This window comes from Rhipicephalus microplus, chromosome 7 (assembly GCF_043290135.1).
Source record: "Rhipicephalus microplus isolate Deutch F79 chromosome 7, USDA_Rmic, whole genome shotgun sequence".
In the NCBI taxonomy this organism is placed as follows: Eukaryota; Metazoa; Arthropoda; class Arachnida; order Ixodida; family Ixodidae; genus Rhipicephalus; species Rhipicephalus microplus.
In genome coordinates, this window is record NC_134706.1 from 110,224,801 (window position 1) to 110,368,979 (window position 144,179).

Sequence of the window (144,179 nt, forward strand, 5' to 3'; positions counted from 1 at the left end):
ACGCTTTCTTTTATGATGAGTGTGACCGTCGCGTTTGTATGAGGTAATTTATATTTTGTAGTACTGCGCAGTAACATAAATTTCTCAAAGTAATGAAACCGCGTAGTGTCGACGAACTGCCATAATGCACTCTTGACGTCTTTCCTTGTCGCACTGCTTGCATTGGAAAAGGTAGAAACTGAAGAGCGATTTCCAGGTCTTTGTCGTTTTCAAACTTTGTAGCAGCTCACAATGCAGCAGTGGTGCGTGCCTGCGTTCCAGAATGACGAAGGGGTGCTGCAAATGGCGTGCAAGATGCGAGATAAGAGCCCAAAGGAACACGTTTTCTGTGCAGAAAATGGGAAAGCCGAACATGCGTGGCTTATCAGAATGACTGAAGCTTTGCCCTCTCTACACTAGGGCGGCGAATGGCGCTGTGCAAACTTGAGCCTGCCTTCCCTATTGGCTGCGGTGAGCATTGGTGACACTCGACGAGGGAGAAAACAGAATAAAGCAAACTGGCATCAACAAATGTTCGTGTCATCATGGCGATATTCCTTCATCTCATCGGCCATTCAGATTGACCGGCATTAAGCCGATCGCTCATACCATTTGTGTGGTCACTGACGTACTCAGCAAACATGGCGAATAAATGGCAGCTTGGTGCAGGCTCATACTTCGAGATTAAGTACATAGTGCAGCTTGAGGGGGGAGCGTTTTTATTGCCTTATCTTCCCTCATTATCGTAAAAACAGATTGATGGGACACGTCTTCATATTTATCGTAAATCTTTCTGTTGGATTGAAGGTCATCCTAAAAAAAGAATGGCGTCAAGATTGCTAATAAAAGCCTGTTATCAAACCCTCCCGCTCTGCCTTGTCATAACAAATATGAAAAAAAGTACGCCGTAAAAAAAGAAGGTTACGTTGGAGAGAAGCATCACCTTTAGAGCGCTGTCTTTCACCGTGGTCGTGGCCTAGTGAACAGGGTGCCTGTCTCGGCCACGGGAGGTAGGTGGTTCGAATCCTGCCGCCGGACACCCTCCGGTTAAAAGGGAAAGGCGTCCCCCGACCCGGCACTCGGTTGTGCACGGGGTGTACCTTGCCTGAAGAGGGGTAATCTGTGCTTCGCTCAATGCACTCTTCATATTCGAACGTTAACCCTTCGGGGTGGATGAGTAATCGGTAAACTACCGAGTCCCGAATGCCTACCCGGTGGTACATGGCATACTGTACATATTATGAAATTCTATATCAGCCTATAAACGAGTGCAGGCCTATCGAAGGCAGCAGTGCGTATGGCATTACAACAGATGGCACTGCAGCAAACACCCCGGTGCTTCACAGATGGCGTTGCTCAGATCCCCCCTTTTTTAGTGTTCTTTTCTCTTTCTTAAAATTGCAGCCGTCAAAAGATCTAGTAATGTCACCACACCGTGTATATTTTGCACTTGTTCATTTACTTTTCACGGTTACTTTAACACGCAGTAGGAAGAAAACACTTCCATCAAATACGCAGGGTAATCGACTATAGAATATACAGATTGCAATTAAAAAACTGTTGTACATCAAAAGAATATGTGCACGTTAAAAATGCACGATGACACATAAAGAAATAAAAAGTAACGCCAGACCTGCGTGGTAGGCGCAGCACAGTCACAGCGAAAGCTAGAAGAGCGGCCTTTCGGACCCTTTTTATACACTAATTGGGTAACTGCCGCAAGCACACTTGCTTAATGCTCACTATGGCATTAATGATGAAAACTTTTGTGTAGTAGGCCCGCATTCGCCATGCTATTTTCGTCATTTTTCTGAGAAGCGTGGTATCCGCTAAAATATTGCGAGGAATTTTGTGCCAATTGTTCATGCAGTGGCTCACAAGGATGATGAATTCTGCTTTAAGTGTGTATGCGTCATACGTAATAGCTGAACAAAAACAAGTGTTTTTATTGCGTTGGAGCATTGTATGACTCACTCGTTAAGCTATTCTCATTGTTCGACGACTACTCGTTCTTTCGCTGTTTTGAAACGCTTCATAAGTCGTACTAACGCAAGTGCCTTCCCGAAATTAAAGAAGCACTGAAATCAAACTTACTCATGCCAATACATTGGCGTCAGCGAGTAGCTATAGACCCCGTCGCAGCGATTTGCGACCTAAAACGCGACGGAGGTAGGAATAACTATCACTTTTATTGATTTAAATTACTGATATCTAGCACTATTCAAAAATGGCCGGCAATCCCGCCATTTTTAGCGCTGGGAGCACCAGCAGTGGCGCTACCTCGCGGTAACCTCCAGATCACGCCCCAGCTGACCACTTCTTCACAGAAAAGAGTGACGTCAGGCTGAGCTGCACCGAAAACATTTCGTTGGCTAGGCGGTCACATTCAGTCATGCCTTGTCACCTGCATTGCTGTAATCGCCGTACAAAGTACCGACTCAGGTTCAATACGATAGTCTGGAGCTTGGAATCACTGCGATTCGCGAGGTTGCGAAATATTTTTGCTTCAGTCGACCTTTTGCAGAACAGTGATTTCGAAACGGACGCCGTTCGAAGCAGCACTGCAGAGGTTCCCGAGAATGCACGATTCAGCCATGTTCGCTCGTGTGTCTCAGTTAGCTATATTGGTGTGTTTTGACGTGCAAAGCATTCAGGTATACGCAGAGGTGTCAATTCAATATAGCTATCGCGAATGAGCATCAGCGGAGAAGTAGAATACGTTTCCTGCTTGTCAGGTTCTTTTTGCGCCTCCAGATGGCCCCACCTATCCAGCCTCACGCGGTTGACACGGTACTACCACTTTTACATGGACGCAAAGACAACAGATGAACTAAAATTCAACGATACGTGCATGTTACTTGTTAGCGATGATGTCTGGCTAGACGCTCTTCCACTTTTCATAGCTTGTGGTCATGTTGATGCGTAACACATACATGATATTAGAGTTTTAGTACTGCGTACGCTGCTTACGTGGCGGCGTTGCGTACGTAAGGACGCCACGTACTGCGTAGTGCGCATGCGCAGACCGCAACACGCACGTATCGCATTACGTACGCAGCCGCCACGTACGCACGCATTAGATGCGTGCGTGCGTACGTATGAGGTGATCGCGCCGCTCTTGTACAAGTTCGCGACAGCGCGAGACTTTGTTTTGCAAAATGGCGGCATCGAAGGCAAGCTCCGACCGGCTCTGTGGCTTAAAATAGAGAGTTTTAGTACTGCGGAATGGTGCTACGTACGCATCACGCAAGCGCCTTGCGTTACGTGGCGTCGTTTACCAGTAATCGGCTTTTAGTACGTCGTAGTACCTGCGTACGTAACGAGCGTGAAGTGTGTTGCGCCATCTGGTAGATCAAAATAGAAGCACGTGTTGTTGACAGCCAACGTGAGCCAATCTAAGTGTTATAGCCAGATTATGGCCATATCTTAAGCCACAGAGCCGGTCGGTGCTTGCCTTCGATGCCACCATTTTGCAAAACGAAGTCTCGCGCTGTCGCGAACTTGTTCGAGAGCGGCGCGATCACCTCATACGTACGCACGCACGCATCTCATGCGTGCGTACGTAGCGGCTGCGTACGTAATGCGATACGTGCGCGTTGCGGTGTGCGCATGCGCACTACGCAGAACGTGGCGTCCTTACGTACGCAACGCCGCCACGTACGCAGCGTACGCAGTACTAAAACTCTCTAATATGGCCATAATCTGGCTATACCACTTAGATTGGCTCACATTGGCTGTCAACAACACGTGCTTCTATTTTGACCTACCAGATGGCGCAACACGCTTCACGCTCGTTACGTACGCGGGTACTACGGCGTACTAAAAGCCGATTAGTGACAAATGACGCCACGTAACGCAAGGCACTTGCGTGATGCGTACGTAGCGCCATTCCGCAGTACAAAAACTCTCCATTAAAAGACACCCCCATCATTGCGCTCTTTCCGTGCTTCGAACTAGGCGACTGCAACTCACCTTCAACTCACAACGATTACCCGACATGCCGACCGACAAGCACACGTGTAATTATGCTCTTTTATTTCGCCATTCTTTTAAATGCGGTTTTTATCTTGATAATTTCACGAAATCATTCAAACCGGTGCGATGAAGATCAGATGCGACGAGCTATGGCTGGGCTAGACTGCACCTGCGCGCGCCAGCCCGGCCCTAGCCCGGCAGTGGACGAGCGAGTTAGTTTCTGCACTTCGGCGCCAGTCGGCGCAACGATAAGAACACTCGGATCGTACACGTCATCGCTACTAGGGCATCGTCACTCAGGATGGTATTTGTGTAATTTATCTCACCGAACACATAGCACTAGAGTCGATGCCGCAGGGCAGTCTATTTTTTGTTTTTTCTCCTTGGGTATTCTACGCTGTTTGACATCGAATTAAAATAACTTCCACGCAACGGATGCCGTTCAAATTTGGCCAAGAAGACCTATGCATACCAAGCGATCGAATGATGAGCCCATCTGGATCTTGAAATTTGATGTCAGTGCTCCTTTAAGCCAGCCTAAGGTAACTTTGCCATCAAGTCTTCTGCATCGGCGTGGCTCAGTGGTAGGACACTGGGCGGGCACTCAGTTGACCCAATGTAAAAGCCTCAATGTAAAATATGTACTAATGTAGCCCCAATGTAAAAAAGCCCCAATGTAAAATATGCACTAGATTTCTTTTTATTTCGCGTGATGTGGTTACGGACACCAGCGGCGGTGGCGGACAACTGCGGCGCTGTGCGAGATAGCAGTTTTCATTTCATAACAGCTTTCGATGTAAAAATCAGCGAGTTCTTGATGATATCGCATTTTACGAAGATGTTGGGAAGCTTTTAAAGCAGAACAAAAGAACTACGTACCCAAAAAAGTGACTTTTTCGAAACGTATTCATGCAAATCAACATAACTGCAGCCAATTGATAGCTTATCTATTTTTTGTTATTTATGCTGGTTACATGCCGAGAAGAAGTGTATCTTTATTTTTTGCTAATTTAAATGCGAGTTGTGCGAACCTTTACGATGGTAGGAACTATGCGGACACCCTTGGCTGATTCTTGGAATTGGCGTGGTCATCTCAGTCATGCCCCAAGCATGTATATGTATATTTTCATATGGAAAATTCCCAAAGAAAAGTTAAGCGCAAGTGATCATCAACATCGTCAGCCTGACCACGCCCGTTGCAAGGTAAATGTTTCTCCAATTTTACGCCAATCAACCCGGTCTTGTGGTTTCCGTTAAAACGTTATACCTGCGAACTTTTTAATCTCATCGGCCCACCTAACTTCCTGTCTTCCCTTCGTGCGTTTGCCTTCTCTGGGAATCCGGTCAGTTACCCTTAATGACCAGCAATTATCCTGCATACGTGCTACGTGCCCAGCCCATGTCCATATCTTCTTGATTTTAACTATTCTTAATCCCACCTTGTTCAATAACCCACTCAGCTGTCTTCTTGTCTCTTAAGGTTACTGCTGTATTGATGACATGATACGCCTGGTAGCCGGTGGGGAAAAGAGCCCGGTTTATTGAACGTTAGATGGTTGTATGCGCTGAATGCGTGCGTATATCTCTACACAGTTCATGCGCATATCTTGCCCCACGTATGTGATACATCTTTCTTCTTTCAGAAGTCAGAAACAAAACAAAACGAGAAAACATCGCACCGCCTCCGCAAGGTTAGTACATTGTTAGTGAAGTGTTAGTACACTGCTAGTGGCATGCACCAAAAAGCACGCTACTGGAACTTGTTCAAAGTTTTTGTCATATCTTAAACGATTTGGTGGTCTACGTTGCCTCTGTGATCTTCGGAGTGTTGAAGCGTTTGTCACTGATGCCCCAGTGTACAGCAACTGTTCTTGTGCTGATGCACCTCCACTGCTGTCGAGTGGCTCGTCCTCATTGTCGTCCTAGCTGTCATCTGAAAAGTCACGCACAACGTTCTCTGGTTCGCAACAAATCTCTCCTGTTACGTTGTAGGGTCCTCCCCTCTTCTGTGACCACATTGTAAGATCTAGGTTGTGTGCAGTGCTCCACCACCCGCGCTTCTGTGTCCCACGATTGCTTCTTTAGACGCACCACATCACTGCGCTTCAGAACTGGCAGGGGACGCCTCTGGCTGTCCGTCTGACGATGCTTGATGATGCGGAGACATGGATCACCTCCGAAGTCCGGTATGCTTGTTCTCAGTTTCCGGCCCTGGAGAAGCTCCGTCGGTGCCGCGCTGCCTTCCAGGGGTGCTGTCCTGTAGGCAAGCAAACCAAGCCAAAAGCCGTGTTTTGCTTCATAAGTTTTCTTTAAAGTCTGTTTCACTACTTGTACCCCCTTTTCTGCTAGACCGTTCGTTTGTGGGTAGCCAGGGCTAGAAGTGACATGCCGAAAATCATACTTTCGCGCGAACGTGGCAAAAGACTTGCTCGAAAAAGGTGGCCCAATGTCGGAACACACTTCCATTGGTATACCATATCTGGCAAAAATGGCACTTGTCGCTTGGATAACCATGACAGCCGATGCATCTTTGAGCATTTCTACTTCAGGAAAGTTCGAAAATGTATCGTAGACGCATAGGTACGTTTTACCGCCGTAGTGGAAAAGGTCTATACCTACTGGGCTCCATGCTAGCTCAGATATCGGTCGCATCTGCAATGGTTCACGGGACTGGGTGTAGGCAAATTCCACTTCTGACACCATGTGTCGATGACATGATACGCCTGGTAGCCGGTGGGGAAAAGAGCCCGGTTTATTGAACGTCAGCTGGTTATATGCGCCGAATGCGTGCGTATAAGGTACATCTCTACACAGTTCATGCGCATATCTTGTGCCACGTGTACGATACAACTGCTATCCTTTTTGCATCGCCACGGCCAGGCCTGAGGAGCGGCCTGCGTGCACTCAGAGGACAAACGCGCGCGAGAGCCGCTCCTCCAGCACGGCCGTGCCATTACTCGCTACGTCGTCCTCAAATTAAGCTGAACACTCTTTGTAAGCCTCCAGGGTTCTGCTCTATTGATAAGTACTGGCAAGATGCAGATTTTATATACCTTCCTCAAGGATTAGTGGCAGATTTGGCAAGCATTAAGCAAGCATTGGAGTATGCTCTCCGAATATGACTGACCCCACCCTAATTCTAGTTATTTTACTCTCATGCTTCGGCTCAGCGGTTACTACCTCTCCTAAGTACACACATTATTTCGCAACTTCCAGAGCCCTTCCACCTATCGCAAAGTGCCGTTTTGTGCCGAGGCGGTCGCACATTACTTCACTTTTGAGCATATAGACTTTAAGGTCTACTTTTCTGCTTTCTAGTCCAGCTCTGTAATCATGAGCTCTAATTAGGCCCGTGAGTTACTCGTCAAGAAAATGTCATCAAGGGAATGTATTCAACGAATTGCAGGTTACTAAGGTACTCTCCATTAACATTTATTCCTAACTCTTCCCAATACAAGTTCCTAAAAACTTCCTGAAGAGCATAGAAGAAATCGTGTCTCCCTGCCCTACGCGCTGCTTTAATGGGATTCTGTCACTTTTTTTAAATGTATACTAGCTGTGCATCCACTGTCAATTTTTCCGCTGAGCTATACACTGTCCCAGTTTTATGCGTTTGTTTAGAAAACAGTGTGTAACGACTTGAAGCCCTTAGCACAGGGAGAGTACGAAGCCTCATAAATGCAAAGACATTGTGATAATATAAGAAGCGCGGAAGAGAAACTGAAACTGAAAATGTCGTGCGGTGACACAATGGGTTTAATACTGTGCGTTTGTGACGTGTGGTGTGAACGAGGACGACACCGGAAGCTCTTGAAGCGCCGCAGCCTCCCGAATGAGAGAGACCGTGGCTTCGGCGGTGCTTGACGATCGGGCTTTGAGGTCAACCAGCGTTCTTCGTCGAGCAGGAGTCCGGCTGGGTGATTGACCTAAGGACCAGGCATCACGTGGTTTTCCCCACTGCTGTTCCTGGGGCTGGGAACTGACGAACGAGGCAAACCGACGTTCTAGCTTCGCCACTTTATAGCGACACGTGCACAAAAGCACGGGCCTTGGGAACCGAGCGCGATTTCGACCAAGAAGGACGCGTGTTTTTGCGCTACCGTCTTTACCCCTATCCTCACTTGGCGCTTTTTGCGCCGCGAAGCCCTTGTAAAGGCTAGAAATGGCGCCTTACAGAAGGAACCGGAAAAAAATTGCAGATCCCACGTACACTGAGAATCCATGATATGCGAAGCTTGAATGAGGAAGGCTGATCTGTCACCCGAAAATCGGCACAATGTTACTACGTGGAGGTAAATGATGACATGACTTTCGTGCCATGATTATCATGTTTGGATGTGTCGTCTACCTTTGTCATCTATTCACGTCACCTGATACCAACTTTAGTATTGAAGCGGTATGAGCCTTTGGACAGAAGATGAAGAAGCGCGAGGGCCGGGGCAGGAGAGAAGAGGAGGATGAAAAAAAAAATAAAGCAGATTAAGATGGACGCCAGTTCCATACTGAAGCTTTAATGCTGTTCCGTTATTTTAAGTAGGAACACTACATTATTTTGGCGCAGCCGGCCATCGAAGCCATCATGTGGGTGACGTTCTTCATAGACGAGACCTCCGAGGAGATCATCTTTTCGAAGTACCAAGTTCAAGACGAAGCAGCGGTAGACCTACCTCGTGAGCTCAGCTCGGAAGAACTCGTAAACCTGGTTGTGGAAAAGGCAGCCGTAGACACTACTGAACTACGACGGAAAGGTGCTGTGAAAGTGAACTTGCGTGTGGCGACCTTCAACGACCTAGTTCTTGAACCAGCGCGTCGAAAACACTCAGGATCACGATCTTCGACGGAAGAGGTGAGCCTCGTTTTGAAAGCTTTTCAGCTGCAACAGGAACAGATGATTCAACAAAACCAAATAATGACATCTCTTATAAGCTCTCTGAATGCTGAGAGACCGACACCTAATTTCGTAGAACCTGATGCTTTCGACGGTGTGTCTTCAAATCCAGAAAGTTGGCTTGATTTCTACGAATATGCCGCTGGAAAAAACAAGTGGCTCTCTGATGAGGCTAAAATCACCAACATGCGCGTTTACTTGAGAGGTGTTGCGCGAAAGTGGTATGAAACATGCATTCTGGAAGACAGTGACGACTCTTGGAGCCAGTGGAGGAAAAAGTTTTTGACTGCATTCCGAAGCAATCCAGTAGAAAGATGGAACACGGCGCTTAATTTCAAGTCTGAGCAAAGCTGCCTTGTCGAGTACTTCTTTGAGAAACGCCGTCTTTTAAAGCTGGCGGAGCCTTTGCTTCCATCTACGGCCGTAGTTGCCTTAATAATGCATGGATTGCACACTAACGTGTTGAAGCAAGTGCAAATACTGTCACCAAAGACTCTAGATGACCTCCTCGCGTGTCTTCAGAACATACCATCAGCTTCGGAAACAAGCATAACCGCCGAGTCAAGCAGCTGTTTCAGTCGGAGTAAATCGGACTGGTCAAGCCGCGCTCAGCGAGAACCGAGCCACCTCGCAACTCGCACAGATAACTTGCCCTGGCGTGTTCCAAGAGGTCGAGTGAATAATATCGACACTGAAGCTCAGGAGTATTCGACAGAAAAAAACTAATAAACGAGGGTGATCAGTCCCACCCGATGACTCCAAATGAGACTGTTTATTTAAGTTGCTCTAGCCTACTTCACATTCCCGTCAAAGTAGGAAACAAACATATGATGGCTCTGGTAGACAGCGGTGCTTCTGTGTCCATTATAAATGCCAAGCTGGTGGATGCAAATCGCTTGCATAGTGGAAGAATTCTACGAGTACAAGGCTATGATGGAAAAGTAACGTTGCATGATCAGTGGGCCTTGGTAAACATCGAGTTCCAGGGTCAGCAAATAGAGAGCGAAGTGTTGGTGATAGAGGGGGTTACGTACGACTTTTTGCTATCAAGACCAGATATAAAGAAACTAAAGATCAACGTGTACTGGGACGATGTGGTTCTAGTAGAAGGAGTAGCAAGGAACGAGACAAATCAGGGTAGACAAGATAATCTACGAGTTGTCAAGTGCGCGGAGGATATCGCAACGACCTACCCTGAACTTGTATGCATAGGAAGCTATCCTCAGGCGATGAAGTCCCACAAGGTTCCTTTCGAACTCGCTGACAAGACCGTCATCCGGAAAGCACCTTACAATATGTCAAGGGAGCGAAAGATGTGGCTCAAGAAAGAGTTGCAGGAGATGCTAGATGCTGATATCATACGACCTTCGGTATCACCCTTCGCTTCTCCCATAACGATCGCACCGAAAGAAGACGGAACCTTCAGATTATGCACCGACTACAGGGTTCTCAATCGTCAGACAGAACTCATACCATTTCCTATGCCGAAGATCGACACAATTATAGATGAGACCGGGGGTTGCCGACATTTTTCCCGCATCGATTTATGCAAAGGTTTCTGGCAGATCCCACTAACCGAAGAAACAAAAATGTACACCGCTTTTATCACGCCATTCGATCTCTACGAATACAACCGGCTCCCTTTCGGTTGGAAAAACTCGCCAGCGTGGTTCCAGAAGATCATGAACGACGTCCTAAAGCCATTCCTTGGTGTTTTTTGTAATGTGTACATAGACGACATTATAGTCTTCTCCAAAACAGAGGCTGAGCATCAGGACCATCTGTCTCAGGTGTTAAACGCCTTGAGCTTGGCACATCTCAAGGTTAATTTTAAGAAGAGTGTATTCTTTCAACAAAAAGTGGTGTTTCTTGGAAGAGTCTTCGATGGGAACACCAAAAGCACAAAACAAGAGTCCGTCGAGAAGATCTCCCAGTTGAAGAAACCATATGACGTCCATTCACTGCGTGTGTTTTTGGGATTGGCAGGACATTTCCGATCTTTCATAAAGGACTTTGCTGTCAAAACTAGATGCCTCACGCGCTTAACGCAGAAAGAAGTTCCCTTTGAATGGAGTGACGAATGTGAGAGAGTCTACCGTGACTTGGTGCACAGAATTTCTTCTGACCCCGTTCTGCGTATACCAGATTTCACTTTACCCTTTGAATTGAACACTGACGCCTCACATTATGGGACTGGTGCAGTGTTGTATCAAAAATGTATTGAAGCATCTGGCCGAGAAAAGCGACACGTAGTCGGTTACTACAGTTACACTTTCAAGCCGTCTGAAACAAACTACACTACTACGGAAAAAGAAGCACTGGCGGTTCTGAAGGCCGTTGACTACTTCCGCACGTACCTGGAAGGTACGAAGTTCACTTTGTTCACCGATCACCAGGCACTCACTCATCTCTTGAATATGACCCAAACTAAAGGGCGTATCGCCAGATGGGTGAATTACTTGCAGCAATTTGACTTTACCATCTCGCACCGACCCGGACCGCTTTTAACCGATGCAGATGCTCTATCAAGATTGATGGTACAAAACAACACAGAAAAATCTGAAGAAATCAATGAAGTGAAGCTGTGGGAAGGCTCAGAACAACTGGTTTTTACGGAAGGTCGGTATCAAGTCCCACCAACTCTTGTTTCCAAAGTGCTTTACTTGTACCACGATAGCCCAGAATCTGGAGGACACGACGGCTTTTGGCGTACCTACAACAAGTTGGTCAAGAGGTTTACGTGGCCTCACATGAAGAAAGACGTTAGTCAGTACGTTCGTTCATGCCATGTGTGTCAAGTACACAAAGTCAAGTATAAACAGCCTACGGACACCATGATACTACCTTGCCACTCGAACGTGCCTTTTGAAGTAGTTCACCTGGATTTCGCCGAACTTAACAAGAAACGGGAAGGAGTCAGAAAAACGCAAGCTTTTCTGCTGGCCATAGATGAATGCACCAGGATGGTCGCGGCACGAGCAGGAAAAGAAGATGCAAATAGCGTCATAACCCTTCTCGAAAGGGACATGTTTAGAACTACGCGGACAATCGTATGCGATAACGGCCCCGCGTTCAAGAGTGAAAAGCTAGTAAGATGGGCTCGAGATCACAATGTATCGATCAAGTTCTGTGCGCCATACCATCCTGCGGCGAATGGGCTTGCAGAACGTGCCATACGGGACGTGAAACAATACATCAAGATGTACGATAGTTTTCCTGGGGGATGGAAATGTTCTTTAGAAGCAGCCGTAAAACATCATAACCGATCCTACACAAGTGGCTTGGGGTGCAGTCCACAGTACGCTTCTACAGGAGAGACCCCTATTCTGCAGGCAGACCGTGAGTTGGGACTCTTGGAAAACCTCAAGATTGTCGAGGAGAGGCAACAAAAATCACAGGAGGAGAGGTACCGAAAACGAATGAAAAAGAATTTCGACAAGAGGCATCGAGCAGACATGCCAGACATTCAAGTCACCGACCTCGTACTAGTGAGAAAAGGAATAAGAGATTCCAGTGCCAAATTTTATGGGCCTTACTCTGTGACCAAGACAGCCACCCAGAACGGAATTTTGAAGACTGTCTGGTACACTGGTGAACGTGGATCTGTTGAATGTGCTTCAATTGGGAATGTCTTCAAGTATTACCCCAGGAGGGGTAATTAAAAGAAAGCGGGAAGGGTGAAGCGGTATGAGCCTTTGGACAGAAGATGAAGAAGCGCGAGGGCCGGGGCAGGAGAGAAGAGGAGGATGAAAAAAAAATAAAGCAGATTAAGATGGACGCCAGTTCCATACTGAAGCTTTAATGCTGTTCCGTTATTTTAAGTAGGAACACTACAAGTATATGTGGCGCTAGAGAAACGAACGCGAGCACGCTATGAGCGTGATATGTTGTCATTTCCGTCAGTGAAACGCTTGCCATCATTATCATGTTCGCGCCAGTCATATACTTTCGTCATTCAGTGACGTCACGTAAAACCAAATTTGGTATATGTGGAACTAGCAAAACAGCCGCGAGCGCATTTTGAGGCACACAATATACTCTAATGTAGCGTTAACGCACATGCACGCTGGCTACAGCGACGCTACGTTAGAAAAACGCGAGCACTCTATAGTCTGACGCCAGACGCAACCAGCGTCCGTCTTCGCGGCCCGACGGCAACGGAGCGAAATGCGACATGCTGCATTTCGCGCCGATGCGTTACCCAGACTACATTCCATCTCCCTCTTTTCGTGACGAAGGGACACCGGACGCGCTGAAACGCGCATGCGTCAAAGCAACGCAGCGCGGCGCGCGCCTGCGAGAATATGACAGGACCGGCGCCTAGCGCAGAAACGCCGGTGTGACGCGACGAAATGAACGCCGGCGAGCACGCGCACTGCGTCACGTTGAAATGTATTGGTGCCGTGACTGTGGTATGTATTCATGTTTTCACATGACACACAACTCGTGATTATCATGTTTGCACCAGTCACATACCTTCGTCATCCATTGACGTCTCGTAATACAAAATTTGGCCTATGTGTAGCTAGCGAAGCGGCCGCGAGCGCATCATGAGTGTGGCATGTATCACTGTTATTACATGATACGCATGCCATCATTATTATGTTTGGATGTGTTATTTACGTATGACGTTGGTTCGCGTCGCGTAATACCAAGTTTGGTATAAATGAAGCCAGCGAAACGGCCGCGAGCGCATTATGATCATAGCGAGAAGTCATGTTGTTACATGACACGCATATCATGTTTATCATGTTTGCACCAGTATCATATCTTCGTCTTCCATTTACTTCCCGTAACGTGAATTTGGTATAAGTAAGTAAATTTGGAATAATTGAAGCTAGCGAAACGGCCGCCAGCACATCATGAGCGTGGCATGTAGTCATGTTGCTACATGACACACATCTCATGATTATCATGTTAGCACCAGTAACATACTTTCGTCATTCATTCGCGTACCGTATTACCAAATTTGGTATATGTGACACTAGTGAAACAGCCGCGAGCACGCCATGGCGCGGCATGTAGTCATGTTGTTACATGACAGGCATGTCATGATTTTCTTGTTAGGGTCGGTCGCTTGTGTTCGGCATGCAATCATGTCCTACCATACCAGTTTTGCAACGTGACATGTGAACAAAACCACCCCAAAACGTGCAGCAACATGAAGTGTAATTCATGGCATTCATGACGTATGTATCATGATTTTCATGTTATGATTAGCCAAATAATTTCTTCATATGGTCATGTTATGCCATACCAAGTTTGGTATTCATACCATTATCGAGGCAGCCAGGAGAGCTAAAAGTCGTACGTGAATAGAAATATAGATAGTTAGATAGATAGATAGATAGAAAGAAAGATAGATACATAGATAGATAGATAGATAGATAGATAGATAGATAGATAGATAGATAGATAGATAGATAGATAGATAGATAGATAGATAGATAGATAGATAGATAGATAGATAGATAGATAGATAGATAGATAGATAGATAGATAGATAGATAGATAGATAGATAGATAGATAGATAGATAGATAGATAGGCTCAAAGTCACCGAAGATCGCTAAGAAATGCTTCGCATTTAAAAAGAGCAACCTTGAGACAGCGTCGGTAAAAATGGGACTAAACACGCGCACCCCGCACCCTGCTTACGTCGGTGGATTCTGGCGGGGATACATGGAGGAGGCGCCCACACATAAATTTTCTGCAAGTCCCTAACGGCGAATTTCCAAGACTATGAGACGGGACAGCGTGAGCAACGCAGCTCCCTCTGGTCAGTGTGTGGTCCCTATACTGCAGTATGTATGTTTCTTAGGCACCAGCTTAGCCCCAATCTACGAAGTGCCACTCTAAGCAACGCCTGCGGTGTTTCAGCTATTGAGCGCTTGGATTGTGTTGCCTTATAGTCCGAACACTGACTGCTGAGAAACTATTGACACTACTCCACTACACCACCATGGCGAGGCAAATCAAAGCGATAGGTCACGTGAGCTTTCATTACATATAATTTATCTCCAAGATTTGTGCAATTGGGCAAGCCAAAAGACAGTTGAGGCTTTCGCCTATATTTTCACTGCTAAGCATTCCTGGACAGAACGATGACACTATACTAAGTGAGAGCAAGAAGCTGGTCCTACAAATAAAACTATGTGTTTAGAGAAAGTGGTTAACCGTTTCAAGTACTTAATGCCCTACTATGGTGCGTAGGCCCACCCCGTGGGCCTCAAACTTGATGAGGCCGTGATGACAAATCTTACGCGTGAGTTAGCATTGATCAAAGTGAAAAAAATGATCTTTTCAAAGCCGGTACATCTTTGTACGTAACTAACCTTTATAACAACTAGCAAGAAAAGCCAACCAGGTTGCAAGTTAAAATAGGCCGGAAGCGTTTTTCGAGATCCTAACCGCTATCCACAAGGTTGTCATATTGATGTGTCATATGACTCAATGCGTCGGCTTTTTAACCTAGATATTCTGGTACGTCACGCGTATAGTGCAAATAGCTTATGCAAGGCTGCAGAATGTACAAAAACAAGGCTGTACTGCCTGTCATCCACTTACGTACCGTAACAGTAAATTTGATATAGCCCCACCGCGGTAGTCTAGTGCCTAAGGTACTCGGCTACTGACCCGCAAGTCGCGGGTTCAAATCCCGGCTGTGGCGGCTGCATTTCCGATGGAGGCGGAAATGTTGCAGGCACGTGTGCTCAGATTTGGGTGCCCGTTAAAGAACCCAAGGTGGTCGAAATTTCCGGACCTCCACTATGGCGTCTCTCATAATCATATGGTTGTTTTGGGACGTTAAACCCACATATCAATCAATCAAATCAGTAAATTTGATATAAGTGAAGCTAGTGAAACTGTCGCCAGCACATCATGAGTGTGGCATGTAGTCATGTTGCTACATGACAAGCATCTCATGATTATCCTGTTCGCACCAGTAATATACTTTCGTCATCCATTCGCGCACCGTATTACCAAAATTGGTATATGACGCTAGCGAAACAGCCGCGAACGCATCATGGCCGTGGCAAGTAGTCATGTTGTTACATGACAGGCATGTCATGATTTTCATGTTAGGGTCGGTCGGCTTTGTTCGGCATGCTATCATGTCATACCATACCAGTTTTGCAACGTGCCATGTGAACGAAACCACCACAAATAGTGCAGCAACATGCAATGTAAATCATAACATTCATGACATATGTGTCATATTATTTATGTTATCACTAGTCAAATATCTTCTTCATACAGTCATGTTATGCCATGCCCTGTTTGGTATGGATACCATAATCGAAAGGGTAAGGGGAGCTAAAAGTCGTAGGCGGCTAGATAGATAGATAGATAGATAGATAGATAGATAGATAGATAGATAGATAGATAGATAGATAGATAGATAGATAGATAGATAGATAGATAGATAGATAGATAGATAGATAGATAGATAGATAGATAGATAGATAGATAGATAGATAGATAGATAGATAGATATGCTCAAAGTGGCCGAAGTTCACTAAGAAGTGCTTCGCATAAAAAAAAACTGACAATTCAAGCGCTGTCATGGCATCCTCCGCATCAACATCGGTAGCAACCCAGCAGGAGCAGGAAGAATACAAGCCTGCACGCTCTGAAAAGAAAACTCAGCCCGAAGAGCACAGCAGCCACGACAATGCCACCCTCTCCCCGGCTTCGAGCGAAGCAAAGGTGGAAATCTTAGCTTCATCTTGTCCTGCCACGGCCGTGGCTATCCTCCTAGCAGCACCAGTACCTCCTCTCCCCTTCTCCGCAGCGTCCGAGAAATGGTTTTCCCTAGCTCGTATCCCTTTCCCATGGTCCCCACATTGTTGGCGGCCCTCCATCGAGTGACTGCGCAACCCGCCGGGTAGAAGGCCAAATTCCTGTCCGCATCGAGGGATGCTACTGCTGCCTTGCTCTCGGCGTTTCCAGGCACCCAGCGTGTGCGGGTGAATTTGAGGCGGAACTTGGTTGCGGTTCATACCCACCCAACCGCTGATACGACCGCCCTACTCCCGGTCGGGACGATCTGCGAGACGAAGGTTCGGGCCAAACAACTGGACATCGACTCCTGCGTTGGCTTGGTTTTAGGGGCGAAGCTCCTTAAAGCGGCACCCGTTCATTCCTCGTCGTAGTTGTAGTGCGTAACCAGCTTACGCTTTGACCTGCCAGGTGGCGCCGGTAGGAGATTTCTCCTGTGCGTTGTTGACCAATAAATACTTCGAAGCGTGCGCGTTCACTAAAAGCCGAATTCTCCTGTTTCTCATTCCCAATTAGCAGCCGTTTGCATCTACCTTGAGCACTATCTGACAAGAAAGGGTTGCTAGGTTATATTCGCTTGGCGTAACCCCTTTAGTTTTATAAAGGTTTAGCGAGCGTTGGGCCGCAGCGCCATGAATACATTTAACTAGTATATACCATGAACTCGAGGTGGTTAAAGGTGGGAAGTAGACGTGAAGCTTAAGCCGTAAAAAAGTGTGCGTGTGCCACCTCTAATATAGTCCTTGGAATGTCCGCTGGATGGCGGTGACGTATGAATATATTGCCACCAGCACGTAGTAGGACGACAGCAAGAGTGGCTGTAAATCTGGCGGAAAAAAAAAGAAGATCGCGTGCTTCTCTGCTCGAGAGCCAGCCATGACTGACGCATCGTCCGAGAGCTAGCTACTCGGTAGTTTAATAAATGACCCAGTACTTTTGACTCATTGTGGCAAACTGGTGGAGGTGCTGGGTAGTCTCACAGATGCTGCCGACCCTCCCTCCCTCCCCCAGGAAGCCGTGAAAAAAGTCCAGTGCCAGTCAATACTCCCGTGCATCGGACCAGCCGCCGAATCAGGGGATTGCCTTCGGAAGTCGACGATACTGCTCCCACCACGTCAACAAATATGACCAGCGCTTCGGTGCGAACCTCGTCAACCGGCACGGGAAGCACGACGTCAGACTGCTGTACGTTGGAAAGCCCACGGGCACCAGCGACGTTCTTTGGCACGGAGCACGAGAACGTTGAGGTCTGGTTGATGGACGTCGAGCGCGTAGCCACCTTGAATAAGTGGGACGACGTGGCGAAACTGGGTCGTGTCTATTTCTATCTCGAAGACGGGGCACGTACGTGGTATCAAAATCGAGAGTAGCAGCTGACTACGTGGCCCGAATTCTCTCGTAGACTTCTGCAGACCTATGCCATTGCTGATCGCCAAGAACGAACTGAATTAGCTATTCTGGCCCGCTTCCAGTTCCCAAACGAAACTGCGACTACGTACATCAAAGACATGACGCGCCTCTTCCGACGAGCCGATTCAAGAATGACGGAGGACAAGGAATTGTGTCACTTGATGTGCGGTGTCAAGGACCAGATTTTTGCCGGCCTCGTGCGAAGCCCTCCGAAGACGATCGCGGAGTTCTTGTCCGAGGCCGTGACAATGAAAAAAATGCTACAGCAGCGATCCAACCAATACGACAGGCAAGTCAGTGGCATGTCCACTTTCGACATTTTCACCACCACTAGAACCAGCAACGACTGTCTACGTTAACTCATCCGCAATATAGTACGTTAAGAGTTTCAAAAGGCTGGTGGAACACCTTAACCTACGGTTAGCTCTATTGCAACTGTGATCAACGATGAGCTGCACCAGGCCCTCCAGGACACCTTGCCTCCTGATACAGCAGCGCCAGCTCCTGCTGAATACCGCCGTGAGACAACCTACGCGGAAGCCTTGAAACGCCCTGCTGCATCGCCGCCATTATTCGTTCATCCTGTTCCTGCTGTTTCACTTCAGTCAGCGCAGCACATACCCTACTACGAAGGCACGTACACGCCACCACCCTTGCCCTTTGTCCCTGGCGCTTCTGTCGCCCATCGTTCAGTGCAACCAGTTCAGTACATCGACGATCGGCGCACGTCTCCTCGAAAGTCTGATGTTTGGCGCACACCTGATCGCCGGCCTCTGTGCTTTCACTGGGGAGAAGCTGATCACTTGTACCGCCAGTGCCCATATCGCCGTCTTGGGCTTCGCGGCTTCTATGCGTACTTACCGCCACCCCGTTACGGCCAGAGACCACGCGAAATCGAAAACTAGCTCTCCCAGCAGCATGCACTACCGTCTGCCGGGCACCGTCGCACTCGCCATCACCGAGGCGATTTTCATCAACGCCCCAGCGGTATTTTACCACGCGGTCTCCTAGCCCCCGCCGGGAAAACTAGCCGAAGCGACCTCTGGTGGCGGGGAAAGGATAGCCGATTTTCACTCGACATAGCAGTGACAATTGATGATTGTGCAGTTAATGCGTTAGTGGTCACCAGCGCTGACTATTCCATGCTGAGCGGGAAACTGACAACGCAGCTGAAGAAATTCATCACGCCCAGGCATAACTCGCAGATTCACACAGCTGGTGGCCACGTCATAACTCCACTGGGCGCCTGCAGAACTACAGTACATATTCAAGGGTATACATTCGTAGCAAGCTGCCTTGTTCTACGCGAATGCTTCCGTGACGTCATTCTGGGAGTTGAATTTCTACAGGAAAATGGAGCTATCATTGATCTGCAAGAGCGCCGCGTCACGTTCTGTGCCCAGGGAGCAATCAACGTATAGGATGACGGAATGCGTGTCGACGTACTCCGTATTTCTGAACATAGCGTGACGCTTCGTCGACGAGCAATGTTCTAGTGGACGTAGCATGCTGTGGTTTGGGCGATGGCGATGTGGTGGCCGAGACAAATTTAGAACACCTTCTGCAGCAAGGCATTCGTGAAGCTAGAAGTGTAATGCGCCTTCGTGATTGCCGATCTGAATTACTCCTAAACAACTTTTCCGTGGCACTTCAATACCGTTTGCCCACGAAGTAGCAAACGTCACCAACTGTCTCACGTCAGAACTAGTGGATACCGCAGACACGTCAATGAGTAATATTGACATCAATCCTGATCTGTCCACCGATAACTAGACTGCGCTACAAGCCCTCTTCTTGGAGTTCAGGTCTTGCTTCGCAACTTGCTCAAAGATCCGCCATACGTCCATCACACAACACAGGATCATCACGTACGAGGACGCACGCCCGATACACCCGAACTCCTACCACGTGTCGGCTAAGAAACGTGAAGCGATACGTACGCAAGTCAGCGAAATGCTTGATGATCGCGTTATTGAACCATCTAACAGCCCGTGGTCTGCTCCAGTCGTACTTGTCAAAAAGAAGGACGGGTCGCTACGCTTCTGCATCGACTACCGAGAGCTTAACAACGTGACCAAAAAGGCGGTGTATCCACTGCTGCGTATCGACGATTCGTTGTTTAGACTTCGTCGTGCCCATTATTTCAGTTCTCTCGATCTCAAAAGCGGGTATTGGCAAATCGAGGTAGATCAGCGAGACCGTGAGAAAACAGCCTTCGTGACTCCAGACGGCCTATACCCATTTCGAGTACTCCTTTTTGGCTTGTGTTCAGCGGCGGCAACTTTCGAATGATTGATAGACAATATCCTCAAAGGGCTCAAGCGGCAGACTTTTCTTGTCTACCTTGATGATGTGGTGGTCTTCTCTACCACGTTCGAGCAGCACTTTCACCTGCGCAGCGTGCTGGAGGCTATCCGATCAGCGGACCTCCCACTGAAGCCAAAGAAGTGCCACTTCGGCTATAAAGAACTAAAACTTCTTGAAATGTAGTTTGCGCCGCAAGAGTCCGGCCCGATCCGGACAAGCTTGCGCTGTTGCCGAATTACCAGTTCCTGTCGATAATAAACCCGTCCAGTGCTTCCTTGGTTTGTGCGCCTACTATCGCCGGTTCATTCATGGTTCTTCACAGATAGCAGAACCTCTGACTCGTCTCGCAAGGGACGACACGCCGTTTGTCTGGGAAAACGAGCAACAAGCAGCTTTTGATGAGCTGCGAGAGCGCATGCAATGAGCGCCCGTTCTCGCTCAATGCGACGATGATGCTGACACGGAGGTCCATACACCGCTAGTAACTCTGGGCTCAGAGCAGTGCTCGTTCAGCGTCAAGAGGACATCGAAAGAGTGATAGAATACGCCAGCCGCTCTCTATCCCGTGCCGAGGCGAATTATTCCACCACGGAGAAAGAGTGCCTCGCAGTCGTGTGGGCAATCATCAAGTTTCGCCCATACCTTTATGGTCGTCCCTTCAAGATACTGACAGACCACCACGCCCTCTTTTGGTTGGCACGCCTGCGCGACCCTCCAGGACGGCTAGCATGGTGGAGCTTGCGGCTGCAGGAATTTGACGTCACCATCGTCCATAAGTCCGGCCGTAAGCATGAAGACGCTGACACACTGTCACGCGCACCCCTTCATGTCGTCAGCGAGGAAGCAGAGGAAGACGAAGGCTTCCTGGTCGCCGTTAGCGCATCGGACTTGAGCAAACGGCAGCGAGATGACGCAGAGTTTCGTTCAATCATTGACCATTTAGAGGGTCAGGGCGCAATCATACCACGGCATTTATCCCTGTCGTTGACGTCGTTCTGCCTGCGAGACGGTGTGCTGTACAAGAAGAACGCTTGCTCAAACAACCGTGCTTACCTCCTGGTGGTTCCTCGAGACATGCGAGACGACGTCCTCTTCGCTCGCCATGACGAACCCACATCCGGTCATCTGGGCTACTCAAGGACACTTGCCAGAGTGAGCGAGAGGTACTATTCGCCAGAACTTTCGGCAAGCGTCAAAAAGTACGTCAAGAGCTGTCAGGAATGTCAGCGCTGAAAGCAAACATCTGTTAAGCCAGCTGGTTTGCTTCAGCCCGTCGAAGCACCCTGAACGCCGTTTGACCAAGTAGGCATGGACATTCTCGGGCCATTTGCCCTGTCTGCGGACAGCAACAAGTGGGTGATCATCGCGACCAACTATTCGACACGCTACGCTGAGACGCAGGCGATCCCATGAGCCGCGTCTTCTGAGGTAGCACAATTTTTCATGCGCCACATCGTGTTACGACACTGTGCTCCTTCTAGTACAATAACGGACAGAGGGACGGCATTCACGGCGCAGCTTACGGACGAAGTTTTCAAACTGAGCAACACCAGACACCGAAAGACAACTGCGTACTACCCACAAACCAACGGACTTACCGAGTGACTCAATAAGACAATTTTACAATAAGTACAATTTTACTAAGCGTAAGAAGTAACCAACGGACGCTAAACTTTGCAGGCACACGATGAAGTGAGCGTTTTTTCCGCCAGGTTTATGTCGTATTTCTTTCCTTCACCTTTTAGCTGTGCCGTCAAGGGGAGTGGACTTTATTTTAGAATATATTCCACTTATAAACGTTTTGTTTTTGAGAAGCTTTATTTACGCAGTATTCGCTTTTGAGCCGAAGCCTCGCTCAACACCATCTTACACAAGCCCTGTCATTCCCAGCGCTTGTTGGGGGTTGATGCATACGATGACATGACTGATTGAACGACAAACAACTGATTTATTAACGATTCAAAGAGATTACATAACTGATACCTCGTGAACCACTTCGCGCTCGCCGACCATCACCCCGTCCCTCTTGCGGCCACTCTCTTCAAACGCTAGTAGTTTTACAACATCACGATAGGTGGCGCCAGTTGTCCGTAATAGATTGAGAAAAGTGGGGGAGGAGCGTTGGGCTAGGAAGATTTTCAGCTACTTGTACATGAAGAATGTTGATACAAAATGGAGGAGGCGAACCAGGAAATTGACTGGCAAATACTTAGAAAACAGCACGTGGCCAAACCAAAAAACTCCCAAGCATTTCCCTGAGGGTGAACATGGTTAAGGGCGAATACACGGGGTGATGCTATGAGGGGTATTTATTATTTCGCACTGTTATATTTATTATTCACACTATGGTGCCTTTATGGTGTAATGGTTCCTGGGAATCGCAATTTGATCACACGGGGGAGTTTACGTTAACTCACTGGCGAATGCCAACGGATTTTACCTTTACTCCCCCTCACGACCCGCTCTCGACGGGAGACTGAGAGAGAAGGCGGGCGCGCGAGAGAGATGGGTGCGCGCGCAGCTGCAGTGAGCGAGGAGAGCGGAGGAGCAAGCGAAGGGGGAGGGGGTATAAGGCGCGTTACTGACACCGATATGAGCGTAGCGTCCGTGGCTTATTCGATAGAGCGTCAAGCTGCGGCCCGCCAAGTCCTCTTTTTTTTAAAGATAGAGAGAAGACTGCGGACGCCGCCGACGGCGGTGGATGGTTTGGGGTCGCTTATAAAGTGTATTCACACTTAAAAGACCTATCGGTTAAGAAGAAAGTGAAGGAAACTGAGACTTAACATGTGGAGAATCGGCATGATTAAGAAGTCCGCACTAGAGATCTATCGAACATTTAAGCAAGAAATTGCCAAAGAAAGGATCTATGATAATAATCGAGGTAGTTCTCTACTGTTTGAGGCCAGGACGGGAGTACTGTGAACCAAGACATATCGGGCCAAATACGAAGGGGTAGAAACAGTATGCAGTGCGTGTGGAGAGGAAGAAGAAACTTCCGAACCCTTGATCATCATCATCAGCCTGACTACGTCCACTGCAGGACAAAGGCATCTCCCATGTGCCGCCAGTTAACCCGGTCCTGTGCTTACTGCTGCCAATTTATACCCGCCAACTTCTTAATGTCATCTGCCCACCTAATCTTCTGTCTCCCCCTAACCCACTTCCCTTCTCTGGAAAACCAGTTAGTTACCCTTAATGACCAGCGGTTATCCTGTCTACGCGCTACATGCCCGGCCCATGTCCCTCTTCTTTATTTCAACTATGATATCCTTAACCCCTGTTTGTCCCCTAATCCACTCTGCTCTCTTCTTGTCTCTTAAGGTTACACCTACAATTTTTCTTTCCATTGCCCGCTGCGTCGTCCTCAATTTAAGCTGAACCCTCTTTGTAAGTCTCCAGGTTTCTGCTCTGTAGCTAAGTACCGGCAAGATACAGCTATTATATACATTCCTCTTTAGTGATAGTGGCAATCTACCTGTCATAATTTGAGAGTGCTTGCCGAATGTGCTCCACCCCATTCCTATTATTCTAGTTACTTCAATCTCGTGGATAGGCTCTGCGGTTATTACCTGCCCTAAGTAGACATAGTCTTTTACAACTTCAAGTGCACTATTACCTATCTCGAAGCGCTGCTCCTTTCCGAGGTTGTTGTACATTACTTTCGTTTTCTGCAGATTAATTTTAAGACCCCCCTTTCTGCTCTCCTTGTCTAACTCCGTAATCATGAGTTGCAATTCGTCCCCTGAGTTACTCAGCAATGCAATTTCATCGGTGAAGCGCAGGTCACTAAGGTATTCGCCATTAACTCTTATCCCGAACACTTGATAATGTTCTGTAAAGGGCTTCACCTTATAGTTCACGATGATGGCACAGAGTTTTTCAAAGCACTGTGGTTTAGGGACAGGGAGGGCAAAATAGACTTTAAGCGGGTAGACTTAACTGAAGGAGGTTATCTAGAAGGAGGTTATCTAGAAGGAGGTTATCTGATTGGTGGCTAAAGTCAAGGCACGAGTAAAAATTAAGCCCTTCACTGCAAAGTGCTCGTCCAACTTTACTATATAACGGAAAAAAAAGATAAATCTAGTGGTTAGTTTACTAAGTATTACGGCTAGGTGGCGTTAGCCGCCGCCCGATCTAAAGGGTACAGTCACATACATCCATCCATCCATTCGGATGTAATTGCCTATGTCACGGGTCCCGTTAATTCGGTAGGTGATCGCCGGGCTAATTCCAAGGGCCGAAGTATCGGCCCCCCGAACCGCACCACGAAAGCGTGGACAATTTAGAAGTGGTCATTTATGGCGCGCCAGCGGACGCCGGCTGTGGCCCAAAGAACAAGTCAGAGCCGAGAGTTGATAAACAAACAAAATTATATTCTCAATAATGGCAGATCGAAAACAAAACACAAGTATGCACACTCCACAATAGTTGAGTACAATATGTCACAAATCAAACCAATCAAACAACGTACTACACAGTACAATCAGCCACACTCGAAACAACGGACATGGACAACAATACACATTATAATGCAGTCGCATGCATTGAACAACCAAGACAGTTAAATACTAAAGAGATAGAAAACCTATTCAGTCCAAAGTTCTTGCAACAAAAGTCTGGATGATACTCTTCCGAGAATCACTCACTCAAAGAGCAGCGTTGTTGTCGTTCCGCTGCCCCCGAAGTTTCTCTTCCAGGAAACCTCGCGTCTTCAATTTGGCCACTCTCCAAGCTTCGAACTTCTTCACCGGAAACACGCCGGCTTCACACACGCAGCTGTTGCCACGCGTCTTCGCTCGATAGCCGTAAACACACACTCTTGCCTGTAGCTCGAGTCGCCACCCCTCAGGTGGAAATCATCTTCTTCTCCCGCTTTGTCTCTACGGACAAAACCTTCGCCGACTACACGGCGGTATACCCTACGTGCTCTGGCGCTAACTTGCGTCTTCTCCTGATCTCTCGTCTCGGCTGCTCGATTAAATACCTTCCGCGCGAGATTCCAGAAAGTTCTCATCATTTCGTCGGCGCGATGCGCAGTGAAGGCTGGGGGAAAGGTCGAGACGATACGAGGGCCGTCCGCGACGGATGACTCAACCCGGCGTCACCCCGCCTCTTTCCATCGAGAAATTTCGAGTGCTTGCTCGGCCGCCGATGTGGGGTGAGGAGGTTCGTCGGCGAAGCCACGCTTCCGAGGGGAGAGGCGCGCGCCCGGGGGTCTTTGGATGTTTGTTTTCATTTTCTTTTTTTTTATCGTTGACCTCGCGGCGTCACTCTGGCGCTTCATCGCGAGACTTTGGCGGCGCACCCTTTTTGAGCACTCGTTTTTTGACAGCCTAACACAACCGGACTCCTAAGTAATGCGTCCTCGCATTATTAATCCGTGACAAAATCTTGAAGCCAACGTGGTGGTTTTCTCAGTCTGCGCCGGTCATCAGTAGCTAACGGTGCTTGAGTGGATTGCGCAGAGTCATCGTGCAGTTGTGGAGTTGTGTCTTGTGTTTTCTCAAGAAAGCACTTTAACTGCGTTGCGCTGGCCAGCCTTGTTTCTGTGCGATTGTTCTTCGTTCTGGTGATCGTGAAAGTTTCCTCGTCGCGGTCAGTAATCCTGTATGATCCGTCGTACCAAGGATCAAACTTCCCGGCTTTGGATGATGTCTCGTACCAGACTTGATCACCTACTTCATAGGGTGCTGGCGGATGCTTTCGGTCGTGTTTGGTTTTCACACCGTTTAGGTAGGCTGTTATGTTGCCAAATGCTTCTTGCCGGACCATCTCGATGTCTTGTTGGGGCTCATGGATGTCTACTTGCAGCTGGTTGTCAATTATCCTTCGGGGTGTGTAATTAAACAACAGTTCGAATGGTGAAATCTTGAGTACAGCGTGAAACTATGCGTTGACTTCGAAGGTGGTTTTGGCAAGGTATTCACTCCAGTGTTCGACGTCTCCATTAACATTCTTGCGTAAAGGTGGGAGAATTCGACCGTCGGCTCTCTCAACAAGTCCGTTTATCCGTGGTGCGTACGGCACTGTGAGCGTGTGTTCGATGTGATGATGACGTAGATAGTCATTCGTTCTCTTCGATGTGAACACGCTGTCATTGTCACATATTATGGTTCTTGGAACTCCGAATTTAGTGACAATCTCTTCTTCAATGAATTGGATCACATGTGATGCACACTTGCTCGGCACTGCCCGTGTGACAATGAACCTCACAGCTGCGTCTACAGCTGTTGTGACATATTTGTTCTCGTCAGCTGTGTTGATTGGCCTCACATGGTATATGCCCACTGTGTGGAAGGGTGTTTGTGGCACTTCCCTTGGGTTGAGAGTTCCTGGTTGCACACCCGTTGCGTGGTGTTGCTGCTGACACACCCGGCACTCTCTCACATACTGTGCAATGCCCTGGTCCATATTCTGCCAGTAGTAACGTTTGAATAGTTTGGACTTCGTTCGCAGGGCGTCTCCGTGACCAGCATGATCGTGGTGACTTTGCATTAAAGCAGATTGTAGCGATTTGGGCACGACGACCCGTTGTATTGTCCTCCCATGTTGGGTTATACTGTGCATGAGCATGCCATTAACAATCTGGTAGCTTTTGCCAGCTTGGCTTTGGTTTCCCGTTTCAGTGACAGCTTCGAGGACTTTGATAATAGTGACCAGTTTTGCATCTTTGCGCTGGAATTCAAACAGACGTGAATCATTTGCCCTGAGCACAAACACTGCGTTCACCATTCTCGATAGTGTGTCTGCCACGGTGTTTGTCTTGCCAGATGTGTGACGCACAGTGAGATGGTATGTGGACAGGTCTAGGGCCATGCGTGCAAATCGCCTGTTATGAGCTCGAAATGTTCTAGTCCTTGCAGGTAAAAGTGAAAACGTTCGGTTATGGCCCAGTGAGCTGCGATTGCCTGAAGTTCTGTCGAATGCTTGTGGCTGTCGAATGCTTGTGGCTGTCGCTGTCGGAGACCTTTTTGCTTGCATATTCCACTACCCGTGTGGTGTCACCGTGTGTCTGCGTAAGGACTGCTCCGAGCGCTGTGTGGGAGGCGTCGACATGTACTTGTGTTGGCAGGTTTGGGTTAAACGTCACCAAGATAGGTGACTTTGTCAGCCGTTCTTTCAGCGTGTTCATGGCACCTTGACATTCAGGCGTCCACTGAACGATGGCATCTTTTTTCGGGAGAAGTGTCAGTGGCCGAGCAATTTTTGCTAAGTCTTTTATGTACTTGCGGTAATGTGATGCGAGTCCAAGGAATGATCTTGCTTCGCTTTTTGTTTTCGGCGCCGTGTAGTTCTTTAACGCTGCAATGCGTTGAGGGTCGATCGTGACTTCTTCTTGTGATATGACAAATCCAAGGAATGGTATCTGCTTTTCTGCAAACATACACTTGCTGTATACCACACGCAGTCCTAAGTAATGAAGAGCCTTCAGTACATTGTCAAGCACTTCAATGTGTTGCTCAATAGTGTCAGTGAAGATGCACACGTCATCGATGTACACATGACAACTGTCGATTAGTTCTTGAAGACCTTCACTCATGACGCTCTGCATTGTATCGGGTGCTGTGCATAGGCCAAAAAGCAGTCGTAGTGGTTCGAAGTGTCCATGTTCTGTCGCGAAAGCAGCTTTAGAAATGTGTTCTTCGCATAGTGGTATGTTCAAGAAGGCTTTCTTGACATCCAGCTTTGACATATATTGTGATCCGGCCACTTTCTGAATGAGTGTGTCGACTTTTGGCATCGAGTAGGCTCGCTTGACCGTCTTCGCGTTAAAAAATCGATAGTCCACACACAATCGTTTCGGTGTAGTCTCATGATGTGGTTGGTCCACAACGATTACAGGGGAGGCGTAGGCGGACTTTGAAGGGCGCATATACCTCTTTTGATCCATTTTCGTGTTTCTTCCCGGATGAATCTCCTGTTGGCATCGCTTGTGCTGTAGGGCTGCATCCTGACCGGCTTTTGGCCAGTGAGCTCGATTGCATGTTCGACGTGTGTGCATAGACCGGAGTCAATGTCAGGGTGGCTGAAGACATTAACTTTGTTCAGCAGAGACGATTTCAACATCTTTGTTTGACTCTCTGTGAAATATTCGGGAACAGATTTACATTGAATCAACTGGGCGATTTCTTTCGCCGATAGTAGTTGGGGCACTTCACGTGTCACTGTTGTCTTCGCATCAATGACTCCACACACTTCGATGACGTCTGTTGAGTGGACTTCTGGTTGGCTGGACATTTCTTTGGAATATTCGATGCCTTCGCTCTTTACGGGGTTTTCCGTGCTCAGTTCTGTCACGAAGTTTGACAGAGACGGTTGTGCGTCCGAGTCACTGCTGGTTGATATACCGACATTTTTTTTCAGTTTCTGTATGAACTCGATACTGTGAATGCCGTTATCATAGCGTTCAATATAGTCAAACGGAATGGCCTGTCTCCAGTTAAGGCCTCCCATGACTTCGTATGGAAGATTCTTGATCACTTTAGCTTCTACTGTAGCACAGGTATCACCGATGGTGATCCTCACTTGAGTCACACAGGTTGGCTTGCACGAGTTGCCAAATGGACCACCCAATACACAGTCCACGTCAGTAGCAACCTAGAAATTGTGCTTTTGTGCAAACTGCTCGTCGATGAGTGTTACTGCAGAGCCTGTGTCTCAAAGTGCTTGTGATGTGAAGTCATTTACCCTCGCCTGTAGTAGTATTATCTTTCGCCCACTCGTCTCTGCGATGGCGACCCTATTGATGCCTTGTGGTGAGCTTTTCGCTTGGCGACATCGCACAGCTGCTGCTTTTCATCTCCTGTGCGTGTGTCTGGATCAGGGCAGTCGATTGCCCTGTGTTCTTTCCTTTTGCAATGTGCGCACGTGTCGGCCGGCAAGCGTGCATACTTTGATGTCGTTATGGTCGATGGTTAAGCTGCATTTCTCTCGCTGAGCTTTGACAATGTGCTGACCGCCAGAGGTTTTTTTTGTCGCTGATTCCAACATCTCGTCTATCCAGCTGTTGGGCGTAGTGCAAAAACTCGGTGATAGTTCCGCGTCGCAGGTCGTGAAAAGCTGCTAACATGTGTTTTACGCTTGTTGACCGTACTCCATGTATGAGCCAGTCGACCACATCGTCGTCGGACAGTTTATACGAGGCTCGTCTGATGCGTTGGAGGTGTGCGTACATATAGTCTGTCATAGTTTCGTTCTCTCGTTGAGCTCTTGCGTCGACGTAGGCGACCCAATGACAGAACAGGAGAGGCTTGCCAATATCTGTTTTTAATGCTGTCACCCATGATGTCCAGTCGGCGTGCAGGTGCCCGGTAGTTTGGTGCCAAGCGGCTGCGCGGCCCCTAAGTCGCGAGATTCTTGCGTTGATTGTTGCTGCCTCAGTCCATGCGTGCCGCTCACGCATTCATTCTACGGCAGTCTTCCACTGAGCGAAGTTGTCTGATTCAGTTCCCGAATAGGTCGGCAGCGTTCCCGTGAGATCTGGTGTCGTAGTTATTTGCAGCTGAGCACTGGTGGCGTTGTCGTTCGATGTGTCTGGCGGTGTTCTCAACTGCCTTTCGAGAAGTCGCGCCATCATTTGTAACGTAGTGTTGAGCATCGCGAGCTCCGTTGTTCCGTTTGCGTTTTCGTTCGGCGTAGTTCGGTTTTCGATGGTGTCCGCGCGTGTCAAACGAGTCGGAGAGATGCTGTCTTCGCAAATACCTTGAGGCGTCGTAAGCTTCAGCTTGTTCGTGCCAAAAGCCGCTTCGTCCACGATCAGCGTGGAGTTTTTCACTTCGGTGTGGTCGGTCTTCATACTGGTCGTTGTCGCTGGCTGCACTTGCTGTTGCGAAGCCTCGGTACATACAGTGTTATCTTCTCGCTTCGTCTTCTGTTCTACGTCGGCCATAGGTTCGTTGTTAAGTCCTCGTCGCCATGTCAGCGGTTGATGCATACGATGACACGACTGATTGAACGACAAACATCTAATTTATTAACGATTCAAAGAGATTATATAACTGATACCTTGTGAAGTGCTTCGCGGTCGCCAACCATCACCCCGTCCCTCTTGCGGCCACTCTCTTCAAACGCTAGTAGTTTCACAACATCACGATAGGTAGCGCCAGCTGTCCGTAGTGGATGTAATTGCCTAACACGTTCCAACATCGCCCCTTAAGAAATTCACATAGACGTTGACGCCACACTTACCTCAATCGGTATTTGTGAGAAACTCTATGGCAAAACAGATTGCTCGCGCTTCACAACCATTCACTTTGCACCCCGAGGGAGCAGCGTTGCTCAAACTGCCAGTCTCAAAGTCGCTGACATTGGCCGTTAGGGGCACGAAGAAAATAAACGCGTGCCCCCCTCCCCCCTTCCCCCCCGGTATCACGGCCACAATCCGTCCTGTGATGCAGGGCGCGAGACGCTAGCATCGCGTTCTATTTTTACCGACCTCGTCTCGGTATTGCCTTTTTCATCTGCTAGGCTATGTGTTCTGGCGCTGCAGTCAGATCATATAACACGACTGCACGGTGCGCGTTTGGAATTCAGTCAAGGGCGTCTTTACGGCTTCCGCTTGACTTGACGATTTGCTTGAATGAGTAGGTGCGATGGAAACAACAGTACCCCCAACCAGCAATGGGGTGCAACGCAACATCAGCGTCCCACCACTCTTTGTTGGCAACACTTCTCTTTCATTCAATAAATAATAAAGGCGAAATAACAAATAAACAATCTCGAACCACACCCAATTACGCGGCACTCACGTGATACCCCCACCACTCTGCAACGCATTCATTCAAGTTCCCACCGTGGGAAGATGCGGGTGGCTTTTGAGGGGCGAAGCTTGTAGAAGTCCGCGTTGTAGTAGTAGTAGTCGTTGTCTTAGCAGTAGGTAGCCACCTCTCACTTATTTTTTGGAATGCCCGTTTAGTGGCGGTACTCCTACGTGATGAAGATATGATAAAAAGATGCGCGATGGCAGTACTTGGAGTGTTCACTAGATGGACGCATGGACAGACAGACAGACAGACAAGCAGACGGACGGTTGGATGGACGCACAGACAGACAGTTGCACAGACAGACGCACGGATGGAAGAATGAACGAACGCAGGGACGGATGCACGGACACTTGGACGGACAGATGGACGCACGGTGGGATGGCCGGACGGATGCATGGAGGGCCATCATTCAGTTGCGTACTTGCGAACCGGCAAAACGCCATCAGTTTCAGTGAGTGCTTGAAGTTCTTTGTGCGAAATTGTTGGCCCATTCAGCTGGTCAGTGACAGCCACCATTTCCGCGAGGTCTTCTGTTCCTGCCTCCGGCTCCTGCGATGTTGGGGGTGAGCACCTTAGAGCATTCGAGATTAACGAAAGTTTGCAAGGTTTACAGATAAGCTTGCATTTGTACGCTCCCAGCAATGACGCTCATCGCTGAATGCGGCTGGCAGCCATAACAGAAGTTTGGCTGTCCGGTCTCAGTAACCCCAGCAATGAACGGTTATCCGTTACCAGTGTGAACTACCGTCCCAAGACGAAATCGCGGAAGCGTGCCACGCCAAAAATTAGGGTTAAAGCTTCTCACTTGTCAAAATGCCAAAATGGTTGAATGGCCGAGTTGGAGATTAGTGATGGTTTGAAATAAGAGCGCGATAAGTAGACAGGAGAGCCTGGTTTCGGAGAAGTCCCGTTTAGCGGAGGTGATAGTTCATGAACTGAACCCAATTAATCTGTCTTCACTGTTTATGCGGGGAAAAATGGTAGCACCGACACCGTAACGGGGACGGCGTCACATTTCAACAGCAACTCCCGGTGAGGATCAAAGTACAGTGGTGGTAAAAATATTGCGGACCCTGGGAACATGGGTCAAACACCGATGCGCCTTCTGACGGCTGTCTGCAAAGCTCGAGAACGCGCACTGCGCTCAATCACCTGTTTATACCTACCAGCCCGCTCGTTCGCTCTCTTGAACAGAGCGCGCACCACCACGCCAGAAACAGCGCAAGCTGTCACTTTCTGCTGTCTGAGCGGAAACAGCGAGCGATGATGTGACGAAAATACGTGTAATTTGTAGTGGCAGTGCTCGGTGCGTGCCGCAATCTGCGCCTTAGTTTCGGACGCTCCGCTGTGTCGAGAACGTGTATATGGTGTCAGTTTTTTTCGGAAATCAACCTATGTGATAAGTTCGAGCTCTGACAGCCGGAGTGACTCCTTGCGCTTCTTTTCCGGTGCACACGCTGTTGAAGGGAGTGAACGAGCAGGCTGGTAGGCACGGAGGAAGGAAAGATTTTTTCTTCCTCCGTGCTGGTAGGTAAAAAAAGAGGGCGTGCGTTCGAATTGCGCACTTTTGAGCTTCACAGGCAGCCGCCAGAAGGCGCAGTGGTGGTGTTTGACGCGTGTCTGCGAAATTTTAACCGGCACTGTACGTTAGTACTGGCGCAAAACTCTTTTTGCCTTCTTGAATGCCTCATTTTATTTAGTGTGCAAAGCATATTTTTTTGCCTTTCTTCAATTAGTTTATACAATGGTGCGAACACAGTGGAAATATTTGCCAGAAATTCATTGTAACAAGCGACCATTCCTAAAGGGAATCGCAGCTCAGTGATATTTCATGACGTCGGGGCTGGTCTCATTGCGTCGACGTTCTTTTCAAGAGTGTGTAGTCCCTCGGCATCGATACGGCGTCCAAGATGCGTCAATGATGATTCACAAAACCCGCACTTGCTCACACGAGGCCTGATGCCGATCTAGCGGAATCGCTGCGACACTGCTCGCAGGTTAACATCTTCATTGTTGCTGCTCTCGGATATCAGCACATCATTCAGATATGCCCGAGTCCCTTTTAACCCTTACAGCACCAACTAAATTTTGCGCTCGAATATCAGAGGAGCAGACGCGATGCCAAACTGTAATGTGTCTTAACAGAACAACCCCTTCGACGTGTTTATCACTGCCAATTTACGCGATCCTTCATCTATTTCAACCTGGTTGTGTGCGTCGCGAAAGTCTAATATACTGAATTTTTCCCTCCGTATGAGTTTGCAAAAGGTATAAGGCAAAAAAACGGGTACTGCTCAATTTAAAACACTGGGTTTTAAGCCATCTTGGTGTCACCGCATATGTACACCGTTCAGTTGTTCTTTTAAACGGGAACAATGGGCGTAGCCCATTCGGAATGAGTGACTGTAGAAAGCATGCCGGCGGTGGCTTATAAGTCACGCTCCTTTGACACTTTATCGCGAAGTGCAAAAGAAGTTTTCCTCGCCTTGAACAACTTGGGGCTCGATCCATTCTTCATGTGCAGTCGGGCTGGCGGGGTCCTTTGATGGGACCAGTGCCCTCAGTGAAAAGGTCAACGTTTTGACGAAACAGCTTCAGAACGACCTGCTGGGCTTCACTTGGATTTGAAGGCTGCGAATACAGATTAAGAAGCTGGATGTGTTCATCTGTCAATTTTTTCAGCAGATCGCAACCGCCATGTCTGGGGCCATCGCAGTATAAAGTAGTCAAACTGCACTGCACTATTTATTGTACGTACCTTCATAGGAAACCAGCGTCGTTAATGCGCCAAGAAGCGGACGTTTTTCCAGATAGCATGAGAGCTGCAGTCGTGACTTCTGTAGCTGCGGCCGTTGATTACAGCACGTCTTGTACATGCAACCAGGAGAGCACGCGTATCGATGTCCATCGTTATTTCAATGCCATTCCACGTGAATACATTTCTGAAAGAAGGTATGAGTTAGCACTGAGTGGCCAAAGACCAAATTTGCGACGCGCGGTTGTTTCTGCTTTCATTATGGGCTGCCTGTGCTATCACTGCTACCTGTCTGCTTGTTTGGTCGATCACCGCACGCATTCTGGCTAAGTGCCCTCGCCATGTATCTTTCAAGCACCTGCGCTCGATGAGCCCACAAGCGCTGGTTTTGTGACCATGCTTTCCCGAACATTTGCATTGTTATACACCCAGCTATTTTGCAAACCGCGTTCAGCGCTTTTTGCGGCAAAGGCAAGAGGCTCTGCTTCTTGAAGATTAGAGAGAGAGAGACGAGAAAAAGGAAGGCAGGGAGGTTAACCAGATGCTAGTATTCGGTATGCTACCCTACACTGGGGTTGGGGAATAGTGGGTAGAAAGAGAAAGAAAGAGTTAAAAAAGCTCTTGAAGATTAGGCTTGTTCTTTGCTATAGCACTTGTTTTTTGCAAATTCTTGCACCTGACTCTGCACACAATACGATCCCCTGTCATTCTGTCCAGCATCATTGATAAACAGCGATTCTGGGCTATCTGTCGAATTACCACAATAAATTATGTACAGACACCTCTTTTTGTTGGCAGCGATGAAAGAATGTCAAGCTTTAAGCAATTTCATTCGTCACTGGGTCGTAGCAGCTGTTTGACATCTGCGCAACAACTGCATAGGCCAGAGCACTAGGTTTCCGTGGCGCTACTTTTCCGTTCAAGATATTCCTTGCATTCTTTGCAAAGATTACTTTGGATTCCAGTGATGCAAAGTAATCACTGGAATGTTGGATAATCGTGGTCTAATGTCGATTAAAGCTGAACATCCTGAATGTGGAGTGGTTAATTCATGTTCACTTGCAATCGTGGTTTAACGAAGCACTGACCCAGTGATAATAATTCTATCTATCTATCTATCTATCTATCTATCTATCTATCTATCTATCTATCTATATGAGAGTGACATTGTGAGTGTGCACTTTCTCAGAAGCTGTAGACACGATACCACTCGCATAGCGCAGAGAACCCTGAAGCTTCTTCTAATTAACTTTTGCTTCTTTTTGTAGTTTCCTTTTTCTGTCTTAGCCGTTCTTTCCCTCTAGTTTTTTTTAACAAAATGTACCCTCACTCCTGATGAAGACCACACTCTGGCCAAAACTGTCGAAATAAACGTTTCCGTTGTTACCGTTCTCACGGAAAATATACTTGACTATATGCAACGCTACAACCACTTCCACCATCATGTCTCCACACACACACACACACACACACATATATATATATATAAGTGAATATATATATATATATATATATATATATATATATATATATATATGACATCTATCAGGCAATAATGCCAAGGATGGTATAGGGGAAGTTATTAGAACCAGTGTAACGTGGTTGTAATAAACTTAATAAAATTTTAAACGTGGGAGTGTCAGTCTGCGCCCTCTGTAGCCAAGCAGCGAGTGTGAAACACCCTTTTATGAGCCTGTGTGGGGTGTTCCACACTCACTTTTCTTTCTTCTTATTTATATTACATGGGCTCGAATAACTTTCCCTATAGATTCCTTGGCATTATTGTCTGTTAGATCTCATTAATATTGTGTCTAAACACGGAAAAACAAGCCCTTATATATACACTTCTTTGCCTATATATATATATATATATATATATATATATATATATATATATACATGTGTGTGTGCGTGCTGTATATATATATATATATATATATATATATATATATATATATATATATATATATATATATATATATATATATATATATTGTAGTGGGGAATTCACAAGGCAATGACTAGTGGGACCATCGCTGAGTGCGAAGCGCGAGCGTGAGCATGAGCTGTAGACACTGGACTGCCCGAGCATTTGTTTCTGTACCGGCTGTCTGCCTATTACCTGGCGTCGCTAATAAACCCCCTTGCAAAGTCCGACATCTTCGGTAGCCGCCACCACACATCGCTGCCATTCGCCGTTCTTGAGCTTTGTCAAGATACTACCGGGATATTTATTTCCAATCCCAACTCGTGCCCCCTCAGTTTGCGCCGCAACGAGACGCTCGGCCACATTCAGCTCATCGATGAAGGTACTATCGTGCCTGCCGATTTCTTCGACACCAAGCCGATTATGGAGCTGAACGCGTTGGTTCCTCACTTTGCCTTGAACAGCGTGTCTACCGATGCATTTCACCGTTCTATTGACAGCCATCTCGCCCCGGCTCAACGCGAGCAGCTTGTTACGCTGCTGTATGAACTCAAGCGTTCGTTTGACTTTCCCCAAGCGGTGCTAGGAAGAACGAACACCGTTGTGCACACAATTGACACAGGAAAGAGTACTCCTTTGCGCCAGCGCCCTTATCGTGTGTCACCAGCGGAGCGTCGGGTAATTGCAGAACAAGTAGACGACATGCTACAGCACGGAGTCATCAAGCCTTCTTGTAGTCCTTGGTCTTCCCCAGTTGTACTCGTCAAAAAAAGGATGGTTCAGTCCGGTTCTGCGTAGACTACAGGCGCCTAAACAACATTACGAGGAAAGATGTTTACCCTCTTCCCTGCATAGACGACGCTCTAGATTGTCTCCAAGGTGCAGAATTCTTTTCCTCGCTTGACCTTCGCTCGGGTTATTGGCAGGTTCCAATGGCTGAGCCTGATCGTCCAAAAACGGCGTTTGTCACACCGGATGGCCTCTATGAATTTACCGTGATGCCATTCGGACTCTGCAATGCGCCTGCCACATTCGAGCGAATGATGGACAGCATTTTACGTGGTCTCAAATGGAACATTTGCTTGTGCTATCTTGATGACGTTGTGGTTTTTTCACCCGATTTCACTTCGCATCTCACTCGTCTGCGTAAGATTCTACAGTGCCTTACAAACGCCAGGCTTCAGCTTAACCTGAAGAAGTGTCACTTCTGGGCTAAACAACTCACCATACTTGGTCATGTCGTCTCGAAAGCCGGCATTCTTCCTGACCCTGACAAGCTTCGTGCTGTTGCCGAATTTCCTAAGCCGACTACTGTTAAAGAACTACGGAGCTTTGTGGGCCTGTGCTCCTATTTTCGTCGCTTTGTCCGGAACTTTGCCTCCATCATCGCTCCACTCACCAAACTCCTTGCTGGCCCTGCAGATCTTTCGAATTGAACAGCAGCCTGTGACGAATCCTTCGCAACACTGCGCCAACTCCTTACCTCACCACCCGTACTGCGCCATTACGACCCTACTGCGCCAACCGAAGTACACACGGATGCAAGTGGCGTCGGCCTTGGTGCAGTACTCGCGCAACGCAAGCCAGGTTTTACGGAGTATGTGGTCGCCTATGCCAGCCGCGCCCTCACTAAGGCAGAAGCCAACTATTCTGTTACGGAAAAAGAGTGCCTCGCGATTGTGTGGGCGTTAAACAAGTTTCGCCCTTATTTGTACGGCCAAACTTTTGATGTGGTAACTGACCATCACGCACTCTGTTGGTTGGCTTCGCTGAAAGATCCTTCCGGCCGCCTCGGACGTTGGGCACTACGCCTCCAGGAATTCGACATACGCGTCGTCTACCGATCGGGGCGAAAGCACTCTGACGCAGATGCGCTTTCACGATCACCCGTGAAATCTGATGATACGGATATATCAGCTCTGGACCTTCCCCTCTCTGCCGTCAGCGTCACAGACATGCCATCCGAACAGCGGAAGGACCCTTGGATCGTCTCGCTATTGAATATGCTTTCTGACGCATCAACTTCCGGTTACCCGCGTGCTCTTCGCCGTCAAGCAACGCATTTCGCCATAAGGGATGGCCTGTTATACCGTCGCAACTATCAAGTGACGGGTCGTAAATGGCTACTAGTCATACCCAGCCATATGCGGTCTGATATCTGCAAATATTTTCATGCTGAACCGCAACACGCACACGCCGGTGCGCTAAAGACGTATGAGCGGATTCGCCAACGTTACTACTGGCGGGGTATCTACACGTTTGTACGCAAACACATTCGCTCATGTTCCCAGTGTCAGCAGCGCAAGACATTCCCTCATTCACCCGGTCAACTGCAGCCTTTGCCATGTCCTGCACGCCCATTAGACCGTGTTGGGGTTGACCTATACGGCCCGCTACCGTGCTCTGTTGGTGGCAATCGATGGGGGATTGTGGCTGCCGACCATCTGACAAGGTACGCCGAAACGGCTGGTGCTCGTGACGTTGCAACCTTCATCTTGCACCGGTTTGTTCTTCGTCATGGTGCACCACAGGAGCTCCTGAGTGACAGAGGGCGCGTATTTTTGTCCGAAGTTCTGCAGCAGCTCCTACATTCATGCCGTACGGTACACCGCACATCAACAGCCTACCACCCTCAGACCAACGGCCTAACGGAACGTTTCAACAGAACCCTCGGAGACATGCTCGCTATGTATATTGATTCCGACCACTCCAACTGGGACGTTGTTCTTCCTTTCGTGACGTACGCCTACAATACGGCGATTCAATCAACAACAGGCTTTTCTCCATTTTTTTCTTTTATATGGTCGTGACCCATGCAACACACTCGACACAATTCTGCCATACAATCCTGATGCCTCAGAGTTCAGCCCAGTTTCTAAAATGGCCGAACATGCCGAAGAGTGTCGTCAACTTGCACGGTCCTTCACAGCCGATAACCAAGCCCTCCAAAAAGAGCGCCACGACCATGATCTTGTTCAGAATACCTTCCCCGTCGGTTCTCTCGTGTGGCTCCGACTGCCTTTCCACTCTCCTGGACTGACTCCCAAGTTTGCACCGAAGTATACGGGCCCTTATCGCGTCATACAGCACCCTTCTTCTGTCACCTATGTCATTGAACCACTCAAGCCGTCCACGGACAAGCGCCGCCTTGGTCGTGAGACCCCCCTGTTCTCTCGTCCGCTTGAGTCGCCAGGATGGCTCGTCTTCGTCGCCGGGGCATTGTAGTGGGGAATTCGCAAGGCAATGACTAGTGGGACCATCGCTGAGTGCGAAGCGCGAGCGTGAGCACGAGCTAAAGACACTGGACTGCCCGAGCATTTGTTTCTGTACCGGCTGTCTGCCTATTACCTGGCGTCGCTAATAAACCCCCTTGCAATATATATATATATATATATATATATATATATATATATATATATATATATATATATATATATATATATATATATGTATACATATGTATTTATATATATATATATATTTATGTATATATAGCACACTTACGAAAGTTTGATAGTTGTTTGCTCTACGTTTCGGCCGTGGCACGGCCTTCGTCAGGATACGACGAAGACCGTGCCACGGCCGAAACGTAGAGTAAACAACTATCCAATTTTCGTAAGTATGCTCCTTTGTTCCTGATTATATATGCACCGGACCCACAGAATTTCTTTTTTGAATCATATATATATATATATATATATATATATATATATATATATATATATATATATATATATATATATATATATATATATATATATACACACACACATATATATATATATATATATATATATATATATATATATATATATATGAAGACATACACGACATTAACGAAATCTCCGGGGCAAATATAGCATAGAACCTATTTAAAATCAAGTTTAAAATGTATGCCGCATGACTCAGCGAGATGCGGGTTCCTAAAACGGTTTTTTCACATTCCGTTTTTGATTAGACCACTTCTCGAGCAAGTCATTGGCATCATCAGAGTTGAGTCGAAAAACCCAGAATAAATGGAGTTACGAGTACTAAAGAAATTGACAGATGCCACGTGCAGTGGGAATGGATGATATGAGAAGCACGAATGAGAAATGTTGGTATGTCACTATGAAATTAGCACAACGTTACGAGGTGGAGGTAAATTCTGCCGTACAAGACTTCCGTGTCATGATTAATATGTTTGGACGTATCGTTTACCTTCGTCATATATTAATGTCACGTGATACCAAATTTAGTATGAGTGGAGCTAGCGAAACAGCTACAAACACTGTGAGCGTGGTATGTTGCCATGTTCTTACATGACATGCGTGTCAAGATTATCATGTTTGTACCAGTTATATATCCATTGACGTCACGTAACACCAAATTTGGCAAATGTGGATCTAGCAAAACGGCCGCGAGCGCATCATGAAGGGTGCAGTACACTCCAATGTAGCGTTGAGGCGCGCGCACGCTGGGCACAGCGATGCAACGTTAGCAAAACGCGAGCACTCTATAGTCTGGAGGGGGCGCTGCGAGCGCTCGATGGTGACGGACGCACTCCACATCGCCTCCGTAGATTTTATGCTATTTCTGCGGACATCCACCTTGGTACCCCTGAAACTTGGATTTATCGTCACCGCCAAGTTCTCCGCTTCACCTAGACAACACCTTCGTCCAGGTGGGTCCAGTTTTGACAACTTGAGGGACGTCCTTCACTCCCGGCTAAAACGCCGCCTCGCTAAGGGCTCTCAGCCCGGCGATGGCGGCCGCTAACGTGGTTACGGGCTATGATCCTACCTCAAGCCAAATGCTGTCCATGGAGATTTCATCCTCCGTAAACACTATGCCATCAGAAGATGAATACCTCGACGACATGGTGAGACTGTGGCAACGCAAGCAAGCGAAATCGAAGTCTGCGTCTCAACAACAACGAGACGCCACAGCGGGCCACCATTCCCCAGCCTTGCATGGAACGCCGGCGCGCCATCCCTCCGGTGGTGTGCCTACCTCTGCTCCGTCCTCGCAGCCAGCGAAGCAACGCAAGTGGCGTCCTCGTCAAACTCCTCGCCTCTCTCGCGACGACTACATCGTAGTAGTGAAACCTCGCGTTCCCTGCGAGCTACGCACATTTGTCCCGGCCGATCGCGCGGGCGACGCCATCCGCAGCTACCTCGGCGACCGGACTACCACGCAAATTCAAGTGTGGCCAATCTGGGAACAGAACAGCTTGGTCTGTAGCACTACCATTTTGCCTATGGCACAGCGACTCCTCGGGGACTTCCAGCTGCAAGTCGGGGATCAGCAGCTGCCCGTTCGAGGCCACGCCAAGGCACCAGGGGATACATGCAAGGGCGTCATCAACGTAAACCCTGCTGAAAGCCTGGAAAAGATAAAGTCTGAACTGTATTGGCCTCGTGGTACTATCCTTGCGGTCCGCAAACTCGGAGATTCCGCGGCGGCGGTGGTGACTTTCGAGGGCACGAAGTTACCCCGCTTCCTCTTCTACCACTGCGTGGCGACGTATATCCGCGCCTACAAGAAAACAGTCCCTGTATGCACCAAGTGCGGTACCATCGGTCATCGACCACCTCAGTGTCCTCACGCCGCTCCAACCCAGTGTGCCAAATGTGCAACCCCCGCACCTGCAGGTCTCAATGCCCACGACTGCCACCCCAAGTGCCTCCTCTGCCATGGCGCCCATGAGACTGGGACCAGTGGCTGCACGGCAAAATATCGAAAATATCGGAAACGCAAGCAGCCCTCAACATCTCCTCGAGGGACCACCTCATGTTCGTCACAGCCAGACAGCAGCACAAACCTGCATCATTCGGCTCCACCACTCCACGCCGACAATCAAGCATTCCCACCGCTCGAAGCACCAGCGGCGGTACCTCAGGTGAGCAGTTGGCCAGGGAAAGCTGCTTCTAAGCCTCTCTCACCCCCTTCTGTCGATCCTCATTCTCCCGAACTTGCGGCCCTTCGCCAGCAAGTTGCGGCACTTCAAAAGCAAAATTCTCTTTTAAATAAACAACTCGAACTCTTAAATAAGCGACTTCAACCCCAACAACAGTGTACTGCAAGGCCATCCGGTATTGCCTCCTCTGTCCAGGCGGCTACGCCAGCTACGTCCAAGCTTAGTCCTCGCGCTAAGTCCACTCCCATTAAACCGCCGGTTCAAGCAGCCATGTGTACTCCAGCACTCGGAACCGGTGCCACATCTACTCCAGAAGCTCTTGAGGCTCCTGGGGCACCTCAGGTTCTCTTGCCCGCTAACCAAACTCTCCCTAGCGAAGAACACACCCCGCGCATAGAGGAACGCCTCACGCGCGTCGAAGCTTCGATTAACCAGCTCCTCACCAGCTTCTCGGTCCAACGCATAGTAGTAGAGGTTACCCAGGCTATTCAAGCCTGGGCAATCACCCAGTTTCAACCCAAGGCATCGCGTTCCCGATCCTGCTCGGTGAGCAGTGAGGGTACAGCTCCACGGCGTCGTCGTAAGGTGGCTACCACCACCCCGCCGTCGGACAATCCGGCCTCCGTGCCCCTTCCTGCCTCTGAGGATTCCGAGCGGGACATGGAGGACCAAATATAAAACCTAAGACAGTCACGATGGCTACCAATCGTACATCCCGTTCAAACATTGCGTCTAAATTCGAGATCATACAGTGGAACCCTGGAGGCTTCGGGAACAGGCGAAAACGTTCACATCTTTCCCTTTTCCTCAGCTCACTTGGCTCTCAGCCGGCCGTCTTGGCGCTCCAAGAATCTGGCCCTGCTCCATCCCTTTCTGGATACTGCTCCTATGTAGGCGGCACCACCACATGCCTCCTCGTGCCTAGAGCTTACACGGCCATACAGATCGACCTCGATCTGGATCTTCCTTACGACTACTGCATGATATCAGTGCTGTCTCAGCGGAGAGGCCAACCATCAATACATATCTTAAACGTGTACTGTCCCCCTCGCCTTGCGAGGGCTTCGTTTGCGCATCTCTTCCATCGGGCACTGCGTATAGCGGCCCGAGAACCAATGGTGATTGTCGGAAACTTTAATGCCCCCAGCCCTCACTGGGGTTACCACTACGAGAATGCCCGGGGCAGAGAGCTCAAGGAGCTCATTTCCTCGCTGAGCCTGACGCTTCTTACCGATCCGGCACAACCCACACGTTCCGGCAACTAGGTCACGCGAGACACATGCCCCGACCTCTCCCTCACCCGTCACATCCGCGATGCTACATGGGAAAATTTAGGTGGAAACCTAGGCAGCGATCACTTTTTACTCCGCATTTCGTTCACACCGCGGCAGAAAATGCGCCAACACTGGGGCCAAGCCCGTCTCACCGATTGGACTCAGTTCAGAATGCAACCATTCCCCACCGGCCTCTCCTCGACCGAATATGCAGCGTGGGCATCATACGCTCTTCATATGAAACAAGCGAACACTCGCACCCTTGCAACCTCTAATTTGACTCCTGCAATCGATCCACACCTCCTACATCTTTGGCACGCTCGCCGCGGGCTCATAAGGCGCTGGAAACGCAACAAACTTAATCGGAAACTTCGCGCTCGCATAGAGGCGCTCACTGCAGAGGCGGCCGCATACTCCGCACAACTTTCCGATGCTAACTGGGCAGACACCTGTTCGAAGGCTGCAAAGCAGATGAGCTCTAAGAGTGCGTGGCGACTCTTTAGAAGCCTTCTCGATCCCTCCACCACCAGGGGAGAAACGCAACGCCAGCTCCACCGTGTTCTGCATGCCTTTCAGGGCACTACGGATGAACTCGCGCGAGAACTTTGTGACCGCTACATCTGCCGCACAATTGATCCCGCAGGCCCAGCATATACGTATTCCGGCGCCCCTAACACCGACCTCGACGCCCCATACACGCTTTCTGATTTACGATTTGCACTCACGAAAATGCGACGGGGCACGGCCCCTGGACGCGACGGAATCACAGTATCGCTCCTGGCAAATCTTCCCGACCAAGCACACCTCTCGCTACTCCACCTTATAAATTCGATATGGGACGGCTCTCCGCTTCCAACGGAATGGACCACATTGGTCGTGACATTCATACCCAAATCGGCAAAGTCCGTTAGTATTGAGGCACTGAGATCCATCTCACTTACGTCTTGCGCAGGCAAACTCATGGAAACCATGGTTCGCGAACGCCTTTCCGCCTACTTGGAGGCCAGGAGGACCTTTGCCGACACGATGTTTGGCTTTCGCCCGCATTCGTCGGCGCAGGACGTCCTGCTCCAGCTTCAACACGATATCATAGAGCCGACTACTATGTGCCATAACGATAAAGCCGTGCTCGCTCTCAATCTCCGCGGGGCGTTCGACAACGTCAAACACAGCACTATACTCACTAACCTGTCTACCGCAAACTGCGGGCAGAAGACTTTCAACTACATTCGCGCCTTTCTATCACATCGCACCGCCTTCATTCACCTTAATTCTACTGAACACGGGCCGTACTTATTAGGTACGCGGGGTACACCTCAAGGGGCAGTCCTGTCTCCTCTGCTTTTTAACCTGGCGATGATGAACCTCCCCTCTCTTCTAAGCGAGGTCGAGGGAATACAACACGCACTATATGCGGACGATATCACAATCTGGACCAACACCGGCTCCTTAGCGCAAATCGAAGAACGCCTGCAAAAGGCTGCCCTTCTGGTGGACACCTACGCAGGTTCATGCGGCCTGGAGTGCTCTCCAGCTAAATCGGCTCTTCTTTCAGTCTCTCCGCTACCGCCGCCTCAAATTTTTCTTCCGTCCGGGCCCGTCCCGTCAGTGCAAAATATTCGGGTTCTTGGCCTTCACCTCACATCGTCCTTGGATCCAAAGGGCACAATAGCAGGCCTCAGACGCACCAGTGAACAGGTGAGCCGCATGAAACGGCGAGTTTCTACCAAGCGCGGCGGCCTCCGCGGGTCTCAGTCCCTCCGATTGGCCCACGCGTTTGTGACCAGTCGCGTCCTCTACGCCTTGCCTTACCTTCGCCTGCGTCGTCGACACGAGCACCAGCTGGACGTCCTTCTTCGTTCAGTATACAAACGCGCTCTGGACCTACCTATTGCAACTTCCAACAGCTGATTCACGACTCTGGGGGTACACAACACCTTTGCAGAGATGCGCGAAGCTCATCGCGTTAACCAAATCAATCGACTGTCGCAGACGCCTTCAGGGCGCCGTCTTCTACACAGACTTGGCCTTAACCCGATATCTGACCAAGACCCTCTGCAGCCGGTACCAGAGCTCTGGCGTCAAAAGCTTTGGGTGGAACCTCTACCCCGTAATATGAACCCCGACCTCCATCCTGGCCGTAGACTAGCACGCGCCGCGGCCCTTCATACGCGACACTCCGATCGTGCTGGTGTTTTCTACGTGGACGTCTCGGGTCCCTCCCCCTCGGGTAACTTCACGGCTGCCGTGATTACAGAGGGCAAACACGTAGATGGCCTCTCCTTTCGAGCAGACACAGTAACGCACGCTGAAGAGGTTGCCATAGCTTTGGCCGCCCCTCACCCTGCCTCACGCACCATCCTGACGGACTCGCGCTCGGCCTGTTCTCAGTACCTTCAGGGTTCCATTGCCCCGCTGGCGGCTAGCCTACTACAGGCAGCCTCTTGGCGCTTTAACCCTCATCCCATTCGTATAGTGTGGACCCCAGGCCACTCGGGCCTGCCCGGCAACGAGGCGGCAAATGCCGCTGCCCGCGCTTCTCCTGTCCGGGCCGTTGCCCCTCCATGTCCCGAGACGGAATCTGGCAATACCAACCTGACGCGCTTTCGCGAAATTTTGGCTTATTACCGGGCTTCGCGCCGCCTCTACCGGGACCCCGCACGCGGTTTGGAGAAAGCAGACGAACGACTGCTACGCCGCCTGCAGACGAACACCTTTATCAGTCCGGCGGTCGCTAGGCACTTTTTGCCGGAAATCAATGGCACCTGCTCGACCTGTCATGTCCTCGCCGACACATATCACGTCGTAGCATCGTGCCCAGTTAATCCCGTCCCTTTCTCATCCCCTTTTCTTATCCCAACTAGAGAGGCTTGGGAGGAGCACCTGCTCGGCTGCTCTACCTTGGCTGCACAACGCTCCTTGGTGGAGCGCGCACGGGCAGCTTCCAGCTCCACTGGCGTCCCGGAATAGGGTCTTGCCACTCTAGCACGCCGATGGGCCACGTCGGCACTCTCTAGTAGACTTTTTCTGAAATAAATGTTTTTTACCACCACCACCATCTGTAGTCTGGCGCCAAGCGCGACCAGCGTCCGTTGGCGCGGCCTGACGGCAACCGGTGCAAAGTGCGACATGGTGCATTACGCGCCGATGCGTTACCCAGACATCACAGCATCTTCCTCTTTTCGTAACGGAGGGATGTCGGACACGCTGAAACGCGCATGCGTCAAAGCAACGCAGCGCGGCGCGCGCCTGCGAGTATATGGCAGGAACGGCTCCTGGCGTAGCAACGCCAGTGTGACGCGACGAAATGAACGCCATCGAGCACGCTTACCGCGTCACGTCGAAATGTATTGGCGCCTTGACTGTGGCTTGTAGTAATGTTCTCTCATGACACGCAACTCAGGATTATCATGTTTTTCCAGTCACATACCTTCGTCATCTATTGGCGTCACGTAGCGCTTGCTCAGTATCTATATGTGTATTAAGTAAAAGTGGGTAACTATCATGAGTAATTTGTACACTACTATGAAAGAGCAGAAAGCCACCCCAGTCAAAGATGAACGAAAGAGATATGTTCACGACCGAACTGGGGGCAGAGGGCGTTCAGAAAAAGTCAATGGTTTCGGGTACGAGGTACTCTAATACCATGGGAGAGCATAAAGCTATCTCGTAGGCCTCACATTTAATAAAACCGTGGCGACAAACAGACTTTGGGGGGGGGGTTAGAATAACGTGGCAGCATATCCACGGAGTGAATGATGGAGAGTGGGGCGAAGAATTCATCCGTCCATTCGTTCTTGCTTCCGTCCGTCCACGCGTCCGTCAGTGTGACCGTCCATGCGTCCATCAGCCCGTCCGTGCGTGCGTCTGTTCGTGCGTCCGTCCCTGCGTTCGTCCATGCAGCCACCCCTGCGTCCGTTCATGCGTCCATCCATGCATCTGTCTATGTGTCCGTTCGTCCATCTATTCAACACTCCAAGAACCACCATCTCGCATCTTTCTATCATATTGCCACAGGTTACCACAAATGAACATTGTAGAAAAGAGGACGATGTTTAGGGCGAGCTCGTGCAGACCGGGCTCCATATTGTATGCCTGCCTGTTTACCAAAAGTAAAGGCATTTTTCAGACACCTTCTCCCCGTAACATTTTGGTGGAGGTGCTGGGTCTTCCGACAGTCAACACCACGACGATTCTACGTAGCGGACGTTCCTTGGCTGCCTGTGCTATGCCTGATCAAGACGCTTACGAGGATTCTTCGGAGACTACCCCAACGATGCTTCGTCCAACTACGCAGCGTAGTTTCTGCGTAGGTCCAGCGTGTCGTTTTCGACTGAACGAGCTATACCTGTGGAGGAATCTGAGGAACGACGCCTAACTGCTCTACGCGTTATTCATGATGACGTAACTGTGCCGCCACGCTGCAGTATAATGGTGCTCGTAGAAAATGATGCATTGTACAACCGCGAAGGCATAGCAGATACAAATGTAGGGCCCGTCCGTGCGTGCGTGCGTTTTTGAACAAAGGTGTCTGCGTAGCTAGGGGTCTTATTCACTTGATGAAAGGCCGTGCAGATGTCCTACTCACAAATTTCTCCAATGAACTTCAACACATCGCTCAAGGCACGGTTATTGCCTATTTACACGACTTCTGTATGGCGACTGAACTATGCAGCTTAACGACATCAACCACTCGACCAGTGGCCTGCAACATCGACACATCAAAGACCGTCAATCAGAGCCATCTGGACAGTCAAAAGAAACAGATTTACGCCTTGGTAAAATAATTCTCTGATTGATTTTCAGGTGCCTCGAAGGTCCAGCGCACGTCAATCACGAAACACAGAATTATAACGCAAGACGACACGAGGCCTACATGCCAGCATCCATATCGGGTGTCACAGAAAGAACGGGAAATTATCAAGAAGCAAGTGGAGGAGATGCTTTTGTATGATGTCATCCAGCCTTCGAATAGTCCATGGGCGTCCCCCGTAGTGCTCGTTAAGAAGAAAGACAACACACTTAGATTCTGTGTCAACTACAGAAAACTGAACAGTGTAACTAAACGAGATGTCTACCCCTTGCCACGTATCGACGATACACTAGATCGGTTGCGATCCGCATGTTTTTCTCCTCCTTAGATCTGAAAAGCGGATATTGGCAAATAGAGGTCGACGAGCGGGACCGTGAAAAAACGGCATTCGTAACACCAGATGGCCTCTACGAATTCAAAGCGCTTCCATTCGGCCTCTGTTCCGCACCAGCGACGTTCCAGCGAATGATAGACACTGTCCTTGCCGGTTTAAAATGGCAGTCTTGCCTAGTGTATTTGGATGACGTGGTGGTATTTTCTGCAACGTTTGACAAACATCTAGAGCGACTACGTACAGTATTGGAAGCCATCCGGTCAGCAAAATTGACAATCAAACCCGAAAAATGCCACTTCGGCTTCGAAGAGCTGCGATTCCTTGGACATGTCATTAGTTCTGATGGTGTTCGTCCTGATCCCGAAAAGACAGCCGCTGTTCAGAGGTTCCCTACACCCAGAGACAAAAAGTCAGTGCGTCGGTTTTTGGGTTCATGTGCCTACTATAGGCGATTTGTTGAAAATTTCTCAAAGATTGCGGATCCTCTTACAGAACTGACAAAAGACGACGTGCCCTTCACATGGGAAAGCGAACAACAGAAAGCTTTTGACGAATTAAGAAAACGACTACAGGGTTCACCAATACTTGCCCATTTTGATGAGACAGCCGACACTGAAGTCCATACCGATGTCAGCAATGTCGGCCTCGGCGCCATCCTTGTCCAGTGGCAAAATGGTCAAGAGAAAGTGTTAGCCTATGCCAGCCGCAAACTATCAAAAGCTGAGGCTAACTACTCAGCAACTGAAAAAGAGTGCCTCGCAGTCATCTGGGCAATAAACAAGTTTCGACCCTACCCTAATGGTAGACCGTTCAGAGCGGTCACTGAACGATGTGACCTCTGCGAACGATGTTCGAAGCTTTGTGGGCCTTTGTTCTTACTTTCGTAGATTTGTGCGGAATTTTGCTGACGTCACACGCCCGCTCACGGAACTGCTAAAAAAAATGTGACTTTTGTGTGGGGACCTGAATAAACCAGAGCGTTCGTTGAACTGACGAGTAGACTTACGATGCCACCGATTCTCGGCCACTTTGATATATGCACTCCAAGGGAAGTGCGTACCAACGCCAGCGGCCACGGAATCGGAGCCGTTTTGGCACAACGACAGCATGGCTGCGAGCGCGTTATTGCATACGCTAGCCGTCTTTTATCGCCAGCAGAGCGAAAACACTCCATCACAGAACGCGAATGCCTCGCACTCGTCTGGGCAGTGGCTAAATTTTAGCCGTATTTGTATGGACGCCCGTTCACGGTTGTCACTGATCACAACGCCTTATGCTGGTTGACGTCCTTAAAAGATTCTAGTGGACGTCTCGGCCTGTGGGCTCTACGGCTACAGGAATATTCCTACACGGTTGCCTACAAATCAGGTCGCCACCATGAGGATGCTGATTGCTTGTCGCGTCATCCAGTAGACCCAGCAGGCCTTTCTGAGAGCGATGAGTCTACTTGCGTTTTGGCACTCTCCGCGTTTAGCAACATCGGAGATCAGCAACGCCGTGATCCTCACCTCAGAGATATAATCCTTCGGCTTAGTGGTCCCACAACTCCTCCGTCTCTCAGTATGTTCCTGCTCCAAGATGGCGTCTTATATCGCTACAGCATGCATCCTGACGGATGTGAGCTGCTGTTGGTCATACCACAAATATGCGTCAGACTGTCCTTGCACAGTTACATGATATTCCGACAGCTGGTCACCTGGGAGTTTCAAGAACTTATGACCGCGTTCGACGTCGCTTCTTTTGGCCCGGTATTTACCGATTCGTCTGCCGTTACGTCGCCTCATGCAAATCCTGTCAACACCGCAACAAACCAGCAACCCTTCCAGCGGGACGCCTACAACCCATTCAGATCCCATCCGAACCATTTTATAGGGTAGGTGTTAACTTACTAGGACCGTTCCCTTTATCGGCCAGCAGAAACAAGTGGATAGCAGTCGCCACGGATTACACCACACGGTATGCCATCACACGGGCCCTTCCTACCAGTTGTGCGACCGACGTCGCTGACTTTCTTCAAGAAGACGTCATATTACACCACGGCGCTCCTCGGCGACTACTTACCGATCGGGGTCGCTACTTTTTATCACAAGTTATCCAAGACATATTACACTCCTGCGCTACAAAGCACAAGTTCACAACGGCGTATCATCCTCAAACCAACGTGCTCACGGAGCGGCTAAATAGAACCATCACGGATATGCTCGCCATGTACGTTTCTTCCGACCATCGTAACTGGGACTCCGCCCTTCCATTTGTAACATTTGCCTACAATACGTCTCGGCATGACACTGCAGGTTTCTCGCCATTTTTCCTCCTGTACGGACGAGAACCTACGTTGCCTTTCGACACGCTCCTTCCTGCCGTTAGCCACACGTCAGAATATGCCTGCGATGTGATTTCTAGAGCTCTAGAGGCACGTGAGATTGCTCGCCGGCGTCTGAGCGATTCGCAGGAACGACAACGACAGGTCTACAACGCGTGCCATCGTGATGTCCACTTCAGTCAAGCGGACACAGTCCTTCTCTGGACGCCGTCGCGGCGAGTTGGCCTGCGCGAAAAGCTGACTTCACCGTACTCGGGTCCGTACCGTGTGGTGCGCCAAGTCACTGACGTGACATATGAAATTGAACCTCTTAACGCCACCAGCGCGCGATCGTGTTCTGACGCGTTGTTCACGTCACTCGGCTGAAACGATATTACTCAGACCAACCAAGCACCGAAACGGTTCCTTCGCCGCCGGGGGTGATGCCCCGGGGTACCACAAATGAGCATTGTAGAAAAGAGGACGATGTTTAGGGCGAGCTCGTGCAGACCGGGCTCCATATTGTATGCCTACCTGTTTACCAAAAGTAAAGGCATTTTTCAGACGCCTTCTCCCCGTAACAATATATTCCCCATATAGAAGCACCGCCATCCAGCGGAAATTCCAAGGACTAAACGAGAGATGGCACACGCACACTTTCTTACGGCTTCCGCTTCGGGTCCACTTCCCCCCTTTAACCACCTCGAGTTCATGGTATATACTAGTTCACTGTATTCATGGCACTGCGGCTGAACGCTCGCGAAACCTTTCGAAAACCAAGGAGGTTACGCCCAGCGAGTATGACGTAGCAAACTTTTTCAGTCAGATAGGGCTCAATGTACATGCCAATGGCTGCTAATGGGAAATGAGAGACGGAGAATTCGGCTTTTACTTTCTTACGGTTTGCGCTTCGTATCTACTTCCCAATTTTAACCACCTCGAGTTCATTCATGGTATATACAAGTTCATTGTATTCATGGCACTGCGGCTCAACGTTCGCTAAACCTTTCTAAAGCTAAGGAGGTTACACCCAGTGAGTATAAAGTAGCAACGCTTTCTTGTCAGATAGTGCTCAATGTACATGCCAATGGCTGCTAATGGTGATCGCAGCCTGCGCGTTAACTAAATGTGGAATGCTCCTGTCTCTCATTTCCCATTAGCAGCCATTGACATGTACATTGAGCACTATTTTTTATTGTTCAACAACGCACAGAAGAAGTCTCTGGCCGGCACCACCTTGGAGGTCAAAATGTTATGCTTGTTACAGACTACGAGGGATGAACGGGTGCCGCTAGAAAAAGCTTCCCCCTTAAAAAGTGGGTAACGATTTAGTGCACTTGGTGTTCTAATATGGGAGAGCTTAAAGCCGTCCCCTTTCAATGGTGAGGGGAACATTCAAGCACCGCATGGTCAAACAAGTTGGTCACATGTCGAGTGACAAGTGTCGATACGAACCCTTAGTTAGTTCGCTGGTTTTTCGTTCAAAAGCATGAACGTTCTTGTAAATAGGTTTCGGCATTCTGACATCGTACACAACCAGTCGCCATAATATCGCCAGTAAAAACGAACTTTTAGGTGCCATACTCATTTATATGAACAGTACTTGCGGTGTGGTTGGGAATCATCTAGCGTGACTTTGGTTCACAGGACAAGAGCAGAGCAGGAGTGCCGGCCAGCGATTCCACGATGAGAGGTTTGGGGAAGAAGCCAAAAAATGTAGATTCCTCCGATACCAAACGTAACCGCTTTCGCCAAACACACATAGAAATTTAGAAAGCGTCCTTGAATTTTTTTACGCCGTGCTTCCAATAGGGTTGCGCTCAACCATCAATATCGGAACACGAGTTCTATATAGCAAAACTGATTTATCACTCTAAAAGTTGAAAACATAGAAAAAAGTGCTCAAAAATTGTCTAACGCGGCCTCTCCCTGGAGTCAATGCTTTGACTAGTGCACTTGCATTTTTCGATGACTAAACTACCTTAATTAACATGTTGTTTATGCACACTTTCAGAGTTCTACGCAAATTGTCATCTCCTGAAGTCGCTTAGCGTGACCTGAAGTCGCACATTGCGCGGGACCCTTTCATACGCCCCTGTTTACGCGTAAACACCGCAACCGGAATCGAATTTGAGACTTATGGATCAGCAGGTAATCACTGTAAGTCCTCACTCCAAGACGTTTTCGTTTTCGTCCTTCGTTTACAAGATAGAACGAAAAAAAATGATAAACTACTGAATGACCGTGGCGCTTGAGTCAGAGAATTATCGCTCTGTATTTCAAATGTGCTTTCGTATAGGATTATGGTCCCTTTTTCATGGGGGATTCATTGTATTACCGCCTGATGTTAGATATAAAGAATGCTATATATATATATATATATATATATATATATATATATATATATATATATATATATATATATATATATATATATATATATATAAAGAGAGAGAGAGAGATATGATATATATAGATATAGGGAATGCTACATATAGAGAATGTTCATCTTTCAAGCATTTCGGTCCATGCCGCGGTTTTTACCTCCAATATATTAGGAAAAGACTTGTCAAAATGGCTGATTAAGTGAGTTCGGGATTTATGATTGCTTGAAATATAATCGCGTACAATGGTACAATGGCAAATAAATGTTTCTGTATTTATCCTTGTCGTTCACGTGCTTATATTTCAAGCAGTCAGAGAAAACGTTGCTAAAGAAGCGGAGCTGAGCAATGCCGCTTTGCGGTGCATGCGGAATGCACGTCTCGATACTAGTAAACGCACTCGTGACGGCCCCCGGCAAGGTCTGACCACAACAGCAATTCCATGGCGCTAGGTTAATGCCTGAGGGTTAACGACCCTGTAGGGCGTGGCAGTTGTTTTTATGACAGTAGTTTTGACAAACTGCTTTTGAGAGAGCAGCACGTAGCGTGTCTGGCGAGTAGGGTGAGACGTCGAAAAAAACAAAACATGGCTGGTCGCTTTTCCTAAGAATCGGTACAACACGAAAGTGCAAGATGTCTTCAAGGAGGCAGTTGAGCGTTCATTTTCCAGTGTTTCGTCCCAAAGGCGAATGAATGAGTTCTATAGCAACGAATTGCAAAGTCACCGGAAAAATCGACAAGCAGCTCGAAACTTTCAGTGTGCACCTCAAGCAGAAAAGGGAGCGGTACTTCAGGAATAAATGAAATTTTCGCCCTCTACTCACAAGGTGGCCCGGAAAGGAGGTCGAATGGCGACCACCCTGTGATGCAATGATGAAAGCACATTTCGCTCCCGAGCAACCGCTTGTCTGTGATCACCTGGCCGAGTCTGCCAGCCTTGGCCGGTTGCAAGGGGAACGTCGAGTTGTTGAGGTGACTTTTCTCGGTGACTCGCCTCTGAGCATGCATGGCCTGCGACATTGAGTGGGCGACACGTGACCCTGCCATAAATAGTCCTGCTGGCCGAGTAGCTCTACTACGGAGCGCTCGTTGGCGTTCACGACGCAATCGAGCGAGAGCTCGACTGCCTGCCTGAAATATCAGGTGGTGAAAACATATTTATTTATTTATTTACATGAAAGTTTCTGCGGAGAAGCTTCGAGTAGTCGGACATACTTGGCTTGCAGTGGGGGGGCCCTTAGTCCAGGGCTCCGCTTGCAGCAGCCGCTCTGCGGGCCCGGTTGATCAGACTCAACTGATCTTCCAGGTTCTCGCTGGCCAGCAGCTGTTCCCATCTCTCCGCTGTTGGATTTTGTACAGGTTGTAAGGCTGTAATGGCCTGACACTCCCACGTGACGTGGTACAGAGTGGCTTTAGCTGAACACCATGGGCAGAGAGGAGAGTATGCCGAGGGGTGCATTTTACTCAGGATGTGCAAATTTGGAAACGTGCCGGTTTGAATTTGGCTCCAGCTGACCGATTCCTCTTTATTTAGTGTTTGGTGTGGTAGCGAATAAGCTTTCCTAAGTCCTCTGTAATGGTTTAGGATGGCCGAATAGTCGCAAGGGACCGGAACGAGTTCCTCAGGGGCGGAGTTGGAAGGTGCTCGGCTCACATACCCTCGAGCTACCCTATCCGCTGCCTGATTCCCCTCCAGTCCCATGTGGCCCGGAGTCCATATAATCCGATGCCAAATTCTGAGTGGATGTGTAATGGAATGCTCGCCAGTGTCTGTAACGCTCATGATGACGCTGAGAGCAGGTTGGCTGATGCGCCCCTGTAGGTAGTTGCGGCAAGCTGCTTGAGAGTCCGTGAGAACTGTCAGCGACCTTCGTTGTCTGTAGCCGAGGGCGAGAGCGAGCGCGATGGCAGTTTCTTCAGCATCGGTGATGTTGCGGCACCGCACGGAAGCGCTGGTACGTTCTGTGAGTGTGTGGTCCACGACTGTGGCTACAGCCTTATTGTTTGCATGGTCGTAGTTGGCGGCATCAACATAGTACGTAGTGTTTTTGTGTGCATAAGTTCGCTCGAGGGCTTCCACTCTGGCTTCCCTCCGGCCCTGATGTAGTCGGGGATCCATATTGCGGGGGATGGGAGCGACCTTATAAGTGGCACGAAGTTGGTCCGGAATGGGCTTGCGACGAGCTGCGTCGTGAAACTGGCTGATGTAGCCGAGGCGTAGGAGCAGGTCACGGCCTGTAGGTGTTTGCTTGAGCCATTGCAGTTGTGTGGCGAGTTGCGCTTCACAAAGTTCTTCAAAGGTGTTGTGTAGGCCCAATGCGAGGAGCTTGCTAGAAGGAGTACCCGGTGGTAGCTTGAGTGCCGCTTTGTAGGCCTTGCGGAGCATTGCGTCTACTTGGCCCTGTTCGCTCTTGGAGAGGCGTTGGTAGGGCAAACTGTATGTCACCCTACTGACCACGAGGCTACGTATGAGTTTCAGGGTGTCCTCCTCGCGCATGCCATGGCGACGAGTGGCTACCCGAGATATCATTCGGGCCACTTGCAGTGTAGTGGTGCGGAGAAGGGAAAGTGTGTGATTCACATGGCGGTTCGACTGTACCCACATGCCTAATATTCGAATGGTGGCATTCTCTGGGATTTGTTTGCCAGCAAGGACAACCTGGAGGCGGGAGCCTTGGTTGTTCTGCGTCGATGGTGGGAGCTTGCGTCGATAAATTCGTAGAAGCTCAGATTTTTCTGTTGCACAGGCCAGGCTTCGTGCCTGCGCGTATTGTTCGACGCATGTGGCTGCCTGCTGCAGGTTATATTCTTTTTCTCCAAGAGACCCCCGCGGGGCCCAGACGGTGATATCGTCCGCATACATTGCGTGATGGATGCCATTGATGCGGTGGAGTTCATGTGCCAGGCCAACCATAGCTACATTAAAGAGTAGCGGGGAAATCACTGAGCCCTGCGGGGTGCCCTTGTTCGGAACCTTGATAACATCTGGTCGGATGGAGCCGAGACCGACTGTGGCAGTGCGGTCCGACAAGAAGGCGTGAACATAACTGTGGACGCGCTGCCCACAATGAAGGGCCTCGAGGCCCTCAAGTATGGCCTGGTGGCTAACGTTATCAAATGCGCCTTTAATGTCTAAAGTCAAGATAATGTTTTCTCCTTGCTGGGGGGCGTTATCAATAACTTCTTTTAATTGTAGCAGTACATCTTGCGTTGAAAGATGTGCTCGGAACCCGTACATTGAGTGCGGGAAAAGCTCATTGTCTTCGAGGTAATCTTGCACGCGATTAGTGATGACGCGCTCGAAGAGTTTACCAAGGCAGGAAGTGAGGGATATTGGTCGGAGGTTTTCGATCTGAAGTTTTTTGCCCGGCTTCAGTATCATTATGACCTCCGCGTGCTTCCATTCAGGAGGGAGCGTGCCACGTTGCCAATGATCATTGAAAAACGCCGTGATTTCTTGTACGGCGCTGTCGTTGAGGTTCCTGATAAGGGAGTACGTGATTACGTCTGCCCCAGCAGCTGTGTTGCGATTGCTGCTGCGAATGGCTGCGTAAACTTCGTTCACCGTTATTGGTCGGTCGAGAGTGTCATTGGCACGTCCACGATACGCAGCTTGAGATGCGGGTGGGTAGAAATCGTCAAAGCATTTTCGCCGGACTTGATCCAGCAGCTCATCGTCAGTACCCTCAAAGGCGTGTGTGAGGCGCATGACTGACTTATTCGTCTCATTTTTTGTGCCAGTGGGGTCCATCAAAGCGCACAAAATGTGCCATGTGCGGGCCGTGCCCAATGAGCCTCGAAGAGAGTCGCTTAACTAGGCCCAATTGAGTCGCGCCAGTTCTGTAGCATACTGCTCTGCCTGAGTGGTGAGTGTGGCGATCCTTAGCTTGAGGCGTCAGTTATGTTTTTGCGTCTTCCATCTGCAGATGAGGCTCCTTCTGGCTTCCCACAGATGTACAGATGGCCGTCCACTTCCGGCAGTGCAGGTGTTCTGTTAATGGTGGTGGTCCAATGTTCTCGAATTTCTTTAGGTTGGGTGCACCAGTCGGTGAGGCTTGTGAGGCTGTCGAGTGAATATTCGCTCTCACGACGAAAGGCGTCCCAGTTTGTGATGCGTGCTTCTCCAATAGACCGACGCGCTGCGCTCTCTGTAACGTTTGTGCGGAGAATGAAGTGGTCGCTGCCCAAGGATTCCTGCAGGTTGTCCCAGTTATAGTTTGCAAGGCCACGGGAGAAGGTGAGATCGGTGCAAGTGTCCCTGCACACACTGTTGCCGATCCGGGTAGGGAACGCGGGATCCGTAAGCAGTTCAAGCTGAAATTTTTCAGTGGCAGCCGCAAGCTATTTGCCTTTGACATCCGAACGGTTGTGACCCCAGCGTTCGTCGAGAGCGTTGAAGTCGCCGAGCAGTAAGAGTTCTTTTCCCTGGGCCAATCGGCAGGCACCTTGGACGACGGCATGGAAATCAGTGGTTTTTTGCTTTGGGGCGCTATATACGTTGACAATGATGATACTTCGCTTTTTTCCTTTCTTTTTCTGCCTGAGAACTAGCTCCACAATCACATGTTCTATGTTGGTGTCTGGGATATTGTCTAAGCGAACTGCGGTTAGCGCTTTGTCAATCAAGATGGCCGTTTTGCCCTTTGTTTGACTATTATAGGACTCATAACCTGAAAATATGGGTGGCATTCGGGGCTCCTGAAGCGCTATGACATCTGGCCGAGCAAGGTGTGTGTTAATGTACTGTTGGAGGAGGCTCCGCTTTCTGCGGAAGCCGCGGCAGTTCCAATGCCAGACTTCTAAATGTTCGCCAATGAGTGGGGCTGTGCTGCCCATGGTTAATTCGTTGAGTGGAAAGGCGTGGGTATCGGAATCTCGGCTTGCGACGCCGATGTAGGAGTGAGGGTGAGGGCGCTGGGTGTCAATGCAGGGGTAGCGAGGATTTCGGATGCATGTGATTCCAATCCTAGTCTATGGTAACCTTGATCTGTCGTGGCGTGCGAGCTACGAGTGGCCCTCTTCCTGCGTATGTTTTCGCCTGTTTCAGCAATTTGCGCCTCGAAGCGTGTCTCGAGAGAGTCGAGGCGTTCTCCGAACTGCGTGAATACGGCACTGAATTGTTGCGATAGCTGCTGCGCGAGCGTTGAGAACATTTCGCGTAACTCTTCGCGTGTGACTGTGGTGCCCGACGCAGCAGGAATTGATAGCGCCGTTTTAGGGGTCTTCTGCCTCTTGGGGGAGGTTGGGGTTTTTTTTTCGGGGGAGTCGGGCGGCGATCCAAGACGCGCCATTAGGGCATGAAGTTGAGAACTGTCCTTTGCTTGACGTGCCCTGCCGGCCGCCAGCTCCTGTTTGAGTTTTATGTTTTCCGCGAGAAGGTGTTCGTATGCAGTGGACAGGGTATTGAGTGGAGCGATGGGAGGATCTACATTTGCTGACCAGCTCACCTTATTGTCGGCACCGGCTGATGGAGTGGGATTGGGCTTCTCATTATGCTTGCTGGAGGCGTGCTGGGACTGTTGACAGGTGGGTTGCTGCTGCTGCTGCTGCTTCTTGGTCATCTGGTTCTTCGGATGCTGTCGCTGCTGTGGCTGCTGCTGTTGGCCAGGTTCCACAGAAGGGAGGGGCGGGAAGGACTGTGACCTCGAGCGTGAGCGGGAGTGGCTGCATGAGGTCTCGTTTTCCTTGCTGAACCACCTACGTTTGGGAGTGGGTGGGTTACGATGGGGGTTGCGGCCCCTGGCTGGTGCTGCTGGTTGAGGAGGTGGCCGTAGGCGCGGGGCCTTCAGTCTCTGAGAGCACTCTTTCGCGCCCGTTAAGTGGACATCTCCACACAAGTGACATTTGGGAGCACAGGGGTGACCGTCAACGGGGTTGAGGATACCACACTGCCGACACACGGGAGTGTTTGGCGTGGGGCATACGTCTGAGTGGTGCCCCGGTTGTAAGCAGACTTGGCAGGCTTGTCGCGTCGGCTTGTACGAATGGCAGGCCACCTCCCCACCGTAATACAGTACATATCGGGGCAGAAGGGGGCCTTCAAAAGTGATCACGGCAGATTTGGTAGCACCAAGGATTCGTGCACTGTGCACTGTCACTCCCTGCGTGCGCACGCGGAGCTTGGCGGTGAGTTCTTCCGGAGTTGTGCCAGGGTCTATCCCATGAATAACTCCCCGCAAGGTGCCCTCAGGGGCCGCCACATAGGTATTGAATTCGTAGGTCTTCCTCTCAAGCGTGAGGGTGGTGATCCGACGAAGAATTTCGGCCGTCTCAACATGTGGCGTGCTGGCAATGATGATGTTCGACCCGGGGCGAGTACGTATAATGAAATGATCACCAGTACAATGTTGTCGTGAATTGCCCGCCAGTGCTACGGCTCGGGAGATTTGATGCGTAGTGAAGTTCCGAATGGCCAGGCCCTTTTTCAGGCGCATGATGATCTTTATGTCCGTGCGTGGAAGCGGCGGCAGCTTCCGTCGTAGCTGGCGCGGCTTCGTTACGGGTGGTGGTGTTCGCGCCGGTGCGACGCCGGCCGCGTCTGCCTGCGCAGCAGGAGCGCTCGCACCCGCAGCTGCCCCGGCGTTGACGTGGCTGGGCGGAGTGCTTGCAGGACCGGCCGGCTGCATTAATTCCGCTCGAGCTCTGTCGAATTTTTTCTGGCGTTGACGCTGGCGACGGGAAATCGCCAGTGCCGTATAACGCTATCATTGATTGATTGATTTGTGGGGTTTAACGTCCCGAAACCACCATATAATAATAATAATAATAATAATAATTTTTATTTCCATCAGCGATGGAGGAGACTGGGGGTAAAAGTTGCTTGAAAGCACAAGCAACTTGACAGAGGCCCGCAGCCACCCCTACAGTGCAGGCAGCGATGGCAAACATTCACATAAAGAGAAAAAAAAAATCACAAGAAACACATATTCGAAATACAGATATGTCTAAAAAAAACACATCAGTAAGGAAGAATGAAAAAAAGCAATATTTTACACTATTTACTATGTTAGCATGAATTGATGAAATGCTCGCGCAGTGTTCGTGCAGAAGTTATTTTCAATTCAATGTGTAATTTATGAAATCAATTTAAAAGGGTTGGCAGCGTGTATGATAGCTTCTGCATAGAATAGCTTGTCCGCGCAGTGACCACCTTCCACTGTTCTATGTAACGAGTGCCGTATGAATGGGTGTTTTTGGCAAGATGAGATAACTCGTGGAAAAACTTTAGGTTTTCTTTTATCTCTCGTTTGAACGCTATACTTAACTTGTAATTGTATAAGGTAAACACGCGGATGACATTTCCCTTCAAGAATAAATCTGAAGTATGGGAATTGTAGGGTACATTGAAAAGCGCCCGTAAAAGTTTTTTCTGCAGTACATGAAGTCTTTCAAGATTTGTATATGTCGTCGTACCCCATACCAAAAAACAATAATACAAGGAAGAAAAAAAGAGCGCATTGTAAACAAGAAGCTTTATTTTAAAAGGTAATATCAATCTGTGACGCGCCATCATACCAACCACACGAGATAGCTTGCCTAAAACTGATTCGATGTGTAAATCCCAAAGCATATTTTGTGTGAAGGTAACTCCCAGTATTTTCACACTACTCACTATTTCTATTGCTTCATTTGTGTAAAGAAGGGTGATGTGATCGCAGGTTATCTGCTTAGATTTTGGTCTGAAAATCACGGCTTTTGTCTTTTTAGTATTAATTTGCAAAACGTTTGCTGCTGACCATTCTTGGAGCGCCCTTAGAGCAGTGTTGGTGTTATTCTGAAGGCTACCAAGTTCAGGTGACGAAAAAAATAGGCTAGCGTCATCAGCGTACATAACGTATTTCGCATCACTGTAGATATTTACTAGGTCATTGATGTAAACTATAAAAAGAAATGGGCCGAGAATACTACCTTGAGGAACGCCTCTGCTGATGTGTTTTAAGTCTGAACGGTAATGCTCAATCTGGACGTACTGATGGCGATGATCTAGATACGACTTCACGAGGTTTAAACAGTGCCCGCGAATACCATAGGTTTCAAGTTTTTTAAGTAGTATGGAATGATGGATACAATCAAATGCTTTACTGAAATCAATGTAAAGGCCGAGCACAAGATTCTTGCTTTCAAATTGTGTTAAAATGAATTCTTTTTGTTGTAGCAAGGCTAACTCAGTAGAAAGGTGTTTTCTAAATCCAAATTGGGCTGTAGATATAAGATTGTGCTTATCGAAAAAATTAGACATTTGCACGTGTATAAGTTTCTCCAGCCCTTTGGATAATACTGGTAATATCGAAATAGGTCTATAATTTTTGATATCGTTCATGTCACCTTTCTTAAAAAGCACAGAAACTCTTGCGATCTGCATCCTCCTGGGAAAGATAGCGCTCGCCAAAGACAGATTAAAGATGTAGGTAAGATATGGACAAATTAAATCAAGCACATACTTGATTGGACGAACCTGCATGCCCTCAACGTCACAACTTGAGCTATTTTTAAGCGAAAGAAAAACTGACAGTACTTCAGACTCTGTAAATGGGCGAAGGAAAAAGGAAGATGGATTGCTATCAGGCATAAATTTTGTAATATCAGCAGATGCACAAGAATTAGAATTGCTCACAAAATAATCATTAAATGTATTCGCCAAATCATCGCCCCATATTTCGTGGCCACCAAGAAATAGCTTTTCTACACGTGGAGACGATTTACGGCGATTTAAGACAGTATTAAGCTTTTTCCATAACATATCGGGTTTTTTCGAGCAGCTATCAAACTCAGCTTGAAAATAGCATTTCCTGTGTGACCTTAGTTCTTTGTTTAGTTTGTTTCTAAGCGACTTGTATTCTTTCAATATGCTTGGTTCCTTACTTTTAATGAACTTGTGATAAAGCGCATTTTTACACTTAATTTTTTGTAACAATTCAGGGGTTATCCATGGTTTTCTTATTTTTTTACCCAATTTAAACTTTTTTTGTGGGAAGTGACGCTTATACACACGAGAAATTTCATCAATAAGTTTACTGTATGCAATGTCAACGTCGTCTATTTTCAGAATTTGCGGAATATCGCTAAGTAGCAATTCAGCTCTAAAATTATCCAAACCTGTTTGTGTAATATTTTGAAAAGAAATGTACTGATGCTTTTCATTTATCGTGAAATTTTGCTTTCTTAGTAGAGCAAATATTGGGAGGTGGTCACTAAGGTCCCATGTTATTACACCACTGTTGGCTTTTGTAGAATCGATATTAGTAATAAATAAATCTAACAGTGTTTCGCTTTCAGTAGTTACCCTTGTCGGTACATAGATTAAATTTTCGCATCCGTTAGAAGTCAGCATGGTTAACATGGCCTTTTGTGGTGCAGAAATGGTCAACAGGTCGATATTAAAATCACCAGCAGACACCAAATAATCGCCAGTTTCTGAAACAAATGATAACAGCTGTTCATAGAAACAAAAGAAACTAGGAAGATTTCCACTTGGTGGTCTATAGCAAACGGAAAACATACAGTCATTCACACGAGCTGTTATTATTTCAAAATCATCACAACAGATACAAAAGTTGGAAAGCAGCTCGCAGTTTACGTGCTCTCTTAGCAACAGCATAACGCCACCGCCTCGGCGATTAGTTCTGTTTACACAATACGATTGATAAGACGGAAATTTGAACAAATCACGATCATCCCTGCACCAAGTTTCACTAAGCATTACTGCATCAAACAGAAAATGAAAACCATTGATGAAGTCATTTATATCTTCTTCCTTGTTATAGAGTGAACGAACGTTTAGATGAAGGCACTTCAAGGAATGTGCGTGATGACTTGTCACAAAAGCGTCTAGCTCGTGTGGAAGAAAGGGACTTTGACTAGCCATTTTGAGGAATGAAATAATCTAGATACAGTCAGCAACTAGCAGGCTTAGACGGGAAAGTCGGTCCTGTGACGCACTACTAACACGGAATCGCCGTCAGATTTGCGCAGCAGGATTTTCCCGTTCTTGTGCCATGCGTATTTGTACCGATTTTCCCTCGCCCATTCCTTAGCCTCTCGAAGCAGTTGCCGACTTTGGCTGGTCAAGTTCTCTTAGTGTTATATCACTAAGAGGTCAAGTGTCAAGTGTTATATGATTATGAGAGACGCCGTAGTGGAGGGCTCCGAAAATTTTGACCACCTGGGGTTCTTTAACGTGCACCAAAATCTGAGCACATGGGCCTACAACATTTCCGCCTCCATCGGAAATGCAGCCGCCGCAGCCGGGATTCAAACCCGCGTCCTGCGGGTCAGCAGCCGAGTACCTTAGCCACTAGACCACCGCGGCGGGGCATCATGACACGGCAGTCATGTACGGCATCATTTAACTCCATCTCGTAACGTTGTGCTGATTTTAAAGTGAAATATCAACCTTTTTTTTCCCGCTTCGCATATTATCGATTCGCACTGTACGTGGGATCTGCCATTTCATTGTCACGGAGGCGTGATGTCGACGAGGACCGCAGTCAGCGTATCTAAGACGAAACACTTCTTTGGCGGGCCTTGTGGCCAGTAAACGCAAGGTATAACTGCAGCAAAAAATTTTCACTGTACACTGATATTGGCGAATTGAGTGTTGGCCGTCGATAACTTGATTAAACACGCCATAATTTATACATCACGTACCGAACTTTCCAGCATTGTCGCTGCTGGTGAGCGAGCTCTTATGTAAGCTTTGCTCTTCGCGTCCTGCGTACAATCTTAACAGTACGATCTATTACAAACTCGAAGCATTCCAACACTAAGATATGAGCCTCCCAACCTTGGCCATGGGGCGTTGCAGCACGCGCGTTTCGCCGCGCTTCTAGCAAATGCCGGTCGCTCGGTACCCCGCTCCCGCTTTCTGCCTGCGCTCTCTCAGCTCGTTCACGCCCACTGCCCACGATGTTATATAGTCGCACTCTACGGGCAGCATCACCCGTGACTTAGTCTGAATGTTTTGAAGACGATAGTTTTTCTTGGGGACTTTCAACGCAGAAAGTTTGGTCTTCCGGTACATTTGTCTGTTTGTCCACTCTTAACAGCGTGGGATACTTGAAATAGCCCACCCCATTCACAGTGCCCACCAATTTTGCTCAAGCTTCAGCGTTCGTACTTTTGCAATTGTCGATTAAAAAGCGATTATTGCTCATGTCTGGGGCACCACAACAACACGCATATATTAGAGAATTTTAGTACTGCGTACGCTGCGTACGTGGCGGCGTTGCGTACGTAAGAACGCCACGTTCTGCGTAGTGCGCATGCGCAGACCGCAACGCGCACGCATCGCGTTACGTACGCAGCCGCTACGTACGCACGCATGAGATGCGTGCGTGCGTACGTATGAGGTGATCACGCCGCTCTCGAACAAGTTCGCGAAAGCGCGAGACTTCGTTTTGCAAAATGGCGGCATCGAAGGCAAGCACCGACTGGCTCTGTGGCTTAAAATATGGCCATAATCTGGCTATAACTTTTTGGATTGGCCCACCTTGGCTGTCAACAACACGTGCTTCTATTTTCATCTACCAGATGGCGCAACACACTTCACGCTCGTTACGTAAGCGGGTACTACGGCGCACTAAAAGCTGATTAGTGGCAAACAATGCCACGTAACGCAAGGCGCTTGCGTGATGCGTGCGTAGCACCATTCCGCAGTACTAAAACTCTCTATTATGCATGTGCGTCTTCTAGAAAATGCATACATAGGTAATTTTAAGTACCGTAGCGCTTATCACGCTGCGCTGACCATGCAACGCTTGCACGAAACGGCGAGTGTTTCCAACGCTCTGCTAAAACAAGACGGTGGTGGCAACTACCCATCGCCTTGCGTTCTACACCTTATCACCTCTGAGAGGGGTGCGCACACCTGTCTCAGAGACATGCACTTCATTTTCCAAGAAAACTAACAGATGGCGCTCATGTCTCACGTGTGACGTAAATACATGCGCTCATTCGCCTCCGCTGCACGCTCGAGGCACTCTAACGCAGAGCCTACAGAATACCATTCACCGATTTGCTTGCGCAGAACATCAAATAAATGTTTTGTTCACCCTCCCCCCACACACGACCATCGTCTTTCAACGACATTTGCAGATTACATGCAGATACAGATCCACTTTTTGAAATCCTTCAATCTTTAAAAAGATTAAAAAAATGGCAGCATATCCACGGAGTGAATGATGGAGAGTGGGGCGAAGCATTTGTCCGTCCATTCGTTCTTGCTTCCATCCGTCCATGCATCCGTCTGTGTGACCGTCCATGCGTCCATCCGCCCGTCCGTGCGTGCGTCTGTTTGTGCGTCCATCCCTGCGTTCGTCCATGCATCCGCCCCTGCGTCCGTTCATGCGTCCATTCATGCATCTCTCAGTGTGTCCGTTCGTCCATCTATTCAACACTCCAAGTACCACCATCTTGCATCTTTATATCACGTCAATGGTGGCGTTCATGGAGGCACAAGCGGCGAGCTTCGGGAAAGCGGCTTCGGGAAAGCGGCTTTGCCCGATGGGTCAAAGTCGAAAAGGCAGTGGCTAAATACCGCGTAGGGGAGAACACAAAATGAAAATGGCGCAGGTTTCACCCCTGCTTCTGGCGTCCCTTTCACATTCCTTAGGAAAGCCGGCCGAAGTGCAGAATGAGGCGTGACAACAGGACACAGCCAAGCATTCATGCGTTTTGTAGCCTCTGGCGTGTTGGAAAACCGCCAGGACCGCGACCCCATCGTGTGCGATTCAGGCGGAACTAGTGTAGAAAAGGGGGCACGGTCAGCTTTAGTAATTGTTGCACGCGCATGCTAAGTATGGTTATTCAGTACAACATTGAAGACTCATGTTTGAGTCGTTTTAATTTTGTATAGGTTACAAAATTTGATGTAAAGTTTACGGCAGGAAAGCCGCTCAACTAAAGGCTGAAAATCGAAGTTAGTTTAATCATGAGGGCGAAAATTTGCATTAGGTAAAAAGCGAGAAAATTTGTTATTTTTCTCGTTTTTTTCAAAGGTTTAGTGTAATATCGTATGCCTTCACTGTGATGGGGATGTGGTGTGAGTGAGCATTTAAGGGAAGATGTTAACATTGGCTGAATAATTTGTAAATTGATTAGGCTAGGCGCGACACGGTGTTGTTACGCGCTATATGAGAATTGAGAGTCATTGGGGCACGGTTTCAGCATAAAACCTGTGCAATCGCTGGTGAGGTGTTTCTGCCTAGGATTACTTTTGTGTTGTGCACGTTGTGTTACAACGTAACGTTTGAATGAACATTAAGACAAACTGTGAGGGATTATGCGTTTTGGTTAATTGTGCCATGTATTTTGCAGTACCATACGAATGGGAATAATTGAAAACGCTCAAGAAAGCTCGTTTGTTATTTAATCAAAGGCGTTAGCCTAGGCAAGTAACTAACGTATTGAACCTGTTATAAGGCAGATTTTGTGCGCTTTTCGTTGTTTTACTTTTGAAGAATGATTGATCGATTGATCATATGAGCCGATCATTGAGCTTTCCCTAATCGTTGAGGTAGACTGTTAGGTCACAGTGTAGGTTAAGGTTTTGGGAAGCTGGTGAGCCTAATGTCTCAAAGTATTAGACGGTTGTTGGCGACCGTAGACAAAGATGGACGTTAGGACAATTGTAGCGCTCGCTGAATTCGAGTTTATTCAGCGTTGGCGTACTTGACCGATGCTCTCCGCAGGACAAAACCGATGAAAGTAGTTAGTGATTAAAAGGAGGAGGCAGCCTTCTTAAGTGAAGAGGCAATACTGATCGTCATCCGGTTTTGAGAGCTTCTGTTTACTACCGAGAATTAACGGTTCAGTGTTACGCGAAAGATCGAGACCTAGGTTCTGTTCTATGTCGGGATGACAGTGGCAACGAGTATGACGCGCTTCACTTGAGCCAGAAATTGGGCTCTCGTGAGATAACGTACTGCGCTTCAGGAAAGGTGTGCGCTTGCCTTGTGTGGGCCATTCCTCAGTGGCAGATTTATCTTGGAGGTACTAAATTTAAAGTAGAGACAGACCATTGTCCCCTTGGCTGCTAACCGTGACATCGAAGAACAATCGTCTTCCGAGGTGGAGCTTGGTTCTTCAAAAATATAATTTTGACATAAAGTATAAGAAGGGCAAATCGAATAGAAACGCTGACGCACTCAGCCACTCTTTCTGGGCAATCTGGGGGTGCTCTTAATGTATCAAAAGTGGTATTTTAATTTTTTTGTGCATCCTATTACGTGAATGTGTAAGGTAGCACGTTTGGTTTCTCAGCATAAGTAAGTCCTGAGAGTTCTGAGTGTGAGCTTTTTGTTTAAAGGTAGTAAATATAATTGGTTTGCCATTCCTCTCTTGGCTTGGTTTGTTCGAAGGGGGCCGAGTGCTTGCTTGCGTATGTGGTCGAATTTCAGAAACGCTGTCGAAGATTTCGGCAATCACCCAGACCATGCGACAAGCGAAGGCGAGTTCCTGGCGTTCAACTATGGACCCTTTCGTCGTCTCTGCTCTCTGCGAGCAGCAGCGGTGTCTGCTGCCCTCCGTGACTCATCTGGTGAGAGGGAAGCTGTTATGACCGTCGTCAGTAGGCGCCAGGCTGTCGCTGAGAAACGTAGCCGGGCAGCGCTCCCACGCCTGGAACCCCAGTTCTCTTGCAACCAGCGTCCCGTGGCGGGGAGCGACAAAGGGATTAGAAGACGGTTCGTGAGCAAATGTCCCCACAAGCAATTCCTCCGGGCCGGCTTGTTTAGCGAGACGGAGAATAAGACCGACCACACAGGTCGTGTCTCCGCGATTCAAGTGTCTACTCCTTAGCCGCCCTTCCAGGGAAAGACGGAAGAAGCAATTCAACCGCCAAATTGTTCCGGGAGAAAACCCCATTTCTCCTATCCTCAAAGCATTGCGTCAAGAGGGCCAATAACTATTGGGCGGACCATGTGCTACTGAATTATGCCCTGTGGGCGGTGTCTTGTGTGTGTGTGATTGACGTTCCAATCAAGGAGGAGGAGCCCGACAGGGTTTACAACGACGCTGCAGAGTGCAGGACGGCGCTCTGAACCATGTAACGGTTCAACCACCATATTCGTGGTTTGTGAACTCTTAACCTCATGCTGTAAATATTTGTAAATAGTGCCATAAACCTGTTTGTTTTTCGCATCCCCATTTTGTCAGCGTTCGTTTCGTCCACCCGAAGTTACATCACGCTACCACAAGAGACCGGGTAGACCCCGGTTCCACCACAACTGGTGATCAGCGCTGGGATTCGGAGCGACAACTGGTGAACAGCGGCGAGATCCGCAACAGCATGTACATTGAGCACTATATTTTATTGTTCAACAACGCACAGAAGAAACCTCTCACCGGCACCACCTTGGCTGTCAAAATGTTTTACTTGTTACACACTACAACGGCTACGAGGGACGAACAGATGCCGCTATACAGAGTTTCGCCCCTAAAAAGTTTTCACCGTGTGAATATTATCAGAATCGAGAGCGGTTCATTGAAAACCTTTGCGCGACCAAGCAAGACAAAACACGGTGTCTTTGAGCGAGTAGTCTGTGAATATCGATGTTGAACAGGTGCTATTTCATACCATTAAAAGTGAGGTGACCGCACGAATTCTATATGTATGTTACCGGAAAAACGCGCATTTGCTTGGGCATTTGTGTCTTCTCGGAGCTGTCGGTAAACTACCACCACGCTTTCGTGTGCTCGGATTTTTATTGCTTGAATGCGAAGTGTGCCACGCGGTTTTCAATTTATTGGGAGGTCAGTGTGAAGAGATCAAACTCATGTCTACTCTGTTCAGTCCCTGGCACCGTTTAAATACGGTGTGTTCAGTTTCATAAAAGTTTCGAATTTGCCGAGGTTTTCATCGGATGATAACAACATCGTACCGTGATTTCAATGACACATTTGATTATTTGCAGTTTCTTTGAAAGTATAATGATGCGCAAAAAAAAAAGTGTCTATGTCCTCTTCGACAATTCATGTTTGTTGCAGCGCATGTTTCACTTCGGATAATATCCACGCCTTATCACGCAGCGTGTTCAATGATTTGTATGTCGCGTCGGTTGTTTTGATAGCTCGCTCGGTCATCGTTATATCACACAATACTCACTATAGACCAATTTCACCGGACTTACGTCACAAAAATGCGGTGGCGCTGTCTTGGTAGGCAAAAGACGCTCTGCCTACCGCAGCTTCTGCTGGTTTTTCAATGGTGCATGTGGTGTTCTCACTCAAGCAACGAAGGGAAAAAAAACGGTATGTCGTCTAGCTGCGTCGCGGTTGAATGCGAGTCACGTCTCGCAACTTAGTTTTGTTTGTTGGCGCACATCACAGCCTTCAGCGCTTATGGCGGAAGTTATGTGTGGACGTCGCTATAATTTTACCCATAATGTCGACATCGGCCTACTTGTGTTTACAAACATGAAATGAGTCTATAGGACCGAGCATGTTTTTCAGTTAAGCCGAGACTTGGCCCTATTAACCGTGTCAAATTTCGCAAAGCTATCGAAAATTTTATATTTGCCTTGGTTCTTTTTCCGACTCCTTTTCGCAGTGGCAGCTGTATATCGCTCGTGGCTCGGGCGCATGCAAGGACATAATATCGTACGTACATAATACTTTACGGACATACTATTTTAGAAGACACGCCGTGGTTTGAGACTCCAGATTGATTCAGGCCACCTGAGAATTTTTTTAACGTGAACGTAAATCTATTTGAAGTGTATAGGGTGCGACGACTACATACAAAGGGTGCACACTTCTGTTTACGTTGAGCGTCTACCACCGTAGGTTTGAAATATGTTACACCAACGCGCCGTGTCTTTCATTCTTGCACCAAAATCACAGCGCAGTGTTACTGCGTTTCGCTCCCGAAAAAAAGCAGCAGGCGTATGCGGGAATCGAACTCGTGACTTCGATCCTAGCATCACAACACCTCATCATACTAACTTATTGGTGAGAGTTGCTTGCAAGACATCTATACCTATGAATGCTGAGCGCGAAGCCGCAGCACAAGTCTGTTTACACTGAGCGGCGACGAGAAGTCTACAGCCATCAGCTGAATAAAACACTTGCATGGCTCCGAGTACGGTATATTAACAAGAAACTAGAATACTCCGCCACTTTCGCACTCCCAACGGTTGTCTCGGAAAGCTAGAGCCCAATCGTGAAATGTGCAGTGGTTGTCTTGCAGTTTTTTTTAGTTTATAAAATACGCTTTCTCTTATGATGAGTGTGACCATCGCGTTTATTTGAGGTAAATAATAGTTTGTAGTACTGCGCAGGACAAAAGAATTTTTCAAAGTAATGAAACCGCGTAGTATCGACGAACTGCCATAATGCACTCTTGACGCCTTTCCTTCTCGCACTGCTTGCATTGGAAAAGGTAGAAATTGAAGAGCGATTTCCAGGTCTTTGTCATGTTCAAACTTTTGTAGCAGCTCACAATGCAGCAGTGGTGCGTGCCTGCGTTCCAGAACGACGAAGGGGTGCTGCAAATGGCGTGCAAGATGCGAGATAAGAGCCCCAAGGAACACGTTTTCTGTGCAGGAAATTGGAAAGCCGAACATGCGTGGCCCATAATAATGACTGGAGCTTTGCCCTCTCTCCACTAGGGCGGCGAACGGCGCTGTGCAAACTTGAGCCTGCCTTCCCTATTGGCTGCGATTAGCATTGATGACACTCGACGAGGGTGAAAACAGAATAAAGCAAACTGGCATCAACAAATGTTCGTGTCATCATGGCAATACTCCTTCCTCTCATCGGCCATTCAGATTGACCGGCATTAAGCCGATCGCTCATACCATTTGTGTGGTCACTGACGTACTCAGCAAACATGGCGAATAAATGCCAGCTGGGTGCAGGCTCATACTTCGAGATTAAGTACATACTGCAGCTTGAGGGGGGAGCGTTTTTATTGCCTTATCTTCCCTCATTATCGTAAAAACAGATCGATGGGACACGTCTTCATATTTATCGTAAATCTTTCTGTTGGATTGAAGGTCATCCTAAAACAAGAATGGCGTCAAGACTGCTATTAAAAGCCTGTTATCGAACCCTCCCTCTCCGCCTTGTCATAACAAACATGAAAAAAAAAGTACGCCGTAAAAAAAGAAGGTTACGTTCGAGGGAAGCATCACCTTTAGAGCGCTGTCTTTCACCGTGGTCGTGGCCTAGTGAACAGGGTGCCTGTCTCGGCCACGGGAGGTAGGTGGTTCGAATCCTGCCGCCGGACACCCTCCGGTTAAAAGGGAAAGGCGTCCCCCGACCCGGCACTCGGTTGTGCACGGGGTGTACCTTGCCTGAAGAGGGGTAATCTGTGCTTCGCTTAATGCACTCTTCATATTCGAACGTTAACCCTTCGGGGTGGATGAGTAATCGGTAAACTACCGAGTCCCGAATGCCTACCCGGTGGTACATGGCATACTGTACATATTATGAGATTCTATATCAGCCTATAAATGAGTGCAGGCCTATCGAAGGCAGCAGTGCGTATGACATTACAAAAGATGGCACTGCAGCAAACACCCCGGTGCTTCACAGATGGCGTTGCTCAGATCCCCCTTTTTTTAGTGTTCTTTTCTCTTTCTTAAAATTGCAGCCGTCAAAAGATCTAGTACTGTCACCACACCGTGTATATTTTGCACTTGTTCATTTACTTTTCACGTTTACTTTAACACGCAGTAGGAAGAAAAGCCTGCCATCAAATACGCAGGATAATCGACTATAGAATATACAGATTGCAATTAAAAAACTGTTGTACATCAAAAGAATATGTGCACGTTAAAAATGCACGATGACACATAAAGAAATAAAAAAGAATGCCAGACCTGCGTGGTAGGCGCAGCACAGTCACAGCGAAAGCTAGAAGAGCGGCCTTTCGGACCCTTTTTATACACTAATTGGGTAACTGCCGCAAGCACACTTGCTTAATGCCCACTACGGCATTAATGATGAAAATTTTTGTGTAGTAGGCCGGCATTCGCCATGCTATTTTCGTCATTTTTCTGAGAAGCGTGGCATCCGCTAAAATATTGCGAGGAATTTTGTGCCAATTGTTCATGCAGTGGCTCACAAGGATGATGAATTCTGCTTTAAGTGTGTATGCGTCATACCTAATAGCTGAACAAAAACAAGTGTTTTTATTGCGTTGGGGCATTGTATGACCCACTCGTTAAGCTATTCTCATTGTGCGACGACTTCTCGTTCTTTTGCTGTTTTGAAACGCTTTATAAGTCGTATTAACGCAAGTGCCTTCCCGAAATTAAAGAAGCACTGATATCAAACTTACTCATGCCAATACTTTGGCGTCAGCGAGTAACTATAGACCCCGTCGCAGCGATTTGCGACCTAAAACGCGACGGAGGTAGGAATAACTATCACTTTTATTGATTTAAATTACTGATATCTAGCACTATTCAAAAATGGCCGGCAATCACACCATTTTTAGCGCTGGGAGCACCAGCAGTGGCGCTACCTCGCGGTCACCTCCAGATCACGCCACAGCTGACCACTTCTCCACAGAAAAGAGTGACGTCAGGCTGAGTTGCACCGAAAACATTTCGTTGGCTAGGTGGTCACATTCAGTCATTCCTTGTCACCTGCATTGCTGTCATCACCGTACAAAGTGCCGACTCAGGTTCAACACGATAGTCTGGAGCTTGGAATCACCGCGATTCGCGACGTCGCGAAATATTTTTGCTTCAGTCGGCCTTTTGCAGAACAGTGATTCCGAAACGGACGCCGTTCCAAGCTGGACTGCAGAGGTGCTCGAGGATGCACGTTTCAGCCGTGTTCGCTTGGGTGTCTCAGCTAGCTATATTGGTGTGTTTTGGCGTGCAAAGAATTCAGGTATACGCAGAGCGGTCAATGCAATATAGCTATCACGAATGAGCATCAGCGGAGAAGTAGAATATGTTTGCTGCTTGTCAGGTTCTGTTTTGTGCCTCCAGATGGCCTAACCTATTCAGCCTCAGGCGGTTGACTCGCTATTATCAATTTTACGTGGACGCAAAGACAACAGATTAACTAAAATTCAACGATACCTGCTTGTTACTTGTTAGCAATGATGTCTGACTACACGCTCTTCCGCTTTTCATAGCTTGTGGTCGTGTTGATGTGTAACACATACATGATATGAAAAGACACCCTCGATCATTGCGCTCTTTCCGTGCTTCGAACTAGACGACTGCAACTCGCCTGCAACTCACAACAATTCCCCGACATGCTGACCGACAAAATCAGATGCGACGAGCCGTGGTCGGGCTAGACTGCACCTGCGCGCGCCAGCCCGGCCCTAGCCCGGCCGTGGACGAGCGAGTTCGTTTCTGCACTTCGGCGCCAGTCGGCACCACGATAAGAAGATTTGGATCGTACACGTCGTCGCTACTATGGCATTGTCACTCAGAAGGGTATTTGTGAAATGTATCACACGCAACACGTAGCACTAGTGTCGATGTCGCAGGGCAGTCTATTTTTCGTTTTTTCTCCTTAGCTTTTCAACGCTGTTTGACATCGAATTAAAATAACTTCCAGGCGACGCATGCCGTTGAAATTTGGCCAAGAAGACGTATGCATGCCAAGCGATCGAATGATGAGCACATCTCGATCTTGAAATTTGATGTCAGTGCTCCTTTAAGCCGGCCTAAAGTAACTTTGCCATCAAGTCTTATGCATCGGCGTGGCTCAGTGGTAGGACACTGGGCTGGCACGCAGTAGACCCTGGATCCTATTTATTAGAGTCTTATTTTATTATTTCGCGTGATATGGTTACGGACACCAGCGGCGGCGTCGGACAACTGCCGTGCTGTGCGAGATAGCAGTTTTCATTTCATAACAGCTTTCGATGTAAAAATCAGCGAGTTCTTGATGATATCGCATTTTACGAAGATGTTGGGAAGCTTTTAAAGCAGAACAAAAGAACTACGTACCCATAAAACTGACTTTTTCGAAACGTATTCATGCAAATCAACATAACTGCAGCCAATTGATAGCTTATGTATTTTTTGTTATTTATGCTGGTTACATGCCGAGAAGAAGTGTATATTTATTTTTTGCTAATTTAAATTCGAGTTGTGCAAACCTTTATGACGGTAGGAACTATGCGGACACCCTTGGCTGATTTTCGGAGTTGGCGCGGTCCTGTCAATCATGCCACGAGCATGTATATGTGTGTGTATATATAAAAAATTTCCAAAGAAAAGCTAACCGCAAGTGATCATCAACATCGTCAGCCTGACCACGCCCGCTGCAAGGTAAATGTTTCTCCCATTCTACGCCAATCAACTCGGTCGTGTGGTTTCAGTTGCAGCGTTATACCTGCAAACTTTTTAATCTCATCGGCCCACCTAACTTCCTGTCTTCCTTTCGTGCGTTTGCCTTCTCTGGGAATCCGGTCAGTTACCCTTAATGACCAGCAATTATCCTGCATACGTGCTACGTATCCAGCCCATGTTCATAACTTCTTGATTTTAACTATCCTTAATCCCACCTTGTTCAATGACCCACTCTGCTCTCTTTTTGTCTATTAGCGTACTGCTATCTTTTTTTGTTTTTTTCATCGCCACGGCCGGGCCTGAAGAGCGGCCCGCGTGCACTCAGAGGAGAAACGCGCGCGAGAGCCGCTCCTCCAGCGCGGCCGTGCCATTACTCGCTACGTCGTTTTCGATTTAAGCTGAACACTCTTTGTAAGCCTCCAGGGTTCTGCTCTATTGATGAGTACTGGCAAGATGCAGCTTTTATATACCTTCCTCAAGGGTTAGTGGCAGATTTGGCAAGCATACAGCAAGCATTTGAGTATGCTCTCCGAATATGACCGACCCCATCCTTATTCTTCTAGTTATTTTACTCTCATGATTCGGCTCAGCGGTTACTACCTCTCCTAAGTACATACATTATTTCGCAACTTCCAGAGCCCTTCCACCTACCTCAAAGTGCCGTTTTTTGCCGAGACGGTCGCACATTACTTCACTTTTGAGCATATAGATTTTAAGGCCTACTTTTCTGCTTTCCTGTCCAGTTCTGTAATCATGAGCTGTAATTAGGCCCCTGAGTTACTCATCAAGAGAATGTCATAAGGGAATGTATTCAATGAATTGCATGCTAGTAAGATACTCTTAATTAACAGTTATTCCCAACTCTTCCCAATACAAGGTCCTGAAAACTTCCTGAAGAGCATAGGAGAAATCGTCTCTCCCTGCCCCACGCGCTGCTTTATTGGGTTTCTGTCACTTTTTTGAGAAGTATAGTGGCTGTGGATCCACGGTTGATTTTTGAATGAGCAATACACTGTATAATTTTATGCGTTTGCTTAGAAAAAGTGTGTAACGACTTAGACCACTTAGCACAGTATTATGGGAGAGTGGGAAGGCTCATCAATGCAAAGACATTGTGATAATATAAGATGCGCGGAAGGTAAACCGAAACTGAAAATGTCGTGCGGCGACACACTGGGTTTATTACTGGGCGCATGTGACGTGTGGTGTGAACGAGGATGACACCGACAGCTCGTGAAGCGCAGCCTCGCGAATGAGAGGGACCCGTGGCTTCGGCGGTGCTCGACAATAGGGCTTCGAGGTCAACCAGCGTTCGTGCTCGAGCAGGAGTCCAGCTGGGTGATTGACCCAGGGACCAGGCATCGCGTGGTTGTTCTCACTGCTGTTCCTGAGGCTCAGAGCTGACGAACGAGGCCAACCGACGTTCAAGCTTTGCCACTTAATAGCGACACGTGCAGAAAAGCTCGAGCCTTGCGAACCGAGCGCGATTTCAACGAAGAAAGACGCGTGTTTTCGCACTCCCGTCTTTACCCCTATCCTCACTCGGCGCTTTTTGCGCGTCAAAGCCCTTGTAAAGGCTACAAATGGCACCTCACAGAAGCAACCGAAAAAAGAAAGCCAGATACCACGTACAGTGGGAATCGACGATATGTGAAGCTTCAATGAGGAGGACTGATCTGTCACTCAAAAATTGGCACAATGTTACGACGCAGAGGTAAATGATGACATGACTTCCGTGCCACGATTATCATGTTTGGGTGTGTCGTCTACCTTCGTCATCTATTTACGTCACGTGACACCAAATTTAGTATATGTGGAGCCAGCAAAACAGCCACGAGCACTCTATGACCATGGTATGTTGGCATTTCCTTCGATGAAACGCTTGTCAGCATTATCATGTTTGCACCAGTCATGTACTATCGTCATCCACTGACGTCACGTAACACCAAATTTGGTATATGTGGAACTAGCAAAACGGCCGCGAGCGCATCATGAAAGGCCCTTTATACTCCAATATAGCGTTGACGCACGTGCACGCTGGGCACCGCGACGCTACGTTAGCAAAATGCGAGCACTCTATAGTCCGATGCCAGGCGCAACCAGCGTCCGTCGGCGCGGCCCGACGGCCACCGGGGCTAAATGCGACATGCTGCATTTCGCGCCGATGCGTTACTCAGACAACATTGCATCTCCCTCTTTTCGTGACGAAGGGACACCGGACGCGCTGAAACGCTGATGCGTCAAAGCAACGTAGCGCGGAGCGCGCCTGCGAGTATATGGCAGGACCAGCGTCTAGCGTGGCAGCACCGGTGTGACGCGACGAAACGAACGCCGGCGAGCACGCGCACCACGTCACGTTGAAATGTATTGTTGTCTTGACTGTGGTATGTAGTCATGTTTTCACATGACACACATCTCATGATTATCATGTTTGCACCAGTCACATATCTTCGTCATCCATTGACGTCTCGTAATGCAAAATTTGGCATATGTGTAGCTAGCGAAACGGCCGCGAGTGCCTCATGAGTGTGGCATGTAGTAATGTTGCTACATGGCACGCATGTCATGATTATCATGTTTGGATGTGTCATTTACGTATGTCGTCCGTTCGCGTCACGTAATACCGAGTTTGGTACATATGAAGCCAGCGAAACGGCTTCGAGCGCATTATGATCATAGCGTGTAGTCATACTGTTACATGACACGTATATCATGTTTATCATGTGTGCACCAGTATCATACCTTCGTCATCCATTTACGTCCCGTAACAGTAAATTTGTATAAGTGAAGCAGCGAAACGGCCGCCAGCGCATCATGAGCGTGGCATGTAGTCATGTTGCTACATGACACGCATCTCATGATTATCATGTTTGCACCAGTAACATACTTTCGTCATGCATTCCCGTACTGAATTGCCAGATTTGGTATATGTGACGCTAGCGAAACAGCCGCGAGCGCATCATGGGCGTGGCATGTAGTCATGTTACATGACAGGCATGTCATGATTTTCATGTTAGGGTCGGTCGCTTGTGTTCGGCATGCAATCATGTCATACCATACCAGTTTTGCAACGTGCGATGTGAACGAAACCACGACAAAAGGTGCAGCACCATGAAATGTAAATCGTGACATTCATGACATATATGTCATGATTTTCATGTTATGACTATTCAATAGTGTTCTTCACACAGTCATGTTATGCCATACCAAGTTTGGTATTGATACCATTATCGAAACGGCCAGGAGAGTTAAAAGTCGTAGGCGGCTAGATAGATAGATAGATAGATAGATAGATAGATAGATAGATAGATAGATAGATAGATAGATAGATAGATAGATAGATAGATAGATAGATAGATAGATAGATAGATAGATAGATAGATAGATAGATAGATAGATAGATAGATAGATAAATCGATAGATAGATAAATCGATAGATAGATACGCTCAAGGTCGCCGAAGTTCACTAAGAAATGCTTCGCATTAAAAAAACAAACTGACGATGCAGGTGCCGTCATGGTATCCTCGGCATCAACATCGGTAGCAACCAGCAGGAGCAGGAAGAATACAAGCCTCCACGCTCTGAAAAGAAAACTCAGCCCGAAGAGCTTAGCAGACACAATACTGCCACCCTCTCGCCGGATTCCAGCGAAGCAAAGGTGCAAACCTTAGCTTCCTCTTGTCCTGCCACGGCCGTGGCTATCCTCCTAGCAGCACCAGTACCTCCTCTCCCCTCCTCACCACTGCGACCTGCCGAGCAATAGGTGCCCGCCCCCTGTTCGCGCGTGCCCCCTAGCACGTATCCCTTTCCGATGGTCCCCACATCGTTGGCGGCCTTCCTTCGAGTGACTGTGCGGCCAGCATCATCTTTCGGCCCGACGGGAAGAAGGCCGAATTCCTGGCCGCGTCGAGGGCTGCGATTGCTGCCTTGTTCTCGACATTTGGAGCCACCCAGCGTGTGCGGGTGAATTTCAGGCGCAACCTGGTTGTGGTTGATACCCACCCTACCGCCGATACGACCGCCCTACTCCCGGTCGGGACGATCTGCGAGACGAAGGTTCGGGCCAAACAACTGGACACGGACTCCTGCGTTGGCGTGGTTTCAGGGGCGAAGCTTCTTAAAGCGGCACCCGTTCATTTCTCGTCGTAGTCGTAGTGCGTAACCAGCTTCCGCTTTGACCTGCCAGGTGGCGCCGACAGGAGATTTCTCCTGTGCGTTGTTGAACAATAAATACTTCGAAGCGTGCGCGTTCACTAAAAGGCGAATTCTCCTGTCTCTAATTCCCAATTAGCAGCCGTTTGCATCTACCTTGAGCACTATCTGACAAGAAAGCGTTGCTAGGTTATACTTGCTGGGTGTAACCTCCTTGGTTTTAGAAAGGTTTAGCGAGCGTTGGGCCACAGTGCCATGAATACATTGAACTAGTATGTAACATGAAGTCGAGGTGGTTAAAGATGGGAAGTAGACACGAAGCTCAAGCCCTAAGAAATTGTGCGTGTGGCACCTCTCGTTTAGTCCTTGGAATGTCCACTGGATGGCGGTGACATATGAATGAAATGGAATGAAAAAACTTTATTTCGGTCCCGCAGGACGCGCTTAGCGCGTAGCGGGCGTCTCCCACGTAGGGACCGACAGGGAGTACCTGGCGGCCGCTTCGTGGACCTGCTGGACGGCCCATTGCTGGTCAGCGAGAAGTGAGCTCCTGAGGGACCTCTCCCACTTGCTTGATGTAGAGTCGGGAGGAGTTGTTCTACACTCCCAGAGCATGTGTTCGAGTGTCGCTGTGTGTTCACATGATGGGCATGTGTCGCTGGGGTATGCATCGGGATAATAAACGTGAAGCGTGGCAAGGTTTGGGTACGTGTGTGTCTGTAATAGGCGTAGGGTTAATGCCTGTGGTCGGTTAAGTTTCGAATGTGGGGGTGGAAAAATGCGGCGTTCCAAGTAAAAGTGCTTTGTAATTTCATTGTACGTAATTGGTGCATCCCGATTGGTATCCAACCCAGCAAGATGAGGTTGCCTTGTGGCAGTGCGGTCGGTAAGTACGCGCGCTGCATCATGGGCGATCTCGTTCAGGTTGGATAGGGCACCCGGCACCTGGCCGAGATGGGCGGGGAACCAGATGACAGTGTGGTGCTTCAGGGCACTCGGGTCCACATTGCGCAGGATACGTAACGCCTGGTCGGAGATGACTCCGCGTTCGAAGGCTTTGATGGCCGGCCTGGAGTCGCTGTAGATGAATTCCCGTTTGCTGTCGAGCATAGGTATAGCTATAGCTACTTGCTCCGCTACTTCGGGGTTTCGGGTGAGGATTGTGGCTGAGTTAAGAGTCTGCTGCGCGGATGATACCGCGACCGCGGCGAAGGCTTGGTTGTTGCGATAGGCAGCGGCATCCATGATCGAGACGTTGTTCGCTTCCATATCTATGCGCTTGAGAATGGCGGTCGCCCGCGCAAGGCGCCTGCCTCTGTTGTATTCGGGGTGTACATTACGTGGTATGGGAGCGATCGTGATAAGGTCGCGGATTTCACGGGGAATTAGAGTCAACTCTGGGGGGTCCCTGGCCCTCGAGGAGAAGAAGCCGAGCTCGCGCAGAATATGGCGGCCCGCCTTGGTGGTAGTGAGTCGGGTCAATTGCACACGTTCCTGAGCTTCGGCGATCTCTTCTAGCGTGTTATGTACGCCAAGCTCGAGGAGTTTGTACGTTGGAGTGGTGATAGGGAGGTCAAGGGCTCGTTTGACCACCTTGCTAATAAGCGCATTGAGTTGATCGCGCTCAGCACGTAGCCACTTGTGTATAGCGGCAACGTAGGTAAAATGGCACAAAACAAACGCGTGTACGAGACGCAGCAGGTTGTCTTCTTTGAGGCCATGGTGCCTGTTGGCTACTCTACGTACGAGTCATATGGCATTCTCAGTCGTAGTGCTGAGCTTGTGTACTGTTTGAGTGTTGGTTCCGCGGGACTCGATGATCATGCCGAGAACCTTGATGGTGTCTACCCTGGGTATAGTACGACCATCTCTGGTGTGGAGGGTGATATTGCGTTCCGCCAGAGGTTTCCACCCTTTGGGCTTGGCACCCCGGCGTTTGGGAAAATATATCAACAGCTCCGACTTTGCAGGTGAGCACCTGAGACTGGTGTGGTCGAGGTAAGACTCGGTGGTGTCGATAGCCTCTTGCAGGGCGGACTCAATGACGCCATCCGACCCTGTGGAGCACCATATGGTTACATCATCCGCTTAGTGTGATTTAGCCCGTCTATTTTTGAAAGTCGTTCGGAAAGCCCGATCATCACGAGGTAGAAGAACGTGGGTGAGAGGACGGATCCCTGAGGAGTGCCCCACTGCCCGAGCTCCACTTCTTCCGACACTAGGTCTCCTACGCGGAGGACGGCTCTGCGTGGAGTGAGAAAAGAGCGGATAAAGTAGTAAAATCGATGACCTAGGCCGAGGGCTGCGATCGCTTTCAAGATTGACAAGTGCGTTATTGTATCGAAGGCCTTTTCTAAATCGAGACCGAGTATTGCACGAGTGTCCCGAGTGTTTCCGCCATCTAGAATTTGATGCTTTAGGAGTAACATGGCGTCTTGAGTGGATAACCCTGGTCGGAAGCCAATCATGTGGTGAGGGATGTAGTCGTTATCTTCGAGGTATAACCCTGTTGAGGACGACGTGCTCAGCCACTTTGCCCACGCACGACGTGAGAGATATGGGGCGTAGGTTATCTAGGCTCGGCGCCTTTCCCTGTTTGGGTATGAGAACCGTGTGAGCTAGTTTCCAATCATCGGGTATCTCACCTTTTTTCCATATCTCGTCGATAGTGTCAGTGAGGTAAGTGACGGAAGAATCGTCCAGGTTGCGTAGGAGCTTGTTGGTGATGCCATCGGGGCCAGGGGCTGAGCGGCCATTGAGCTCATGGAGAGCTCGGCGCACATCTTCAATAGAGAAGTCGCCGTCTAAGTTAGTGTTGTCGCTGCCAGAGTAATCAGGGTGAGGGGTCACAGGGCCCGTGGGGAGCGGGAGATATTTTTCCACGAGGTTCTTGACAACATATTCCGGTGACACTGTTCGCTTAGCCTGATGAAGTATCTTCCCGATCGAATGACGCTGATTTGTGCGGGTGTTGGTATCATTGAGGAGGTGTTTGAGTAAGTTCCACGTTTTGCCATTTCGAACCTGACCATCAATCGAATTATAAATTTCGTCCCACTGCTGTTTTGAAAGGATGCGGCAGTGATCCATCATAGTCTTCTTCAGCTGAGATATGCGTTTGCGTAATCTCCGATTAAGGCGCTGGCCCTTCCACCGGGCCACTAGAGACTGTTTGGCCTGTAGTAGTTGGGCGAGACGACTGTCCATCCTTTCGGTTGGAAGGTCTGTGCTGATAGTTTTCGTTGCCTTGTTTACATCAGCTTTGAGCTGGGCCATCAACGTCTCGAGGCTCGGTGGGGTATCGGTGACATATGAATATATGATGAAATATATGATGTGAATATATATGATGTGAAATATATGATGTGATGGCCTCTAGTAGGTGGGCGAGACGACTGTCCATCCTTTCGGTTGGAAGGTCTGTGCTGATAGTTTTCGTTGCCTTGTTTACATCAGCTTTGAGTTGGGCCGTCCACGTCTCGAGGCTCGGTGGGGTATCGGTGACATATGAATATATGATGAAATATATGATGTGAATATATGATGAAAAGATGCGACATGGTGATACTTGGAGTGTTGGCTAGATGGACGAATGGACACACACACACAGATGCAAGGACGGACGCATGGCTGGCTGCACGAACGAATGGACGCATGGACGGACGCAGGGGCGGTTGCATGGATTAACGCAAGAACGGATGCACGGATGGACGTGTGGACGAACGAACAGACGCACGCACGGACGGTCACACAGACGGACGCATGCACGGACGGAAGCATGAACGAATGGACGGATGGGATGCTCCGCCCCACTCTACACCATTCAACCCGTGGATATGCTGCCATTTTTTGTTGTGGACCCATAGATCACCATCGAGTACATCGCCGACAACATTGCGTCATCTGTGCCACTTGTGTCCAGTGTCCGCAGAGGCACCTGGCCCACCTTCACTTTCGCGGGGACCACCGTCCCCCCGATATACTGCTTTATAAGCAAAGGCGCCCTTTTCGCACTCGCCATCCCGGCTGCGACATTACATTCCAGCACCGTTCCAGACAAGTGACTGCCGCGCCATGGCGAGCCATGGCGCAAACTAATAAGAGTAGCCTCCCCGCTAGGTGCTTTTCTCACGACCACGCGTGGCCTAGGTGCCAAATTGCGCGAAAAACCCTAGGCATTTTAGTCCCTAGCGGTGCGCCCGCGCTGGCTGGAGCGGTGCGGGTATGTGATGGCGCCGCTGGCAGTGTTATGTGTGTGTCAGCGCTTCCTCTATTTCGGTGTTGTGCGGCGGTTTGTATTATTGCGATATTGTTCTTTGCGAATATGATGAGGCTTGAGTGCTGACTGTTCTGTGTGGACGTTAGTTCTAAATGCGCGGTGAGCTCTGACGCGCTTTAGTGAACGCTGTCACACGGCTACTTGCTGCATGTGGTCGCGCTGCACTGTATTTGATCCGGACCGTGTAGCGGTGACTAATACCGGTTTTCCTCGAGAAATTTTGATCGCGCACAACAACTTTGTCACGGCTGCGCTGTACAGCATCGAGTTTGGCGCAGATGCCCTGACAACGATCACAAGTGTCTGTGTGACACCGGCGGTATGAATATCGCATTATTTCCACTACCCGCACATGTAGTCCAAGTAGAATAGAGAAAAAAAAAGCTGTGACTGCAATATCCCCTGTCGGTGATAACACGTGAATGCTTATATAAAGTTAAACCGTTCAGTTCTGTACACTTTTGTGGACTCTACTTACAATGCAAGAAAAAAGCAGTGTACTAATTACATGAAAATTACGCAGAAACGGTGCATCATACTTAGGCAAGTCTCTAGAAAATATAAAACGTCTGCAAAGAAGCCCATGTACATGTTCGGTCTTGCAAACAAGCTTATTGGTCACGCTTTAGGCAAATTTTGTTGTTAGGGTTCTGCTGACATGAGCCGCAGTGGGCGACCGCATTATACATATATTGTATAATTGTTGTGTCGAGTGGTCACCGGTAAATTGTGATCTGCATAAAAAGCGAGTGATTTGCTTTCAGCGCAACTTTGGCTAGCTCACTTTTTGCTAAACACCTAAATCTAAACCTCGTCGTACATTGAAGGTGTCATCATCATCAGCCTGACTACGCCCACTGCAGGGCAAAGGCATCTACCATGATCTGCCAATCCACCCAGTTTTGTGCTTTTCGTTGCCATGGTATACGTGCAAACTTTTTAATCTCTTGGACCCACCTAACTTTCTGTCTCCCCTTCGTGTGTTTGCCTTCGCTGGGAATCTAGTCAATTACCCTTAATGACCAGCGGTTACCCTGACTACGTGCAATGTGCCTGACTCATGTCCATTTCTTATTCTTGATTACAACTCTGATATCCTGAACCCTGGTTTGTTCGCTGACCCACTCTGCTTCTCTTGTATTTTAAAGTTACACCTATCATTTTCCTTTCCTTCGCTCACTGGGTCATCCTCAATTTAAGCTCAATCCTCTTTGTAAGCCTCCAGGTTTCTGCACCGTAGGTAAATACTGGCAAGATGCAGTTGTTATATACCTTCCTCTTGAGGGTTAGTGGCAGAATACCATTCATGATTAGAGAATTCTTGCTGAATGTGATCAACCCCATCTTTATTATTCTAGTTACTTCACTCTCGTGGTTCGGCTTCGCGGCTCCTACCTGTCCTAAGTAGACATATTCCTTTACAACTTCGAGCGTCTCTCCACCTATCGTAAAAGTGAAAGTGCTGTTTTCTGCCGAGACTGTAGCACATTACTTTAGTTTAGTGGACATTCATTTTCAGACCTACTTTCCTGCTTTCCATGTTCAATTCTGTAATAGTGAGCTGTAATTCAGCTCCTAAGTTACTCATCGAGGCAATGTCATCAGCGAATCGCAGGTTACTAACATACTTTCCATTAACTCTTATTCCTAACTCTTCCCAAGCTGGGGTCCTGAAAACCTCCTGTAAGCACGAGATGAATAGCACTGGGGAGATTGTATCTATCTGCCTTACACTCTTCTTCATTGAAATTCTGCCGCTTTCTTTATGGTGGCTGTGCATCCACTGTAGATTTCTTCCGGTATGTTTATGTAGCGTTCTTCGATGCCCTGATTCAGTAGTGCCTGCATTACTGCTGATGTCTTGACTTAGTCAAACACCTTCTCGTACTCTATGAAGGCTATGTATAGGTGTTGATTGTATTTGAAGGTGTTGTTTGATATGTTTATGGCAGACGATAACGTTAACATAATGGTACATTCCGCAGTGCAGTTAAGTGCGGCGTATTTCAATCAGTGCATCTTCTTTTCATGATCTAGCAGTAATTTATTTTGGGCAAAAAGTATCAGTTATGGTCTTGTTGCTTTTTCCCACTTCATAATTCAAATTATTTAACAAAAGACCACATCTCATACATTAATAAAAGGACCAGGGCAGTGGAAGGCCTTGACACTTCGATCATGCACTACCCAATAGCAATTTTCAACTGCTACTCAAAGACCACTGCGTGGCAGATTTAATGCATAATAAATTCTATTGTTGTAACATTTGCCTGTAGACTTTAGGTTGCGAAAACATGCTCAGACGATCGACTACAGCCGGTCCATTAGTTTTTAAAAAGCACTCAAATGGTACTCCATGCCTACTGACTATAGCACAGCGTAATAGTATTTGTCTAAAATATGTGGTCAATAGGTACGAAACAACAGCTGCGGCATTCTAAGCAAGTTATTTTCAGTTAAATAAAAGCTGGAAGCACTTGATCACAGCACTATTGGGAGTCTGTCACCATGTACAGATCTTTTGTAAAAAAAAGCATTTGCTAGTCTTTGGCAATGGAGTTTTAACGCCCTTCGCTAACACCAAGGAAAGTCAACTGTTTTTCTAGGTCTTAAGCTCTTTTGCTGACCTCCCAACAACGTTATACTAAGCTCAATTTTTTCTCTTTATATAGCTTCTTTCCTATTCTTTTATAACAAGCTGCTAATACCTGAACTATAGATGTCTAGAAATTCAAATACTTCTGAAGTCAAGATTGTCACAAATTATTCAGATTTTCTTTAGCGTGTCAGGATGGTGTCATAACATATTGAACTTCACTGTAATGAATAGAGTATTTTTGCTCTGATTTACCAGGTGCTGTTTTAATTGCTATGTATTCGCACAGATTGCCAAACACATCACCAATGATCTAATAACAAATGCCTCAACTTAGTAAACAGAAAACTTGTATATTTTAAATGTGGTGTTTTATTGTATCTCATGAAGAGGGTGACATCATTCAGAAAAAGCATTGCTGGTGATCTTTATAGTCATAGAACTAATTGAATTTATGTAATTAGTATTGAGGTTCCACTTTGTTGCATGCACATGTAGTATTACCATATTTATCCTCTTCTTTATGCCTCTGCATTTCATTATAGAAATTTGAACAAAGTGTCGGAAGTGTCGTAATAATATTGCCTGTCTTTGTCATATTTCACTCTGACTTAGCGTAGTATTTGATGCTAGATGCCAAAAAAAGAGAAGAATATGTCGCTTCTCTCATTCACCACGAAGAGGTTTCTTTTTAAGCTATTGTTCAAGGCAGTGATGTTATTCAGCATTCTGCTGTAGAGCACATGAGCAATACAATTTGTTTGTACAGGACGCTATACCATCGGTCGCAATTACATGCTTTTTCGGTCTATACATGTAGCTTTAAAAATTGTTAGTGTAAATGCGGCTGTCTTTATTTAAATATGAAATAGTGCATTAAAAGAAAGTCTGTATCTCTAATCTGACCCTAAGGTGAAGGAAAATGGTACCGTAAAGACAGGGGTGGATCCAGCCAATCATTTTAGGGGGAGGGTGGTTGCTTAACGTAACACAGGAGAGAGGGGCAGGGTCATTACTTTTTGTTTTTTTTACCAGCCTAAAAACTCTATTGCCGCCAGCACGTAGTGGGTTGACAGCAAGAGCGGCTCTAAATCTGGAGGAAAAAAGAAGATCGCGTTCTTCTTTGCTCGAGAGCCAGCCACGACTGACGCATCGTCCTAGTGCTAGCTACCTGGTGGTTTAATAAATCCCCCAGTACTTGTGACTCATCGTGAGAAACTGGTGGAGGTGCTGGGTAGTCTCACGGATGCTGCAGACCCCCCCAGGAAGCCGCGATACGAGTCCAGTGCCAGTCAATACTCCCGTGCATCGGACCAGCCGCCGAATCAGGGGATTGCCTCCGGAAGCCGACGATACTGCTCCCACCACGTCGACAAACATGACCAGCGCTTCGGTGCAAACCTCGGCAACCGGCACGGGAAGCACGACGTCGAACCGCTACACGTTGGAAAGCCCACGCGCACCGGCGACGTTCCATGGCTCGGAGCACGAGGACGTTGAGGACTGGTTGGCGGATTTCGAGCGCGTAGCCACCTTGAATCAGTGGGACGACGCGGCGAAACTGGGTCGTGTCTACTTCTATCTCGAAGACGGGGCACGTACGTGGTATCAAAACCGAGAGGAACAGCTGACGACGTGGCCCGAATTCTCTCGTAGACTTCTGCAGACGTATGCCAGTGCTGATCGCCAAGAACGAGCTGAACGAGCTATTCTGGCCCGCGTCCAGCTGCCAAACGAAACTGTGACCACGTTCGTCGAAGACATGACGCGCCTCTTCAGACGGGCCGATTCAAGAATGACGGAGGACAAGAAGTTGCTTCACTTGATGCGCGGTGTCAAGGACCAGCTTTTTGCCGGCCTCGTGCGAAGTCCTCCGAAGACGGTCGCGGAGTTCTTGTCCGAGGCCGTGACAATGGAATAAATGCTGCAGCAGCGATCCAACCAATATGACAGGCAAGTCAGTGGCATGTCTACTGCCGACATTTTCACCGCCACTAGAACCAACAACGACTGTCTACGTGAACTCATCCGTGATATAGTACGTGTAGAGTTACAAAAGGCTGGTGTAACACCTCATCCTACAGTCAACTCTATTGCAACTGTGATCAAGGATGAGCTGCACCAGGCCCTCCGGGACACCTTGCCTCATGATACAGCTGTGCCAGCTCCTGCTGAATACCGCCGTGAGACAACCTACGCGGAAGCCTTGAAACGCTCTGCTGCAACGCCGCCATTATTCGTCCATTCTGTTCCTGCTGTTTCACTACAGTCAGCGCAGCACATACCGTACTACGAAGGCACGTACACGCCACCACCGTTGGCCTTTGTCCCTGGTGCTTCTGTCGCCCATCGTTCAGTGCAACCAGTTCAGTACATCGACGATCGGCGCACGTCTCCTCGAAAGTCTGATGTTTGGCGCACACCTGATCGCCGGCCTCTGTGCTTTCACTGGGGAGAAGCTGATCACTTGTACCGCCAGTGCCCATATCGCCGTCTTGGGCTTCGCGGCTTCTCTGCGTACTCACCGCCACCCCGTTACGGCCAGAGACCACGCGACATCTAAAACTACCTCTCCCAGCAGCATGCACCACCATCTGCCGGGCGCCAGTCGCGCTCGCCATCACCGAGGCGATTTTCATCAACGCCCCAGCGGTATTCTACCACACGGTCTCCCAGCCCCCGCCGGGAAAACTAGCCAAAGCGACCTCTGGAGGCGGGGTCGCTGAACGTCGAAGCGCTGAAGACCTCCTATTGACGCAGAACTGTACAGAAACCGGTCGGACATCACATACTGCTGCAAAGGGTGGCCGACTTTCACTCGACATACCAGTGACAATTGATGGTTGTGCAGTTAATGCGTTAGTGGACACCGGCGCAGACTATTCCATACTGAGCGGGAAACTGACAACGCAGCTGAAGAAAGTCATGACGCCGTGGCATAACTCGCAGATTCGAACAGCTGGTGGCCACGTCGTTACTCCACTGGGTGCCTGCACAACTAGAGTACAGATTCAAGGGTACACATTCGTAGCAAGCTGCCTTGTTCTACGCAAATGTTCCCGTGACGTCATTCTGGGAGTTGACTTTCTACAAGAAAATGGAGCTATCATTGATCTGCAAAAGCGCCGCGTCACGTTCTCAGCCCAGCGAGCAATCAACGTGCAGGATGGTGGAAGGCGTGTCGACGTACTCCGTATTTCTGAACAGAGTGTGACGCTTCCTCCACGAACAAGTGTTCTAGTCGACGTAACATGCTGTGGTTTGGGCGATGGCGATGTGGTGGCTGAGACAAATTTAGAACACCTTATGCAGCAAGGCATTTGTGTAGCTAGAAGTGTAATACACCTTCGTAATGGTCGATCTGAATTGCTCGTAACCAACTTTAGCAATGAGCATCGACATCTTTTCCGTGGCACTTCGATAGCGTTTGCCCACGAAGTAGCAAACGTCACCAACTGTTTCACGTCGGAAATAGTGGATACCGCCGACACGTCAATGAGTAATATTGACATCAATCCTGATCTGTCCACCGTTAACCAGACTGCACTACGAGCGCTCTTGTTCGAGTTCAGGTCTTGCTTCGCAACTTGCTCAAAGATCCGCCAGACGTCCATCACTCAACACAGGATCATCACGTACGAGGATGCACGTCCGATACACCAGAACCCCTACCGCGTGTCGGCCAAAGAACGTGAAGCAATACGTACGCAAGTCACCGAGATGCTTGACGATGGCGTTATTGAACCATCTAACAGCCCGTGGTCATATCCAGTCGTACTTGTCAAAAAGAAGGACGGGTCGCTACGCTTCTGCGTCGACTACCGAAAGCTTAACAACGTGACGAAAAAGGATGTGTATCCGCTGTCACATATCGACGATTCACTGGATAGACTTCGTCGTGCCCATTATTTCAATTCTCTCGATCTCAAAAGCGGGTATTGGCAAATCGAAGTAGATCAGCGAGACCGTGAGAAAACAGCCTTTGTGACTCCAGACGGCCTATACCAATTTCGAGTGCTCCCTTTTGGCTTGTGTTCAGCACCGGCAACTTTCCAGCGAATGATGGACACTGTCCTCACAGGGCTCAAGTGGCAGACTTGTCTTGTCTACCTTGATGATGTGGTGGTCTTCTCTACCACGTTTGAGCAGCACCTTCACCGCCTGCGCAGCGTGCTGGAGGCTATCCGATCGGCGGACCTCACACTAAAGCCACAGAAGTGCCACTTGGGCTATAAAGAACTAAAATTTCTTGGACATGTATTTAGCGCTGAAGGAATCCGTCCCGATCCGGACAAGCTTGCCGCTGTTGCCGAATTACCAGCTCCTGTCGATAAGAAAGCCGTCCGGCGCTTCCTTGGTTTGTGCGCCTACTATCGCCGATTCATTCATGGCTTTTCACAGATAGCAGAACCTCTGACTCGTCTCACAAGGGACGACACGCAGTTTGTCTGGGAAAACGAGCAACAAGCAGCTTTTGATGAGCTGCGACAGCGCATGCAATCAGCGCCCGTTCTCGCTCATTTCGACGATGATGCTGACACGGAGGTCCATACCGACGCTAGTAACATTGAGCTCGGTGCAGTGCTCGTTCAGCGTCAAGAGGACATCGAAAGAGTGATAGCCTACGCCAGCCACTCTCTATCCCGTGCCGAGGCGAATTATTCCACTACGGAGAAAGAGTGCCTCGCAGTCGTGTGGGCAATCACCAAGTTCCGCCCGTACCTTTATGGTCGTCCCTTCAAGATAGCGACGGACCACCACGCGCTCTGTTGGTTGGCAAGCCTGCGTGACCTTTCAGGTCGGCTAGCACGGTGGAGTTTGCGGCTGCAGGAATTTGATGTCACCATCGTCCATAAGTCCGGCCGTAAGCATGAAGACGCTGACACACTGTCACGCGCACCCCTTCATGTCGTCATTCAGGAAGCAGAGGAAGACGAAGGCTTTCTGAGCGCCGTTAGTGCATCAGACTTGAGCAAACGACAGCGAGATGATGCAGAGATTCGTCCAATCATTGATCATTTAGAGGGCCAGGGCGCAATCATACCACGTCAATTATCCCGCTCGTTGACGTCGTTCTGCCTACGAGACGGTGTGCTGTACAAGAAGAACGCTCGTTCGAACAATCGTGCTTACCTCCTGGTGGTTTCTCGAGACATGCGAGACGACGTCCTCTTCGCTTGCCATGACGAACCCACATCCGGTCATCTGGGCTACTCAAGGACACTTGCCAGAGTGAGCGAGAGGTACTATTGGCCAGGACTTTCAGCAAGCGTAAAGAAGTACGTAAAGAGCTGTCGGGAATGTCAGCGCCGAAAGCAACCATCTGTTAAGCCAGCTGGTTTGGTTCAGCCCATTGAATCACCCTGCACGCCGTTCGACCAAGTCGGCATGGACATTCTCGGGCCATTTCCTATGTCTGCGGACAGCAACAAATGGGTGATCGTCGCGACCGACTATTTGACACGCTACGCTGAAACCCAGGCGATCCCACGAGCCACGGCTTCTGAGGTAGCACAATTTTTCATGCGCCACATCGTGTTACGACACGGTGCTCCTTCCAGTGTAATAACGGACAGAGGGACGGCATTCACGGCGCAGCTTACGCACGAAGTTTTCAAACTGAGCAACACCAGACACCGAAGGACAACTGCGTACCACCCGCAAACCAACGGACTTACTGAACGACTGAATAAGACCCTCGCAGACATGATCTCAATGTACATCGACGTACAGCACAAAACATGGGACCGGGTCTTGCCTTACGTGACCTTCGCGTATAATACCGCCGTGCAAGAGACCACGCGATTCACGCCATTTCGGCTTCTCTACGGCCGCGAAGTGCAGACCATGCTAGACTCAATGCTACCGTGTCAGGACGAAGACGAGTTGGCAACAGACGCCGAAGAATTCGCAGAACGTGCCGAGGAAGCCCGGCAGCTCGCGCGACTGCACATCGGCCAGCAACAGCAGGCAGACGCACGACGCTATAATACCCGCCACAGAAAAGTGTTTTACAGCCCCGGAGATCAAGTTTGGGTGTGGACGCCCGTCCGCCGCCGTGGCCTTAGTGAAAAGTTGCTGAGCCGGTACTTTGGCCCATATAAAGTGTTACGGCGCGTCAGTGACGTGAACTACGAAGTGGTTCCGGACCCAACACCCCATGCACGGAGCAGGACACGGCTTAGGCCGGACGTCGTTCATGTGTTGCGCATGAAGCCATTTATTGCGCATTGTTCGTAACTTTTCCTTTACCGTACAGCGTTCTTTTTGTTTTTTGTCTATTTTTGTGAACTTACTTTCTCGTTCATTGACGTTTCCTATGTTGGCACGCACTTCAATTTTTACTTTCACTTCATCCGAATTTCCATTTTTTTTCACGTGCCTATGTAGTAGCATCGCGTTGCTGCTATGTACTTTCCTTTCCTCTTTTTGGTACTTGTTTTTTTTTCTTTTTGGAAGGGGGGATAATGCCGCCAGCACGTAGTGGGTTGACAGCAAGAGCGGCTCTAAATCTGGAGGAAAAAAGAAGATCGCGTTCTTCTTTGCTCGAGAGCCAGCCACGACTGACGCATCGTCCTAGTGCTAGCTACCTGGTGGTTTAATAAATCCCCCAGTACTTGTGACTCATCGTGACACTATGATAGCATGAATACTATTATTGTGTGCTTAAAGGAGACCCAGTCATTTGTCCTAATTGGTGATAACAGGTGGACGGCAAGCACTGAAGACAGAGGGAGGAGATACTGAAAGGCTTTGGGGTGTGGGGCGATCGCCTCTAGCGCCCCCTTTCTGGATCCGCCACTGCGTGCAGTTCTGCACAAGATCACAGGATTGATTCCGAACCTCAGGAGTCTGATTATATTAGATGTAATATGTGCCATAGTTCCATGCACTGAGGAAGATTATGAGGTCAAAATAATTAAGCTTTAACTTGAAACAGTGCATCTCATAACCAGATTTTAGTTTTGCGACATGCAACCGTCGAAATTAATTTTAATAATTCTTCTCTAAACTAGCATTGATGTACAGTGCTTGCGAAATTCCGCTCCCAGTTTTTTTCGTGTGAATGTGTGGTTCATCACAGAGTTTATGGCACTATTTACCAGTGCGATTTTTCAAGGCCTTCCCTATTGCTATGACCTTTTTTCACATTTGTTCACACCAGAAGACAAGTTCACCAGAGAACATTTACTGCATGGGAGGATGTTCGAAACAGTTGGTTATGTGTTCAAGTTGTCCCATACACACACCTTGTGCAAATCAACAAAAATTTTCATCTTCATTAGGCAAACTATTTCTATAGAATTGTGCAGCAGTCATGCAGCTATACTGTCAAAGGAATGATGTTTCAGGACGAATAGGAAAGTTTAATAAACGTTACTGACAGGAAAATGTAAAGTTAGCCATCTCTCATAATTATAGGGTGGTTTGGAGATGTTAAACCCCACATATCACCGAAAATGATAAGGTAACCTTGCCTGACAAAGTTGCTTGTTATTTACTACACACCTCAAGGATCAATATGAATTCTCTTCAAGTAGAGACAAGTGCAAATCAAGAAAAAAGTGCATCCTAAAATCAAATGAGCGAGCAGGTAAACATTATAGCAACTGAGCACTTTTACTAAATATCCTATTCAAGATTGCAACAAAGTAAGCTCCTGCAAACATATGTGCTAGTAGTAACAACAGAATGCTAAGCTTGAGGTTTTTGATGCAGGAAAAATAAAAAAAAGTTACGAAAACGACCACATGTTGGATGATGAAGCCAAGACAATGCTTTATTAGCAGTTTTTAAAATGCTTATCTTATGTTTCATTTCAATAATGTTAGTGACTTAGCTCGTTGTGCACTTGGCTGGAGTGCAGATTCATTTCCACCACTGAAACTTATCCTCCTTTGAGGTCCTTGGCAGCAAGTACACCTGCCTGTAACAGATCATTGAGGAAGGACTTGAAATAGCCTTTCAATGGCTGCCAAGTCATTGTGGAATAATTGGCAATGAACGGGCCGATCGAGCTGCCCGTTCTGCCCATACTGAAAGCGATGAAATATCAATTCCGCTTTCCAGAACTGACGCTGCACGGAAACTCCGCATGCTTGCTCGCAAGTACACCACGTCTCAATGGAACGAGTCACATTTCTTCCATACACGGTTAGGTACTTTAGACCCAACTCTCAGTCTTCGAATTCCTCCGGAATTACGCCGACGAGACGCTACTATGCTGTGCAGATTATGGTTGGGCGTCGCATTTACCAATGCGTACGCGTTCCGCATAGGAATGGCTGACACTGCTGCCTGCGACCATTGTGGCAGTGATGAAACAACTTGGCACATTCTGTGTGAATGCCCACAATACTGCTCGCAGAGACAGTTAATCTGCAATGCACTAGATGAACTGGACAACCAGCCTCTTTCGGAAGAAAGACTCCTGCGCTGCCGACAGGACTTTATGTCGCAGAAGAAGGCTGTGAAGGCGCTCAGGCGCTTCTTGCGTTCAACCGGCCTGTCCAAACGACTGTGATTGGAACTCCCTGAATGTGTGTGCATGTGTGTTTTTTTCTAATTTATTTTATATCTCTCTATAGCTATCCTCTTTCCGACCCCTTTCACCACCCCCGTACAGGGTAGCAAACCAGTTCGTCTAGGTTAACCTCCCTGTCTCTTCCTTTTATATATATTTCTCTCTCTCTCTCTCTGCCTGTAACAGACATGGCAAATTAGCCCACCTCCTTTTTTATTTTCCTGTACAATTCAAGCAGCAGCCTATCTTTCCACTCCTAAATCAAGGTAGCGGGAGGTAAGCTGTGCATGTATGAACTTCACTGCATGACTCAGGCTGCAATTCAAAGCATAAACTCTCATAAGAAATTTTAATAAGTATCCACTTTGTTCAGACTGCAGATATTTAGGCAAAATTGGTTGAAACACAAAAATATGAAAACAGGTGTGCATTTTTACTGTAAAGTATTGCACAGCTAAAATAGTGTGAAGAGAACACTCGCAGATAGAGCAGCCGAACTGGTGACAAGCGTTCCTTGGTTGTACGGGTAGTCACATTCAATGGGCCTCTTGTGCAGCCCTGGCAATGGTATGAAAAAAGCACATGCTAGTGTCTCCATTCCAACTTCAATCGCGAGTGGGCACTGTAAAATACAGAGCAAACGCCCCCTCCCCTCCCGCAAATATTTTTCAACCTGTTTTCCACTACGGAATTCCGCAGCAGCAGATCTTTGGAACCAAAGTTCAGAGAGTCCTTATATATGCGCAAGATTTTTCAAACACTTTTACAATGTGATGCCTCGAGGCTGCATTCTGAGTTGTCACAAATATTCTGAACATTTGTAGAACATCTTTCCCGCCTTGTCATAACACCTGAAATTTCACGCAAGGATTCTCCTCGGGTCTGTAAAACAGGAAATGCGTGTGCATTCAATACAACATTTCATTAGAAGCACAGGTGTGCATTTTTCTTGAAAGCACTTTTATATTGAATAAGTGTCCGAGACCAAGCAAGGGACCCCTTCCAGATCATTTCTCAGCGTCGAGGGAGTGATTTCTCAGGATTTTACAGTAGAATGAAGTTGTAGGTAGTGCTTAGGCCAGTGTGCATCTTTCACTTTAAAGTACTAAGAACTTGGAAACTTGCACCCCTACGCAAAGAGAAGAAACACAGCATACCAAATACGTTTGCACTGTTTCAAGGTTTAGTTCACCATGGTGAAACTCGCATGTCCATCAAACAAGTTGTGTGAATGAGGGCAATCTTCAGCCATGTGTAGCCTTTGAGCTTGTGAGGACAGACTTTCCACGTTACCAGTCGTAGTCAGCATGGCTATACGCTGTCGTTCTTTATGAAAGGGAAAACGTGAGCACGTGGCCTGCGCTCAGCGGCGACTGGCTACAGTACCATCAACCTACAGCTGAAGAAAGCGTGCCTGCTTCTGTTTTCTATCCAACGGCTATAAATATTTCTTTTGTTTGCCAATAGATCCCTTCAAAAGGTGATGTGCTTTGTTTAGTGGTTGTTTCAATTCAGTTAGTAAATAATGGTAAGATAGTACCAACAAAAAACTAGACGTGTCACTTCTTTTGTTGCAATGAGTGGCTAATGACCCAGTTATCTTGACTGCAAACTTTTTTTAACGTAGCGCACAACAGGTAAATTGTTTAAAGACATTTTCATAGTGCTCTGCTCGGGCGTATGAACGTCGCCTCACAATGTACTACAGTGCTGCAGACTTGTGAGACAGCATATTTTTTGCTTGCTTGAGAAAAGCAGTGCACGGGCTCATTTAAATGTACATGTAATGTGTGGCTGTTGCAATAAATTGTCCAGTGTGTCATGTTTCCTATCTTCCATCCTCCTAGGATTATACGTATTGAGATGTGATACACCTAACAATACAACTACACTGACTTTCATTTCTCTTTGGGCCAGGTGAGCTACTCTAAATCATTCTTGTTAATTTTTTTGCGTGTTGAAGGGAGACTAAAGAGCGAAATAATTTTTCGCATACCATTGAAGTATGATTTCACAACACCCCTCTTACCACTTCACGACGCTTGGCAAGTGCGAAACTGGGCAAATAAAATGTCTCACCAAACACAACGACATCATTAATTTTGATGGCGTTTGCTGGGTTCTACATAGCTTATAATCGATAAAAATGAAGGACATTGTCATCTGTAGGTGTCATAGACGAAGCATACGAAGTTTCAGAAAATATCACAGAGCCAATTGCAAAATATGAAAAATACATTCAAAAACTTTTGACGTCACGCATAGACATTTCCGCACAACCGTCAATAGTGAAACTTCAACCTTACTTTTCTCCGCTAATAATGAACTTGGGATAGTGAATCATATGGAATTGGCATAAGAGTTCTTAGAGTGCAGCTTGTATTTCTAAACAAGGTCACTGTTTCTCTTTAGTATCCTTGTAATGCTTTTGTAAAATACACACAAGAAGCTTGTGAATCAAGTGCAAAGCTGCACAGCAAACTGTTGTTGGGAGTACGGAGTTTGTACATTGTGATTTCACCCATGCCGCATTGCTGAATTGAAGGGAACCAAACTGCTCGAGACTACAGCAGCAGAGGCCTATAAATCTCTCCAGAGTTTCCTTCCACAGTTTCAACGAATGGGTTCAATAGGGGTAAAACATGGCATTTATTCAACATGTTCTTTACCACTCTATCATAAACAGAGACTAACACGTGCATTTTTTGGTTTGAATGTAGTTTTCTGATCTTTCAGTGGATAAGTTATCTTGAGGTAACACTGATGTTATTGAAAATAGAATCATTTTGAAGAATACATTGAGTAGCTTTGCTGTTAGCCTCCTTTCTGACATGAATTTATGACAATCGCATTCATTGGCAATTGTAAGGAGTTTCACCCTAATAGTAAATTTACCATGCACCACCCTTTCAGCAAAATAACTTCCTAGATATGACGGTATCTATTGAAACATTCTTTATTGTGAGATAAGAAAAATATACAAATCCTCTGCCCACACCATAAACATATAGCAGACAACGCCAATCATAAAAGGAAATTGAACAGGGCAGATGCAAGTGAAATTTTGAGGGGGAAGGGAAAGGACTCCAAGTCTAACTGGACAAAAAGAAGAAAAAGAAATGGCAGCATATCCACGGAGTGAATGATGGAAAGTGGAGCGAAGAATTCGTCCGTCCATTCGTTCTTGCTTCCGTCCGTCCATGCGTCCGTCAGTGTGACCCTCCATGCGTCCATCAGCCCGTTCGTGAGCGCGTCTGTTCGTGCGTCCGTCCCTGCGTTCATCCATGCAGCCGCCCCTGCGTCCGTTCATGAGTCCATCCATGCATCTGTCTATGTGTCCGTTCATCCATCTATTCAACACTCCAAGTACCACCATCTCGCATCTTTTCATCATATATTCCCCATATAGAAGCACCACCATCCAGCGGACATTCCAAGGGCTAAACGAGAGGTGGCACACGCACGCTTTCTTACGGCTTGCGCTTCGGGTCCACTTCCCACCTTTAACTACCTCGAGTTCGTGGTATATACCAGTTCACTGTATTCATAGCACTGCAACCCGAACGCTCGCTAAACATTTCGAAAACCAAGGAGGTTGAGCCCAGCGAGTATGACGTAGCAAACTTTTTCAGTCAGATAGTGCTCAATGTACATGCCAATGGCTGCCGATGGGAAATGAGAGGCGGAGAATTTGGCTTTTACTTTCTTACGGCTTGCGCTTCGTATCTACTTCCCATTTTTAACCATCTCGAGTACATTCATGGTATATACAAGTTCATTGTATTCATGGCACTGCGGCTCAACACTCGCTAAAACTTTAGAAAGGAGGATACACCCAGCGAGTAAAATGTAGCAACCCTTTCTTGTCAGATAGTGCTCAATGTACATGCCAATGGCTGCTAATTGTAATCGCAGCCCGCGCATTAACTAAAAGCGGAATGCTCCTGTCTCTATTCCTCATTAGTAGCCACTGACATGTACATTGAGCACTATTTTTTATTGTTCATCAACGCACAGAAGAAGTCTCTCACCGGCACCACCTTGGAGGTCAAAATGTTATACTTGTTACATACTACGGGGGACGAACGGGTGCCACTATAAAAAGCTTCGCCCCTAAAAGGAGATCTTGGTTTGGTTTACAACGTTGTTCTGCTGCTAACATGTTTGGCGAAATTTAATCTTCAGTGGTGAATTCTTGTGATGCGCATCTTAATGGGGTTGTCTTGGAGTTCTTTCTTTTACAGAGAAATCAAAGGCTACGCTCTACACAATGCCAACGAATAGCCAACTATAATACATCGACTACACAAGCCATCATCTATGACACGGCAAAGAAGAAATATTTATCAGACAGGCAAAGCGTTTAGGTAGCGTCTGTAGCGACAACGATCACTATGCTCATGAATTAAGCAAGCCAAAGGAGACATTTGACGAAATGACCTGCACAACACTGAAAAAAATCCAAAATGAAGCTTGAAAATGAGGAAATCATCACTAGCTGAACATTTCCTATAGCACAGCCTAACCAGCCGCTAGCCTTTGCAATCAAATACCGAAACGCACTTCCAAACTTAAATGTTATCTATCGCAAGTACTACCCGAGAATAACTAGCAGCGAGCCGCATCGGAAAACGTTCCCCGACATGTTAGTACATGCAAAAGTAAACCCGCATTTTTTTGTACACATAGTACCTAGTTGTCATCCAAGATTGAAGACCTGCAAATACCTTCATGATTGAGTTAGAATTAAAAGCACTAGAAGTGATTTATGCATAGTATAAAATCTAGTTTTGCCTGCACTAGTTCAAACATTATCTACATGATTAACTATACATATTGTCACAAACAGGACAACACTTTAACATGGTGTAGTAGCACAACTTCGAAAGGGACACAGAGTACAAGAAAGCACGACACTTGCTTTTTTCGTCCTTTGTGTCTCCGTCGAAGTTGCGCAACTACACCACATGTTAAAATAATATCTCACCAACTAGCCTTGCTCTCAACCCTACTGAACAAACTGGACAACCTGTTAACGTTTCATTAAATAGGCATCAAGCAAGCGTGGCAAATAACTTCAAGCAATGGCGCAGCATTTTATAGTGGCAGGACATATCTTCAACGTTCTAAAACCTTAAATACAGTAACCAGCTTTTCGAAAAAGAAAAATTGCCGCACCTGATTCACAAGTCTAATACATTCCAGCCAACAAGTAGAAATGTTTCAAAGGGGGCACTTGAACCAATTTGACATGGCACACACACAACGAAAACCTATAAAAAGTAAGCCATTCTTCAAGGAATTTCTAAGGCTTATTATCCCCATTGTCATGTGGTGCTTCCTCGAGGCAAAGATAATTCAGCAAAATGTCTTCTCCTTTTCTACCCATCCATGCAAAACACTTGCTCCCTCCTGCCCCTCATTTCTTTCTGTTTCATGGGATCTTGATTGATTGCCCCTTTTACCCTGGCGCAACTCATTACGGGGAATTCGCTTTTAACTCATCCAGTTCAGCAAACCGACTCCTCGTTTTTATCTCCCCGTTTTTGCATGTGGCCTTCCCTGCTTTGTTTAAGTTGGAGGAGAGGGTATGAGAATATACAAGATGCACTAAGGTAGGCAAGGGATGAATTTTGGCCTTGTTGGTAGAACATATGTGAAATGTTTTGTGGTGATTTGCTGATTGCTAGCACCAGTGTATGTGGGTTCCCTTCATCTTGATAAATCTGCCCTACACAATTCAGATAGGTCGACAGTTGCAGCCTTGAAGAAGTCTGCATGTTGAGACGATGGCTGTAGTGACAACTCGTGTTCACAAACGTTTCATCTCCTTAAGCTTGTCTTCCTCACAACTTCTGTGTTTTTTGGTTTCACAACATGACACTTCTGGTTTTAGAAAAATAATAAAATTGCTATTACCTTGTATATTCCGTGTTAATAATAGCGGATTTTTGTCTGTATTTTGGTAGATTTATAATGCACCCATTGTCTTAGTTTCTTTTGCGCAATAATTTGACTGAGTTAGTGAACTAATGATTGCTCTTCATTTATTTTCTGCCATCTTGCGTCTACACACTAGTCCGTACTGTACTAAGACTGAAAATATGAAAGAAACAAAAAGAATGATGTTTCTACACTGTAGCACCGAAGTTATGATATTTAGTAATTGCGTCTTTTTATTTTATTACCAGCATGCCAAGTGCCGGAGGCATGACTGCTGGCTAACCATTGAAGAGTTCATTCTCGGGCGAAAATGAAAAACTCCCCTCCCCCACCGACGCTCCTCTGCATTTTTTTCGGTGGTTCATTATTTCGAATAGCATAACAATTTGAAAAGTGGGCCAAATGTGACACATCACTCTAATTTGTTATGCAGCACTGAGCAGCTGACTCGTCCGTCACTCAGTGTCAGTGCAGCCGATTTTACCTGGTTGAAACGCTCCCGCTGTAGATCGGGCACAGCAGAAGAGCGACACGTGGTCCTAAAACCAGCAACGTGTTTAAATTACACACGCAATAAATGTACATCATGAGTACACGTATCGCCACAAGAGAAGTACGCAACACGTATGGCGGAAGTACGGTAAACAATAAAAGTCTTACCTTTATTGTCAAGAACTGTATCAGCCTTTACAATAATCTCATCAGGCTGCTGTACAAACTGAGCAACTTTCGCAGTGACAACGTTTTCGAATTGTGGTAGATTAACACAGAGTGGTATTACCTTCACTGCCACGAAACTAATGGTGCAAAAGCGCGTTCACCCGGAGATTAGTTAGAGGTTGACAGCTTACCCGTCCTTGACACGAGGTCCACTATAAAGCTGTGAACATTTGCGTTCATCACTGTCGTCACTCAAGAGTAGATTTACCGCGAGGAAGAGTGCTTGCCGCAAATAAACACGTAGCTTGAACTTCGCGCATGTCCAACGACAAAACCGGAAGCCGCCATGACACTTTTCCTCACAGGAAACACACGCAGTGCCAACGAGCCAACGTAAGCCTAAGTTGTAGCAAACAAAGTTCAACGCAGCTACTACCTCAAATACAGAAGCGATGACCGGTGATTCGTGCTTAATACGTTTTCGTTTTTAATCTTTCATTTTAAATGTTTGACGATAACGATCTCTTAACATGTTTGAATACCATAGTCATCATCATCAGTAAGCCCGGAAAAATTGAATGCGGAACATTAAGGCACCCAAAAATGCTATTATTATTATTATTATTATTATTATTATTATTATTATTATTATTATTATTATTATTATTATTGTTATTATTACTTGCAGAGAAATTGCAAGGCTCCCCTGAAAATGGAGCAGAGCCACAGTCACACATATTCTGAGCACTGCCCTAGAACACTCGTATGCGAGGCCTTAACAAGAAAAAAATTATGACATAGAGGAAATGAACAAAACCTTAACTACATTGATTCCTAAAACACAACTGCAGTTAGGTTAAAGCACTAGGGCAAGAAGTAAGCAAACTCTCGAAAATGACAAAAAAGAGAAAAAAGAAACAACAATCTACAAAAGCTACCCACTTAAGATCTAAAGTTGAATTAACTTAGCTAAAGGGGCTGATTAGCAAAAAGAAAATACCGACATGGAGATTTATAGCACCAAAGATTTAGATGAAGAATTCAAAGAAAGGCCAGAGCATGACTACAGGAAACTATTCACGAATGCACTCTCCAACAGGGAGAGTAACATAATCAGCAGTCTCAACATCTATAGTAAGGTGGCAGAAGACATTTACTACAGCTCACGAATAAGCCACCTAACAGAGAAAGAAGCCAAAGTTCAACAAAACACTTAAACTCCATGAGTGGATATAAACAAAGTTAGAAAGAAACATAAAATCAGAAGCCAGACCAGGAACGAATCTTCTTGGATACCCTACCCTGAGAGAATGGAATAGAGCCCTAGAAAACATGACCAACGAAAAATCGTGCAGCGAAATTGTTGACCCGATGAAAGATGGAGATCTCTTGTATAACAAGCTTGTGACACTTTCTGCACAATGCCCCACGCACTGGCGAATCAAATGTGCAACCGAACTGTAAAAATGCCAACACTAAACAAATACAGAAAAAAAGAGATGAAAAATTAGAAGAATTATACACAGATCAACAGATGTCCCACTGTGGATCATAGTCATGCGCTGTCAAACTGAAAGATCTGCGAAATGGAATACATTCATTTACTTAGCTTGCAGAGACTGGTAAAAGATATTCGACTTGGTAGAGATACCAGCAGTCTTAGAGTAGCTAGTGCATAATGCATGAATGAATACCCTAGCCAACATATACAGAGAGTCCACAGAAGACAGACAGACAGACAGACAGACAGACAGACAGACAGACACACAATGAACTTTATTAAGGTCTTGAGGGGTGACTACACAAGTCTCTTTATGGGGGAGGAGCTGTCGCAGAGCAGAAAAATTTTAATCATGAAGTGGATCTTGCAAGGAGACAAAATCTGAGCAATATTTACAGCTTGCTTAGCAGAAGTATTTGAGCCACCATTTAATAAGAAACACGAATAAACATTTACAAGGAATATCTCGGTACTTGCGCTTTGCAAATGACATTTTGCTTTCCAGCAGTGGTGCCGTTGAACTACAATGAACAGAGGGTCCAAACCGAGAAAGTGTTCAAGTAGGGTTACAGATAAATAAGTAAAAGACAAGGATCTAATGATAGGAGGCCAAACAAGAGAGCGAGAGTTCGTAATGGCACACTAGAATCCTTACAATATATATATGTATTTAAGTCAGATATTCACAGGACACACTACTCATGAAAAGGAAATTCACCAAACAATATGAATGGGCTAAAGCTTTTTTTGCAGACATTCTCAAAGCATAAAAGGCAATTTACAACTGTCACTAAAGCAGAAAGTGGTCAACTATTGTATGCTATCAGTACTAACACATGGTGCAGAAACTTGACTGATAGTAAAAGAAGAAGAAGAAGAAAAGAAAAATTTCAGAGCAGATTAAAAACTAGGCAAAATAGAAACAGAAAATGGTTAGCATACATAGAGATATTAAAAAAGCAGAGCTCGATAGAGAACAAACAGGGCTAGATGACATTCTAGCTGACATTAAGAAAAAAAAAGGGTGAACCTGGGCAGGTCAAGCTATGTGAGCGAGAGACAAGTGACCAGTTAGAAAGATTGTGTGGCTATGAAAATATGGGAAAAATAACTGAGAAAGGCAGAAGGCTAGATGGGATTTGCATGCATAAGATCAAATAAGCTTGCACAGGGTTGGGAAAATTATAGGTAACTGGGAGAAGCCTTTGTATATCAATGAACATAAAAAAAGGCTGATTTAAAAGAAGAGCATGCGTTATCGAGCTGTTGCACATCGCATGTTGGTTCAGTACCAACAGGTTATTCAACTCGCATCGCAGTGCTACTGCTCACGTATTGTAGTTGTATTACCAATTGTTTTTCGACATGTTTTCTAGCAACGTTCAAACATATCTGGAAGATTTACCAGAACCATGTACAGCCATGTCCCCGACTCTGTACAGTGAATCTGCAGCCAGGCTTAATCCGTGGTACCTTGCAGAAGTTGTGGGCTCCAACGTGGTGTGCCCAGGAGCACGCATGACCTAATAGACATGCTGGGCTGCTTTGAACAAGGGTGACCGTGTTGAAAGGTGTGCCTGTTTAACCGTAGATGCATGGTTCCTGAGGATGCTTTCAGCATGTGAATTCTGAGAGATGACGCGTTTAGACTGATAACACATGCGTGACTAGACACTTGTTATTGTGCCAGGTCAAGTGTGATACGGTTGGCATTGCAAAACTTCTTTAGCGCCAACCACTCCAGTTCTAAACTAAAGCACATTGCATAAAGGAGGTAAAAAAAATAAGCGCGTCTGCCACCACACTTCGGATTTAAAAATTTTACATATTTGCTAACACAACCAAACGAAGGCATGACTTCCCCGAAAGGCCATGTTCTACAAGAAGTGAGTGCTCTTTTTGGGGAAGTTGCACCTTCATTTGGTGATGTTACGAAAGTATGTGAAATCATAATTTGTAGCAGCAGGTGTGCTTTCTTTACCTGCTTCGTTCTATTGGCTTCAGTTTGGATCTGGAGTGGCTGGCACTGAAGAAGTTTCGCGATGCCAAGTGTTCAGCAGCCCACATCACTGAGGCAAACTAGAACCTGAAGATGAGGCATGCCCGCTGTTTCATACTAAAGAAGCCTGCTCGCACGACCCGGGAAGGCCTCACTGGGCTGGGAAATGTTCACATTGCAGAAAGTGGTACTCAACAAAGGCCCAAAACTTAGCGACGAACCTCTGTTGCTGGCTCACGAACTACTGGCATAGCACCGACGAGTTGCGGCAAAAGTCGAAGTGAGGGACTATTGCTTACAAGACAATGTCTAAGCTCTAAAAAGAACAGGATAAAAACTCTCTTCGTCAGTAGGATACGTTGGTGGGTGTTGTCATTCTTCAAGCGCAACAATTTGTGCCCATTACAAGTGGATAAAAGTAGTGACTTCGTAGTAATCATTGTAGATTTGTGTAACTTTCAAGGCAAGACAAGCAGTCTACATGAACTTCGTCAAGTTAAAAGTCATCAAAACAAGAGTTTTGAAAAGCAAGGCAGTGGCTCTGAGTAAAGACTTGGAACTTGCACAACTAGCAGAGTCTATTGCATGCTGCAGCTAGCAAAAAGAACACCCTTTCTGTGTTTCCTATGGCCAAGACGCATAAGCCGGGTCTTTCATTCATGACAATTGTGAGTGATTGAGGTATCTGGCAGAACATGATTAGTCAGTTTTGTAATGAAGCGGCTAGACTCAGTTACCATGAGAGACCTGTTTTAAACTGAGAATTTCTCATGCATCATCCGCTTTCTTGAAAGAATCCTTCGATGGGTACTTGTTCTTGGTAGATGTTGAGGGCTCATTTTATTCTGTCCTGCACGGTGAATTGTTTTTCTACATAAGAAGTTGCACAGACGAGAGTGGCGTGTGCCTTCAGAAATGCCGCAGGCATGCCAGTATAAGCTTTTATGGCCCTTCTCAAGTTTTATGTTAAAGGTAGCTCGTATGTTGCTCCTGTGTTGTGGAATTTCTTATGTTTGACCGTAACTGCTTTTATTATGTTCCACCACCATTTTAGTTTTTGGGAGGTTTTGGAAGTTCTTACGTATGATGATAATTTTTTTATTATTTTAAAGAAACTAACCACTATCACATATTAGCCAATTGTTAACAATGTTCTAGCAGGCTTTCGCAGACTGAAAAAGGATTGGTGTTTACACATGAGTTGCAGGCTTGTGTCTTTTTGCAGTTTTTCGCTTAGTGCATCACCTTACAGAGTCGTCACGGCTGTTGGATTTTTTGACTAGGTGTGCTGAAAAATTGCTTCCATACGAGTTGACGCATTCGAAAACTGTGAAAAGGGCCATAGCTGAACACTGCCCAGAGTATGCATGTGCAGGGTCGTGCTCACAAGTTATGCAGAGGACTTTTCAAAACCGATTGGACAGGTTGTCAGTGGTTGGTTTCCTTCGCATGCTCCTTGACACTGTAGCTGAGTTGCTCCACGAGACTATCAAGAGAGAACACCATGGTACTGGGGTAGAGCAAGAGCGCAGAACAGCGAGACCTGAGGTTGTACCGTGTATGCACCGAGCTGCACACGACCTAAAAATGGTTACAAACAGAGATGGTATGCCGATTCCTTTTTCTGCGCCACAAAAATCATCTCAGCTTTCTCACGTACACCATATGACGGAAGCAAGAAAGGCACGCCAATCATGCACAAAATGTGTCAACGTGGTCGTTTATGAATTTCCACTATCCTACAGCAAAAGATGAACGTTGGCCGGGCAAGAATATGCGTGAATGAGCATGCACAGAAACGTGAGCTTTCGTTAAAAGATAAACATGAGGCACATTTGCTGACACATTGAGATTCTCATAAGTGTGAGCAGTACCTGGATAAGGTTTGGATTATTGGCAGAAGCAGGGACACAACTACTCGAAGATGCATGGATGCAGTCTGTATAAAACCACGAGGTTCATTAGGTATCAGTGATACTTTGTCTTTCTGGTAGGTAGAGAACAAGTTCACAGATTGTGATTAGTTAGTAAGCTCTCAATGTGTGCCTAATATTCTTTTAATGCAGGATATGAAGAATAAACTGTCAAAACTTTGAGCTCCCCTAGACCCCTTTTGTCATTATTTTGTCATTAAAAACAAAAACAGCCATATCTTTGTGGCTTCTACAAGAACATGGACCGATTAGAATAGCAAAGAGTACTTCTAGCCTGACCTTTGTGTCTCAAAAATCCGTAGGGGCAAGCTTCACATAAAGGGACACCGCGTCTGGGTGATGCAGACTAGGGAGACATGAGGCTATGACAAGTTACCGATATGCAATGTCAAGGAGAATGAATGCAGTGATTGTGCGAGCATTCCAAGCTAAAAAAAGGCTAAGAGTGACCAGTGCCTTCTGTCGCATAAGCCATGAAATAACAAAAGCAACCACCGTCACCCCTGCCACCATCTGGAACGTAAAAGCACTACCAAAGGCTGCATTCATTGTTCTTCCGCACAGGTTCACGGCATGCAGCTCCATAAAAGTAAAGCGAGGGCACATAAATGCTTTAATGTGGTAGTGTCAGAGCGCATACTCAAATTTTTTGCAGGAAAATTAAAAAAAACAGCTTTTCACATAGTATTTAAAAAAACTTTAAATCGGTCTGAAGACAACTTTACATTCTACATATTTTTGCTAGTGAATGGAAATTCTTCACTAAATTAGAAACTTCGGAAGAGGGTTTTGCTAGATAGTTTTATTAGTATTTATTAGTAAAAATTAGAGATTGGGGAGCCATGAAAATTTTGTAAAGGGGGGGTGGGGGCTGGAGACGACCTTTTGACAAGTGGACTTGTCTTTTACAAGGCTGAACAAAATTATGAGAAATTTTATTCAATACAGGAACCGTATTACTTTATCATAGTGCCTATCCCAAGAAATGAAGTTATTTATAATATAGAGGAGCCGAGAAATGTAACTTGATGCTATTTAATAATGTGCACACGCACCAACGGAGACCAACAGCTTGCATCGTGCACTGACTACTAAGCGGGGACAAATGTGCTAATCTGATAGTGAAGTAAACATCACATCCTTTTGATTAAAAAATTACAAGCAGGAAAACTAGTAATAAGACCCATAATGACATTGTACTTCCTAATGAATGAAATGTCCTTCGAGTGTACATGTGATACTTGATTTAGCAAGACCCAACACATACATGTGCTTGAACATATTGTATCACAGGGCAGGACTGCACAGACAGTAGAGAAGGGACAAATCGCTCTTGTGCGCGCATAGTGGTGCGCTGTGTTGAAATATGGTAAAGTACTGTCACAAATTGGCCCAGATTTCAGTCCTTCTGTGTATATGTGCTTATTTGGGGACATCCCATTAATACATACAGTGCATCATACTAGCCAGTATGATGCACCTTTTCTGCATAATATTGATAGAATATAGCTTTTATATATGTAGTAAACGATTTTTCTTGCATGCTCGTCTACTGACGCAACCAGCAGCTAAGAAGCTAGAGACCACAGGAGCGCACAGAAAGGGTTTGAGCATTCGCACGTGCGATTATACCGGTGTCACACGGGCACTTTTGATTGCAATGAGCAAGGGCGTCTGCACCAAATTGATCCGGCGCAGCAGCGACAGACCTGTCGATCTCGATCAGAAGTGTTCGAGTGACTCAAGTATTAGTCACCGCTAACTGCCCAAACTAATCGGATCAAATACGGTGCAGCCGTCATCTAACTGCGATATAAAAGAGTACGACATAGCAAACAAGAACCCGTGTGACAGTGGTGTTGTCAGTACAGTGTGTCAGACCTTAAATCTCATTCGGAAATATGTCTGCACAAATATGATCACGCCCACGCGGGTATATTTCAACGCTACGGCTCGCATAAACCAGCCAACACTAACGTATCATCAAATGAGCAGGAAACTAAATTTGTCAAACAAACCACCACACAGCACACACAAGACAGCCAGCACTTGAGCATATCACATCGACGCGGGATGTTGGTCATTCAACGCTACCGCTTGCTCGAAACACCCACGGCACTCGATCTCCCCCCTTTAAGGGATCGGTCGGCCGAGAATCACTGCCACATCACCAGATTTGCAAGGAATAATACCGCAATCCATACACACCGCCGCACAACACCAAAATCAACCTTGACCAAACTAGCGGAAACGCTGGCAGTCGACGTCGGCGCACCGCTAGGGACTAAAGCGCCTAGGGATGTTCACGCGATTTGGGTGCCTAGGCAGCGTGCGGTCGCCAGAAAAGCACCTAGGGCGCGGGCACTCGTATTAGTTCGCGCCATGACTCGCCGTGGCGCTGCAGTCACTGTCTGCAACGGTGCTGGAATGTAATGTCGCGTCCCGGCTCCTGCGGTGCTTCCATTGCGGCCGCTTCTAGCACGCAACCACCACCTGCTCGCTAGAGGAATGGTGCTGGTGCTGCGGCCTCTAGCACGCCTCTGGATCGTGTGCAGCACATCCTCGCTGCATAAACTGTAGTGGAAAACATCCCGCAACCGAGCCGCGCTGCCCGACCTGGTAACTTCAGCGGAAGGCCACGGTCATCATGACCTCAAGTGACGGCACCGTGACTCGCCGCAAGCCCTGGAGCAGGCTAGGACTTCTGGCGGCAGCGCTACTATCATCAAGGGACACTCCTTCCGAGACGTGCTCGCCAGTACTAGCGGCACGACTTCGGTGGTCGCCTCTCGTCCCACAACGAGTACAACCGTCGTCCCCACTACAACGACGACAGCCTTGCCCTCATGCACACCTCAGCTAGAGTGTACTAGAATTGCTGAGTGGCGTGTCTGCACCTCGCCGCCTGATCCCTTCTGCGTTGCCCGTAGCAGCGGCGCTGCAGTTGAATAGTACTTAAAGAGCCATGCGCCGCCTTCAGGAACTGCAATGTGCTTCGGCTCCTCCGTCGCACTTTCTTGATGCAGATTTTTTCGTGATTGCCCAACATTCATGTCTTGGACATGATGTGATGACTATTAAAGTATGACGCGCCAATCTACTTAATTTCAGCTCCATAAAAGACTTTGTGAGAGGTGAGAGATTAAAAATAATTCAGAAAGGGTGTGTCTTGTACTTATTTCTTCTCTCTTAGCTCTTTCTTTATTGGTTCGGCGTCTACTTTATTCAAAAGAACTGAGCCAATTTATTGGAAGTTAGCTGTGCTTAGAAGGCTGTGAGACTAAAAAAGAAATACTGTGTCACACGCACGCCGAACCAAAAAGCCATAAGTAAAGAGAAGAGAGGAAGGGAATATTAATCCCCTACAGCACGAAATGTTTTCTCAATTTATCTTTTCAGGGTATCCTAAAATATTTACACACATTCGCAGCTACCACCAAGTGCCAAAGTTAAGCGTTCTGCTGCACACGCCACGCGCTAAAAAATTCTGGGTAGCCCTGCGTCAATAGTTTACAGTTGGCGAAGCTAAATATAGCGTGTCTCTACAAATGCACACTGTAGATTTCACGATTTCACCTTTTCGACAGTATGAGGGTCTCAAAACCAGTTCAAGTATAATGAAGTCCGGCGAGAAACGCACCGCTTAAAAATAGAAGCTGGGCTAAGGGACATCATTGCAGGATATATATATATATATATATATATATATATATATATATATATATATATATATATAGTGTCTTTACCAAAAAAGACGCTGGCGCTTCGTCGCGCGGGTAGCTAGAGCAAAGAAGAGAAGGACGGAGTCAGAATAAGAACAGCTGGCCCAGGATCGGGTGTTGTCTCTTGTTCACTGTCTAGTACATGACAATGACGCAGTCGATGAAGAGGAAGTCTTACATCCCGGCTTCGTCATCCAGGACAGCCGCGATAAGCGCCGCTTGAGGACGGCGTTAAGGCCTCCTTGGCAGTGGTTCACCTGCCGCCACTGCCACCACCGTTCGCGGACGGTGTCAAGGCCTCCTCGGCAGCGGCAGTACACGTTACCGGTACCATTTCACAAAGGACGCCGTCCACGCGTCCTTGGCTATGAATTCTGCCGTCAGCGCAAGCCGACAAGTGAACCCTCTGCGGGAAGCCACCGGTACGTGTTTTCGTGATTCGTCGGCAGTGCGGGCTTCTCCATCCAGGAACGCCGTTCACGCTTCTTTGGCGATGGAGTCAACAACCCGGCCGCTGCTTCAGGTGCCCATCGAACTATCAGTGGACGGTGTCCATGCCCTTTCTGTGGTACCAGGGCATCACCCATTGGACACTATGCTACCACTTCGCGACCGTAATACGCAGGGGCTCATTTCCTTTGGGAATGCAGTTCAAGCTTCCCACGGCCTGCATTCCCTGTCCGGTACTCTTCCAACACATAAGCCACCAAGAAACGCTGTTCATGCTTCCTTGGACGTGCGTGTCACCGCCGTGAGTACTATTAGAACCACGTACTTCACGGACGCGAACCAAAGCGGTTCAGAAGCATCGTGCGACAGTGCCGTGGAACTGCGGCGTACCATCGCGCTACTCCACGTCGAGAATAACAAACTGACCGCTTTGATCGCCGAGCGAGCTCCTACAATGTTGCCAGCATTGTGTGACGTTAACGCAGTGTTGGATGTAGCTGCATCATACGACCTTGAGGCAAGCCGAACGGAGCAACGCAGGGAGCTTCGGTCTTCTCTCATCGAGCTCTCACACCAGCTCGACTGCTTCGCGTCGGTGATCTCTGCGTTGTCACCTGCCACCTCACAATCACCAGCCGTCTGCGAACTACCGGAATTCTATGGGGTCCGGAACGACGCTGACAGCTGGGTGGCAACCGTCAACGCGATAGCGATGCGCGAGGCCTGGACAGAATCTCAGAAATGGACCGTGGCTGTAGACCGTCTTCGGGAAGGTGCAGCGGCGTGGCACAGGTATGAATGCTTCAAGCAGCAGTCCTGGGTGGAGTGGAGCTCCAAGCTCATAGCTGCCTTCGGCCAGACACTCTCTGATCTCTCTTCCACCACCCAGTTCAACCTGACGACTACCCAGAATAAGGCGCAGGAGGGTTTCCGCCTCCAGGTTGCAGTCATGCGTTGCAGTTCACTTGAGCTTTCGGACTCTTTGCCGTCGTCCCATTCAAGTTCAGCTCAGCCAAAGACCACTATCGAAGACGGGCCTCGTGAAGGACGTCACTCAAACGACATATCCACGTTGAACCATCCACAATGTGCAGCTGTACCCTGCATAAGCTTTGATGACCTCTTGGCTGAATGCTCCGCAGGGTACACTGAAACAGGCTCCAATGCAGGCGTCGCTCTTCCGATGCCAGGTTCCAATCCGGGACCCATCTCACGAACTTCCGTGCCAGCAACCAATGCTGTTTCCAAGACAGAGCTGTCGGAGACAACCGTGGATAGCAAGGAGACAATCTTGGACCAGTGTGTACCACGTCAGCAGTCATTGGCCGAGCGTGTGAGCTACATCTATGCATTCAAGGCAGAGAGAGCCAGCATCTGCCTTTCTGGCAACGTGATGTACGATCTTGCCGACGACGACAAGCACGCCATTCTGGCTCCCAGCGTACGGCCTGAACGTCGCGCAGACCCCCATGAAGTCATCACCATTAAAATCGCTCCAGATTGTCCAAGCCATGACCAGCTCAGTCAAAACAAGAGCAATAACGGCAAGGAAGCTGCCGGCACGTCGCATCATGATTGTGTCCAGTGGCCAGTGAGCACCCACACTCACCTTCTGTTGCGCAAGCATTTTCCGGCTCAGCATTCAAATGTGCATAAAAAACCACACCACCCCACAAACACGACATAAATGTCTACTCGGCAAGCAACGACTGCTCCAACACAACCTCTGTCGCCCACCAAATCTCTACACCATGTTACAGCGTCGTAAAGACAGACCACAGAGGTACAACCAGTTTCATACCCCCGAGTCTTCATCGACCATGGTGCGGGCGAATGCCAATGCCCAACGTCAACAACGACCGTGTGGCCAACAAAGGCAACAAATAAAATCTCAGCGTGCCAAGTTACAGCCTAGACGGGTCCAGCCCAGGCGAGAAAGTCAATGCCACCTGCCAGAACTGTTTTCACCAAGTCTTCCGTACACGTCGAACCTTGTACAGGATTAACCACAACGATGCAGCCAGTCTCGACCTCCCGATAGACTTGTGGCACACTCCGGCACCCAGTTTCAGCGTGGTCGAGGCCGACCTCCGAGATGCAGCCATTATCGACCACCGGATCTACTTCTGACAGATACCCGGACCAAATTGCAGCATGACCGAGAGCATCGGCCGCAATGGGGCAGCCAGTGCCGGCCGCCTGAGTCCACAGGACTTTTGCTAGAGACATCGTGGCGTGCAAAAGAGCGACCGCCTCAAGGCAGCCAGTGCCGTCCACCAGAGACGCTTTCCCCAGACCATCGCTCCATCTTGCATTGTGGTCCGGGCTGACCACCACGATGCAGTGAAGCCAGCCCACCAGAAACTTTGCCGCCAGCTCCGCGCGCGCGCAGTCATGGCCGAGTGTCATGACCAAGAAAGACGCTGGCGCTTCGGCACGCGGGTAGCTAGAGCAAAGAAGAGAAGAACGAAGTCAAAATAAGAACAGCTGGTTCAGGATCGGGTGTTGTCTCTTGTTCTCCGTCTAGTACATGAGAATTTATATATATATATATATATATATATATATATATATATATGTATATATATATATGAATATATATATATATATATATATATATATATATATATATATATATATATATATACACGGAAGCGAGAAAGGACGACGTACGAGGAAACACATTTATTAATCACATACGTTTCGGCTGGTGGGCCAGCCTTCGTCAGTGTGAGTTCAGTGTGAAGGCTGGCCCACCAGCCGAAACGTATGTGATTAATGAGTGTTTCCTCGTACGTCGTCCTTTCTCGCTTCCATTTTTACTACGGAGCCAGTGCGCTTCCTTCCACGCTACGTATATATATATATATATATATATATATATATATATATATATATATATATATATATATATATATATATATATATATATATATATATATATATATATATATATATATATATATATATATATATATATATATATATATATATATATATATATATATATATATATATATATATATATATATATATATATATATATATATAGTGGGAGTAATAATTCAATGGGCCAGCTAGTCTTCTTGAAGGTATGGAATATGGCACAACGGGAGCGTTGTCAACAAGGATAAATATATTTCCCCACAGTTTCGGGAGGGGTCCTCCATTCATCTCATCCCCTGATGAAGAGAGGACCCCTCCCGAAACTGTTGGGAAATAAATATATTTATCCTTGTTGACAACGCTCCCGTTGTGCCATATCCCACACACACACACACAAACACACACACACACACACACACACATATATATATATATATATATTGCCACGTTCCATTTCACAAGTTTTTGTTATCGTTCCGAGACACCACACGATTCTCGGCGCAAACCGTGCCTGCAGGTTTCTAGAAGGTTCCGGACTGTAGTAGATCCTTTCGATAAGATCACGCCCACTGTGCGAACGGTACAGATTGTTCTGGAACCTACGCCACCGCCAGCGATAACGCTAGAACATTCGACGGCAAGGGTATAAATGCCGACGCGCTTCGCCGCTCTTCAGTTGTTGAGTTGTTGATCGAAGGCCGACGCTGCGTTCGCCGCTATCAGTCCGAGACTGCTATCTGTGCAAGACTGCTGCTGTAATTAGGCTTTCCCTTTACCGGGCACAGTTTCGCCCAAATAAACAGTTAAATGCCTACACGAAGTTTTCCGTCTTTGGCCACGTCACGATTCCGTGACATCTGGTGGAGGTGCTGCTTCGTTCATGTACCGGACGCCCCCGTCAAGCCGTGAACCCAGCCCCCTTCGCGTAGAAGACACCGACGCCAACCAAGAGCAGCGAACGAGCCGCCGACAGCAAGGTCTCCCACCGGAGTACGGCCTGCTACCAGACAAAGCGCGGAAGACCAAGACCATGACCTCGACTGCAGCGACAATGACAACCGGAGCGTCCCAGCCCGCGATCGTCATTCATCAACCCAGGGAACCACCAACGTTCCATGGCTCATCGTTTGAAGACCCGGAAACCTGGATAGAAACATACGACCGTGTGGCCGCCCTCAACCACTGGGACAACGAAGAAAAGCTCCGTCGTGTGTACTTCTACCTGGAAGACACCGCAAAGACCTGGCTAGAGAATCGGGAGTCCACGCTCCGAACGTGGGATGTCTTCTGCGGCGCATTTCTTCAAACGTTCGCAAGCGTCGCTCGCAAAGAGAGGGCCGCTGCTCTACTCGAGACCCGGGTTCAGCTACCAAATGAAAAGGTTGGAATTTTCACAGAGGAGATGACCCGCCTATTCCGTCACGCTGACCCAGACATGCCTGAGGAAAAGAAAGTTCGTTTCCTCATGCGAGGGGTCAAACAGGAGCTCTTCGCGGGACTAATGAGGAATCCACCGAACACTGTCCAAGAATTTGTATCCGAGGCGACCACCATCGAAAAAACGCTGGACATGCGCACCAGACAGTATAATCGTCGCCTGACTCCAGAATGCGCTGCTGCTCAAGCCAGTGACTCCGACGACCTGCGTGAAACGATCCGAGCGATCGTGCGGGAAGAGCTGCGCAAACTGTTGCCTTCGGCGCAGCCTCAAGTGGATTCGATCGCCGACATTGTGCGAGAAGAAGTCCGGCAATCGCTTCGAATTCCCGAAACACCGCCGCCCGAGCCAGAAACTATGAGCTACGCCGCTGCAGTGCGCCACAACGCTCCTTCCCGTCCACGCCAAAACGCCGCCCCGTCACACTTCCGTCGCCAGACGCCACCGCCGCCACCACCCCAACCGACGTCCTACCGTTCCCCAGCGGGCCAGCGCAGTGCACCGAGGAAGACTGACGTCTGGCGCACCCCTGACCATCGCCCGCTCTGCTACCACTGCGGCGAGGCCGGACACACATACCGCCGTTGCCAGTACCGACAGATGGGACTGCGTGGCTTCGCCGTCAATGCACCGCGTCCGCAGCCAGGAGATCGGCCACGTGACATCGCCGACTACCTGGCAGGAACTCAATGGACACCACGAAGTCCTTCCCGTTCGCCGTCGCCCAGCCGCCGCATGTCACCGCACCCCCGGCAGTACTCTGGCCCAACGCGGGGCCGGTCTCCTAGCCCGTATCCGGGAAACTAAGGGCAGCAACCGATGGAGGTGCGGTTGCTGTGCGACGAACTACCGAAGATCCTCCGACGACGACGCCGACGCGACGGAGCTTTTTGAACACAACCCCAACCAGGCAAAGCCCTGAAGGCAAAAGCTCACTTACCGAAGGTGGCCGGACGACGCAACATGGAAGCAGCGGAACAAGCCGACGCAGCCGTGACCCGACGCCACGCCCTAACTGTAATGCGAGACGGCGAACTAGCGACCTCGACGTTCTTATCGACGGCCACAATGTGACTGCTCTCGTCGCTACTGGAGCCGACTATTCTGTCATCATGGGGTCGTTCGCCGCAAAGTTAAAGAAAGTTAGGACAGCTTGGAAAGGCCCAGAAATCCGCACAGCCGGAGGTCATCTCGTAACGCCTGCAGGAATCTGCACAGCGAGAGTCACCATTAACGGACGTATTTATCCTACAGACTTCGTAGTCCTACAGCGTTGCTCGAGAGATGTCATCCTTGGCATGGACTTCTTATGCCTTCATGGTGCTGTCATCCACCTAAAAACAAGGTCGATAACGTTATCCACAGAAGAAGCACTACCGCCGCGCACGCCGTCAGGACACCATGCCTTGAATGTGCTGGAAGAACAAGTCACCATTCCGCCTCGCTCAAGCGTCATTATTTCAGTCGGCGCTCCTAAATCACCTGACTTGGAAGGCGTCGTTGAAGGCAGTCAGCATCTGTTGGTCACCCGAAATATTTGCGTCGCACGAGGAATTGCAGAGCTGCGGGGAGGCAAAGCAACGGTTATGCTCACGAATTTCAGCAATGAGTACAAACATGTGAACAAAGGAACAACGGTCGCATACATCGAAGAAATTGTCGAAGCCACCAGTGCTTTCGCCCTCGCCGATTCTGCGGAACCTGCTCAGAGGAACCAAGCCCCTCCCATAGCTTTCGACGTCAATCCCAGACTTCCGAACGATAAGCAAGAACAGCTCAAGGCCCTGCTCCTGCAATACGAAGATTGCTCTTCTTCGTCATCAAAAATTCGGCAGACCCCAATCACGAAACATCGCATCACAACCGAAGAAAATGCCAGACCACTCCGTCAGGGTCTGTACAGGGTTTCGACACGAGAACGTGAGGCCATGAAGAGACAAGTTAATGAAATGCCGCGGGATGACATTATCCAGCCATTCAAGAGTCTGTGGGCATTACCCGTGGTGTTAGCGAAGAAAAAGAATGGGACCCTACTTTTCTGCGTCGATAATCGCCGCCTGAACAAAATGACAAGAAAGGACGTGTATCCTCTCCCATGAATAGACGGCGCACTTGATCGGCTCCATAACGCCAAGTACTTTTCGTCAATGGACCTCAAGACTGGCTATTGGCAAATCGAAGTCGACGAAAGAGACCGAGAGAAGACGGCGTTTATAACACCGGACGGCCTCTTCGAGTTTAAGGTGATGCCCTTTGGTCTTTGCTCAGCGCCTGCAACTTTTCAACGCGTTATGGATACAGTACTGGCAGGATTGAAGTGGCAGACTTGCCTTGTGTACTTGGACGACGTCGTCGTGTTTTCCTCGAGTTTCGACGAGCATCTTCGGCGCCTTGAAGCTGTACTTCAAGCCATCAAGACGTCCGGACTCACACTGAAGCCAGAAAAGTGCAGATTTGCATATGAGGAGCTCTTGTTTCTGGAGCACGTTATCAGCAAGTCTGGAGTTCGCCCCGATCCACGGAAAACAGCCGCTATCGCCGACTTCCCGCCTCCCACTGACAAGAAAGCCGTGCGCCGATTTCTGGGCCTGTGTGCCTATTATAGGCGGTTCGTGAAAAACTTCGCCCGCATCGCCGATCCTCTCACTAACCTTACCAAGGCCGACGTGGAGTTTAAGTGGGAAACGCCGCAGGAACACGCTTTCCAGGAGCTTAAACATCGCCTCCAGACGCCTCCGTTACTTGCCCATTTCGACGAATTCGCCGAGACAGAAATACATACTGACGCAAGCAGCGTAGGTCTTGGCGCCGTTCTTGTGCAGAGGGCCGACGGACTTGAAAGGGTTATTAGTTACGCCAGCCGATCGCTATCCAAAGCAGAAGCAAATTATTCCACAACAGAAAAGGAGTGCCTCGCCATGATCTGGGCTACGTCGAAATTTCGTCCCTACCTCTACGGCAGGCCCTTCAAAGTTGTGAGCGACCACCACCCCTTGTGTTGGCTAGCCACCTTGAAGGACCCTTCAGGTCGCCTCGCACGATGGAGCCTGAGACTTCAAGAATATGACATTACTGTCATTTACAAGTCCGGCAAAAAAACACTCCGACGCTGACTGTCTCTCTCGTGCGCCTGTCGACCAACCGCTACCCGACGACTCGGATGACGACTACTTCTTGAGAACGATAACTACCGACGACTTCGTTGAACGACAGCGGGCCGACCCGGAACTTAAGGCCCTAATAGAATACCTCGAAGGCAGGACCACCGAAGTCCCGAAGATATTCAAGCGCGCACTTGCGTCGTTCTTTCTACGAAACGGTCTTCTACAAAAGAAAAACTTTTCACCGCTTCGAGCTAAGTACCTCCTTGTGGTGCCTTCAGCTCTGCGACCAGAACTCCTGCACGCCCTGCACGACGATCCGACGGCAGGGCACCTCGGTGTTTCCCGCACGCTCGCGAGGATACAAGAAAGGTACTACTGGCCACGTCTTACCACCGACGTCACTCGTTATGTGAGGACATGCCGGGACTGTCAGCGACGCAAGACACCGCCGACAAGGCCAGCGGGACTTCTGCAGCCAATTGATCCACCTTGCCGACCTTTCCAGCAGATTGGTATGGACCTACTGGGGCCGTTCCCGACGTCGGCTTTCGGAAACAAGTGGATCGTGGTAGCTACCGACTACCTCACCCGCTACGCCGAGACAAAAGCCCTGCCAAAAGGCAGTGCATCCGAGGTAGCTAAGTTCTTCGTCGAAAATATCGTCCTACGTCACGGCGCCCCGGAGGTCCTTATCACCGACAGAGAAACGGCATTCACTGCCGACTTAACTCAAGCGATCTTGGCATACAGCCAAACAAACCACCGCCGGACGACAGCGTACCACCCACAGACCAACGGCCTCACCGAGCGGCTTAACAAGACGATCGCCGACATGCTGTCAATGTACGTCGATATCGAACACAAGACGTGGGACACCATTCTTCCGTATGTGACTTTCGCATACAACACGGCGGTGCAGGAGACGACGCAGATATCTCCATACAAACTGGTCTACGGAAGGAGCCCGGCAACGACGCTCGATGCCATGTTACCCAACGTCACCGACGAAGAAAACCTCGATGTGAGCGAGTACCTTCAACGCGCCGAAGAAGCCCGACAACTTGCGCGTCTTCGTATCAAGAATCAACAGACGACCGACAGCCACCGTTACAACCTTCGACGACGCTTCGTGGAATACCAGCCTGGTGAACGTGTTTGGGTGTGGACGCCGATACGCCGACGTGGACTAAGTGAAAAGCTTCTGCGACGCTACTTCGGACCGTACAAGGTGGTTCGACGTCACGGCCCACTTGATTACGAGGTTGTCCCCGACGGCATCACGAACTCTCAACGACGCCGATCGCGACCTGAAGTCGTCCATGTCGCGCGCCTCAAGCCGTTTCATGCACGTTAACAAACTGAAACAGTGTTTTTTTTGTATTATTGTTGTATTGTAATTTATTCATTGTACTTTCTTGCATTATTACTGTACCTTCATCTTTAGTTAAAGCATCGGGACGATGCCTTTTTTCAGAGGGGGGCAATGCCACGTTCCATTTCACAAGTTTTTGTTATCGTTACGAGACACCACACGATTCTCAGCGCAAACCGCGCATGCAGGTTTCTAGAAGGTTCCGGACTGTATTAGATCATTTCGATAAGATCACGCCCACTGTGCGAACGGTACAGATTGTTCTGGAACCTACGCCACCGCCAGCGATAACGCTAGAACATTCGACGGCAAGGGTATAAATGCCGACGCGCTTCGCCGCTTGTCAGTTGTTGAGTTGTTGATCGAAGGCCGACGCTGCGTTCGCCGCTATCAGTTCGAGACTGCTATCTGTGCAAGACTGCTGCTGTAATTAGGCTTTCCCTTTACCGGGCACAGGTTCGCCCAAATAAACAGTTAAATCCCTACACGAAGTTTTCCGTCTTTGGCCACGTCACGATTCCGTGACAATATATATATATATATATATATATATATGGCACAACGGGAGCGTTGTCAGCAAGGATAAATATATTTATTTCCCAACAGTTTCGGGAGGGGTCCTCCCTTCATCAAGGGTTGAGTTATACTGACATGAATTTCCAGACTTCGTTGCTGCCGTGTCCCTCTCACCTTGACACATGTTTGCGAGAGTGAGAGGGAACTGAAAAAAAGGGGGGAAAGAAAAAAAAGAAAAAGAAAGAAAAGAAAAAAAGTAAAAAAGAGGAAGAACCACTGTCAACACTGAGAACGAAACCAACTGTCCGTGTACGTCCACATACGTTTCTAATCACGTGCTGTTCAGTTCTCGACGTGTGTTGGGCCACCCAAGATTGTCGCCGCGGTGCCGGGAGGGTCCGTGACGGCGTGCGTAAAGAAAGGGTTTCCCCGTAATGGGTCGGTCGGCATGCGGCGTGCGTAAAGGAAGGGTCTCTCGTTAATGGGTCGGCCGGCTCTTTTTACCTTTAATCTTCGTCCTTTTCCCTTCAATGGTCATCAAGTGGTAGGCGAACTAAAACACTTTGTATGTGCATGTGGAAAAAGGAAGAAAAGAAAAAATGAATGAAGAAAAAACGAAAACAAGAATGGACAGTGTACACGTACGAGTCAGTCAGAAAAAAGCATGGTCTCCAGCTATCAATCTTTGTCACCAATTTCCTCCTGGCTTACTTCTCGGAGGCAGTTGAGTTTACTGGGGTCCTCGTTGATGCTGGCTACTAATGTTCGAAATTTTAAAATACAATATGCCTCACGCTGTTGGCGCTCGCGTTTGTTTGAGAAACCGAACTGTAAAAGAGTTACAATGATATTTTCCAAACTGTGGTTTGGCAGGCGCAGATGTCTAAATAAAGGTAGCTTCGGCAGTGAAGTGGCGTGGTACCGGTGATTATTGAACCGCAGCCGAAATGGCGTGTCTGTTTGGCCGATATATTCTTGTCCGCAAATGTTGCAATGTAGCATGTATATTACGCTACTGGAGTCACAATTAAGTCTTTCAAATATGCAGACTTTAAAATCCGAGAAGTTCGCTTTGGGTTCACGTGTTGTGACCATCTGTGGGCATACCTTGCATCGAGCTTTTCCGCAGGGATGGCACCCTGAATGAAATTTGGGGGTGGTTGTTTTTGCTCTGACAAGAATGTCCTTCAGATTTTTATCCCGGCGGTACACCACGTGAGGTGGCTTCTCGAAGATAGAAGTTAGTCGTTTGCTTTGCCTGATTATGTTGAAAGGGCGGGACAGTATGTTGTTGATTCGTGGCGCTGACGAGAAGTAAGTTAGTACAAGGTTCGTTTGGGAAGTCGTTTTAGATACTCTGTTTGGTCCTTAATAATATCAGTCCTGTTCAGGTTGCGAGCGCGTAGTATGGCATCGTCAATAATGGCTTCGGGATAATTAGGTTTCAATAAAGAATGCTTTAGGTGTTCCGCATGTCTGTCAAATTCCCGCATATCGGTGCATATTCTTCGGTACCGGTAGGCCTGAGAATATTGAATACCCGTTTTGCAATGCTTTGGGTGGCTACTGTTAAAATGTAGGTACATTTGACGGTCTGTAGGCTTTTTGTAAAGGTTTGTTGACAAGCGGTCATTTCGACCGTGACAGTGACGTCCAAAAAGTTAATGCTAGTTTTGGAAATTTTGTGCGTGAATTTTATTGACGGGTGGCACTTGTTAAAATCCTCTATGAAGCGGAAAAGACTTCCCTCATCATGGTTTCATATCATAAAAATATCGTCTAAGTATCTTCTGTAGTAGAAAGGTTTCAAGGTGCATCCCTCAATGAATGTGATTTCAAGTGAAGCCATAAAGGTGCTCGCGAAGTTTGAGGCCATTTTTGTGCCCATTGCATTGCAATATGTTGTTGATTCGTGGCGCTGGTGAGGAGTAAGTTAGTACAATCTTCGTTTGGGAAGTCGTTTTAGATACTCTGTTTGGTCCCTTAATAATATCATTCCCGTTCACGTTGCGAGCACGTAGTATGGCATCGTCAATAATGTCTTCCGGATAATTTTGCTTCAATAAAGACTGCTTTAGGTGTTCCGCGTGTCTGTCAAATTCCCGCATATCGGTGCATATTCTTCGGTACCGGTAGGCCTGAGAATATGGAATACCCGTTTTGCAATGCTTTGGGTGGCTGCTGTTGAAATGTAGGTACATTTGACGGTCTGTAGGCTTTTTGTAAAGGTTTGTTGACAAGCGGTCATTTTCGACCGTGACAGTGACGTCCAAAAAGTTAATGCTTGTTTTGGAAATTTTGTGCGTGAATGTTATTGACGGGTGGCACTTGTTAAAATCCTCTATGAAGCGGAAAATACTTCCCTCATCATGGTTCCATATCATAAAAATATCGTCTAAGTATCTTCTGTAGTAGAAAGGTTTCAAGGTGCGTTCCTCAATGAATGGGATTTCAAGTGAAGCCATAAAGGTGCTCGCGAAGTTTGGGGTCATTTTCGTGCCCATTGCAGTGCCACTGACCTGCCATTGAACTCAAAATGGTTATAATTTAGTACAAGTTCAAGAAGTGTAAACAGTACCTCGCCACTTACACTAGTTGATGAGTCAGATTTTACATATTCAGAAACCATAGCCGCTATTCCGTCATGGTGGGGTATGTTGGTGTACAGTGAGCAGACGTCCATGGTCACCAGAAAACTGCCGCCTGAGATGTCGAGACTTGAAGTTTCGCAGAGAAAGTGGTTTGTGTCCTTTAGGTAATAGAGAAAATTTGGGGAGATGTTTTTATCAAGGAATTGTCGAATTCTGATGTATTTTCTGTTGATGTGTTGTTACTGGATACTATCGGACGTCCCGGATTACCTACCTTGTGTATTTTGGGGAGCAAATAGAATCGACCGGGAACAGAATGGGCCGGTAACATCGCTTTTAACATTTTGCCGGTAATTTTCTCGTCTTGGCGGAGATTGTTTGGTGTTACTTTTATCTCCTTTTCAAATTGGGGAGTCGGGTCAGTTGGAAGTTGGATGCGGCGAAGACCAAGGCGGCGGCTTCCAAATGACACGGGGAAACAAAAGGTACGGGCAGTTTTAAACACGCATAGTCTCACTCATTTCTATCGATTAGGAAAATCATTGAAAAGCGGGTGCAATACGAAGGCAGTTTTAAACACGCATAGTCTCACTCATTTCTATCGATTAGGAAAATCATTGAAAAGCGGGTGCAATACGAAAAACACGCGGAACAACTAGTCAAATATCTATCTCACGAAATTCCACCTAAGGGACTCCGCCTAACCTGCAACCCTCAATGTCTACACTAATGAAGCAGAAAGGGGGAAGTGGGAAAAAATATTACTAGAAGCTTCCTTGCAACTGACTGGGTCATTGCCGACCATAGTGAGCGTAAGGCCGCCAAATACAGTGTCAGTGAGGCCACGCAGAAATTGGTATCTAATCTCGGAGAGCATGAGGCAAGAGAACTGGAAAGATATGAACTAAAAAAGAGAGGCAATATTTCAGTAGTAAAAGATAGAAAATTCAAGCGGGACTGCAGTAGCTCCACTGCTCTGCAACAGGAAAATAGGAATGAGGCCGTACAAGCACGCCAGGGACCACCCGTACCACAACCTTACTTTGAGGAGAAAAATGGGAACTCGAAACTACAGTGCAATTCTAATCAAAACATCCTTACTCTCGAATATGACGCTGACACTCCCGTGCCACGTGATAGCCAAGAGCAGCCAAAAACTTGTCCTCAATCTGTCAATCTGTGTCCTCAATCTGTCAAACACAACACTCACACCCGCTCAGCTTCAACTTTTGTCGAGAGGCTTAACCTTTTGTCCATCATCCGGTAGATTCAATGAATTTGAACTGTACCAAGACCTCAATAACTTTGCGCGTAATCTCCACCTCCGTGAATACTTTCATGATCGCAAGGACTGTACGGACGAGAATAGAGTGATTGGTGGTGACAAATTATGGTGTCCGGGTGAGCAGAGGGACAAACACCTCGATATGTATATATCAGCAGTTCAAAAAGATATCATCAGAGCGTATGAAAAAAATCGGCCATTTCGAGACAACATATCAAAATCAGAACGAAGGGCACTCGATGAACTACGAAAAAACACTGAAATTACTATCAAATCGGCTGATAAAGGGGGCTGCATAGTAATTCTAAACCCGTCGGACTACTTAAAGGAAGGGGAACGACAGCTATCAGACACAAAATTCTACAAAGTACTTCCAACTGAGCCGATTCCCCAATTTGAAAAGAAGATAAAAGTAACACTAAGCAATCTCCGCCGGGACGAGAAAATTACCGGCAAAATGTTAAAAGCAATGTTACCGGCCCATTCTGTTCCCGGTCAATTCTGTTTGCTCCCCAAAATACACAAGGCAGGTAATCCGGGACGTCCGATAGTATCCAGTAACAGCACATGAACAGAAAATATATCAGAATTCATCAATTCCTTAATAAAAACATCCCCCCAAATTTTCGCTATTACCTAAAGGACACTAACCACTTCATCTGCGAAACTTCAAGTCTCGACATCCCAGGCGACAGTTTTCTGGTGACCATGGACGCCTGCTCACTGTACACCAATATACCCCACCATGACAGAATAGCGGCTATGGTTTCTGAATATGTAGAGTCTGACTAATCAACTAGTGTAAGTGGCGAGGTACTGTTTACACTTGTACTAAATTATAAGCATTTCGAGTTCAATGGCAAGCATTTCCTTCAGGTCAGTGGCACTGAAATGGGCACGAAAATGACCCCAAACTTCGCGAGCACCTTTATGGCTTCACTTGAAATCCCATTCATTGAGGAACGCTCCTTGAAACCTTTCTACTACAGAAGATACTTAGACGATATCTTTATGATATGGAACCATTTTGAGGGAAGTCTTTTCCGCTTCATAGAGGATTTTAACAAGTGCCACCCGTCAATAAAATTCACGCACAAAATTTCCAAAACTAGCATTAACTTTTTGGACGTCACTGTCACGGTCGAAAATGACCGCTTGTCAACAAACCTTTACAAAAAGCCTACAGACCGTCAAATGTACCTACATTTCAACAGCAGCCACCCAAAGCATTGCAAAAGGGGTATTCCATATTCTCAGGCCTACCGGTACCGAAGAATATGCACCGATATGCGGGAATTTTACAGACACGCGGAACACCTAAAGCATTTTTTATTGAAACCAAATTCTCCGGAAGACAATATTGACGATGCCATACTACGTGCTCGCAACGTGAACAGGACTGATATTTTCAAGGGACCAAACAGAGTATCTAAAACGACTTACCAAACGAACCTTGTACTAACTTACTCCTCATCAGCGCCACGAATCAACAACATACTGTCCCGCCATTTCAACATAATCAGGCAAAGCAAACGACTAACTTCTATCTTCGCGAAGCCACCTGACATGGTATACCGCGGGGATAACAATCTGAAGGACATTGTTGTCAGAGCAAAAACAACCACCCCCGAATTTCAATCAGGGTGCCATCTCTGCGGAAAGGCTCGATGCAAGGAATGCCCACAGATGGTCACAACACGTGAATCCAAAGCGAACTTCTCGGATTTCAAAGTCTGCATAACTTAAAGCCTTAATTGTGACTCCAGTAACGTAATATACCTGCTACATTGCAACATCTGCGGACAAGAATATATCGGCCAAACAGACACGCCATTTCGGCTGCGGTTCAATAATCACCGGTGCCACGCCACTCCACTGCCGAAGCTACCTTTATCTAGACATCTGCGCCTGCCAAACCACAGTTTTGAAAATATCAGTGTAACTCTTTTGCAGTCCGGTTTCTTAAACAGACACGAGCGCGAACAGCGTGAGGCATATTTTATTTTCAAATTTCGAACATTAGTAGACGGCATCAACGAGGACCCCGGTAAACTCAACTGCCTCCGAGAAGTAAGCCAGGATGAAATTTGTGACAAAGATTGATAGCTGGAGACCATGCATTTTTCTGACTGACTCGTACGTGTACACTGTCCATTCTTGTTTTCGTTTTTTCTTCATTCATTTTTTTCTTTTCATCCTTTTTTCACATGCACATACAAAGTGTTTTCGTTCGCCTACCACTTGATGACCATTGAAGGGAAAAGGACGAAGATTAAAGGTAAAAAGAGCCGACCGACCCATTAACGGGAGACCCTTCCTTTACGCACGCCGCATGCCGACCGACCCATTACGGGGAAACCCTTTCTTTACGCACGCCGTCACGGACCCTCCCGGCACCGCGGCGACAATCTTGGGTGGCCCGACACACGTCGAGAACTGAACAGCACGTGATAAGAAACGTCTGTGGACGTACACGGACAGTTGGTTTCGTTCTCAGTGTTGACAGTGGTTCTTCCTCTTTTTTACTTTCTTTCTTTTCTTTCTTTTTCCTTTTTTCTTTCCCCCTTTTTTTTTCAGTTCCCTCTCATTCTCGCAAACATGTGTCAAGGCGAGAGCGACGCGGCAGCAACGAAGTTTGGAAATTCATGTCAGTATAACTCATCCCCTGATGAAGGGAGGTCCCCTCCCGAAGCTGTTGAGAAATAAATATATTTATCCTTGTTGACAACGCTCCCGTTGTGCCATATCTCATACCTTCACAAAGACTAACTGGCCCATTGAAATATTACTCCCACTATATATATATATATATATATATATATATATATATATATATATATATATATATATATATATATATATAAGGTATGGGATAACTCATCTTCTGATGAAGGAAGGACCCCTCCCGAAACTGTTGGGAAATAAATATGTTTATCCTTGTTGACAACGCTCCCGTTGTGCCGTATCCCATACCTTCACAAAGACTAACTGGCCCATTGAATTATTACTCCCACTATATATATATATATATATATATATATATATATATATATATATATATATATATATATTCAAATAGAGGTGTTGTACGTCGAAAAAGGTTCAGACGCAGCTTGGCAAAATATGCTTTTTCAGGCAGGTCTGGCTAATGGCGAGCGGCGTGCGCGAGCTACTACTGCAGCCACCGATCATCGTCGTCTTCTTCATTGCCAGCAGAGCGTCCGTTATTTAAATTCATTAATTCATTACAATTACTCCCCGCGAAACAAGGAGCCATCCTGGCGACCTATGGACAAGTAAACACGGGAGGGTCGTAGCAGGGCTTAAGTCTCGAGACGTGGACAATTTCCTGGCCACGACGACGTTGGTCAGAAGATGGTTCCAGTGGCTCAATGAGGTAATTCACTGGTGACGTTTTTGTAACACACGATATGGGCCGTGATACTTGGGGACCAACTTGGTAGAAAGGCCAGGTGTAGCAGAAGGAACATGCAGCCAGACGAGTGAACCTGGATCGTAGGTAGTAGTGTTACTTGATACGTCATGGTGGTGCTTTTGGCGTCCTTGGTCTTGGGTTGTGAATGATCTGGCCAGTTGGCGGCATTCTTCAGCGTATGTAGCGGCTTGAGACAAAGTCGTGGACTCTGAGGAGTCAGGTTTGTACGAAAGAATGGTGTCCATAGTGCAAGAAGGTTCGCGTCCGTAAAGGAGGAAAAAAGGAGAGAACCCAGTAGTGCTTTGAATGGCGGTATTATAGGCGAACGTGATAAACGGGAGCACTCGGTCCCAATTGGAGTGGTCTGACGAGATATACATAGACAGCATGTCACCAAGGGTGCGGTTGAAGCGCTCTGTCATTCCATTGGTCTGGGGATGATAGGCGCTTGTAGTGCGGTGAACGACGTGGCACTCACGCAGCAATGATGTGATGACGTCTGACAAGAATACGCGACCACGATCGCTCAGTAACTCCCGAGGTGCTCCATGACGTAATACGATGTTGTGAAGTACGAAAGTCGCAACGTCTTTTGCTGTAGACGAGGGAAGGGATGAAGTTTCGGCATACCGCGTGAGATGGTCGACGGCAACTATGATCCAGCGGTTACCGTCAGCAGTGTTGGGAAGGGGACCATAGATATCAATGCCGACGCGGTCGAATGGTCGGGATGGGCATGGTAAGGGTAACAAGGTACCGCTGGCGTGATAAGGGGGAGTTTTTCGTCTCTGGCATGTCGAGCAGGCCCGAACGTATTGTCGTATAAATCGGTACATGCCCCGCCAGTAATATCGGAGACGTATGCGAGAATAAGTCTTCAGGAAACCTGCGTGTCCACATTGGGGGTCGTCATGAAACGTGGAACAAATTTCGGATCGCAGATGACGTGGAATCACGAGTAGCCACTGACGTCCACCGGGTGCGTAGTTGCGTCGGTACAGCACGTCGTCGCGAGTGGCGAAGTGCTCGACTTGCCGACGCAACGAGCGAGAAGGGGGGGAAGCCGTCCGCCCAGCCAGGATGTCTAGAATCGAAGCAACCCACGGATCCTTGCGTTGCTCTGATGGCATGTCGGCGATGGTGACGGCAGTGGCATCACAGGTTAGCCTTTCACAGCAGTCTGGGTCAGGGGGTAGGGGTGAACGGGATAGGGCGTCTGCGTCCGAATGTTTCCGGCCGGAGCGATAGACCACGCGAATATTATATTCTTGGAGGCGTAATGCCCATCGGGCGAGGCGACCGCTTGGATCCTTCAGTGACGACAACCAGCAGAGGGCGTGGTGGTCAGTCACGACGTCAAAAGGGCGTCCGTACAAGTAAGGTCGAAATTTCTCTATCGCCCAAATAATGGCCAGACATTCCTTTTCAGTGACGGAATAGTTGATTTCGGCTTTGCTAAGAGTTCGGCTTGCGTAGGCAACGACGTACTCTTGGAAGCCGTCTTTCTTCTGTGCAAGAATAGCGCCTAGCCCGACACCACTAGCGTCGGTATGGATCTCTGTGGCTGCCGATGGGTCGTAGTGTCGCAGAATAGGCGGCGACGTGAGGAGGCGGCGCAGTTCATTGAAAGAATCGTCACAGGTGGCAGACCAGGCTGAAAGGTCTCTGGAGCCGGCGAGGAGCTTGGTCAAAGGAGCGATGATCGTCGCGAAATTGCGAACGAAGCGCCGGAAGTAAGAGCACAGGCCTATGAAGCTTCAGAGCTCTTTCATGGTGGTCGGTTTGGGAAACGCTGAAACGGCTGTAAGTTTGGCAGGGTCAGGATGAATGCCATCTTTTGAAACCACGTGGCCAAGGATTGTAAGCTTTCGAGCGGCGAAATGGCACTTCTTCAGATTCAGTTGCAGCCCCGCGGCAGAAATACACGCGAGTACTTTCTCGAGGCGGGTTAAATGGGTTGCGAAATCAGTTGAAAAGACGACAATGTCATCTAAATAACACAGGCAAACGTTCCATTTGAGGCCTCGAAGGATAGAGTCCATCATTCGCTCGAAAGTAGCCGGCGCGTTGCAGAGGCCGAAGGGCATGACTGTGAATTCGTAAAGCCCGTCGGGCGTGATGAAAGCTGTTTTCTCGCGATCGGCCTCTGCCATGGGTACCTGCCAGTATCCAGAGCGCAGATCTAAAGAAGAGAAAAATTCGGCTCCCTGTAGGCAGTCCAAGGCATCGTCAATGCGTGGCAGCGGATAGACATCTTTGCGCGTGATTCGGTTGAGACGTCGGTAGTCCACGCAAAACCTGATGGATCCGTCCTTCTTCTTCACCAACACAACTGGAGAGGCCCAGGGACTGCTTGACGGTTCGATTATGCCACGTGTCAGCATGTCGTCAACCTGTTCATTAATGGCACAGCGTTCGGTAGTTGACACACGATATGGACGCTGCCGTAATGGCGTCTCTTGACCGGTATCTATACGATGAACAACAGATGACGCTCGACCTAAGGAAGGCTGATTGTGGTCAAACGAGGCCCGAAAACGCTGTAGGAGCTTGATCAGCTGTTCCTGCTGCCCAGGCGTGAGGTTGCAATCAATGGACTTGCGGAATACATCCATAGGTTCATTAGCGTTAGCTGCGGGTGTAATGGCACAAGTCGGTAAGAATGGCTTGTCTGGATAGATCGGGTCTTCGAAAATACAATTTAAGGTCTCAAGGCTCCCCAGACACTCGCCGCGTAGCAGGATGTATGGGCAAGCAGAAACGTTGCACGCATAAAGTACCGCCGAACCATTGGAAAAGTTGATGACGGCAAACGGGAGGACGATGGTTCGGTGTTGCACACTAGCTATAGTTGGTTGGAACAGGAGCGTCGAGTTAGTGGCAGCAGGGGAAAACACAGGCACTAGGACGGCGGACAACGGCGCGATGTGGACGTCAGCTGCGGCAAACACTTTTGAGGGACTGTGGTGGTCGATATCAAGGCACGGATTCGTCAACGTGAGTTCAGCACGAGCGCAGTCGACGAGGGCCTGATGGGTAGAAAGGAAATCCCATCCTAGTATGACGTCGTAAGATGAACGTGGGAGAACAACAAAGTTGACAGCGTACCAAACATCTTGAATAAGAACGCGTGCTGTGCACTGAGCTGTCGGCGCGATGAAATGGGAGGTGGCTGTACGCAGAGCAAGATTCGTAAGCGGCGTTGTAACTTTTCTCAAATCGCGACACAGTTTTTCACTAATTACAGAAACGACGGCGCCTGTGTCGACAAGTGCACGTACAGCAACACCTTCTACTAGCACATCAATTTCGTTGGGCGGACAAAGAGGAGGTCTTGGAAAGTTCGACGACGACGCAGTTCTTGCCTCCGGAACTGCGGCTGTCAGTTTTCCTCTCGAGCGGGGCTCGTGCGCCGAAGCATCGGGGAGACAGATCGGCGACGGGATGGTAATGACCGGCGAGAATCGACAGGGCGTCGTGGGGACAATGAGTCGGTGATATGAGAAGATGGTCGCTGGGGATTTTGGGCAGCTTGGTAATTTGCAGAATTCCCATGATCTGGAGGCTGGAAGTTGCGACGGCGACAGTAGCGTGCTATATGTCCCACGAAACCACATGCGAAACAGATGGGTCGATTATCCAAGGTGCGCCATGGGTTAACGACAGAAGGTGCAGGTGGCGAAACGGGATGGGGTGCCGTGTATGTAGGCAGCGTCGTAGGGTGGGAGGACCCGGTGCCCCGGTATGCGCCAGAGACAGGTGGGGCTGGGGGTCTAGCAACGACGGCAGCGTAGGTCAACGGCGTAGGGACGGGTGGCGATGGAGGCAGTGCCTGCGTGACCTGTGTCTCAATGACCTGGCGTAAACGTGGGTCTAACGAGGTCACTGGCGCGGATGCTTCAGCCACAAGAGAAAGCTGACGCGCAACTTCTTCACGAATGAATTGTTTTATGTGGGGCAGTAAGACGGTGTGATCAGCAGCGACGTCGTGTACGAGGGCGGAAACTTCAGCCGTATCTTCAGCGGCCCTGCGCGTCGAGACACGCTGCTTACGCAACTCGTCGTACTCTTGACAGAGCTGGACAACATCGGTGACGGTCTGTGGGTTCCTAGCGACGAGCATCTGGAAGGTGTCGTCGTCAACTCCTTTCATGATGTGCTTGATTTTGTCGCGTTCGGTTAGAGATTCATCGACGCGCTTGCAAAGAGATAAGACATCTTCAATGTAACTCGTAAAGGTCTCGTCCCTGCGCTGGACTCGACTACGGAGACGCTGTTCCGCGCGAAGCCGGCGCACGGCGGGACGACCGAAGACCGCGGCGATGGTGGTCTTGAAGGCGGACCAGTTGGTGATTTCGCCTTCGTGGTTCTTGAACCAGAGGCTGGCCACATCATCGAGGTAAAAGCGCACGTTTGTGAGCTGGTCGCAGGCGTTCCACTTGTTGGAAGCACTTACGATTTCGTACTCGACGAGCCAGTCCTCGACGTCTTGTTCGTCGTTGCCGCGAAAAATTGGTGGGTCGCGTTGCCGAGGCACGCCAGTACAGTAGACTGTCGTTGGTAAGGCAGCTTGAGAAGGGCCAGGAGCAGTCATGGTGAATGGTGAGGGTAGCGTCCGATTGCGAAGTTCCAGGTTGATGGGAACCCCGGCTCCTCCACCACTTCAAATAGAGGTGTTGTACGTCGAAAAAGGTTCAGACGCAGCTTGGCAAAATATGCTTTTTCAGGCAGGTCTGGCTAATGGCGAGCGGCGTGCGCGAGCTACTACTGCAGCCACCGATCATCGTCGTCTTCTTCATTGCCAGCAGAGCGTCCGTTATTTAAATTCATTAATTCATTACAATATATATATATATATATATATATATATATATGAATATTTGTGCATGTGTGTTTACTTGTACATACACAAGGAAGGTAACTTCCTCAAAACACGACGCACTACTTCCTGCCTACACTTTTCCCATTTAATAATAGAACTACGCTTATAATACAAAACATCGTTATAAATTTGGTTGCTTGCAATAACATAACGGCAATAGATTATTTGGAAAGCATCACAATTTAAGCTGTCGACGGCCTATATATACAATTGGGACTTTTTCACATGTTTGTGTGTCGTTTTATTAGGTTTAGTATACAATAAGCCTTTCGAAAAGCAATAAATATTACCTTCCCTAAAACCGGCATGACAAAACTGAGTCGTCACTGATTAATGTGATCACAGCGTTGCTTATACTCGGGTTTCTCGTGAAAGAATCGAGCGCATGTAGGCTCATATGAGGAACACTGTCCTCTGGATATCGTAGAGACTGCCGACAAAACAAGCGTATGATTTAATCACTGTTTTGATACTCCTCTCTTTGTAGTTCACCAGTAGCCACTTATATTGTAACGCAGCTCGAAGCACTGGTTGAATAAGGAGCTAGGTGGATACGTGCAAATTCCGATCGACGCGTTTCTTTGGTGTGTGTGTGCGTCTGCAGGTTCTTGAAACGGTGAATGTAACGACGCCATTTCGGCGTGCCTGCATATTCACAGGTGCACCATGGTGAGTAGCAGGTGCGTCCACTGATAAAGGCCCAGCAACGCATTAAACGCGCTAAAAACGACCAATTAAATGCTTTCGCAGGCTCGGGCACGCGCGATCCCATGCAAGACGTTCCTGAGATATTCAGTACCATGGGACAACAGCGCCGCCGCTACTGTCACCCGGCGCAGAATCAGCCGAGATGCGGCGTGGCCGCCTCGTTCACTCCACTGCCGCCTTCTAGTACACTGTACCACAGAACACCTACCAGATTGTACATAGGCCGGCCCCTGCCGCCATCATTAAGCGTTCGGCGGTGACGCAGGCACCACGCTTTCTTGCAACCGCCGGTTCCTGCCGCCGTCCGCAGGCGCACGACGATGACTGAGCCCCCCTCTTCGACCTGGCCGGATCTTGACACCACGATCAGGAAAAACATGGTTATCGGACTTGCCGGGGGACTTCGTAAGGCGATAGAGGCTCTCCCAGTTCGCTATCACTAGCGCGAGTTTTGTGCCGTGCCCTGACTCACCTTCCAGTCCGCAGCTCATCTGTTTGGCCTCTCAAGCGACGCGTCCTGTGGGCACTCTGACTGAGTTTTGAAAGACCTTTTTCTTCTTGCCCGTGTTAAAATGTGCGCATCACTGTACCCCCGATCGGTCTTCTCATCAGTGCTCGCATGACTGCTTGGCGGTCTTCTCGGTCGAGTGCGTGTGGCGTGCGAGTTTTGTCGCACGTGTAGGTGAGACAGATTGAATGAACTTTTTTTTCCTACCCCTCTCTTACCTTTTTTCTTCTCGCTTCAATTCCCATTCCCCCATCCCCTACGCGGTGCTGTGGAGGTATACTTCATAGAGAGAAATAGTTACGGCACCGCGCATATTTTTCTGTTCCTTCTCAAAGTCACTCGTAAAGCGCGAGATACCCGCCGCTTTTGCCACGTGGCTAGTTCAAAAAGGCATGAAGTCTGAATAGTTTCACGCCCTCGCCGCCTCACCACTTCGCGAATCCCGCTTGGCCACTTTGCCACGCCAGATTCGCGGTGTATGAGCCTTGAATGGTCCTGATGGTCGAGTTGCTGTATCACGCTGCGGTCGTCGTCGTTCACGAAGCCGACGAGCCAGAGCTTGGATAGCTGCCTGAATTTGCACAAAGCCCCGCGAACAAGTCCGAGCAGCCACGATAGAATTTCTATGGGTAGGTGACTTCGATGTACCGAAGCTCATTGCGACACAACTTGTGCTTCAGCAGGTTTTAAAACGAAATCAATTATTGATGCTTCAACGACTGCTTCACTAATTCTTTGTTTACGTTCAGTGGGAAGGCACTGGCGAATATGTCTTCGTCCGAGAGGTAGACAACTCCGAGGTGATAGAGGGACACAGGAGACTAGATTGATTGATTGATCCTTATTTTTTGGCTCTTACCCACTAAGGGCAGCCATCACTGCCGTTAGACCAAAAAAAAGGTAAGAAATCGACATTCCTTGAAATTATCGTGTAAAGCATTTCGCAAGCAGTGTCGGCGTCGATTGGTGCTGACGAAAAATCACATGTCTTGACTGTTGGCAGCGCCCATGCAGCTTCAGCTCTTGCTGACCATAACGTGCAGTTGCAGGAATTTCGCTGTTCAGGTTGGTTTGATTAAATATTACTTGACGTTTGATATTCTGTGAAGTCATCGTGATTTTTTAGGTCATCAAAAATGTGAGCTGTAATGATCTCGTCTTATGGCACGTCGTACGTAAGGATAATTGCTTGCGTTACTCCCAATGACGCTAACACCATCATCATAGATAGTCAGTTTTTACGATTGGCGGCGCATCGCAGGCATAAACAAATTCACAGGATATCCACGAAATGAATGATGATGAGTGGGGCGAAGCGTCCATCAATCCATCCGTGTTTCCGTCCGTACGTGCGCACGTTTGTACATCCGTTCGTGCGTCTGTCTGTTTGTCCATCCATCCGTGCGTGCACCCATTCGTGCGTCCATCCATCTGTCCATCCATCCGTCCATCCATCCGTCTGTCTGTCTGTCTGTCTGTCTGTCTGTCTGTCTGTCTGTCTGTCTGTCTGTCTGTCTGTCTGTCTGTCTGTGTATCCGTGCGTTCATCCGCGTGCCTTTCCGCCTATCTAGTGAACAGAAGTGTCTCTATCTCACTTATTTTTATTATATATTCAACAAATACAAGTACCACCATTCAGCGGAGAATGCAAGGACTAAACGAGAGTATTTACCACATTTTTTTGTCAGCGCTTTGTTAACACCAAGAGCGTAATAACAACGCCATGCTACGTTTCTCGTAACATGAGGACATGCGTATATGTGCCCGAGGGCAGGTATGTGCCACTTGTATGCGGGTACGTGCCGCAGGTTACGTACTACAACAACGGGTCGCACAAGCCACGGTATAAGCTGCTTTGCGCCTAAAATGTCAGCAGAAGATATTGTCATGGGGTCGTGTGTTGACAAAGGCCGCCGTCAGCGTATTTCACACGAAACTCTTTTTTGGCCGGAGTTGTGGCCGGTAAACGAGAGATAAAAGTGCAGAAAGAAATGCTCGCTGGACACCGACATTGGAAAATAGTGTCAGCCGTCGATAAGCTGATTACTGTGGTGACACGATATAATTTATACCACACGCATCAAACTTTCCAGCATTATCACTGCTGGTAGCGCAATCTCTGGAATAAGCTTGACTGTTCGCGTCCTGCGTAGAATCTTAATGGTGGGATCTACTACAATCATATGGTGGTTTTGGACGTTAAAACCCACTTGTCAATCAATTAAAGAACTCAAACCTTCTCCAACACTGAGGCGCTGACTGCGGTGAGCATTGCTGACGCACTTCGAAGGTGCAAACCGAATACAGCAATGTTGAAGTAAGGAACGTGCGTGGCAATATGGCGACGCACCTTCTTCTCATCGGCGATTCAGAATGACCGGCATTGCGCGGATCACTTATATGATTTGTTTGGCCGCTTACGTAACCTGCCAACAATGCGAATGGAAGCCACATGGGTTAAGGCTAGTACTTCGAGATTCAATACATACTACCGCTTGAGGGTTGAGGGTTTCTATGGCCTTATCTCTCATTATCGCGGGAACAGATCAACGGGCTCCTGTGATTTTTGCTAGACATTTCTTGATATTTATTGTAAAGCTTTCTACTGGCTTGTAGCTTATCACAAAAAGAAATTAATAGCGTCAAGACTGGCATGCGATCAAAACCTCCCACTCCGGCCACCTTGTCATAACCAACACGAAAAATGTTCGCCAGAAAGTGTTACGTTGAAGTGAAGCATGCATCATCTTTGGAGCGCTGTATTTTACCACGGTCGTGGCCTAGTAAATAGGGAGCCTGTCTCGGCCGCGGGACGTAGGTGGTTCGAATTAAGCCGCCGGACAACTACCGGATAAATGGAAAAGGCGTCCCCCGACCCAGCACTCGGGTGTGCGTGGGGTGTATACCTTGCCTGAGGAGGGGTAATCTGCGCTTCGCCCTGCGTGCCAAATGCGCTCATTCGATCGTTAACCCTGCGGTGTCAAAGCTTGATCGGTTGACTTCGCCTCCCTAAAGCCTAGCCGGTGGTACATGGCGTACTGCATACAGGTGAGTGCAGGCTTATCGAGGGCTGCAGTGCGTATGCCATTCCTACAGATCACACTGCAGCGAACATCTCATTGTTTCAAGGATGGCGTTGCTCAGACCCTACTTTTATAATGTTCTTTTCTCTTTATTTCAAATTGCTCTCGTCGAAAGATTTAGTAATGTCACTAAATCATGTATTTTTCGCACTTCCTCATTTACTTCTGACATCTTTAACCAGGAATAGGAAGGACACCCTGTCATAGAATATGGAAGTTGATCGACTATCTAATTTACAGATTGCCACTTTACAAAACTATTGTCAATCAAAAGAATGTGTACGTGCGAGCAAAATACATGAGGGCGCATAGAATACCAAGGAGTTACTCAGGACATTGCATTTCAAGAATGCATTTGTAAGTTTTGTATGCAGAACATAGGAAAAACGTACACAAGAAAATGACTTTCATGAAACAAGTTCATGCAAATAAACACTTTTTACAGCCCACCTATAGCCTATTTATTTTTTGAATATTGATAATGGCTCCATGCAGAGATGAAGTGTGCATTTATTTGTGGCTAAATTAAATGCGAGTTGTGGAAACCTTTATGGCGGCTGGAACTATGCGGACGCCCTTGGCTGATTTTTGCCGCCGGTGCCGTCATCTCGGTCATGCCCTTGTTATGTATATGTATACGTATATATAAAAATCCCCTTCCCCAAACGAACCAGAAGTGATCTTCATCATCGTTAACATAATCAGCAGTCTGACAACGCCCACTGCAGCGCAAAGCCCTCTCCCATGACTCAGGCCCGTATCAGCCACGCCTTTTATTTTTTATTTCATAAAAATGAAGTTTGCAAGAGACTTCTTGCTTTAACTCAAATCCTAGGCTTGTATGCATATGTATACTCAAGTTATACATTTCTGCAACTTGTTAATTGATCGGGGCATTACATTCAAGTCTGCGTGGTTAGCACTGCGCACGTGAGAAAGCCAGGTCTCCAGTTTTACCTATATTACACTGCAAGCAAACTTTTGTTATATATATATATATATATATATATATATATATATATATATATATATATATATATATATATATATATATATATATATATATATATATATATATATATATATATATATATATATATATATATATACCTTGATAACATATAACGGACATTGAACGGGCGTTTTTTTAAGCCCTACGAGGCTCTATTTGCTACTAGCCCACTCGAGGAGATGTTCAAAAAGTCCTTCTGTAGAATGGCGCGGTTGTCTCATGATACAAAAGCATTGTTAGAAGAGCCTGTATAACGAATACCAGTAGAAAAGGCCATAGATAAGCTCAATCCTGGTAGGTCTCCGGGGCCTGATGACCTGAATGCTGTGTTTTATAAAACATTTAGGAGTGAACTATCCGGACTGCTTACAGATGTCTTTAACGAGTCCTATAAACTAGATAGTCTGCTTCGGTCTTTTAGTGAAGTTCATACTATTTTGACACCAAAGACCGTAGAAAGAGACAAGTTAAAACAAGTTTCGTCATATCGGCCAATATCGTTAACTAATTGCGACTACAAAGTCTTGATGAAAGTACTAGGTCAAAGCACGATGTATCTGGCAGCTGTTGTGGAAAAAACGCTACAGAATTGTCATGTAGTGGAATGAGTCTACTTAGCGCATTTTCTTCCACAGATGTCACGAAGAAAACGAGCCCATTCGGCAATTCGGAGGCGTACTCGGGAGGCCATCAAACTACGTCGAAAAAGGCCCGGATAGTGCAGCCATTGCCGCTAAAAACACACGGGAACTTCCAAACAGCTCAAGAATAGGTAACTATGTCCATCTAGTGGAAAACACATCATGCCTTTCCAGAGGCAATGATCAAACAAACAGCAAACGCTAGATAATGTGTTGCTATTTATGAGGGATTGTGAGACTCTTCATGGCCTCCGAGATAGCGAGCGTGTGGTGTGTATTTTTGAGGCCATGTGACTATTGCTTCCGATGAAAAACTTGTATGTACCATTCACGCTTGCGTGTGTGTTTTTGTGCGTGCGTCTGTGTGCAATATTCGAGACATAGTGAAAAAACGTGTCTGGACTATATCAGGGCGCCTACGCACAGTTCATCATACATGACCATTTGAATTTATCACTGTAATATTTTCATGGGGTTGTTATAAAACTGCTGTTAAATAGATCGAAAACCTGTACAGATACTATAGATGCGTCGCGCTTACGCGCGTCCGTGTTTGAATGGATGTGTGTTGTTACGAAGGCGTGATGCCAACACGGTCTCGAAGGCGCCGCTGCTCCGAAACTCACTGCTACCAAGTTCACTGGCTCTTTGGTAGCATGTGTTTTGCAGCTTGTGAGCTGATAGACGAGCGGACTGATAGACGAGCGGACAAAACGACGGTGAGTTAAAGCAAGATTTATGTACAGGATAGAAATAGAGGTGTTACACATTCGGCACTAAGGCCGACAGCTTAGGGACTCAAAGAGCCGAGATATCTTCTCTCTGACGCATACGCCGGTTTCTCTGTGACGCATAGGCCAGCTGCTGGCGACGCGCCGCTTGGATTTTTTTATAGGAACTGGGTGGACTTTTACGTCACCAACGTCTAATCAGAAGTGCCGCTGGCCGTGATGTCAAATTCTTTCAGTCAGGAACCGCCACTGGGTTGCGTCATTCATGATCCTCGATTCCGGAGCCGCAGCGCTGGGTTGCACCCAAGGACGAGTGATGTTGCCACACATTGCGTAAGACTCACCAGACTGGAAGGCGCCGACTGCATGACGTCGTTGAAATGATGACGTCAGGTGGGCTCGTACTTTGGCCTTTACACAGAATGTCTTTGCAGAGGCAATGACGTTCCTTGCTTACTCCCAGGCGTAACAGCACCCACGCCACCAGACAATGCGCCGGAAAGACAAGCTGCTTCCGCGTGGCTCGTATGTCGGGTGGGCTTGTTCGCCAGGTCTAGGTTTGCCTCCAGGGCCAGGGAGAGGATGTGGCTCCACCCTCAGTTCTGTGAACACATCAGATTCTTGAGTACGGATCCGAGCTCCACTGGCTTATCGCCACAACTTGTCGACTAGCTTCGCTCGTCTCTTCTGACGATTTTTGGTCTCAGCATTTGTCGATGGTTCTGCAACTTGCCAAGAACGGTTCGACAACGGACAACACACGCCATAAGCAAGTGCCCTCGGTTACCCGACAGAACACCAAAGTATAATGAAAGATATACCGAGCTACGTGTCCATTGGAATTTCGTTCCCTCTACATCAAGAGGCACTTGTGGAACACAAGACTCTCAAATGAAAAGTCACATTTTTATGCGTACAACAACGTAATAATATAGAATACAACATAAAGTTGACCCCTTGAGATCCCTCTGGACGAGAGCGCTCAGCTGAAGCCGTGATGAAGACAAAGCTTTGCCCCGACCTGACTCGCCAGAGAAACACCGAAAGGTGGAGAAGGTACTAACTAAAACGCACGGCTCAACGCGTCTGCATTAGCGTTTAGCTTTCCTTTCTTGTAGCGAACGTCTAATTCGTACTGTTGGAGTATCATGCTAGACCTCAGTAACCAGCCACTTTTAGGTGACATGTTATTTAACCCGGTTAAAGACAGTGGTCTGTTTGGACCACAAACCTCGAAACGGAGACATAACAGGCTAGCTTATGAACGGCCCACACGACGCAAGTGCATTCCCTTTTTAGAGGTACTGTAAGCCTCTTCCTTGCAGCTGAGTTTTCGACTTAAATATAAAACTTGCCTTTCATTACTAGCACTGTCTTTATGGCACAAAGTAGCTCCAAAGTCCAGCATTTTATCGATCTCCTTTTTCACGATCTGCTTTTGCGCAGGGGAACATCGATACGGCTTGCTACGGATTGGCTCCTCACAAGTTAGCTCGATACCGTGTTCAATCACCGTCGCGTTTCCAGTACGGTCCGAAAACACGTCTTTAAACTTAAAAACAGTCCTCCTTAAGTCTTCCATCTGGACTTTCTTTACCCTAGATTAAAGGTTCAACTGCTCCAAGATTAGATCAGATCCCCTTTCGACTACATCAATAGAAGTCAAAATTTCTGCTCCCTCTTTCTCTGAAGCATTCAAAAGCAGATTTACGACCGCTTGACGTTGAACGTATGGTTTCATCAAGTTGCTGTGGTAAACTTTGTTCGGCTGCCTTCCTAATTTTACTTCATAGTTGGTATCGAAAAGATTCTACATTACTTTGGCAGTCGCTTTCCAATGAACTTGAAGCTTGTTCCTTTCGGACGGCGCCGCAGCATTATTGGACTACCCACTTCAAATGTGCGTTTTTTCGCCGATTCATCATAGTACTCCTTCGACAACACTGGTGCAGCCTTTATGTGACTTTCCACAGGATCTTTCGTTTTTCGAAGCCTCTGAAGGAGGCCTAGAACATACACAACTACATTAGGAACCTCATCAAATCTCTCCCAGGACTCGCGTAGCATTCGCAATGGTGTTCTCTAACTCCTGCCATACAAAAGCTCTGCAGGGCTAAAACCAGTGCTCTCATGAGAAGCTGATCTCAAAGCGAACTTAGTGGGAGGAATACACGCTTCCCAGTCTCATTTGTGCTCGTAGCAAAGAACTCTCAGTATCCGTTTCAGAACGGAATGCGTATGCTCTACCGGATTAGAATGCGGGTGATGGATCGAGCTGTGCACTACTTTTACTACACATTTATACAAAAAAGTAGAGGTAAGGAAGCTGGTGAAGACACTACCGTTGTCGCAGTGGACTTCAGAAGGACATTCGACGCGTGCATATATAGATAGCAGTGCTCCACGACAATATGGGAGTTGAGCTCCTTGAGTGGTATGGTACCATCGCCATGTCGTCTGCACCGTCATCAGCTCACAATTCAGGCAATGATTCATCGAGCAGCAGAAGCAGTGACGACGTCGTGTATGCTTCGCATTTTGATTTTGACCCCATCGCTACTTGCTCGAGCGACGAAGAAAGAGTAAAGACGGGGCGAACAGATGCCCACGCCATTGCTAACGACAAATGCACTTCTTTCCTTTGTCGCTTTCCAAAAGCACCCCAACGCTTAGCTTGCAGGACGCAATGGTGGAAAAACACGGTCGGCACAGTGTCAAGCCGCATCCTCGGCTTTTTCACTGGTACTCCGAGCTCTCCGAGAAGACGCTGGTCATTATTGTAGCTGTCTGCCGTGAAGTTTGTCGCGCGCAAAACACGTGCGTCCTTCCTGCGCACGTTTATGTCCCAAGCGTTGCGTTTGGCGGGCTTTTTAGGAAACTTCGAAAATGACGCAGTTATCTCCCTGCTTTGTGCGCCCTGGCCCATGGCAGCGCAACATGGGCGACGGGTTGGTATGTTTAAGCCACTAAAAGTCATTCAGTTCCAGTGCCACGTTAAATAACGCTGAAACAACTCGATTGCAAGCGCAGCTGTCCATGAAACACGATCGCCCTCCGTACTGCACACCATGCAGAAGCTCCTGCAGGAAACGGTTTCTTACGTCACGGCTACCGAGCGCGCCAGTGTTGCCCGATTTCTACGCCGCTTGCTCGCTTGTATAAAAAAAAATTAGCAGACCCGACGTACAGCGGCAATTGATGATATGCGAAGCACGAATGAGGAAGTGTGATAGGTGAAGTTAAAATCTGCACAACGTTAAGAGGCAGAGGTAAATATGCGTACATGACTTCCATGTCATGCCTATATATGTTTAGACATTTCATTTACCTTAGTCATCTATTAATGTCATCTGATACCAACATTGGTATATATGGAACTACAGAAACGGCCGCGAGCGTGCTATAAGCATAGCTTGTAGTCATGCTTTGCATGAAATCCGTATCATGAATATCATATTTGGACGTGTCATTTGATTCATCGTCCACTCACGTCAAGTAATACCAAATTTGATATTTTTATTTTTATTTTTATTTAAAAATACCTTACAGGCCCTTGTTGCAGGGCATTGTGTAAGGGGGGTTACAAAAGGTGAGTGTCACGACAATACCGTAAAGAAACATCAAACTTTGAAAGAACACAACAAAAAATAACGCGTTATATGTCACTAAAGAGAGAATGTACAAAAAGTCAATTGAAGTTACACATCGGAACATTGCTGGTGGGAGGAGAACAAATATCCGCAATACACTTACTAAAAAAACACCTAGCACACACGTAGCCAAAAATATTTTAGAGCAGCGCGCAGAAAGCAATTTGTTCTAGTTTAAGAAATACAGGATAATAAAGGGCGATAAGAGAGTTTTTCTCGTGTGTATAAGAACATTATAAAGTAGGGAAATGCAGGCGGTCACAAAGGGTGAAGCGAAAAAAAAAACGCGTGCTCTTTACTGAACGAACACAAGGCCCTAAGCTGTAAGCGGGAGGAAATGGAAAAAAACGAATGAATATAATTACACTGGAACGATACAGGAGGTGCAATAAATACTTGTAAAAAGGAACCAATTGAAGTGTCTATGACTGAAAGAAAGAGTGAAGAAGTTGTCTGAATTTTTCGGGGTCTGATTGATATGCAATGTCATTCGAGAGATAATTCCACAAGCGGATGACGCGAGGAAGAGCCGATGAGTTAAAGGCGTCCGTTGACCCATATAATCGCGTGAAACTTAAGTTATTATGCAGCCTACGAGATGTAACGCAAGGTTTATCGAGTTGAAATGGGAATGGTTTGTTACTGTAAACATACTTATGGAAGAGGCATAGGAGAGAAATATCCCGCCGAGTCCTCAACAGTTGAAGAGAAAGGCAAAGTTTAATTTCCGTTATGCTGCTATGGTAGTCGTAATTTCGTGAGATAAATCGGGCTGCCCTATTTTGAATAGCTTCAAGCATGTTGATTAAGTAATTTTGCTATGGGGACCAGATCGATGCGGCGAATTCAAGTTGTGGGCGAACGAAGGTCTGATAAGCTAGCTGCCGAACATGGGATGGACAGCTATGCAAGTTGCGGCGTAAGTAACCCAATATATTTGCAACTAGTGAAGCGACCGCGAGAACACCATGAGCACAGCATGTAGTCATATTTTACATGAAACGCATAATATAATTATCAGGCTTGGACGTGTCGTTTACTTTCGTCGTCTATTCACTTCCCGTAATATCAAATTTGGCACATATGCGGCCAGTGCAACGGCGGCGAGCGCGTCATGAAAGTCCCAATATACTATGACGCAACGTTGACGCACATGCAGGCTGGGTGCAGCAGCGCCACGCTAGCACAATGCGAGCACTCTATAGCGTGACGCCAGGTGCGACCAGCGCTACCCGCGTCCACCGGTGCGACTTGGTGGCAACTGGCGCGAAATGCGACATGCTGCATTTCGCGCCCATGACGTTACTAAAATATAGACAGCACCGTGCCTACCTTTCTTCGTGACGGAGGCACACCACGTGCGCTCAAACGCGCATGTGTCAAAGCAACGCAGTGTGGCGCGCGCCTGTGAGTATATGGCATGCATATTCACAATGAAGGTTAGTGGACAGATCCCTGATCTTTACTAGGGGGATATCGGCGCCTGGCATGGTGTCGCCGGCATGATGCGATAAAAGAAACGCAGGCGCGCACGCGCGCTGGCTCACTTCGAAGTGCGTTGGCGCCTTGAGTGTAGCCTGTATTATTATTCTTATATGACACGCATCTCATGATTATCATGTTCGCGCCAGACACATACCTACATCATCCATTCAAGTGATATATCAAATTTTGGCATATGTGAAGGTAGCGAAACGGCCGCGAGCTTATCATGAGTGTGGGAGGTAGTCATGTTGTTACATTACACGCATGTCATGATCGTCATGTTGGACGTGTCATTTACCCATGGCGTCCGTTCGCGCACGTAATACCAAATTCGATACACGTGAAGCTAGCAAAATGGCCACGAGCGCATCATGAGCGTAGCTTGTAGTCATGTTGTTACATGACACGCATCTCATGAATATCATGTTTGCACAAGTCACATACCTTCGTCATCCATTCACGTCCCGTAATACCGAATTGGCTATATGCAAAGCAAGCGAAACGGCCACGAGCACATCATGAGTGTGGCATGTAGTCATGTTGTTACATGACAAGCATGTCATGATCTTGATGTAAGAGTCTGTCGCTTGTATTTGCCATGCAGTCAAGTCATACCATACCAGTTTTGCAACATATGTGAAGGCAAACACCGCAAGAACAGCAAGACCAGGCCATGTAAATCATAACGAATATGACATACATATTATGGTTTTTATGTTATGGCTAGTCAGTTTTGTTCGCCATGCATTCATGTGATATCATACCAAGTTTGGTATCGATACCATTATCGAAACGGCCAGGAGAGCTAAAAGTCGTAGGCGGCTAGATAGATAGATAGATAGATAGATAGATAGATAGATAGATAGATAGATAGATAGATAGATAGATAGATAGATAGATAGATAGATAGATAGATAGATAGATAGATAGATAGATAGATAGATAGATAGATAGATAGATAGATAGATAGATAGATAGATAGATAGATAGATAGATAGATAGATAGATAGATAGATAGATAGATAGATAGATA